Source organism: Tachypleus tridentatus, chromosome 2, assembly GCF_004210375.1.
Source record: "Tachypleus tridentatus isolate NWPU-2018 chromosome 2, ASM421037v1, whole genome shotgun sequence".
Classification (NCBI taxonomy): Eukaryota; Metazoa; Arthropoda; class Merostomata; order Xiphosura; family Limulidae; genus Tachypleus; species Tachypleus tridentatus.
The window spans coordinates 149,053,953-149,198,131 of record NC_134826.1 but is presented as its reverse complement, the minus strand read 5'-3'; the positions used below and the strand labels follow the sequence as shown (position 1 = coordinate 149,198,131).

At 33.7% G+C, this 144,179-nt stretch overlaps 1 long non-coding RNA gene across 1 annotated transcript; it reads right to left on the bottom strand.

Annotated features, from left to right (window-relative positions):
* Positions 1–52,136: 52,136 nt before the first annotated feature.
* Positions 52,137–124,511, bottom strand: LOC143245339 (uncharacterized). The gene is made up of 3 exons (XR_013025578.1): positions 123,728–124,511; positions 120,798–121,187; positions 52,137–56,634 (listed from the first exon to the last, which is right to left on the bottom strand). It is a non-coding gene; the product is annotated as an uncharacterized LOC143245339 (long non-coding RNA).
* Positions 124,512–144,179: the final 19,668 nt, after the last annotated feature.

Genomic DNA, 144,179 nt, shown 5'->3' with positions numbered 1-144,179 from the left:
AATAAGTAGTAACTAATATATGATCTACAGGTAATATGTAGTAACTAATGTGAGATCTACAGGTAATATGTAGTAACTAATGTGAGATCTACAGGTAATAAGTAGTAACTAATGTATGATCTACAGGTAGTATGTAGTAACTAATGTGAGATCTACAGGTAATATGTAGTAACTAATGTATGATCTACAGGTAGTATGTAGTAACTAATGTATGTTCTACAAGTAATAGGTAGTAACTAATGTATGATCTACAGGTAATATGTTGTAACTAATGTATAATCTACAGGTAATATGTAGTAACTAATGTATGATCTACAGGTAATATGTAGTAACTAATGTGAGATCTACGGGTAATATGTAGTAACTAATGTGAGATCTACGGGTAATATGTAGTAACTAATGTATGTTCTACAAGTAATAGGTAGTAACTAATGTATGATCTACAGGTAATATGTAGTAACTAATGTATGATCTACAGGTAGTATGTAGTAACTAATGTGAGATCTACAGGCAATATGTAGTAACTAATGTATGATCTACAGGTAATAAGTAGTAACTAATGTATGATCTACAGGTACTAAGTAGTAACTAATGTTTGATCTACAGGTAATAAGTAGTAACTAATGTATGATCTACAGGTAATAAGTAGTCCCACAATCAGCATTAACGATTTTTGTCTGTAGCTGAATTAAAGTAACAGGTTTCTCGTGTGCTGGAATTTTCAGAGAGAAAATAAAAGTCATTTTTCAAATTACTTTAAACAATATTTCATTTAAATTTGTTGTAAGGCTGTTAATATTGAGCTGCTGACCAGAGGGAAGGTAGCCAGCTATGCGAAACAAATCAATCGTATTTAGTTATATTGTAATTATATCTATCAAATATACATTTATTCTAATAATTTTTTGAAAGTTCCAGATTAGTGGCCATTATCTAACACATGTCTGCATTTAGAATAATAAAAATAGTTTAATTCGGTTTATTTTCCACGTTCAGTTTTCACTTTCGAGAAAGTAGTTCATGTAAACCTGTTTTGTTTTGTGCTACTATTCGTGGGAATCGTTTAGGCTTTTCAGGAGTCTTAGCTAAATTAGGGGCAGCTCCAGGCCCTCGTGTAGCTTTGCTCGAAATTCAAATCAAAACAATTGAAGTAAATACTTCTAAATATTTTGTTGTGATTATTATACCCGACCTGGAGTGTTAGAAGACTCTAACGAGATAACTCCTAATTTACCGAGGTAAACGGTTTTTTTAGTAAAAAAAAAAGTAAAATTTCATTGAATAGCAGGCGATCTCAACTAGTTCTCTGACAGTTGATTGGTGGAAGACCAGAAGACCTCTGTTGAAGCTTTTGTTTGTAGTTGTGTTATAAAAGTTTTCATAAATACGTGGACAGAATTTATGCATTTAGAACGTGAGTTATATCGTCTCCAAAGATGAGAGAGAGTCACACCGAAGACAAAGATGACAAGATAACTGGCTATAGATTTCAACTCCGACGCAAACACAATGATCAAACCTGTTCCATTGGAACAATTCCAACAGTAGAACAAGGCCATTTCTGATCATTTCAATCCAAACGGGAAGCCCGTTTGAGCCGGCAGCTATAAATGAATAAGAAAAAAAATGTTGTAATTATTTATTTCACGTAAATATGGCCATGCTACCGTCAGAGACTTTCTACTATTCTGTGGATCGTCAGAGACTTTCTTCTATTCTATGAACCGTCTGAGACTTTCTACTATTCTGTGGACCGTCAGAGACTTTCTACTATTCTGTGGACCGTCAGAGACTTTCTTCTATTCTGTGGATCGTCAGAGACTTTCTACTGTTCTGTGGACCGTCAGAGACTTTCTTCTATTCTGTGGACCGTCAGAGACTTTCTACTATTCTGTAGTCAGTCAATGTTGAATAGGTTACTTGCAATAACCGTTCATTATAACTGGGCTATTTGTGAAACGCGCAATAAAAACAGAAAATTGGATGTGCCACAGTAATTTGTAACATTAAATTAAGAATTTATTTATGAAAATATAGTTTAAAACTACAATGCAAAACTTAACTTTTATTTATAATTAATAAACTATAATTATGTCCAATTATAAATGAATTGTTTCTCACTTAAATAATTTTATCGAAAGACTTGTATATCTACTTATTGTTTGTACTCTACCGTCACGTAGTGTGACCAAATACAGGAGTGTGATAGCGTTTTAAACATTCGATGCGAACACTTAACTGAGTTACTTAAAACAATCTCAATGTATTATTTCTGTATGATAAGATAAATAGTATGTTATGTTTCGCACTGTGCGCTAATTATATGAAGTCAAAATATAATTCATTCGCCCCACAGGCAGGAAAAGAAATTGTAATAAGACATTTGTTCTAAATGCGCTCTAAATGAGAAACAAAACATAAACGTAAAGATATTCCAATTTCTTCATTAAGGGCACAAGCACGTAGTAACCCAGCATGACAAGATGGTTAAGACGTTCGACTCGTAATCTCAGGGTCGAAGGTCAATCGGTCATACCAAACATGCTCGCCCTTTCAGCCGTGGGAGTGTTATAATGTTACTAACAATCCCACTATTCGTTGGTAAAAGAGTAGCCCAGGAGTTGGCGGTGGGTGGGGATGACTAGCTGTCCTCACTATAGTCTTACACTGCTAAATTAGGGACGACCAACGCAGACAGCCCTTGTGTAGCTATGCGTAATAATTCAAAACAAACAAACAAACTGAGTATTTGTCATTGGTTAACGTTTCGGAATACATATGGATATGTGGGTCTTGTCTTCGCATCTCGTTACCACACATACAAAACCGAACTTTGGTGCTTTGGAAGTTTATTATAAGAACGAAAGCCAAATACCACTGTACGGTCAGACAAGAGCAGCCAGAAATGTTATTGAAGGACGCAAATCCTCTAAAGTACCAGTTCCAAGTTCGGGAAGGTTAGCCCAAATAGTCCTTGAATATTTGAAAATAATCAAATAAACTTTGTATTTTATGTAGTCTGGATAACCCTGAATGACATGATTCAACTGAATCCTGAAGAGAATAAACACGTTGTTATGTGTATGTGATAGGCTGTTTCTGTTCGATATTCAATTTAGAGCACATCATATCTAATAGGATAATTTGTACGAACCCAGACGTAACCCATGACTTTTAGTGCGACTGAAGAAAAACTCCCTTCGCACTAAAAAGTTCTGTTTTATATTTCAAGAAAAGCTATCAATCACGAGAAAAAATAGATCCTTGTGGTATAATTCTATTATGTGTTATGATCTTTGCATCACAAGACGTTCAAGTAAGATCCGTTTATCCATGTTTATCCAGGTTTCAGTGTCGTATTTCCTTTAATTATTTGGAATTATTTATTTATTTGGAAAACCTATTTTGAACTTTTTAAAACCTAACTTTATGGAATCTCTTAACATTCGTTAGTTCGTTGGCGTTTCTTGTTTGTAAAATATGACGTCACTGGCTTTTTGCATTTCTTATTTATGGAATACGGTGAGAATGCCTTTTGGCTTTACTTATTTGTGGAACATGGTGACATTTGTTTATTGGCTTGCCTCCTTTATGGAGCATGTGAACATTGGCTTGTTGTCATTCTTTCTTTGTGGATCATGGTAATATTGTTTTTTTTGTTTTTTTCTTTAAATATATATGAAACATGGTAACATTAGCTTGTTGGTTTTCCTTCTTTATGGAATATCGTAATATTATCCTCTTTGCTTTCCTTCTTCATGAAAATGTTAATAGTGGGTTGTCGGTTTTCCTCTTTCATGGACTATGACATCATTGGCTTTTCGCTTTTTTATTTGTGGAACATGGTAGCATCGGCTTGTTGGCTTTCCTTCTTTATGGAACATGATGAGATTGGTTTTGCTTGTATTATTTATGGAACATAGTAGCATTAGTTTGTTGGTTTTCCTCCTTTATGGAACACGTAGGTAATGATTTGGTGGATTTCTTTCTTTAAGGAAAATGGTGGCATGGCTTTTTGCTTTTTTAATTTATAGAACATGGTAACATTGGCTGACCTACTTTATGGAACATGGTAACATTGGCTGACCTACTTTATCGAACATGGTAACATTGGCTGACCTACTTCATGGAACATGGTGACATTGGATTGTTGATTTTCCTTGTTTATGGAACATAGCAACGTTGTATTTCAAGAGTTTAGTATATAACCTAATTTTAGCGATAGCTAAAAACTGAGTTACTGGTTATTCATATAATCTCAGAGTTTATTTGTTTTCAATATCAATATTCTAAGCTTGTTCGTGGATAGCAGTGTACGTCCCGTATTGTTCGCCGTTTAACTGTACACACTTTACGTACGTTTTGAAAATTCAAATATTTTGGTATGTTTCTACTTTGAATACCATTTGCAAAAATAAAGTAAACAAATAAAATCTGTGCCCCCTTGACCCAGCGGTATGTTTGCAGGCTTAACAACGCTAGAAACTGGGTTTCGTTAACAGTGGTGGGCATAGCACAGATAGCCCTCGAGTAGCGTTGTACATAATATCAAATATAAGTAATCAAATTCATGCTCTCTGTCAACCAATAAAATGTGATTTAGCTATACGCGGATCGTCTTGGCGGTGTACTCGTAGAAATAAACACAATTAAAAATGTTAACCATCTTTTTGATTGCGAAGTAATTGTGTTCGTTTGTTTTTGAAACTCGGCATGGCCAGGTGGGTTAAGGCGTTCGACTCGTAATCTGAGGGTCGCGGGTAGAATTCCAGTCAAACCAAACATACTGGCCCTTTCAGCCGTGGGTGCGTTATAAGTGACGGTCAATCCCACTATTCGTTGGTAAAAGAGTAGCCCAAGAGTTGGCGATGGTTGAGGATGAATAGCTGCCTTACCTCTAGTCTTACACTGCTAAATTAGGAACAGCTAGCGCAGATGGCCCTCTAGTAGCTTTGCGCGAAACTCGAAACAAGCAAACAATTGTTTATTTTTGAATTTCGCGCAAAGCTACACGAGGGTTGCCTACGCTAGCTGTTCCTAATTTAGCAGTGTAACTAGAGGAAAGGCAGCTAGTCATCACTACCCACCGCCAACTCTTGGATTATTCTCTTACCAACTAATAGTGAGATTGATCACATCATTATAACGTCCCCAGGCCGAGCATATTTTTTTATGTTATGGGGATTCGAACTCGCAATTGTAAGATAATGAGTCGAGCGCCCTAACCACGTGGTCATGCCGGGGCCTGTGTAGCAGTTGTGAATATTATTGTTTGTGTGACAAAATAAAGAGTAAAGTTTTTGATAAACTAGTAGAAAGATACAATTATTGTTAAGCTAGTGACGCTGGTGACATGTTCTTTATTAGTTGTTAATGTGTTATATATAATATTATTATTATAATGAACCGGATACACTTTAAAACCAGTCCTTGATTAAGGACTGCTTTTAATTGTTTGTGACGTCCTACTTTTATTGCGTTATAAATAAATGAACAAACGTGCAAACGATGGATGAAAAAATAAATTTGATAAAATAAGAATTTTAATTATGAGTTTTTTATTTCTCTGACCCAAAGTGAGAAGTTACTAAATATTAATGACACATCCATGTAAATATTAATAGGAAATATTAATGTAAATAATAATAATAAAGTGTCAAAATAAACAAATTACTGAGAAATACCGTGGCTCGTTTGTTTATTTTTTCGGGCCTGACATGGCCAGGTGGTTAAGGAACTCGACTCGTAATCCGAGGGTCGTGGGTTCGAATCCCCATCGTACCAAACATGATCGTTCTTTCAGCCGTGGGGGCGTTGTAATGTGACGGTCAATCCCACTATTCGTTGGTAAAAAAAGTAGCCCAAGAGTTGGCGGTGGGTGGTGATGACTAGCTGCCTTCCCTCTAGTCTTACACTGCTAAATTAGGGACGGCTAGCACAGATAGCCCTCGTGTAGCTTTGCGCGAAACTTAAAAACAAAAGCATAGCTTTTTCTCCTGGTTAAGGGCTGCATGACAGAGTGTCATCTTATTATATTAATGTAACACTAACAATCACGTGAAATCAGTCAGACGTTACTGCATTGCTTATTTGCGTATGGGTTTCGTGTTCTATTTTCATCCTGGCGGAGAATTACTGAACTTTGATGCAAATAACTGTACGCGTACTTATGTTAAGCTGTTATAACGCACACTGAAATACATTTATGAAGCCCAAATTAGATGATTGGTGTTTCTTACATTCTTAAATTTCTAAGCGAAAAAGTCCATATGGCATATAGATTTTATAGCTGAAAAGACTTCGCCAGCGCTAATTCACTTTTCTGTAAGAGCACGTTTGCTCATTTTATGTAAAACTACGCAACAGACCACAAGTTCTCTGTTCATCAAGTAAAATCGAATCAAAGGTTTAGCATTGTAATTCCCTAAAATGCCGCTGACCCACTGGGGAGCATTTCTGTAAAACGTAACTTTATTTATCTCTGTTTGCTTGTTCTTCGAATTTAGCTCATAATTACACGAGAACTACATGTGCTATCCGTCCCTAATTTAGCAGTGAACCACTAGACGGAAAGTAGCTAGTGATCACCACCTATCGCCAACTTTTGGGCTACTCTTTTTACCAACGAATAGTTGGATTGACGGTAACATTATAACGCCCTCAGAGCGAGCATATTTTGTGATGGGGATTCGAAATCGCAACTCTCACATTAAGAGTCGAGCATCTTAATTATGTGGTCCAGTTTTAGTTGTGTATTTCATCACGACGTGAATTTCAGTGAAGAAAATACATTGTAGATTTTAATATATTACTTGACTTGCTATCCCCTCTGAAACAAATCAGTTTCGCCGAATTTATAGCCCGGTAATGTTGCTTTGAATTATGACAGTGCATCACACGTTATTGGAAACAAATACTTTATATTAGTAATTGTAAGAAACAGACAATACATCTGATACTAAATAAAGTATGATACTTCTTATAATGTTACAAACTTATATATATATGTTTGTTTGTTTACACGAAAAAGCTGGAGTTTCGCAAAACTCCTCAAAATACATGAAAAAAGCTGTGTGTTTTTTATGTGTGTTGAAAAATACTAAGTTTGCCTGGATCTCAACAAAGAAAGAGGTAACTGACCGGAAGCTGACCACATGTTTGAAAGGGGTTGTGTAACTAGTTGGTAACTTAAATGTGAGACGTTTGGTTTGTTTCTTTATTTAGTATTTGTTACCTTTTTATGTTCTTTGAATCTGGTTTCCATTTTCTACTTATTTCTCCAATATAGACAGTTACCTTCGACAGAGTGAAAGTGTGTAATTTTAGTTTTTGATCTTCAAATGACACTAAACAAAAGAAGGTATTATAAATATCTTAATCGGACTTGAATTGACTTTTGAATTGTATAATAACAACGTTAAGAAGGATTTTAAGGTTTCTTAATAATTTAGCTGTAATAGAAATAGTAATGACATTGTAGTGTCCAAATTTAGCCCTTTGTAGTTCTATGCCCGATATCACAGTGCTCTCCTTGGAACTTTATGGCGCGTTTACTTATGAAATATTTATCTACTCCAAATCATTCCCTTCCTAGTGACTTAGCGGTAGATCTGATAACGTCGCGAGAAATTGGGTTTTGATGCCGTGGTGAAAAGAACAGGCTGCCCCGTGTGTAGCTTTGTGGTTAACAACAAACAAACTAAACCATAATCCTGCAACATAATATTATATTGTGTATAATTTATAAACTGTAATCAATAGCGTAAAGTCTATTGAACTGTCGTCAAGTATATACATCAGTTGTAAAGCGAATTATGCAAGAATCGTAGGTTTTCGTTAACAACGCGTTTTGTCCTGTCAAAGTTCCTCGAAGCTACAGAAGGTATAAATAGGTTAATATTAGACATAAGAAATCATTATTGGATTATTGCGAATTCACAACCTACGTGAATAGTTAACAAGAAGGACTGGGTGTGGCCAATGGTTAGCTGAGGATCGTGAGGTCAACTAACCGTGGATGTACTATAAAAGTAACAGTCAATCGAATTATCCGGCTCAAATTCAGAGAAGGTAAACTCCTTGTAGGAATAGGACCTAGAGATTCACCGCCTTTCTTTTAATCAGTAGTGTAAAATTAGATACAAATATATATATACCTAAGCCCAAACGCCTTAAATTTAACCTGACCGTTTAGCTGATATGTACACAGCGTGTCGTTCATGTTGAAAAGAGACAACGAATTAATCACATGGTCTAAAATTTAGATCTAGTAACTCGTGTGTAGGAGATTAGGCTTCATATAAAGTTCTCGGCTGTGGTACATAAGTACGTAAGTCCCTACCCATCCATACGTTATTATAAACAACGTTATAATACTAATGATGAGTTGAAGGCAGCTGTTACTGCGGCATTTGGAACAATAACCCCTGTTATGTTGAGGAAGATGTCTCACAGAACATGGCGTCGCATAATAGTATGCAGCGTGAATGAGGGACAGTACACAGATACATAAGATATATGGATGGGTAGGGACTTACGGGCCACCCTGTATATTAAAATAGTTTGACCATCTGATTGGATGATGCTTATTAGTACGATGAAGTAACGCAATTTTGCGCAACTTCCACCATTTATACGTTCTCGCCCTGAACGAGTTTGAAGTTAAAAAACAAAATAGAACATGAAACTTTTATTTGACGTAATTTATTTCTCGGTTTATTATTATTCTTGGGAAATAAAAGTTGTTATAAACAGGTCCCTCTATCTTCTGAGACGTAGGATAGTTTTGTGAAATAAGACGTGAAGACAAGGAACATAATATAATGTGAGAAATTGCAGGCATCGTGTGATTTATTCCAAATTACGTAACATGAAACAGAAAGTGAAACATGTAAACGTGCTCTGTATCGAACTGTTTTTTTTTCTCTCTCTCTCCAGTTTTTCAAAAGAGGAACAAATCGTAAACTTAGATAATTTGCTAGTTTAGAATTTGTTTCTTTATTTATTGGTATAACTGATGGGCGCTTCTACGGCGTTTTTGTTCGTGACACAAGCAACATATGGACCCCGGTTTGTATTAATGACATAAGAGATAACTAGCTAAGAAGAAAGACTTTGGTCGAAATAGAGTTATCAAAATATTTCCTTCACACAGTTGACATGACGAATGGCCTCTAGAAATGCTATTGTAGGTGAGCGCAGCTTGAGTACTGGTGCTAGTAATTGGGCGGTGGTGGGTGGGAAAGGGTATGCCCCACCTTTTGTTCGTGTATACCACTAATGGACTTATCCAGGTACCATTCTCTCCAAGACATCTTTTCTGGTGTGAAAACTAGGCCGATGCACATTTATCAAAGTTTAGATATTGGCATGGTCGTTCGACGCATTGCTCGCAGGCGGCAAGAGCTTTCATTGCTTTCCTGCAAAGTTTATTATGTACACAAAACCCCGGCGTGTATGTCTGTCTGCCCGCGTGTACGAGCAACGCACATAAGTTTACACAAGTAGCCTCACGCACTGAGCTACAGACTTTCTCTTCGTGCCCGTCACGTGGAGAAGGAAACAGACATGATGAATGAGCTTTAAATGAAAATAACAACCACAGGTTACCATAGAAGCTGATTCATGCAGGGCGGGGTAATTAGTCTTTATCGCCAAGTAATTTAGTTGTTGAGATACCATTAAAATAATCGAACACCGGCCGCAGTTTTTACAGCAGTGAAAAACATTCAAGCACTATGTTACTGGTAATGGGACAGATATCTGACAATCCTATTTCACCGTATCAAGCGTCTAATGTTCTCACGACGTCTGTTCAATATGACTGAGATGACGATTCTGTGACAGTCCAAGTTATCTTTGGTTGGTGATAGACAGAAAAATAAAGGAGTCAGTCGTGTCATCTCACTTCAAAGACCAAAACCACACCTTTACTTCAAAGACCAAAACTACACTTTTACTTTAAAACCAAAACTACACCTTTACTTCAAAAACCAAAACCACACCTTTACTTCAAAAACCAAAACCTTATGTTACCTAATCCTAGATAATCCTATGTTAATTCTAGTGAACACTGTAGCACTTATCTCTAAAGATTTCTGTATCACTTGTCTCTAGAATCCCTAGGTTACCTAATCCTAGAGAATTCTATGTTAATTTTAGTTAACACTGTAACACTTATCTGTAAAGATTTCTGTATCACTTGTCTCTAGAATCCCTATGTTACCTAATCCTAGAGAATTCTATGTTAATTTTAGTTAACACTGTAATACTTATCTGTAAAGATTTCTGTATCACTTGTCTCTAGAATCCCTATGTTACCAAATCCTAGAGAATTCTATGTTAATTCTAGTGAACACTGTAGCACTTATCTCTAAAGATTTCTGTATCACTTGTCTCTAGAATCCCTATGTTACCTAATCCTAGAGAATTCTATGTTAATTTTAGTTAACACTGTAACACTTATCTGTAAAGATTTCTGTATCACTTGTCTCTAGAATCCCTATATTACCTAATCCTAGAGAATTCTATGTTAATTTTAGTTAACACTGTAACACTTATCTGTAAAGATTTCTGTATCACTTGTCTCTAGAATCCCTATGTTACCAAATCCTAGAAAATTCTATGTTAATTTTAGTTAACACTGTAACACTTATCTGTAAAGATTTCTGTATCACTTGTCTCTAGAATCCCTATGTTACCTAATCCTAGAGAATCCTATGTTAATTCTAGTGAACACTGTAACACTTATCTATACAAATTTCTGTATCACGGTCGATTCATCTCACTTGATTAACAGTTGTATCAACATACGACAGATATCAAACAGATGGCTTACATGCAAGAAGGTAAGAGTGACCAAAGCTCAATACTGGATTAAGTTTGACCATCTAACGAAACGTGATCCGCCCGTGTCAAAGTTCAAATATTTCAACACTGGATTAAGTTTGACCATCTAACGAAACGTGATCTGGCCAGTATTAAAACTCAAATATTTCAACACTGAATCAAAGTGGACCATCTAACGAAACGTGATCTGTCCCGTGTCAAAGCTCAAATATTTAAACACTGGATTAAGTTTGACCATCTAACGAAACGTGATCTGGCCTGTATTAAAACTCAAATATTTCAACACTGGTTTAAAATGGACTATCAAACGAAACGTGATCTGGTCTGTATTAAATTTCAAATGCAGTAAGAAACTTTAGTCGTGAATAATTTAAATAGGAGAGACTCATTCCATCACTTCTCTTTGAGCTACGAAGGTTGAAAAAGACCTAAGACGTACATGCGTGTTCCTACTTTTTACCACTACAAAAGCACACATAATATATCGTCTTTTCTGCAATAATAACACAAAATCTATACCATACTTTTGTATCATTTCCAACAGGCTGATTATATGTTACCTTCAACACAAAATCTATAATAATAGGTCGACCAGACAAAAATACGTTAAAAACGGATTAACATAATAAAACAGAACGATTCTATCAAACATACGTTTACTTCAAACAATGTTGATAGAACAGTAGTGTTACAATCTATAGTGAGTGTTATTAATATTAATATATATACACAACATACGCGGAGTTACGGGAGGAGGCAAGAGACATCATTGGTTCCCTCTTTGTTATTCCTGTGGGATATAAAATTCATATGATATTTACAATAAGTAAGTGAGACTCCTCCGTCCGACACACACATTAACTTACAAAACCCGTCCATGGAAGAAAGCGATAAACATGGTCCTATTACAGACAGTGGACCAAACGGTGACTCTCACGTTGTATAGTCTGGAATGTTTTTATTTCTACCAGCTTACTCTGGAACAAATAATAATTCAGTTGGTTTCAACTGTCTTTATAATATTTTTACCCCACCCTGTACCGTTCTACCGACTAATCTGTTAATAACTGTTAAACTCAATTGATTAACCATATTGTAATGAAATAAGTTTGCACGGTATTGTAAAGGACAAAGCGAACATTTCTGGTCTCACTCGTTCGTATTGATATAGTAATAGTTGAACTATTTGATATTCTTCGAAATATTTTGTAGTTTGGTTTGTTTTGAATTTCGCGCAAAGCTACACGAAGGCTATCTGCGCTAGCCGTCCCTAATTTAGCAGTGTAAGACTAGAGGGAAGACAGCAGCTAGTCATCATCACCCACCACCAACTCTTGGGCTACTCTTTTACCAACGGACAGTGGGATTGAACGTCACATTATAATGCTCACACGGCTGAAAGGGCGAGCGTATTTGGTGTGACAGGGATTCACACCTGCAACCCTCAGATTACGAGTCGAACGCCTTAGCTACCTGTCCATGCCGGGCCGTATGTTTGTGTTGGTAAGAAACACGATATCTGTTAGTTTCTCTTTTACAAAGTAGTGGCACTTCTCTTATGTAAATTTGTAGGGTAGATATACAGATTGTTATATATCTGTTTTATAACCAGCTCTCTACACATAACGGGGCGTGGCTTAGTAGTTACCATGTCGGTCTGTGAGATTCAAAGGTTCGTAGTTCTCGTTCCATTAGCGTAAAATCGTACTCTAAACTTCGGGGACAATAGAGTAAGTACGGTGCTTGCCATTCCTCTACTGTGTCAGTTCTACATAAGAGAGGGGTTACTCAGGGGGCTCTTTTGTAATGTTGCACAGACATCTGAAGCAAGCTGAAAGCTCTTCATAATTTGTTCTGGATCGCGTAATGTTTCAAGCTTCTACTTTTATGAAATAAAAAAATATAGAAAAAAGCCAAAACCCACCCCTGAATATGGTTATTCACCCCTTTCAGCCGTGGGAGAGTTATGACGTTACGGTCAATCCCACTATTCGTTGGTAAAAGAGCAGCCCAAGCGTTGGCGGTGGGTAGTGATGACTAGCTGCCTTTCCTCTAGTCTTACACTGCTAAATTAGGGACGGCTAGCGCAGATAGCCCTTTAGTAGTTTTGTGCGAAATTCGAAACAAACAAACAACGACAAAAAATTTATTTGTTTGTGATTTTGATTATTTGGCTTAGGACGATATCCTAATAACACAGCTGACATTTATTAGGTGTTACATGCCGTACGGGTAATAAGGTAAGCCCTAGAGACAGTACCACAGATGTTAAAGTCCCGATAATTAACGGTACCTTTCAATATAAAATATAAAAATATTATTAGAGATGTAATTTAGTCTCAAAGTTCATGGTATATTTCAAGAAAGATGGTAGATATCAGTAACATAACATACCGTGTTAACAATTCATGATATATCTAAATAGTTTATGTATAATACGACAGATAATACGTAGGGTGTATGATTTCGTGAATATGTCAGTAATACGAGCATTTCGTCTACTTTATTCAGTTATATTCTATTTAGGTATTCAGACATGTTACTGTTCTACAGACTCGTTATGTGAGATTTATTGTTGTAGACTTTTATTTATAATTTTGTGTATAGTAGATCGTACAATTTGGATATTGGATGACATATCACGTGTAACATAATTGTTCAACGTATTTAAATACAGTATATCTTTCCATCTGTATTACAACATTTCTCACTGGCTGTAAATGTTCATGTGATTGAAGCAGTTTGATTTCTTGAAAAAACGAATGTTTCTGGGCTTAAAGTTTCAGAGCTAATTCCCTATTTTAAAGTTGTTATACAATAGCCTAGTTGTTCTAACAATTAGTTATGGTACTATAAAGATTTATAATTGATCTAACTGTTAGTTATGGTACTATAAAGATTCATAATTGATCTAACTGTCAGTTATGATACTATAAAGATTTATAATTGATCTAACTGTTAGTTATGGTACTATAAAGATTTATAATTGATCTAAGTGTTATTTATGGTACTATAAAGAATTATAATTGATCTAACTGTTAGTTATGGTACTATAAAGATTTATAATTGATCTAACTGTTAGTTATGGTACTATAAAGATTTATAATTGATCTAACTGTTAGTTATGATACTATAAAGATTTATAATTGATCTAACTGTTAGTTATGGTACTATAAAGATTTATAATTGATCTAACTGTTAGTTATGATACTATAAAGATTCATAATTGATCTAACTGTCAGTTATGATACTATAAAGATTTATAATTGATCTAATTGTTAGTTATGGTACTATAAAGATTTATCATTGATCTAAGTGTTATTTATGGTACTATAAAGAATTATAATTGATCTAAGTGTTATTTATGGTACTATAAATAATTATTTATCCGGTACTTATATTACTATCGATATTTATTAGATTTTTTAAGTTTTTTTAGATTGCACATTCTGAGTGAAAACGTGTTAATACTATCTTTAAACTTTCCACAAGACCTTTCAGTTTTATTCGTCTATTTCTATGGAAGCTTCCATCTATTTCAGCTGCTCTGTGAGCATGTTACTTCTTCAACTAACGCGAAGCTCTCTCAACTCAATTGGCACTAAAATCTTTAGTTATACGTTTGTAATAGTTCTTGAAAGCCCAGTTCGCCTCAGATTTTTTATCAATATTTTAGTGTATAAAACACGGTAATCCGATATGTGAAGAACTTGGCAGGTGGAGTTCCCCATGAAACATAAAGATAATGGGGCAAAAAAGGACTGAGAGGGGGAAAAACTGAGTTGTAAACACGTTCTACCATATTAAAAAAGTTCTTCTAGCGGTCATGCTAAATCCGTTTGCTTAACTTATTTGGATGCTTGCGGGACAGTTTAGTGATTATACCTTGTATCAGAACACAGATAATGAGATATATAATTTAGATCTGACAGACAACCAGATAGGAAGAGAGCTTTTGACGACTGTGGAACTTCTTATTAGGGATCACGAGCCCAGCGGGAACAGCCGACAGCTGTCAGTTACCTTGCTTTCGGAGTAGTTTGGGTCATGTGAAAATGTTCAAAATAAAAGGCATCCATGTGAACACCTTGGAAACTGATTGCAGGGCGAATCGTGGTATCTATAGCTCATCTGTTACGTTTCTGTACGCTACGCACCCTGGGATACAGACTCCATTTGCAGATCGGTCATAAAAAATAAACAAATCTTGCTTGTAGCGCATTGCTTTTGGGCAGGAGTTGCTTATTTCATTCCTAAGTATACTTGGTTTGGTGGTTTAGCAGTTCTGCCCTTTACCTTGTTTCAGGCTGTATTGAGTCCCGTCCGAGTCTAATAGGTCTTTTAACACGAGCATAAGAGAAGGTTGCAAGGTTGGTTCTGAAACCATAATATTTCTAGGAAACAAAAATATATCAAGAGAACAAAACTGTGAAAGACCACAGTAATGAAATGAAGGACAGTAGTAACTTAATTGCACTTCAGGCTTGAAAGGGTGACGCGAGTTATCACAAAAGAATTTGGATGAGTTGCGCTTTTATACAATAACTGTACGCGTTATCTTTTCTAGTGTGACTACATTTAGTTCGTTCCGACAACGCCTGGGTTGTCTCGTATTACATTTAGTTCGTTCCGACAACGCTTGGGTTGTCTCGTATCATTTTTTTAACAACATCTAAAGTATCTTTACTTCGTTATGCACCTGGACGGTCTATTTTATTCTTTCTCTTCACTTTCGTTCTTTTGTAACGCCCCCTTTTTTGTGAAAACTAATTTTAAATCATTACTGCAGATGGAGACGACTTTTCTTTTTAATTTACATAGTTGCTAGCCAACTCCGGGATCGTCTCAATAGTTCTTGTTTCAAATATTATGCGAAAAAGGACACGAGTTCAACATTACAAAACGTCGTATCTGTTTCTAAACTTTCCTGCTTGTTTTAAATTTTGCGCAATGCTACTCGAGGTCTATCTGCGCTAGCAGTTTCTAATTTAGCAGTTTAAGACTAGAGGGACGGCAACTAGTCACCACCACCCACCGCCAACTCTTAAACTACTCCTTTAATAACGAATAGCTTAATAGAACCTCACTTATGATGCCTTCATGGCTGAAAAGGTTTGTTTGTTTGTTTTTTTGTTTGTTTTAATTTTGCGCAATGCTACACAATGGCTATCTGCGCTAGCAGTTTCTAATTTAGCAGTTTAAGACTAGAGGGAAGGCAGCTAGTCATCACCACCCACCGCCAACTCTTGGGCTACTCTTTTACCAACGTATAGTGGGATTGACCGTCACATTATAACGCCCCCACGGCTGGGAGGGCGAGCATGTTTGGCGCAACGCGGGCGCGAACCCTCGACCCTCGGATTACGAGTCGCACGCCTTATGCGCTTGGCCATGCCAGGCCCTTGCTGTTAACGATATTTTCGTCCACAATTCCAATAATGTCACAAGGTTCGGTTATCATAGGGAATTTAGGTTTTTCCTAAATATGTATATTAAGATAATAATACAAGACAAACTCAATCAGGGCAAACAGTAATAAAACCAGATCAATTAAATTCTAACCAAATGCTATTAATAAAAGTAAGAACAAAAATATAATAGAGTATACGTTACATAAAACACAAACACCAGATGGCGTCGTAGACTTAATGTTTGTTGAACAATGTAGCCTCGGTATAACTGTCTAAGTAAAACTTTACACAATCGTCTTGTAATCTATAAACATCCATTAAGCAGAAACAGACAGTGTAACTTTAGAGAAACGTAAGGTCTGAAACAAGTTACTATCAAACATGTCAAGTAACAGGACGTAACAATAAGATATAGGAAACTACTGAAAGACAATAAGAAGCGAAATGAATAGACCGCATCGTACAGGAACTAGCTAGAGCATTGGTTCTGTAATAAAGATATAATACTGTTGAATGTAATACGAGAAAAATAATATGTTCGACAACTTGGAAGGTCTACCATGTCACAAAACACGAGCAGGAAGTAATAAAGTTAAAGATTTTATAATATAAACTTGTTAAATTATGTGAATGTTCAGTAGTAGTAATAACACCAGAAACTAAAGTTACAACACTTGTAAACATGGCAAAGAAAATAACAGTTTGAAACTAAGGTAAATTGACTAATAATACAGTGTTATACTATATGCATAACTGTTGTGTAGCTAGTATTAATGAAACGTAACAAAATTGACTAATGATACAGTGTTATGCATAACTGTTGTGTAGCTAGTATTAATGAAACGTAACAAAATTGACTAATGATACAGTGTTATGCATAACTTGTGTAGCTAGTATTAATGAAACGTAACAAAATTGACTAATGATACAGTGTTATGCATAACCTGTGTAGCTAGTATTAATGAAACGTAACAAAATTGACTAATGATACAGTGTTATGCATAACTTGTGTAGCTAGTATTAATGAAACGTAACAAAATTGACTAATTATACAGTGTTATGCATAACTGTTGTGTAGCTAGTATTAATGAAACGTAACAAAATTGACTAATGATACAGTGTTATGCATAACTGTTGTGTAAAATTAACTAATGATACAGTGTTATGCATAACTTGTGTAGCTAGTATTAATGAAACGTAACAAAATTGACTAATGATACAGTGTTATGCATAACTGTTGTGTAGCTAGTATTAATGAAACGTAACAAAATTGAATAATGATACAGTGTTATGCATAACTGTTGTGTTAATGAAACATTACAAGCGGTTAAAGTAACGGTAAGCGAAACTAAAAGTGGACAACACGGTAAAGCGATTCTTTAATATCCTCAAACTATCCAATTAAAATAAAGCTTAGACATCATGTTTTTAAGACTTCGTGACATTCTGTGTAACTTGTAAACCTGTTATCTACAGGAAACTGCGACCAAGAATTAATGTGTCATAACTTACTGGAAATATTCACTCTGTGAAGGTTAAGTTATGAGTTCAAAGCTGGTAGTGTCCGTTTTGTGGACAAATTTGAATTCGAAAGTCTGATTGATAACATTGATACTTATATCCATGTGAAAGGTGTTGTTGTTTTTTGTAGAGTGAGCTCTGGTGGATAAATTTATTCATTTATTCGAATATGTCAAGCAAACCTTGATAACGGAGTATATAGCTATATCAAAGTACCTACACGCGCCACTGATGTACAAGGTTTTACCGGTTTTTTTTTAAACTATTATTTATTATATATATATATATATGTGTGTGTGTGTGTATGAAAATTCCTGTCCGATAAATACAAATCAGTACCTCACATTGAATCTATTTATATTTTTGGAATACATGTTGGCCAAAGGTTTTGCCAATGAATTATGACTGTTAGAATATTGAAATAACGATTGGACGGCGTAATTGTAGCCAGTGTATTTTTGTAACTAATTTAACAACAGGTTCTTCATAAATAATACATTTAAGTAACGGCGCGCATCTTTTGGAAGTTTCCTGCTATTTTCAAACAAAGACTGATTGTAATTTGAGGTAATGAATAATTAAAACTAAACTTCTTCTGCAACATATTCGACAGTTCCATCGTGTGTTTTTTATCTTTTATATTCTGGAATCCTCATTAGAGAATAATCATACCTACATATGTAAATTGGCCGGAAATGAAGCCATGGGTTCCTACTTTACTTGTCAATGCTGAATTCAAAGAACCTATTACAGAAGTTATAATTGGGACCACATGCTGAGAAGGATACTGTAAGTCTTAGCATGAGGCCTTCCAAACAGCGGGAAGTTAGCGAGTGAAGAGAAATGGTTATATAGTTATAGTGGTTTTTGTCATTGAAATGGTAATGTTATCTTTACAACCCTCTCGAAGGAAGAAACAAGAGTAATTTCATTTCAAATACAACCTGACTATGCATCACCGGTCACGTGTACTTGTTCAAAAACCAGTTACAACAAGTACTGTTTAAAATGCAGATCTGTGAGCTAAATCTTTTAAAATAAATTTTAGTCTATATATTTCTTTTGTTTACTAAGCTTATGTGTCACGACATTATACGAATTTATGTATACTGCAGTGAAATGTAACCATCTCATACTTGTGTGATGTTCCAGAGAAAACGTATTACATCTTGAAACGGAAGAATGTTTATCAATATCGTGATGCTGTGTTACAGACTGTTAACAGACCACAATGACTGTCACAAATATCCCCCCCCCTACCATTAACCAACCGTACTATAAAGACTCTTTGAATCAGAACAGAAACTGTTGAATTGACGGAAGCTGTAAATCTGTTCACATCACTGAACAAGATACTATCGTAAAGCTATACGTTAATAAAATACCAAATGTTTTATTCGTTACTTCTGACTGATTTTGTAATTCATCAGCTCAGTTGGTTTTTTTACAATAGTTTACACAATTACCCGAGTAATATTTGTTGTTGTTAAAGCAGAGCTACTCAATGGGCTACTTTTGCCGTTCTCACATCAGGTATCTAAGCTCAATTTCTAGCATTACAAGCCTTCAGAATTATTGTTCAACTACCGGGTGAAGGAAAGTGTAATAGAAGAATATTTATCACGCGCCTTGACGACGTGATAGTATCATACATTCTCAATAGAAATCGAAATGTGATAAAGTGCTCTGAATTATTCTGTCATTTAGCCTTTTAAAATGTGCTCATCTTGTGACACTTACATGCATAATGTTATGTATTATAATTTTAATTAGTGTAGACTCAGTTAAATCTCAATTTATGTTTAGTACTTAATTAAACGTTGATATGTATTCAATTTTTGACAATTACCAATAAGATTGACACACGTAGCTACTTTTTAATACAAACAATAATACAATTTACAATAATGGTTAGTGCAAATAATTATCCATGTACAAAAGTTTTACAAACTTACAATCAATATTGAGTTTTATTTCTGGTCTGGGACTTCCTTGATGCTTTATCGATATTTCACGATAATCGAATTAATTTCGATTTGATGTAGGTACAATTCAATTAACCGGAAGATAATTAGTTCTATGTTGATCACACGCTGAGTTTTCTACCGCTAAAGTGATACAATGTTGTCGTAAAAATGATAATGTCCGATGTAAATCCGCTAAAGTTTAAAACTTTGTAATGCTCGAAATTTATAAACATTTCGATTAAAATATCCGAAGTTCTCGATTAAAAACGTTAATCACAGTTATAAGTTCAGAAGTTTATAGTATAACAATTGTAGCAAACCAACAGTATATACTGTCTCTTGGCACGTCGCATTGGTTACATTTATAGGCATGAGGAGAATTTCTTGAAATTTGAGCGTGCACAACAATACTGACGATACACAAGTGTTTATGTACAACACATATTTGTTGATGCTTACACTCGAGAATCTTCTACAACTTTAGTCAATAGGCGAGAATTTCGCAATACAGAAGTAACAGTATACGTTATGTACATTTCTAAATATCAGTTTTAACTTATACAGACATCGATATTAAACTAGATGTATAACAGTAAATCCCTCACAACAGATAGTCGCTACAAGAATTGTGACTTTTTTATTAAATTAATAATTACTGGATTAACGTGCTTTCTTCTTGAATAAGAACATTACAACAAGAATTACCATCCCATTTTTGTGTCATTTTTAAAAGAACAAAAATAACATATTGAGCAGACTTACATGAATAAATAACTGTCTTTACCGATTTCTAAATGGAACAACCTTCTATTTTAAAATTTTGTTTATTTTTTCAACCGCAAAAGTAATTTTAATAAGCTCACATACATGACGAAGAATAAAGTCCGCATTTTTATTGTACTTACTTTATTTAATACCTTACTAAATTCATCATAGAAATTTAAAAAACACGTCTAAATTCGTTTAACAATAGTGATTTTTTTTTGTTTTGAATTTCGCGCAAAGCTACTCGAGGGCTATCTGCGCTAGCCATCCCTAATTTAGCAGTGTAAGACTAGAGGGAAGGCAGCTAGTCATCATCACCACCCACCGCCAATTCTTGGGCTACTCTTCTACCAACGAATAGTGGGATTGACCGTCACATTATAACGTCCCTACGGCTGAAAGGGCGAGCATGTTTGGTGCGACCTGGATTCGAACCCGCGACCCTCGGATTACGAGTGGAACGCCTTAACACGCTTGGCAGTGAAAGTCTATAAAATAATGTTATTAAATGAAACTCCTTTCTCCAGTTAACTGATGAAAGTTGTATGTAAGTAACTTGTTGGAAATGATTTATTAAACGAGAAACAAATGGCGGAAATAACAATTTTCTTTTCGTTAGCCAAACAGTTTTATTAATGCATTTGTAACAAATTATTTAAAATGTAAATGAAACGTTCATTATTGAAACGCCCCCTTAATTTGCACATTGAGCGGTAGGCCGCATATCTTTCGTGTCATGTATTTAACAAGGAGATATGATAATTCTTACTTAATAGTAAAATGCCAGGTGCAGGAATCTCATCACCTAATGGCCAAGTGAACAGAAGAGGAAGCAGATGTAGTGTTTTTACTTTTATGAGCGTAAGAATTTGTATTCACTTCCAGTGAAAACACATCGTCTATTATTTATTGCATATAAGACAAATACTCTGGTAATGAGTTACTTGACCAAGTAATGTCAATGTCTCGTCGTTCTAGTTGTCTACCATAACTACGTTTATACCACAGAATGGTCAGATGCTTTCCACAGAAGAACCTTAATGTGTTTCCCTAAACTTATGGTTAACTACTTTTATACCACAGAATGGTCAGATGCTTTCCACAGAAGAACCTTAATGTGTTTCCCTAAACTTATGGTTAACTACTTTTATACCACAGAATGGTCAGATGCTTTCCACAGAAGAACCTTAATGTGTTTCCATAACATTCTGGCTAATTACGTTTATACCACAGAATGGTCAGATGCTTTCCACAGAAGAACCTTAATGTGTTTCCATAACATTCTGGCTAATTACGTTTATACCACAGAATGGTCAGATGCTTTCCACAGAAGAACCTTAATGTGTTTCCATAACATTCTGGCTAATTACATTCTGGTTAACCCTAACATTCTGGTTAACTACCTTTATACCACAGGTTGGACGTGTCAGAATGGTCAGATGCTTTCCACAGAAGAACCTTAATGTGTTTCCCTAACATTCTGGTTAACTACCTTTATACCACAGGTTGGATGTGTCAGAATGGTCAGATGCTTTCCACAGAAGAACCTGACTGTGTTTCCCTAAACTTTTCGCGATATCGTTCCAGACTACGGTAGCGCCACTAGACGGAAAATACCTGAAACTAAAGGATAAGTAAACTTAAAATATTCTTGCTTATACCTTCCCCCACTGTCACAGTGGTATGTGTGCGGACTTACAACGTTAGAAACTGGGTTTCGAAACCCGTGGTGGAAAAAGCACAGATAGCCCATTCGGTAGCTTTCTACTTAATTAGAAGCAAAATTTCACTATGACAGAAATTATAGTCTTTGATTTACTGAACTGGATGTTTTCTATTTATGTATTTTGAACGTTATTTTTAAGTGTACAAACACAAACATAATGTCAGATATTCTAATATTATTTAAAACGTACGCTTTTTATTATTTAAGTAAGTTATCATTCTTCGGTCACAATAGAAATTATTTTTATGACTATTTAGGCTTATCACTCACACGAAATGTTACATCTTCTAAGCAGTAGTTTTTTTATTGGTTAGTCACACGAAAAAGTTACATCTACTGAGTAATATTACTGTAAATGATTAATCGCATACAATAAATCTTTTATTAATTATTGGATTTTAACATATACTTCTTAAGACTAATTAAATTAGGTAATTTAATTAGATAACCCTAATTATTTGTACTTTGTTGTAAGTGCTTCCACTTGTCCCTACATCTCAAATCTTTAATATTTCTTGACATGACTCCTGTTGGAAAACTGGAGTTCCAATGCTAGTCATGAGTCACACATGTTTTTGATGTGACTCTGCATGTTCCACAGGTCATGTTAAGGATTAGCAGCTTCTACTGGTCAGTCACTCAGAATTGCATATTCCTTTTACAATTCAGGTTGAAAATGTAGTGTCTTTATTAGTCGCTCACTTTAAAAATCAATTTTACCATTGACCAATCACGTGCTTTGTCCACCACGAGTATCGAAACCCGATATTAGCGCTTATATAAGCCTAAAACTTGCTGCTGTGCCACTGTGGATGGGGCTACTATTTTGAATAGTTATTGACAGTAATGATCAATTATTCCACTGGTCAGTCACACGAATGTTCTAAAACATTTATCCATAAAAGAACCATACTCAATAAAGCTCCGCGTGACTGATGCAAAAATAGACTCAAGTAGCAACAATTAAATACTAAATATTCCCTTTATCCATGGTGATGGTCAGTTTTTTTTTAACAAACCCTAAATAACTTAAAATTTAATTTCAGTTCAACTGGGTTGTGTTAGTTAATTAGCAAGTAAGAACGTTCGCAAATTATTTCAAAAACAAAAATACGAGTTAACAGCACTCAAATTTGACATTTGAATCTGTAACAGAAAGATTTCTAAATTGGATGTAACGTGGTGTATTAATTTATATAGAGACTGTACAGAGTAACCCGTACTGAACTCCATCTTCAATGACTCAAGGAGCAACAAAAACCCTTGAAAAGGATGCCACTCCATCGAAGGTTAAACCTTAGCCACCAGCTAAATCAATTAGGGTAAAGTATCTTGCTCGAGAGCAGGCATCGAACTCTCAAACTGACCATACTAAACACTCCTTTGATATCAATGTCGATGCACTCGAAGTTAAAATGATACAGTTTCACTTCATATTGGTGAGTGATAACAAGTCTAGTACATGACTGCAATTTTATATTGCCTCCAAAAGACTGGAAATGATTGATGTATCTTATTTAAGAGTGTATGATTAATAATTATAGTTTAAACTAAACGGGATACAAGGTTATCTTTCCATCACAATATCCTCAAGATTTACACCTTTGTAAATACCATTGCTAACCCATATTAGAAAGGGTCGGGAACACCTCTCGAAATATCCCATTTCTATTGTGTGATACTAATAACAAACTACGAGCAATGCCAAAGCGAATACAACCATTAAGAAGGAAACTTTAGAACAAAGCAGTGAAGGTGCTTGCTTAAAGCTGGCCCGACATGACCAGGTAGTTAAGACACTCGACTCGTAATCCGAGAGTCACGGGTTCGAATCCCTGTCACATCAAACATGCTCTCCTTTTCAGCCGTAGGGGCGTTATAATGGTACGATAAATCCCACTATTCGTTGGTAAAAGAGTAGCCCAAGAGTTTACGGTGGGTGGTGATGACTAGTTGCCTTCCCTCCAGTCTTGCAGTGTTAAATTATGGACAGCTAGCACAGATGGCCCTCGTGTAGCTTCGAGTGAAATTCAAAACAAACCAAAACCACTTAAAGATAGTTGTGCCTTCATGAGAATTTCTGGTGAAAACGTTCTTAAAATGGAAAAAGTTGCAGTTATGTTGATTTAAGACCAGCTTAACCATAGCAATCACGTGACTTTCTTAGATTCTCAAGTTTCTTATTGTCAGCTCTTGTAACCATTACAACCATTGTAACCATTCCTAACTTATCTGTTACAAGATTTATACTACGTTTTATTTGAACTTTTTTTTTGGTAACTTTCGAGCTCTTAGTTCTGAAGTATGTTCTTTTAATGACCCACATTGCCTTATGTTGGAGCAAAGACATGTGAATTTAATTACGTCAAATGATCGCTTCTCTTAAGCCTTTATAAACAAGTTTGTAATTTTTAAACGTACATAAAATTTAAATACGTGGACACACTTTAATTAAGATTAAAATTAACTTTATTTGAGACATATCGACATTGTTGTTTTACAGAAGACAGTATTGTTACAACCGGTTCATTGTTGTCTTCTGTTACAACTGATTCATTGTTGTCGTGCACAAGACACTACTGTTATAACTGGTTCACTGCTGTCTTACACAAGACAGTACTGTTACAACTGGTTTACTTCTGTCTTGCACAAGGCAGTACTGTTACAACTAGTTTATTTCTGTCTTGCACAAGGCAGTACTGTTACAACTGGTTTATTTCTGTCTTACACAAGGCAGTACTGTTACAACTGGTTTACTTCTGTCTTGCACAAGGCAGTACTGTTACAACTGGTTTACTTCTGTCTTGCACAAGGCAGTACTGTTACAACTAGTTTATTTCTGTCTTACACAAGACAGTACTGTTACAACTGGTTTATTTCTGTCTTGCACAAGGCAGTACTGTTACAACTGGTTTACTTCTGTCTTACACAAGGCAGTACTGTTACAACTGGTTTACTTCTGTCTTGCACAAGGCACTACTGTTACAACTGGTTTACTTCTGTCTTACACAAGGCAGTACTGTTACAACTAGTTTATTTCTGTCTTACACAAGACACTACTGTTATAACTGGTTCACTGCTGTCTTACACAAGACAGTACTGTTACAACTGGTTTACTTCTGTCTTGCACAAGGCAGTACTGTTACAACTAGTTTATTTCTGTCTTGCACAAGGCAGTACTGTTACAACTGGTTTACTTCTGTCTTACACAAGGCAGTACTGTTACAACTGGTTTACTTCTGTCTTGCACAAGGCAGTACTGTTACAACTAGTTTATTTCTGTCTTACACAAGACAGTACTGTTACAACTGGTTTATTTCTGTCTTGCACAAGGCAGTACTGTTACAACTGGTTTACTTCTGTCTTACACAAGGCAGTACTGTTACAACTGGTTTACTTCTGTCTTGCACAAGGCAGTACTGTTACAACTGGTTTACTTCTGTCTTCCACAAGGCAGTACTGTTACAACTAGTTTATTTCTGTCTTACACAAGACAGTACTGTTACAACTGGTTTATTTCTGTCTTACACAAGGCAGTACTGTTACAACTGGTTTACTTCTGTCTTACACAAGGCAGTACTGTTACAACTGGTTTACTTCTGTCTTGCACAAGGCAGTACTGTTACAACTGGTTTACTTCTGTCTTACACAAGGCAGTACTGTTACAACTAGTTTACTTCTGTCTTGCACAAGGCAGTACTGTTACAACTGGTTTACTTCTGTCTTGCACAAGGCAGTACTGTTACAACTGGTTTACTTCTGTCTTGCACAAGGCAGTACTGTTACAACTGGTTTATTTCTGTCTTGCACAAGGCAGTAGTGTTACAACTAGTTTATTTCTGTCTTACACAAAGCAGTACTGTTACAACTAGTTTATTTCTGTCTTGCACAGGGCAGTACTGTTACAACTGGTTTACTTCTGTCTTGCACAAGGCAGTACTGTTACAACTAGTTTATTTCTGTCTTGCACAAGGCAGTACTGTTACAACTGGTTTATTTCTGTCTTACACAAGGCAGTACTGTTACAACTGGTTTATTTCTGTCTTACACAAGGCAATACTGTTACAACTAGTTTATTTCTGTCTTACACAAGGCAGTACTGTTACAACTGGTTTATTTCTGTCTTACACAAGGCAGTACTGTTACAACTGGTTTACTTCTGTCTTGCACAAGGCAGTACTGTTACAACTAGCTTATTTCTGTCTTTCACAAGGCAGTACTGTTACAACTGGTTTATTTCTGCCTTACACAAGGCAGTACTGTTACAACTGGTTTATTTCTCCCTTACACGAGACAGTACTGTTACAACTGGTTCACTGCTGTCTTACACAAGCCAGTACTGTTAGAACTTGTTTATTTCTGCCTTACAAAAGGCAGTACTGTTACATCTGGTTTATTCCAACAAAGTGGTCACGAGATTTGTATCTTGTACAAAATTCCGATATTAAGAGTTTACCGTTCTAAATTTTGCTGTAGTTTTCCCTTTAGAAACACACTCGGCTACTTTGATACTATGGTTGTATTTTAAACATAATCTAAAGTCGTTTCTTGTGTACGTTTCAGATAGATTCTCAAAGAAGTCCAAGGCTAAACAGTGAACATAAAATGTGTGTTTGTATTTGGAGGGAATATTGTTGTTGTTTTTTTTATATTCGCTGTGAAACTGTCTCAGTGAGGGAAAAATGTAATAAACTTCTTACACTCAACAAGTTAAAAAGTATTAATATTATAATATCTCTCTTATAAATCACGGAATAAAATCGTTTAGAATTTCGGTGATGACCCCTGTTGGTTATTTTAGCTCTCGATACAATATCTAGGTACACATTTGTGGACTCGGATTGTCGGATGTACAGAGACAATTTATTATTAATATTTCCATTTTGTCCAGTAGGAGAAGACAAGTTCTGCATATCCCTCTCTGCGTACATAGTTCAGGAATGCAGATCTGAGAAAATGAATTTGGGAATGACTGAGGTTCGCTTCTCAGCCTTTGGCCTATCTGAATAATTGACGACTTGTGGCAAACCCAGATGAAATGAATGTGGAGCTAGGAAAAGAGGCGTGGCTCTTGACGGATGGCTTCTATTTAGTTACCTAGAATGTTAGAATCTGAACATTTAATACCATGGTGGAATTAATCGATTATACCAGGCGTTTTCTTCAGAGAGCAGTGAAAGCTTACTAAACTTTTGGTAGAAGCTTTGGGTTTCTGTTCGTTTTTATTCTCTGAGTTGTTCTTTAAGTACCAAAAGATTGTCGTGATGTATTGAAAACGTTAGGTAATATAATTACTTTCCAGAAAATTGAACGTGTTCTGACTTTTTATTTTAAAGGTTTACCTTGATCAGGCAAGGTCCAACAATGACGACGCAAGTTTTCTTAAGCCTAATCATTATTGACATTGCAACAGAGACACAAAACACCCACAAATGTTTCTCCCGCCAGCCAGATTCAGATAACAATATCTGGCTGTTTATAATCCTTCGTATAATTTAGTTTTAAATCATTGTTACTTAATACAGAAATGGCAAAACACAATCCGCCTCAACTCGATGTAAGAATATGCCAAAACTAAATAAAGTAGGCTTCAAATGCTGGAATACCACTGTAGCTGTAGTCGACCTCTTTAGACGTTTATGTGATAAACAGTTTGTTTGTGGAATTTCGCGCAAAGGTACACAAGGACTATCTGCGTTTACTGTCTCTATTTTAGAAGTGACAGGTTAGAGAAGACTGGTAGTGAAAACTAACTACCGTCATCACTTGGGTTACTTTACCAACGAAAAATGGGCTTAACCATCACATTATAGCGTTCCCACTGCTGAAATGACGAGCGTATTTGTTGACGGGATTCGAACCCACGACCCACAGGTCGAGCGTTCTTAGTCATCAGACCATGCCAGGCCCAAATTAAACAGCATTATATAAAATTATACACAAATACACATATATATGTTATGTCATACGTGTATATATATATATATATACAACTTAAATGTAACACATTGTAAGATTTCGCTTCTACGCATCATTTGCTTCGAAGAAATAAAATTAGAGCAAGTAAAATACGTTGATCAAGTCTGAAAGAACATAGAGTACTATCAAGGCGTCATCTAGTTTAAGAACGTTTTCGTACGCAAGAAACATAAACAACCTATCGTAATCCGAGGGTCGCAGGTTCGAATCCCCTTCGCGCCAAACATGCTCGCCCTTTCAGCCGTGGGAGCATTATAATATGATGGTCAATCCCACTATTCGTTGTTAAAAGAGTAGCTCAAGAGTTGGCGGTGAGTGGTGATGACTATCTGCCTTCCCTCTAGTCTTACACTGCTAAATTAGGGAAGGCTAGCGCAGATAGCCCTCGAGTAGCTTTGTGCGAAATTCAAAAACAAACAAACAAGCTAAAAACGTCTAGCAGTGAAATGTTTTCCAGTCAAACAGTATCACTAAACGTTCACGATGTTGAAGGGCAAAACACGCCCTGAAACTTAAGGTTACGTGTCACAGTAGTGTCACATTCATTGTGACCCTCACAATAGCCTTCGCAGAACAACCTAACACAGTTATTGGTCTGTTTCAATTTATAATCGGTTTCTATGTTGAACAAACAAAGTAAAAAAACAAACTTATTTACTTGAAATAAACAAAGAAAAGTGCACGTGAATGTTTAGCCCTGTCTCCATTCACTTCGAAGTCTACACACACAACAAAAAAAATGGTACGTGTTTTACAGCTTGTAAATTAGCTTTCTGATTGTGACACGCTCGAATGAAAGGATGACATTTAAGTTGACAGAAAGTCTACAGTGGTTAATATACGATGCGACTTGTTTGTTATACACCCAAATCACTTGAGATCTCGTATCCTGGTGCCACAAGACGTTAACTAGATAATACGATTTATGATCCTGTTGTTACACAACATTCTCTATCTCTCTGTTGTTTTTTTTTTATCTTATTTTGACGTTTTTGTTAGCACTTTTGATTGGTTTTCAGCCTATGACGTCAGTTGCTATAAAAACTATATTGGGCTGGATGAATGTTTCACTTTCATACTGGCTGTTCTACCTCTAAGATACTGTTGTTTTATTATGAAAATGGTGTTATGTAATACATAACACATTCTTATACTGACTGTGCTACCTCTAAGATACTGTTTTATTATGAAAATGGTGTTATGTAATACATAACACATTCTTATACTGACTGTTCTACCTCTAACATACTGTTGTTTTATTATGAAAATGGTGTTATGTAATACATAACACATTCTTATACTGACTGTTCTACCTCTAACATACTGTTGTTTTATTATGAAAATGGTGTTATGTAATACATAACACCTTCTTATACTGACTGTTCTACCTCTAAGATACTGTTTTTTTATTATGAAAATGGTGTTATCTAATACATAACACCTTCTTTTCCTCCCCTGTTACGACCGTAATCCTAAGTAGTGTGGAGGGCAGCGGGTATTATTGTAAGTCAAGAATTTATATTCCCGTCTTGTTCTCGTCAGATTGCGAGTGGAGCGCCCTCAACAGGTCCATGATGTGGTTTGATATGATGGTAGATAAAGTTGGATCAAAGAGCTAATATTAAAACAAAACAAATAACATATACTGAAAATACATGTTTAACAGGGAGAAATTACGTTGTTAGTTCGATGTGTTGTGTTTTAATGGAAGAAGATATTAGTTAAATTATTAGTTCATGGGCAAAAGTATGTTAAATTGTGCTGGAATTTGTAGTTACAAAAACATTTTTAAAAATCAACAATCTATGCCAAATATTAGAAAACAACAATTTACTTTTAACGAAACTTTAATCGTTCTGGAACATATAAAACCAAACATTAACTCAACAAACAAATTTAACTACTTCGTGAGCTACCTTTCTACAAAAACAATTATATAACACATTATAAAAAATGTAACACAGCTTGAAGTTTTATCCTAACTATACCCTATAATGTCAGATTTACAGTGTAGAAGTTACTTGATGTTAAGTTGACAGTGTAGAAGTAACTTGGTGTTAAGTTGACAGTGTAGAAGTTACTTGATGTTAAGTTGACAGTGTAGAAGTTACTTGATGTTAAGTTGACAGTGTAGAAGTTACTTGATGTTAAATTGACAGTGTAGAAGTTACTTGATGTTAAGTTAACAGTGTAGAAGTTACTTGATGCTAAGTTGAGAGGGTAGAAGTTACTTGGTGTTAAGTTGACAGTGTAGAAGCTACTTGATGTTAAGTTGACAGTGTAGAAGTAACTTGGTGTTAAGTTGACAGTGTAGAAGTAACTTGATGTTAAGTTGACAGTGTAGAAATGACTTGATGTTAAGTTGACAGTGTAGAAGTGACTGATGTTGGGTTGATAGTGTAGAAGTGACTGATGTTGTGTTGACAGTGTAGAAGTGACTGATGTTGGGTTGACAGTGTAGAAGTGACTGATGTTGGGTTGATAGTGTAGAAGTGATTGATGTTGTGTTGATAATGTAGAAGTGACTGATGTTGTGTTGATAGTGTAGAAGTGACTGATGTGTGTTGACAGTGTAGAAGTGACTGATGTTGGCTTGATAGTGTAGAAGTGACTGATGTTGTGTTGATAGTGTAGAAGTGACTGATGTTGTGTTGACAGTGTAGAAGTGACTGATGTTGGGTTGATAGTGTAGAAGTGACTGATGTTGTGTTGATAGTGCAGAAGTGACTGATGCTGTGTTGACAGTGTAGCTGACCGATGTTGTGTTGATAGTGTAGAAGTGACTGATGTTGTGTTGATAGTGTAGAAGTGACTGATGTTGTGTTGACAGTGTAGAAGGGACTGATATTGTGTTGATAGTGTAGAAGTTACTTGATGTTAAGTTGACAGTGTAGAAGTTACTTGATGTTGTGTTGACTGTGTAGAAGTTACTTGATGTTAAGTTGACTGTGTAGAAGTTACTTGATGTTAAGTTGACTGTGTAGAAGTTACTTGATGTTGTGTTGATAGTGTAGAAGTGATTGATGTTGTGTTGACAGTGTAGAAGGGACTGATATTGTGTTGATAGTGTAGAAGTTACTTGATGTTGTGTTGACTGTGTAGAAGTTACTTGATGTTAAGTTGACTGTGTAGAAGTTACTTGATGTTGTGTTGACTGTGTAGAAGTTACTTGATGTTAAGTTGACTGTGTAGAAGTTACTTGATGTTGTGTTGATAGTGTAGAAGTGACTGATGTTGTGTTGATAGTGTAGAAGTTACTTGATGTTGTGTTGACAGTGTAGAAGGGACTGATGTTGTGTTGACTGTGTAGAAGGGACTGATGTTGTGTTGATAGTGTAGAAGTTACTTGATGTTAAGTTGACAGTGTAGAAGTGACTGATGTTGTGTTGACTGTGTAGAAGGGACTGATGTTGTGTTGATAGTGTAGAAGTTACTTGATGTTAAGTTGACAGTGTAGAAGTTACTTGATGTTGTGTTGACTGTGTAGAAGTTACTTGATGTTAAGTTGACAGTGTAGAAGTTACTTGATGTTGTGTTGACTGTGTAGAAGTTACTTGATGTTAAGTTGACAGTGTAGAAGTGACTGATGTTGTGTTGACAGTATAGAAGGGACTGATGTTGTGTTGATAGTGTAGAAGTTACTTGATGTTAAGTTGACAGTGTAGAAGTTACTTGATGTTGTGTTGACTGTGTAGAAGTTACTTGATGTTAAGTTGACTGTGTAGAAGTTACTTGATGTTGTGTTGACTGTGTAGAAGTGACTGATGTTGTGTTGACAGTGTAGAAGTGACTGATGTTGTGTTGACAGTGTAGAAGTGACTGATGTTGTGTTGACAGTGTAGAAGTGACTGATGTTGTGTTGACAGTGTAGAAGTGACTGATGTTGTGTTGATAGTGTAGAAGTGACTGATGTTGTGTTGATAGTGTAGAGGTTACTTGATGTTGTGTTGACTGTGTAGAAGTTACTTGATGTTAAGTTGACTGTGTAGAAGTTACTTGATGTTGTGTTGATAGTGTAGAAGTTACTTGATGTTGTGTTGACTGTGTAGAAGTTACTTGATGTTGTGTTGACAGTGTAGAAGTTACTTGATGTTGTGTTGACTGTGTAAAAGTTACTTGATGTTGTGTTGACTGTGTAGAAGTTACTTGATGTTGTGTTGATAGTGTAGAAGTTACTTGATGTTAAGTTGACAGTGCAGAAGTTACTTGATGTTGTGTTGACAGTGTAGAAGTTACTTGATGTTGTGTTGACTGTGTAGAAGTTACTTGATGTTAAGTTGACTGTGTAGAAGTTACTTGATGTTGTGTTGATAGTGTAGAAATGACTGATGTTGTGTTGATAGTGTAGAAACGACTGATGTTGTGTTGACAGTGTAGAAGTGACTGATGTTGTGTTGACAGTGTAGAAGTGACTGATGTTGTGTTGATGATGTTCACGTAGCATTTCTCGTTTCGACATCTTACACAAAACGAACTGTTACATGAACTGGAAGATTAGAAATGAATCGCTCCACGTTGTGAACTAAGTTTTATTTTTATTTTTCTAAATATGGGAGAAAAAATACGTGTTCATCTTCATTCATCACAGTTGCTGGTTTATTTATATCCATGGTGAGTAGTGAACTGATAGCATATTGCGTAGTTTCATGTTTTATAACAAACAGTTGTTAGAAATCTGATGGGCCTAGTATTGGTAAGTGGTTATGGGACGTTGAATATTATGGTTCACATCTTGGATCTTGTTTCCACTTTGCACTAAGGGTATACGGATGAGCTTTAATTAATAACGTCACTGAAATCCCACTGTTCCATTAAATTAGAGTAACCCACGAGTTTTAGGGAGTTCAACTGGCTATTTGCTTTTCTTATAATCTCTAACAACCTGATTAAAATTATGGATTGTTACGTGTAAATATACATTGTGTAGTTTTACATAAACGCTCTAAAGTATACAAACAAACAAACGTTCGTATATTTTACAGAGTGTAAACTACAAGGTATACAAACAGTTAACACAACAGTTTTTTTTTCACACATACCCCCCCATACTTGAGCTGACAGACTAGCCGAAAATATGTTCATTGTAATTAGTTTTTATTATTTTTAGAATTTCGCACAAAGCTATATGAGGGCTATCTGCGCTATTTGTAATTAAGCAATCGAAATACGAATTCTGGCAGAGGATCCACGATCCTAAAGCGTGGTAGTAACGGAACGTGAACAATGGACCGTTATGTTCACACTCCAATAACAAGACCAGTTGTAAGATGCAATGGTGACAAGTTCTTACTAAGTACTCAAAGTTATAATTAACAAGAGCTAAAAATCAAACCAACAAAAACTATTAATTAAAGAAACAACAAATTGACTAAACACTACAAATCAATACACAAGAAAACTAAAAATCATGACGATTGTAATTCAGTTGGGGACCTTCACTGCTAAAATACATCTTCCTGCATCAGTCTAGTATCAGTTGATCAAAGTTGATCTTTGTACGGATTTAGATGTAGAAAATATTGTAATGTAGGTTTTGGGTACATACGTTAACATTCGTTCATTTTAAAATACATACTGACACAGCTCAGCATTATGCCGCATATGTTCTAAAACGTGTAAGATTAACTTTATTACTAGCAGGCCCCGGCATGGCCAGGTGGTTAAGGCACTCGACTAGTAATCCGAGGGTCACGGGTTCGAATCCCCGTCGCGCCAAACATGTTCGCCCTTTCAGCCGTGGGGGCGTCATAATGTTACGGTCAATCCCACTATTCGTTGGTAAAAGAGCAGCCCAAGAGTTGGCGGTGGGTGATGATGACTAGCTGCCTTCCCTTTAGTCTTACACTGCTAAATTAGGGACGGCTAGCATAGATATCCCTCTAGTAGTTTTGTGCGAAATTAAAAAAAAACAAAAAAACAAACGTTTGTTTTCCCGCATTATTTTCATTATTAAAAGAAATGCTGTTTATGAAAGCTTATATCTCCAATAAATATCTGATCTCAAGTTCTCGTGAGTGAAAACTTGTTTTATGCAGAAATAAAAACGACACTAACAAAAAGTCTTCTATTCTGAACTTAGAACCCCCACGCGACAGTCAGAACTTCAAGGTTATGGGGTAGGGGAGCGTAACCCTACATATAACAGCGAACTGAGAACAAAAACTATTGTTACAAATAATTTTCTTTTTATTCATCTCATTCACGTGCCTTTCTGGCACTTCTACAATTATGATAAATGACTGTTTTTTTTATCTTCACCTCTAGTATATGAATATTAACAGACTGTATAGCTGCCAGTGCAGTGGAGGATCGACCAACTATTTCTCCACTGTTTTCTTGTCTTTTTGTCCGCCATGGTTTGGAAAAACTTCGGGTGAATCCATTTATGTATGAGATATCTGTTGTTAGCTATGGCTTTTGATATATAGGTATCATGCACAAGAGGTTCCTTTCCACCAGAGGGAGATAATCGATCAAATGTTAAATAGGCCTAGCGGCTGTGTGTGTGTCCTAGGTTAGGGATAACATAAATTATACCTACAACCTAGTTATTTTAATTGCATATGTATATTTAAATATATTGTTAAAATAGAATAAAAAATCTTAAAGCATTTTCTCAAAATAATCAAATTTAGTTTGAATAACTGAGGTTTCTCGAAGAACTAATAATGTTGTTGTTATAAGAGACTAAACTCATGAACCTCCTGTAATTATGACGCACTCCAATTTCGTTCGACAAGAAATCGTCGATATTGTCTAACACATAAATGATGGAAAATTTAAAACTGCGGTCTATAGTGTGAGAATTTCCTTTCTTAAATCTCGTTTAAAATATTTAATATTTTTCAGCTATTGGACTCACATGTTTTCACTTCACAATAAATATGCATGTATCGTCAGCCATTTTTGGGCCACATCACAGTTCTGATGTCAAGAGTATTGAATTCTAAATATTTTGAATATTTATTAACCTTCCCTCAGGCCGTCCGGAGATCTCCATCTTCCAATCCACTCGACAACCATTTCTTTGTTTTACTATATATAATGTGTCGTATATAAATTATCATTCACCCTATTGAGCACATTTCTACTTCAGTAAAACACTTGTATGTCACCTTCTTCCAAATCACCGTGTAACACATTTTCCTTCTTGTGTAAAAATCATAATTTATGGAACCACTGCAGACATTAATTGATTTCTATTCTGGGATAATGCACGAGTAATACGTTGTGTTTTTTTTATTTTCAGCCTACGTGATTTTTATCGAGTTTTTAATTTTTTCTTATCTTCATTAGATCGATTTGTCGTCTTCCTGTCGGTAAGTATATAAATTAAAAATTAATCTACGTAATTTTTTTACACTTTATATGGTGCGCAGCTTCTGTGTTATTGTGTAGACATATACTTTATTCGTTTTCCACGAATAAACTTTCTCTCCTGTATGTAAATTTATGTTCCTTGTCTCGAACAGTGCACAAATCATTATTTCGACATCACTTGTATTCAATTGTCGTTTTCTTCTGCGGCTCTACGTAAACCATTATATTATAATATTATAACATTATAATATACAAATATGTATGGATAACATTTTTGTATTAGTCTGTATACACGTGTAAAACATTATTTTCGTATTATTCTATACACGTCTAGTGTTTTCCGTTGGCCATTGGGCAGTGTATAAATCATTCTTTCCGTATCATTCCACACATTAATTACAAGAACTTACACAGTGTTCGATTTATAAGGGATACCGTAGTGATAACACCCACGTGACTTCAGTTGTTATGTCTCACATTGGACATGTACGTCCAGTTGTCCAGCATGTTTATTTGCCAGTCTAACAAACATATAATAACAATCTACAATTTGGTTCATAAATGATCAGTCCATTTTCTATTCATAACCAGTTAGTTTTCACACTGATATTTACTTGACGGGCCCGGCATGGCCAGGTGGTTAAGGCACTCAGCTTGTAATATGAGGTTGGCGGGTTCGAATCCCCGTCACACTAAACATGCTCGTACTTTCAGCCATCGGGGCATTAGGATATGATGATCAATCCCACTATTCGTTGGTAAAAAAGTAGTCCAAGAGTTGGCGTGATGATTAGCTCATTTCCCACTGCAAAATTAGGGACGGCTAACCCAGATAACCCTCGTGTAGCTTCGCGCAAAATTAAAAAAACAAACAAAAATATTTTGACCAAATAGATCTAGTAATGTTTAATAGTTATTTGTGGGCAGGGTAAAAAATAAAGTATACGTCATTAAGATTAACATGACCATTAATTTAGTCTTATCTAAGACCTCTGGCGGCTCAGTAATAAACTTGAGAATTATAACGCTAAAATTCTGTATTCGGTCTCTGCAATGGAGAGAGCATAGATAGCTCATTGTGCAGGTTTGTGCTTTGACAATAAACAGTAGTTTCTAAAGCCTTCTAATACGACAAGAACAAAACTGATGTTTCGTCTACACTTTGGCCACATAAACCTAAATTAGTATAAACATAAATTATCTCTATCAATAGTCTTACAACTTATGGATACTTTAAGTTTCTATAAAAATATATCTTGAATATTATATAATCCTTATATTCAAAAATGTTTGTGGAATGTCATTTTCAAACCTTAATTACGCATTACAGGAAATATTTTATTCGAAAACTATGGCGATTACGCGTTGTTTATACATTTACACGCATATATTCTAAACAGGCTTGTAGCTACCCAGTGACAAAGCGGTAAGTCTGAGAAGGAGGTGGGCAAAGCACTGATAGCCCATTATGTAGCCTTTATTTTGACAACAAAACAAACAAACAGGCCTTTAAAGGTTCCGAGGTCCTGCCTAACTGTTCCATTCAATGAACATTTAAAAGAGTAATGTTTTGAACATACGACAGGGAATAATGATGAGCCATGAGAGTTACTTGATAAATCAATTAAAGTTTCGTTTCTGTTTAATAGTTTAAACTATAAAGTGTTGTTACTACATAGGAAAAGGAAATTAAGTTTTGGATTTCAGTAAAAACTCTACAGTTTGTGTTGGAAATTGAAGATTTATTAAAATTGGAAAAAAATAAAACTTGGGGGTCATCTTTGATGTTTATGAAATTAATGCTGTTATTTTTAACAGAGAAAAAAAACACGTTAATTAGACCAATAACAAAATAAATAAATGTTCTCATTCTTCGAAAAGTAAAGCCACATTAGTCATACAAATGGTATATTTGTTTTAAATTTCGGGCAAAGTTACACGAGGGCTATCTGCGCTAGCCATCCCTAATTTAGCGATGTAAGACAAGAGTTATCACCACCCACCGACAACTTTTGGGCTGTTCTTTTAGCAACGAATAATGGGATTGACTAACAATTATAACACCCCCACGGTTTGGTATGACGGGGATTCGAACCTGCGACTCTCGGATTACGGGTCGAGTGCCTTAACCACCTGGCCATGCCAGGCCCGTACAAATGGAAAGAATGTTGTCATTATTTTAAGAGTGAACCACACTAGTCTCATCAGTAAATATAAGCTGTCGTTTTTCATGATACTTTTATTGGACAAATGCAAGTATTCTGACTCAATATTAAGCCTTTCTCATGAAATATTGTTTAAAATTTGAGTCGATTAAAGAAATGAACTGCTTTACAATTTACCGACAGCTCTAAACTCTACGGTTGGTGTACTCTATTGTAACCAGAACGTCCACAGTCATTCCAATTTGCAATTATGCGTAATCACTGTACTTACATGCTAATGTTTACATTGTAGCCTCCTGCTACGCAATAGCATGAGATTCTTTCTTTCTGAGTACACTAATTTAGCTGCCCCTAACTTACATAAATTACAATTTTAAAATCGTATACGTATAATGAGTCAAGGATCTTCTAGATGTAATTTTTATTATGACATCTGACATAAGTTCTCAGGTGTTATCATGTGATTTTATTTACCAGTTTTCGAACTAATTTAGTTCTTGAACGCTTGGAATTACCTTAGGTCATGAAAGATAGTTAATAACTGTAAAAAAAAACAACCAAGGTTATTTATGATCTTCCAAGAGGACTAAACTTTAAAAGTTTATTATCAATATCATGGTCATTGGTCCGAGGACTTGAGGCCAATTGAAGAACTGTTTAAAAAACAAAACATATGTACAAACAATGAAGTATTGTTCCAGAAACGTTACACTCACACGTTGTTCACTTCAATTTGCTGCCTTGCTTATTTTATCAAATTTCTTCTTTTACGAAACATAAATCCTTTTTTTCTTTTCACAACCGTTTATCCTCAGAGTCCACCTGAAACCTCATTCTATGTTTAAGTCACTGACAAACACGTAGTTCATTGCTGCATTATAGTCGTATTTTATTCACTGGTCTAAAATATAACTCTTGTGGCTTAGACTGGTCAATGTGTGTTTTCTTATAGCAAAGCTACATCGGGCTATCTGCTGAGCCCACCGAGGGAAACGAACCCCTGATTTTAGCATTGTAAATCCGTAGATATACCGCTATACTAGTCAATAAAGCACATACTATGACAAGTGTAAACAACATTTTGGAATTGTATCTATTCTATTCCAACAACTAAGTTGGCTAGAGCATCCTACTTCATTAAATGAGATACATTAAATTTCTTTACTATTGGTAGTAATATGAAGCCAATGTTATCTGATGTTACAACAAAGCTACTCTTAAGATCTACCTATGTGGTTCCTCATCAACCCGGCTGATACCAACCATAACTTTCGTCTGTACAGATGGTTCTACACTAGACTGTTACAAGCTGATCTCACGTACCAAACTGTCCATTTAAAGGTTCTACACTAGACTGTTACAAGCTGATCACACGTACCAAACTGTCCATTTAAAGGTTCTACACTAGACTGTTACAAGCTAATCACACGTACCAAACTGTCCATTTAAAGGTTCTACACTAGACTGTTACTAGCTGATCACACGTACCAAACTGTCCATTTAAAGGTTCTACACTAGACTGTTACAAGCTGATCACACGTACCAAACTGTCCATTTAAAGGTTCTACACTAGACTGTTACAAGCTGATCACACGTACCAAACTGTCCATTTAAAGGTTCTACACTAGACTGTTACAAGCTGATCACACGTACTAAACTGTCCATTTAAAGGTTCTACACTAGACTGTTACAAGCTGATCACACGTACCAAACTGTTCATTTAAAGGTTCTACACTAGACTGTTACAAGCTGATCACACGTACCAAACTGTCCAATTAAAGGTTCTACACTAGACTGTTACAAGCTGATCACACGTACCAAACTGTCCATTTAAAGGTTCTACACTAGACTGTTACAAGCTGATCACACGTACCAAACTGTCCAATTAAAGGTTCTACACTAGACTGTTACAAGCTGATCACACGTACCAAACTGTCCATTTAAAGGTTCACTGTACCCTTTCAGTCATCAGTAAGTTGGTGTGGTTTAGCTTCACATTCCAAGACCAACACCGAGTATTTTCCACAACTTCTACGGATTACTGCGTGACAGGTTGGTTTAAAGAGTGTTCCCTTTGAAAAAGAATGTGAAAAATTGGTTTAAGTGCTGCCTGTGAGTTAACCCGAGCCACGTTGTTTCTTATGTAGGTTAAAAGGTTTTACGGCCTCTTCGTTTGGATACCACACTGGACAATAGTTCTAATCACGCCGATCTTATCTGAACGACTTCCCTCGGGACGATGCAAGGAAAGACAGCCGCCACGAAGCACCGCGGGCTTCTGTTGCTCCGTGGGCTATAAATTTGCCATTTCATTACACGATTCATCATCAACACAAATTAATCTCGCGTATATATAGAAAAAGCTGGGAGATCCTGACAACGGAGTCGAAACTCGTCCTTAAGGTATTCAATAGTCACAACGATAACGTAACGTTAATTACGTTGATTTTAATCAGGCCCGTAATAAACAAAACAGACTCGTCTTTACGTGAAGATGTTTCACTGTTTACACTTTGAGCAAAACTGGCATCGCCATCTGTACAAACCGAAACGATATTAAAACCTCTGAAATTCGAATGAAGTTTAATTAGACACGCACAAGATAACTCTAAAAGACTTTCCATATACCAGTGATATTTACTCTTCAGAGATACGTCAGAAAATACGCTTATACAGACCATGGGCAATGATTTATCTACAGTATTTCATTCATCAAACTATGCTTGTATTTCTTTAAAATGAATATTTTGTTGTTTGTTTGCTGGTAAGCACAAAGTTACACAATGAACTGTGTCCACTGCAGAGAATCGAACCTCGGATTTTAGCGCTATAGCTTTGGAAATTTACTGCTTTTTCATTTGAGAATTAGTAGTAAACGTGAGGGCCCATAACACTACAAACTAGCATAGTAGATAGCCTAAACGGACTTTGCTTTGAAACCTTTGAACCACTGATGGGGGGGAGGAAGGATAAAAATAAGAGTTTGACAGTTGAAAATGGTTTTAAAGACAAATTATGTTCCTCACAAAGGATAATTATGCGAAGTAAAAGTCTCATGTAGTTAGTGAAGCAGTGGGTGATATTTATGTTTTCTTTATGTAACGATCCGGCATGGTCACGTGGTTAAGGCGCTCGACTCGTAACCTGACGATTAGAGGTTCGAATCCCTGTCACACCAAATATGATCGCCCTTTCTGGCATGCGGGCTTTATAATGTGACGGTCAATCCCACTATTCGTTGGTAAAAGAGTAGCTCAGGAGTTGGCGGTGGGTGGTGATGACTAGCTGCCTTCCCTTTTGTCTTGCACTGCTAAATTATGGATAGCTCGCGCAGATAGCCCTCGTGCAACTTAGCGCGAAATTTAAAAACCAAAAAACAAACATTATGTTCAAACAATCATTTCTGTAAGAGGAAATAAAAAAAATATTCTCTTACTGAGTGCATTATTGACACGGTAGGATTTGTCACCAAACTCATGCTGTCTCAATACACTGGCGGTCTCAGACATAGAAAAACATAGTTCCCATAAGTACAAATTATTTACAGTTTCCTCAACGGTAAATATAGAAATGAGTAAAGTTTTCTCCCTTCCTTATTCGCGGAAATTTCTAATTTTGCCAAGCCAGAGCACGTGAGGCTCAATCTATTTTTGGATTTGCCACGTGTCATCAAAAGTTAACCCTCATGGGTGACCCTGAACAACATTCTGTGGTACTGTGTTGTTTTTTCAATGAAAGATACAAAATAATCAGTGATATTTATGTTATGTAATATTCAAATAGTTGTAAAAATGTAGATTAATTGGGACAAGTGAATACTAGTGTAAAAATCTATTGTATTTCATTAAAAAATCTCAGAACGAGACCTACATTGCCCTGGTGGTTAGGGCACTTGGTTCGCATCGAGTGGAGAGAGGGTTCGAACCTCGTCCCTAAATACGCTTTCTTTCTTTTTTTCAGGAATGCAAGCTTCATAATGCAAGAGTGAATCGTTACATTCGTTAATATAAGAATATACGAAGGGTCAGCAGTCAGTAAAGCTGACTTTAAACTAGGGGAAAGGTAGCTCAGCTAGGCCTCAAGTAGTTTTGTGCGAAACACAACAAATAAACTAAAAAGATAAACTATCTTAAGTCAATTGCTTATTGGTTTCGTGATTACTTTTGAAAACTTACAGCTTACGACTGATTGTTTGCGAGAGTACACACAACTGATTATGTTGTGATATAAACTTGCTCACTTACGTTCGTGTTGTCAGTGTGAATAAACTCATCAGAGCAACAGTATTGTTGGTATTAATCACAAAACTAAACAATCGGCTGTCTGTGCTCTGCCCACCAAGAAACCAGGATTTTAGCGTTGTAAATCCGCAGACATACCGCTGTGCCACTAAGAGAACAAGCATTTCTTTTTTGAATTTCGCACAAAGCTACTCTAGGGCTATCTGTGCTAGCCGTCCCTAATTTAGCAGTGTAAGAAAGACTAGGGGGAAGGCAGCTAGTCATCACTACCCACCGCCAACTCTTGGGCTACTCTTTTACCAACGAATAGTGGGATTGACCGTCACATTATGACGCACCCATGGCTGAAAGGGCGAGCATGTTTGGCGCGACCGGGATGCGAACCAGCGACCCTCGGATTACGAGTCGCACGCATTAACACGCTTGGCCATGCCGGGCCAGGGGACAAGCAATAGTAAAATAATATAATTCTAGTTACGACGTAATAACCATCTTTATATTATAATTTCTGTTCGTAAAGTAAGACCTGATTCAGCACGACTGGATCATTTCTATCCTAAAACAAACGTTTAACTAAAGTTTACTTTAGAAGTTTTGCTTTTTTTTTTGCTTCACTAATTATACTTGTTTAAGATTTCTCATCTAACCTTTCACATATATTTCAATTAGACTTACGAATACACGTCACACAAATATATATATAAAGTTACGTAGTTATGCTTAAACGTATATTGTGTTCGACCTCTACGGGCCTGACACGACCAGGTGGTTAGGGCGCTCGACTCGTAATCTGAGAGTCGTGTGTTCGAATACCCGTCAACTAAACCTACTCGTCCTTTCAACCATGGAGGTGTTATAACGTGACAGTAAATCCCACTATTCGTTGGTAAAAAGTAGCCCAAGAGTTGGCGATGGGTGGTGATGACTAGCTTAGTCTTACGCTGCTAAATTAGGGACGGCTAGCGCAGATAGCCCTCGTGTAGCTTTGTGCAAAAATAAAACAAAAAACAACAACAAAGTCGACTTTTTATAGTATATCAACATATGATAGTTATTTTTAAGTTCTTAAAAGTTTATAAATTAATCTCTAAAACGCCAGCCAAATATTTTAGGTTCAGCTCCTTTGTTTCCTAAACTTTAAAAACTTCAAGACTCAAGTTAGTTCTTTTTCAATATTTTTTTATTTACGTGTGTTTCAAGACCAGTCTTGAAGACCCTTACAGAAGTCCCCTAATGTAGTTTCTTTGTACAACATTTTGTTTCTTTGTGTCTCAGAACTAGTTGAGTTGTTGCTATATTTCTATATATGTCCGGTATATGTAGGTTCTTTTTATAATATTGATTGGTTTCTATGTGTCTCACAACTGGTCAAGTCCTGTGTTTTCATGACGAATGCATGTACACAGAAAACTACTAGTACTATAAGCTATTAAGGGAATGTAAGATATGTTTATTATATAAATAACACGTTTAATAATTTAAAACCGGTCTGGCGTAGCCAGGTGGGTTAAGGCGTTCGATTCGTATTTTGAGAGTCGCATGTTCGAATCCCCGTCGCACCAAACATGTTCGCTCTTTCAGCCTGGGAGCGTTATAATGTTACGGGCAATCCCATTATTCGTTGGTAAAAGAGTAGCCCTTCCCTCTAGTCTTACACTGCTAAACTAGGGAGGGCTAGCGCAGATAGCTCTCACGTAGCTTTCCGCGAAGTTCCAAAACAAACAAAGAATTTAAAACTATACTTTATCATCTCGAGGCAGGCTATACTGGGACTATAGAGATTTGGTAATATCTATTGCGTTAAATTGCATTCAAATTTCTGGCCTTGTGATAAGTATGAAAGGCCTGACGGCAACACATTTTAAAAATATGAAACTATATATTTCAAAAGTAAAGTAAACATGTTCGTTTCAGTTCTACCTTCGCCCCTCGCCAGAACAGCGGTAAGTCGGTGAGCTCAGCAGATAGCAGTTCTACCTTAAAATCCTCTTGTATATGATTAATAAAATAGAGTTTTCAGCTTTTAACAGAGAAAATCCTTAATCTGATAGAAAATTCTTTGTCCTTTTGCAAAATTTAAACAACCAGTGTTTAGTTGGTCTTTTCAGTATTCTGAATTAATCGTCACTAGAAGGTTATATACACGAGTCGTCGCCGATTTAGAAATAATAGGTTAAAGGACACGCACCCACTGCCCATTCTTACGAAAAGTTGTATTGACGGATACATTATATAACGCCTCCACGCCCAGAATTCGACCTCACATTTCGCATGTTGTGAGTCCAGTTCGATAACTACAAGACCACCCACACTACAGCACCTTCCCCTTATAACTGTTATATCTACAATAGTTAGACAAAAGTGCAAACAACTGTTACAATTAAAGCAAATTAAGGTGTCAGATATACAACATTTAATCAAGCCGTATCTGTAGAAAGCGTTCCCCACAACGTTTGTGTGTTTGTTTGTAGTTAAGTACAAAGCCACTCAATGGGCTATCAACTAAAGCGAAATGTTTACTCTAATTGATTAACTTGCTTAAAAATTCTAGTAATATTTTCAGAGAACAACAGTTCCCGTCTCTTAGAGCGAATCCGTATTCAATTTAATAGATTATTGGCAACGGACAGGTTTCATTATTTCGGAAACTTGGACGGTCTCCGAATAACCTGGGCTCACGTGCTACATTGAAAATGCATAAATGAAAAATAGAATAAAACATAAACCTTTTAAATAAGGAAAACACCTTATATTCGTCGTCTCCTTTCATATGATTGTTCTTTGATACTTACGTTATCACCACATAATCGTATGATTTGTGTTAGAAGAGACCTATAATTTATAGATAAGTTTATCGACCTTTATTGTCTAGCGCAAAGCTACACGATGGATAGTCTGTGATTTGCCCATCTCAACTATCAAACTTTGTTTTTAGTGTTCTAATCTTTCAGAGCTACTGAGAGAATCAGGACGAAAGAAATGTTTAAAGATTAGCGAAATATAAGATTACAGCGATTCGACCGTTTATCATATCAAAATCTGTTTAACTGTTTATCGGCTGTTGATTAACAGATGTTATAGAATAATGACGAGTACTCTTTTATTAATATTAGTTATGGTATATATACTTTTTATTTTAAATGAGTTTAATCACGAAGTCTTAGGGTTTTACTTAATACAATTTCATGTTGTACTGTGGGTTTATCTTCGCGTCCGGTCCGTAGCAACTGTTCGTCCGCACCCGTTTTCCCTGTAAAAGAACAGTTTGGCTAAAGACAGACTTTGAATGCTGTGAAATGTTTAGTGGCCCTCTACCCCACAGTAGAGAGACTTTAAACGTTATGCAACACGTGATGGACAAAATATATAAAATACGTGTTATAGATATTTATAATTTGTTATATTTATAAGTCCACCAACCTTACATAGGTTGTACCTATTACTCTCAGGAATTGTCTCGTACTTGAATAAACATAACAAATTATTGCTTGTTACTGACAATCAATGAAACAGAGTCGTATATAACTTATGTTTCTTACTGATTATTTGGCCCGGCATGGCCAAGCGTGTTAAGGCGTGCGATTCGTCGTAATCTGAGGGTCGCGGGTTCGCATCCCCATCGCACCACACATACTCGCCCTTTCAGCAGTGAGGGCGTTATAATGTAACGGTCAATCCCGCTATTCGTTGGTAAAAGAGTAGTCCAAGAGTTAACGGTGAGTTAGCTGCCTTCCCTCTAGTCTTACACTGCTAAATTAGGGACGGCTAGTGCAGATAGCCCTCGAGTAGCTTTGCGCGAAATTCCAAACAAACAAACTTACTGACAATACATTAGTTTCGTTCTTCGCCTCTTTCGGTTTATTCGTTCTCCTTCACATTTTTTCTTTTATTTTTGTTGAACTTCTGTCTTTCACATTCCTTTCCCAAACCAGTCTCTAGCGTTAGAAGTCCGCAAACGTACCTTTGTGTTAATGTGCGGTGGAGGTATGAGGCAGACCACTGGAGAGCAGGTGTCATAAGCGACTGCTTGTGACACGATTTTTTCGGTCGCACCCAATCCTTTGTGAGGGAATCGCCTCAAGAAATATCAGAAATGTTTCAACTCTCGTGGTGACGAGAAACCCACTTGAAGTAAAATGTATCTCAGGACGACTTGTATGGGTGTTAACAATTTTATTAAATTAAAGCACAGAACAACGTTTCGAACTTCTTAGGTCATCTTGAAGTTAACAAAAAGATGTGCATGTTTCAACTTTGCAATTTGGATCCCCTGGTGGTTCAGCGACAAATTTAAGGGGTTACAATGGAAAAATCCTGTGTTCGATTTCGCGTCGTAAATAAAACACATATAGATTGTTGTGTAGCTAGCCTTGCGCTTAAAACGGCAACAAAAACTTGTGAGCTGACAGGAATCTATCGACTGATTCTGTTGAGTCGTATCTCAGAATATGAAACAATGCAAGAGATGACTGACAAATAGCGTCGCACGTGATCACATCAGGTAGCGTATAATGAGTTTTACAAATAATATTTGAAACTCATAAATACTACATGTATTACGCGCATGAAATAACCATGTGAAACTACTCTCCAACCCAGCGAAATAATCATTTAAAACTACAACCCGTATGTTCTTAAACCTATTTTTTTAAATAATATCTTTCCTGATTATGTACTTTTTTTTATCTTCTGGCTGTCGTTTGTGTGGACTTGTGATTGTAAGCTTAAATTGTGAATTTTATTATAATATTACTATACAGATACTGTTGTAATAACAATCGCTATAACGCAAATCATATAATTTGGTTTTGGTTTTCTTAACACAATACATAGAGAAAAATCAATATTCTGTATAGAAAGGCAGCAGATAATACTGATAAATCCACCCTTTTCTTGTTAGTCAGTGTTCAGTCAGGTGCTCCACCTACCAGGTGGTTTTCTCACTGTGAAGATGTAAGACAGTAAACGGTAGCATTGGACAGTCTTACAGACAACGTTCCACGTTTGCAAAGTCACACTTTGATAGAAGCAAACTCAGTCAGCTCTCACGCAATATTCTAATTTCATTTAGCTGAAGTAACTCGGGCCTCGTCGTCACGAAAGACAGTTTTAAATACAGCATAACCGTGGCTTAATGTAAACACCATGAAAGGTTTTGAAGGTAAGAGGAAGTAAGGATATCGGGAAGGTTGTAAAACAGTTTGGTTCTGTTTTAAACCACTAAAGAGACAGTGTATGGCCTGTTAACGGCCCGGCATGGCCAGGTCGGTAAGGTACACGACTCGTAATCCGAGGGTCGCGGGTTCGAATCCCCGTCACACCAAACATGCACGCCTTTTCAGCCGTGGGCGGTGTATACTGTAACGGTCAGTCCCACGATTTGTTGGTAAAAGAGTAGTCCAAGAGTTTGCGGTGGGTGGTGATGACCAGCTGCCTTCCCTTTAGTCTCAAACTACTAAATAAGGGACGGCTAGCACAGATAGCCCTCGAGTAGCTTTGCCCGAAATTTAAATCAAACCAAATTTCCAGTTAAAGGTGTGTAACTAGGTGTATGCCGTTAAAAACAAAATATCACATTATAACAACTAAAGATATTATATTGACGTTCTTATTACTTATTATATTATGTTGAAACTTCTTGGTTGTTGATAAAACAAGACAACTTTACACTGTAGAGAAGAGATTAAATATATGACACCCCCTGCCCAGACACAAATACATATAAAAGTTACCTTGGTTTTTATTTTATAGCTATGTTTTTAAAAGGTTGTGATTATAAAGAACATTTATATCAGTTTTAACTTCCTCCATGAATAAACATGTAGAGTTATCTATGAATAATTAATTAAAAGTTACAATAAGAGCAGTTTTAACAGCATGCAAGTCACCATCGATACCGTGGGTTGAAACGTTGTAATCATTAGAATCACAACTGACCTACTGTAAGAGTTGCTATAACTCAAGTAAAAGGTCTACGTTGTGTTTTATCAAATGGTGCACATTTTTGTTGGTCCTATATAACTTCTGCTATAAATACTACAAAGATAAGATGAGAAAACGGCTCACAAAACACGATGTATTTTTATTTGTAAGGTTCGAACGTTTCGGGATCCAGGTGTTTCATTTTCAGCGAAATCTCAAAATAGTTTCACAGAGATATTTATTAACTAATGCTATACTACCATTAATCGTAACACTGTTGCGTTTGTTGATACCTGTCTTTCTGACTCGATTTTCAGATTTCGAAACGTTCGAGCTTTGTAAATAAACATGTTTCTTGTTTCGTCATTCATCTTAATTATCAGACTTCGTTTTTCATGAATCCATTACTTCTAACACAAAGGAAATCTTCAGTGGGGTTTTTCATAAGGTTCAGAAGACTACATGGTTGTTCTAACACGTGGTTTGGTTTGTTTTGAATTTCGCGCAAAGCTACACGAGAGCTATTTGCACCAGCCGTCCCTAATTTAGGGATGTGAGACTACAGGGAAGAAATCTAGTCATCACCACCCACCGCAAACTCTTCGGTTACTCTTTCACCAACGAATTGTGAGCTTGATCGTAACTTTATAACGCCCCCACGGTTGAAAGGGCGAGCATGTTTGATGTGACGGAAATTCGAACCTGCGACTCTCAGATTACCAGACGAGTGCTGTAACACGTGGTTCTTATAGTGCCTCCCCAATAACGACGCAGTATGTTTGCTTCTATTTCATATATCAAAAGTGTATTTGACGTATTTCATATGGGCGATAGACACAATTTGGTAAACAGTTCAAACAACACTCGTATCATATTCGATGATGCTATATTTTTCACTCTAAGCGTACAAAATACTTGTTACTATATCTGTGATCACGTAAAAATGTAAGAGTTGACTTAGAAAGTTAAGAATGAAACTTAAAGGTAAGTCATCTTTAAAACAATTCTAATGAAGGTCATATTTAAAACACTTCAAATTAAAGTCATCTTTAAAACACTTCAAATTAAAGTCATCTTTAAAACAATTCTAATGAAGGTCATATTTAAAACACTTCTAAAGTAAGTCATCTTTAAAACACTTCAAATTAAAGTCATCTTTAAAACAATTCTAATGAAGGTCATATTTAAAACACTTCTAAAGTAAGTCATCTTTAAAACACTTCTAAAGTAAGTCATCTTTAAAACACTTCAAATTAAAGTCATCTTTAAAACAATTCTAATGAAGGTCATATTTAAAACACTTCTAATGAAAGTCATCTTTAAAACAATTCTAATGAAGGTCATATTTAAAACACTTCTAATGAAAGTCATATTTAAAACACTTCTAAAGTAAGTCATATTTAAAACACTTCTAATGAAAGTCATCTTTAAAACACTTCTAAAGTAAGTCATCTTTAAAACACTTCTAATTAAACAATCTTTACGTATTGTGTTTTGTTCTGGTCAACAATGTTGAAATCACTTGATTAAACAACAAACGTGCGTCTTCAGTGAATGTCATATCAGAAATGAAAGGATTTGTTCAACAAATCATCACTCGTCAAAATCAATATTAAACATACCGCATTTATACACAATACACAATAAAGTACCATCTAAAAGAATTATTTGTATTTTCTAATTATTTGGAACTTTAACACAAAAGTCTCCCAGTAATTTGTGCTTCAGGTCTTTCGTAAAGACTGTCTATCGACGTTATAAAGATTAGTCCAGTACGGATGTTTTAACGAAAGAGGGCAGCACCTTCCAGATGAGGCATGAATTAATTTCGAGTTGCTAAGCAGACAAGTTATAAACAAATGTTTAAAGTAATATTTTTTTACCACTAAAATGTTTGAATTAGCCATTTAAACCACACATGAGGTTTTAAGGTTTCATATTTACTGTGATGTAGAATAAATATTTTCATACTTTATATAAAAAGTTAATTTATGGTTATCGTTGAGTTTTATTAAATATATTGTTTTTTTTATTTTCCTATTTCAATACTCTTTAAATACTAGGGACTAAGAAATCTATTTCAATTAACTGTTGCTATATTTTTATTTTTGTAACCTGGGAAATTATTCTTTATAACGAACTCCATTAAATATAAAACATTTTACGTCATGTGAAAACTTGCAGTTTATAATTGGTTCAGATGCATTGAATGCAATGTATATTTATTATTCAAAGTATAGCTCAAGGAGCGTTCATTTGTAGAACTGTTGACAAAAGAATATATCGAAACTTGGAAGTTCAATAAACAGCATTAAAAAGTGGCGTTCGTTACCGACTGGTAGAACTTTTCACAGCGTATTCTTCATGTCTCTCATTTAGCTGGCTTAGCTTCAGTCAGCAACATTCTAGCTGCGAAAATAAACAGTTTTTACATCTGTCACAGCTAGAAAACGTAAATCGTCCCACGCTGAGGCTTCTACACTGATGCTTCAAGGCCCATAGCAACCATTCAAGGTCTCTTTACTGTACTTCACTATGAAGATCACGCCTTAGTACCGCCTATTTTGTCTAGCCCGGCCCACTGACCTGTCAAATTATAAAGGAGACGCCCAGTCTCTCCGGCTAAGGACGCCATTAAGGTTTGTACTTAGTGGGGGGGAGGGGGGAGTAAAGAGAGGAGAGAAATAGTAGAATCCAATGGCTCATAACGACTAGTTAGTTACCTCACCCTAAACAGTAAACTGAGGGCGCTTCAGATAAGCGATACTTTATATTTAAATAAAATATTATTTATTTGTAAGCTGAAAGCAACAGCGAATCGGAAAACATAAGACCTGTTAACGTAGGAAGAATCGTTAAAGGTTTGAGTGTTAACATTACACTTGTAACAAGAATAATTCTTATAGAGTTGTACATTACACTTGAAACAATAGCAACTTTTACATAGTTTGTATGTTTACAATGAATTCTGTAAAAAGAAATTGGGGAGTAGAGTTATGCTCATCTACCGAAGGCCTAGAATAATTCCGTACTTGCCTTAAAATTCTCTTTTCCTCTAATAATTATTTTTTGAAATAAAACAACCTAAGACTACGTGAGATTCGAACCCATGCCAGTTGGCCTCTAGAAATTAAAATCAACTTTTGATAAGAGATATAGAAATTAACTCTAAACATGTTTCACAAATGTCAGTAACTAAAGACACGTCGTTCTATGTCGTTTCTCGAAGGTTTGGAAAAATTCAAAACTGAGACCGAACAGGACTATACCCAGCGTTTCTGTCTGGTCACCAAGTATTCCAACCAGCTCAGGTACAGACTCGAGTATTGGTCTCTAGTTTTCACTCCACTGCTCTGTAACAGTGGATATTAAATACACTACAAATTGATATAACATTACGTTCACTTTTAAAGCTTAGAATTCGCGACCTGCCATTTCTGCTAGGATGTCATGAGATTAGGTCTTCCAACTTCAGTAACTTTTGCCTGTTTGTCATTAACGCCGAATAAACAAGTAACTCCTATTCGCCAGAGCATTTGTCCACCGTTAGGAGGCGCTAGTTACAATCATGACTGGTTTTATTTTTAATACAATCCTAAGATGCACAACATTACAGAACGATGGTTTGTTACAACTTATCCATTTCTGTACAAACACTGGTATTCAAATTTCGGGAAAAATAGAATAGAAAACGGTATCATTGAAGATTTAGTTAGTATTTCTGGCTATTGCTTGTAAGGAACATCTTAAATAATTAAAATATGCCTGCAACTGGACTTATCTCCGACAAAAGTGTATACGAATCAAAATGAACAATTCTCGTTCGAGCACAAGGTATCGAAATTATTTTATTAACACTATAACATAAATCTTTCATAGCTGCACTCTATCTGTATTAACTTGATTTTCAAGAATTACATGAATATTCCGATATAATCTGTTCAAGAAATCCACTTATACGAGTACAAAACAAAACTACAATATTAACATTCCAGGTATTTTATCAGGTAACGTTTATTGTTCTACAATCAATCTTTCTCATTAGTTCCTTTATATTCTATTGTATTCTTTCCACTCATATATTACGTTCGTCTCTGTTATGTTTCACTTTCGTTTGTTTCACTTCACACAAAACTTGACTTACATCAAACATTTTTCTTACTCCTTACCTGAATATATTTAACAGTTTCCCATCGTAATTTCTAGTTAAATCTTTTTAGATCTCGCAGATCTTCTTCCTACTCCACTCTGACCTTATACTGCTTTATTTGTTCTTCTTCCTACCTTACTCGTACCTCACACTGTTTTATTTGTTCTTCTTCCTACCCCATTCGTACCTCACACTGTTTTATTTGTTCTTCTTCCTACCCCACTCTGACCTTATACAGTTTTATTTGTTCTTCTTCCTACCCCACTCTGACCTTATACAGTTTTAATTATTCTTCCTACCCCACTCTGACCTTATACAGTTTTAATTATTCTTCCTACCCCACTCTGACCTTATACAGTTTTAATTATTCTTCCTACCCCACTCTGACCTTATAGTGTTTTATTTATTATTCTTCCTATCCCACTCTGAACTTATACTGTTTCATTTGATCTTCTTCCTACCCCACTCTGACCTTATACAGTTTTAATTATTCTTCCTACCCCACTCTGACCTTATACAGTTTTAATTATTCTTCCTACCCCACTCTGACCTTATAGTGTTTTATTTATTATTCTTCCTATCCCACTCTGACCTTATGCTGTTTTATTTGTTCTTCTTCCTATCCCACTCTGACTTTATACAGTTTTAATTATTCTTCCTATCCCACTCTGAACTTATACAGTTTTATTTGTTCTTCTTCCTACCTCGCTCTCACCTTATACTGTTTTATTTGTTCTTCTTCCTACCCCACTCTGACCTTATAGTGTTTTATTTATTATTATTCCTACCTCACTCTGACCTTATACAGTTTTATTTGTTCTTCTTCCTACCCCACTCTGACTTTATGCAGTTTAATTTATTATTATTCCTACCTCACTCTGACCTTATACAGTTTTATTTGTTCTTCTTCCTACCCCACTTTGACCTTATACAGTTTTATTTGTTCTTCTTCCTACCTCGCTCTCACCTTATACTGTTTTATTTATTATTATTCCTGCCTCACTCTGACCTTATACAGTTTTATTTGTTCTTTTTCCTACCCCACTCTGACCTTATAATTTTATTTATTATTATTTCTACCTCACTCTGACCTTATACTGTTTTATTTGTTCTTCTTCCTATCCCACTCTTACCTTATATTGTTTTATTTGTTCTACTTTATTCCTACCCCACTCTCACCTGATACTGTTTTATTTGTTTTTCTTCCTACCCCAATCTTACCTTATACAGTTTTATTTATTCTTCTTCCTATCTCACTCTGTCCTTATGCTGTTTTATTTGTTCTTCTTCCTATCTCACTCTGTCCTTATGCTGTTGTATTTGTTCTTCTTCCTACCCCACTCTGACTTTTATGGTTTTATTTATTATCATTCCTACCTCACTCTGACCTTATACAGTTTTATTTGTTCTTCTTCCTACCCCACTCTGACCTTATACAGTTTTATTTATTATTATTCCTGCCTCACTCCGACCTTATACTGTTTTATTTGTTCTTCTTCCTACCCCACTCCGACCTTATACTGTTTTATTTGTTCTTCTTCCTACCTCACTCTGTCCTTATGCTGTTTTATTTGATCTTCTTCCTACCTCACTCTGACCTCATACAGTTTTATTTGTTCTTCTTCCTACCCCACTCTGACCTTATATTGTTTTATTTGTTCTACTTTATTCCTACCCCACTCTCACCTGATACTGTTTTATTTGTTTTTCTTCCTACCCCAATCTTACCTTATACAGTTTTATTTATTCTTCTTCCTATCTCACTCTGTCCTTATACTGTTTTATTTGTTCTTCTTCCTATCTCACTCTGTCCTTATGCTGTTTTATTTGTTCTTCTTCCTACCCCACTCTGACTTTTATGGTTTTATTTATTATTATTCCTACCTCACTCTGACCTTATACAGTTTTATTTGTTCTTCTTCCTACCCCACTCTGACCTTATACAGTTTTATTTATTATTATTCCTGCCTCACTCCGACCTTATACTGTTTTATTTGTTCTTCTTCCTACCCCACTCTGACTGTTATGGTTTTATTTATTATTATTCCTACCTCACTCTGACCTTATACAGTTTTATTTGTTCTTCTTCCTACCCCACTCTGACCTTATACAGTTTTATTTGTTCTTTTTCCTACCCCACTCTGCCTTATAGTGTTTTATTTATTATTATTCCTGCCTCACTCCGACCTTATACTGCTTTATTTGTTCTTCTTCCTACCCCACTCTGACTTTTATGGTTTTATTTATTATTATTCCTACCCCACTCTGACCTTATACAGTTTTATTTGTTCTTCTTTTTACCCCACTCTGACTTTATACAGTTTAATTTATTATTATTCCTACCCCACTCTGACCTTATTCAGTTTCATTTATTATTATTCCTGCCTCACTCCGACCTTATACTGTTTTATTTGTTCTTCCTACCCCACCCTGACTTTATATTGTTTTATTTATTATTATTTCTAGATCACTTTGACCTTATACAGTTTTATTTGTTCTTCTTCCTACCCCACTCTGACCTTATACAGTTTTATTTGTTCTTCTTCCTACCCCACTCTAACCTTATACAGTTTTATTTGTTCTTTTTCCTACCCCACTCTGACCTCATAGTGTTTTATTTATTATTATTCCTACCTCACTCTGACCTTATACAGTTTTATTTGTTCTTCTTTTTACCCCACTCTGACTTTATACAGTTTAATTTATTATTATTCCTACCCCACTCTGACCTTATTCAGTTTTATTTATTATTATTCCTGCCTCACTCCGACGTTATACTGTTTTATTTGTTCTTCCTACCCCACTCTGACTTTATATTGTTTTATTTATTATTATTTCTAGCTCACTTTGACCTTATACAGTTTTATTTGTTCTTCTTCCTACCCCACTCTGACCTTATACAGTTTTATTTGTTCTTCTTCCTACCCCACTCTAACCTTATACAGTTTTATTTGTTCTTTTTCCTACCCCACTCTGACCTTATAGTGTTTTATTTATTATTATTCTACCTCATTCTGACCTTATACAGTTTTATTTGTTCTTCTTCCTACCCCACTCTGACCTTATACAGTTTTATTTGTTCTTCTTCCTACCCCACTCTAACCTTATACAGTTTTATTTGTTCTTTTTCCTACCCCACTCTGACCTTATAGTGTTTTATTTATTATTATTCCTACCTCACTCTGACCTTATACAGTTTTATTTGTTCTTCTTCCTACCCCACTCTGACCTTATACTGTTTTATTTATTCTTTTTCCTACCCCACCCTGACCTTATAGTGTTTTATTTATTATTATTCCTACCTCACTCTGACCTTATACAGTTTTATTTGTTCTTTTTCCTACCCCACTCTGACCTTATAGTGTTTTATTTTTTATTATTCCTACCTCACTCTGACCTTATACAGTTTTATTTGTTCTTCTTCCTACCCCACTCTGACCTTATAGTGTTTTATTTATTATTATTCCTACCTCACTCTGACCTTATACAGTTTTATTTGTTCTTCTTCCTACCCCACTCTGACTTTATGCAGTTTAATTTATTATTATTCCTACCTCACTCTGACCTTATACAGTTTTATTTGTTCTTCTTCCTACCCCACTTTGACCTTATACAGTTTTATTTGTTCTTCTTCCTACATCACTCTAACCTTATACAGTTTTATTTGTTCTTTTTCCTACCCCACTCTGACCTTATAGTGTTTTATTTATTCTTTTTCCTACCCCACCCTGACCTTATAGTGTTTTATTTATTATTATTCCTACCTCACTCTGACCTTATACAGTTTTATTTGTTCTTTTTCCTACCCCACTCTGACCTTATAGTGTTTTATTTTTTATTATTCCTACCTCACTCTGACCTTATACAGTTTTATTTGTTCTTCTTCCTACCCCACTCTGACCTTATAGTGTTTTATTTATTATTATTCCTACCTCACTCTGACCTTATACAGTTTTATTTGTTCTTCTTCCTACCCCACTCTGACTTTATGCAGTTTAATTTATTATTATTCCTACCTCACTCTGACCTTATACAGTTTTATTTGTTCTTCTTCCTACCCCACTTTGACCTTATACAGTTTTATTTGTTCTTCTTCCTACATCACTCTAACCTTATACAGTTTTATTTGTTCTTTTTCCTACCCCACTCTGACCTTATAGTGTTTTATTTATTATTATTCCTACCTCACTCTGACCTTATACAGTTTTATTTGTTCTTCTTCCTACCCCACTCTGACTTTATGCAGTTTAATTTATTATTATTCCTACCTCACTCTGACCTTATACAGTTTTATTTGTTCTTCGTCCTACCCCACTCTGACCTTATACTGTTTTATTTGTTCTTCTTACCTTTCATTCATATTTTTAGATATGTAAAACATTTAGTCTCACCCATCACTTGTGCGTTCCTTTACGTCCTGCCCGTGCACTGTTCTAGTCGTCTTTATTGTTTTCTATCTGAACTTTGTAAAATTTGAGGCTGGTCTCAGATGACGTCTTTTTTTCACCATCCTAGAAACGCTTTGTTTTGGTGTCTTTACTATCATACTTACTGTGACGAAGGAAGTGTAGACGCGTTTTTTCTCCCGGCGATTGCCATCAGTTCGAAGAAACGTAGACCTAAGGTAGAAATGTATGCACTTCTTTCAGTTATTTTACTATTTTATTTTATTGTAAGAAATCGTTATTTATATGTTTTATAAATCACATATCCAGTTAGGCTAAGTACAACGTTGAAAATTGCACAGTGTTCAAACCCATAAGCATAACGTGTAACATAACATATACCGTAGGCCTAAAGCTAGCTATAATCACCCAGGTTACTGATGTTATTATTCCTAACTTGTTTAACGCAAAATTAAGTTTATAACTAAATATATATATTAAGCCAAGTAAAATAACGAAATATAACTCCAAAATGGATCATTATTTGCTTAATATTTTGCTATTTCTGTTTCGTAAAAAGCTGTCGATAACGTACACGTTTACTAATCCAGTTGTTTTTGTTGGAACACAGTCGTCCGGCATTAATACCTGTGTCCAAAAGGTTAGCAACACATTACAAATGTTATTAAACGTTACTCACTTGATGTTGAACTCACTTTCTTATTATAAGTATAATTTTACTTCACGTTACGACTTTTACAGCAGGGAAGAATATTTTTTACAACTGGTAGGAATTTTTGGCGTCTGTTGCTATCACTCAGGTGTACTCGAAAATGATAGAAACGCCCTCCCTGTTTTTCAATATATTATTCCTGGTTGTGAAAGCTATAACTCGTAAAAAATAATATTAAACATTATTGAAGTTAAACTGTTCAAACAATATTTGTAAAGCAACAGGTTAACTGTTAAAACTGCAGGATTAAGAAAAGAACACGTTAACTATATATAATATAAAAACTTCAACCTTTTTTCTAAAGCATATCTACAGATCTATCCTATTATATAAATACAAACACACTGCAGTGTTAATGTGTGTGTGTGTATATATATATACATATTAATTATTCAAACTGTCACAGTTAAAACAGATTCAATCTACAGAATACACCTAACATCTGTATACTGGAGGCCAGTCTTTATACTTGTTTATTTCAAATTTATTTTTATATTTATTAAAATGGATTATTTTAATTTTTCGGTCAAATAACCGTTATTTAGATAAGATCCTTATATCCGATAAAACGTTATTTGCTTGTTCTATTCCATGTCCGTTTCTATAATGTTCAGAAATAGCACTGTTTCTACAGACTTGTTAGTTGTCATGTACATCTTCAATACTCTACCATGTACGGGTCGTTAGGTTTCTACCGTACGTCTCGCTCAAGTTACTTATTAAAACCGTTCGTCCAGTGTCCCTGATCATGTTGTCCATATTAAGCGGCCGTGCCGTTACCTTTGTGTTTCTTTTTTATATGCTGAATTTCTTATTAATAATGTCTGGTTTGGGTACTACAGTACTATTTAATACTGATGTTGTAATTACTGTCGTCAGTTCGTCAGTAATATTATTACTTATTTATTGTATCACCCAAGTGACATGAGCTTTATTTATTTCCATGGTTTCAGGGAAAATGTATGTTTCGTTTTCGTCCAGCAAAATCGCTTATGTTTTGTACAGTCTCGTAGATAAATTCTCCCAAGCCTCCTTCTGTACTTTCTTGTTACAAATGAAGGTAACCAATAATTACGCTTGCAGGTGGATGCTATGAGTGGATATATCTCTAGTAGCTAACTTCTTAATAATACCACTAATGAGCGATATCTAATTAAAAATGTTAAATTTATATCTGGCGTGGCATACACTAGTGTGAGTTTTATGGATGGATAGACGTGCGTTTCAGCCACTCATTGTTTGGAATTAAGCGCAAAGCTACACAATTGGCTATTTGTGTTATGCTCACAACGGGTATCGAAACCAGATTTCTAGCAGTGTAAGTCTGCCGACATACCGCTGTACCACTAGAGGGGCCACTCGTAGAAATTAATAAGTGACTCTGAATTAGTGGGCCACTCTCCAAATACGTCATCTATAAATCTGTACCAGATTGATGGTCCCATATTTACTCCTGTTTTCAAATAATTAAGTATATTCATAGCTATTACAGCTAAGACTACCGCTAATTTATTATCCGTTGACATACCTTTAATTTCATTGTAAGACACCTATTTAAATAATTAAGTATATTCATAGCTATTATAGCTAAGACTACCACTAATTTATTCTCCGTTGACATACCTTTAATTTCATTGTAAGACACCTATTTAAATAATTAAGTATATTCATAGCTATTACAGCTAAGACTATCGCTAATTTATTCTCCCTTGATATTTCTTTAATTTCATTGTAAGACACCTATTTAAATCTTACGTACCTATTACTTAATAAAAATCTCAGAACTTATTGAACCAACCAACTGAGTTACTTAAAGGTTCTAAGTCACCTCTGTTTTCTCTTATCGTGGTTATAACCCAATCTGCACTTTCTTCAATCCGGGTATTTAACTAACCAACATCCATTGCAACAGAACAGGATTATGGTTAAGCAGATTCGAGACATTATTTGTCCTGTTTAAACAAACATGGTCTAAGTTAAGACAATATATCCTAACCTTATGATATACCTTCTGTTGGAGGTCCACAAGCAGATGCTATGTGTCTAAGGGGTGAATGAAAAATATCGTCTTTAGAACACCTGGTGGAATTCGAGGACTCGACTATTATTTGGTTTTAAATTATTCACTAGTTGTGGAAGTATCTAAGTATCTTCCTTTGAGTCATTTAAAGTAATTGTACTTTTGCTTGCGAGTAGTTTAGAAAAAATGGTTATTTTTCTATATAGATGTCCTAATTTAATAAACGAATATATATATATATATTGCCCATAACTAATACTTCCCGAAAACTATGAATCCCAAGCTTTATTCGAGTTAATTAACTATAATGTAACTGTTAATTTTAACTTATACAAAGCTTTCTTCTCCTAAGAACATAAATTAGGTGCAAACGTTTTAATTATGAACGTTTCCAGAAATGATTGGCATTTTTAAAGAAAGTTCTGTTATAGCGTCTTTTGATACGTTCTGTGCTTCCACTGCTGCGTGATGTTTTAGAACAATCAAATAAAAGATGAAGATATAGGTTGTTGGTTTACTTACATAAAGATAAATACCTACTGATACTGACGTAAACTGACTCAGCTGTCGAAGATGCTACAAAAAGACAGAATAACACGGTTTACAATACGGTTAGACAAAGTAGTCTTCGAAGTAATTATTTTGTTTACTTGGTTGTGTGACATCATGCCTACGTTTTACTTTAGGTTGGACCTGGAAGCCCACATTTTGCCACAAAAGTTACGCCTAGTTAGATCTGGGCTCCCACATTTTGTAAAAAAAGTTAAGCCCAGTCAGACACGGGTTCCCACATTTTGTAACAAAAGGTAAGCCTAGGAATAGAATGACAGCACTCTGCAGATATACGAAGCCATGTTAAAAAGCTAAATGTAGCAAAATATTATTGTAGTAGCGTTTGAGGAATGATGAAAAGTTCCTTCTCTGAGTGAAGTTTCACAAGCGAGATCAGCGTGAAGTTACTCAACTAACGTATCACTAATATGACTAGGCTGAGTAATTTGCATAACAGTATCCTGTAACACACAGACTTAATCATTTTTGTTTGAAATTTTAATATCTTATTATTTAACTTTTTTACCTTTTGAGAGTTCAGTATCATCCTTGTAAACTTCGTCAGTTCTTGTTAACATTGTTTCTACACTTCAGCCAACATTTTCATCTTTTTCGTAACATTTTTACTCTCCAACCAGCTATTGTCTGCTCCTTATGGGGTTTTTAACTCTCCAATCAGCTCTTATTCTGCTCCATATATTATCCTCTTCTCATCACTTACCAAGTTTCTTTATGGTTTTCTCACAGCCCATGAAACATTGATCTTATCTTTCTTACTCTCCGGTTCTGACATGACCTGTTAGTTATCATCGCGAGATCAAAACCCATTGGCGAACATGCGCATCATGGGCGCTATAATGCTACGATCAGTCCCACTATTCGTTGTTAAAGATTAGTCTAAGGTTGGACGATGTTTTAACTAGGTGCTTTCCCTTTAGTTCATCACTTCAAGATAGTTAGGCCCGACACGGCCAAGCGTGTTAAGGCGTGCGACTCGTAATCTAAGGGTCGCATCCCCGTCGCGCCAAACATGCTCGCCTTTTCAGCCGTGGGGGCGTTATAATGTGACGGTCAATCCCACTATTCGTTGGTAAAAGATTAGCCCAAGAGTTGGCTGTGGGTGGTGATGACTAGCTCCCTTCCCTCTAGTCTTACACTGCTAAATTAGGAACGGCTAGCACAGACAGCCCAAGAGTTGGCTGTGGGTAGTGATGACTAGCTGCCTTCCCTCTAGTCTTACACTGCTAAATTAGGGACGGCTAGCACAGATAGCCCAAGAGTTGGCTGTGGGTAGTGATGACTAGCTGCCTTCCCTCTAGTCTTACACTGCTAAATTAGGGACGGCTAGCACAGATAGCCCTCGAGTAGCTTTGTGCGAAATTAAAAAAAAACAACAAAAACATCAAGATAGTCTTTGAGTAGCTTTGCCTCAAAATTAAACAAATAATACCTAAGTTAATCTGCACTCAGATCTTATCGAGTACTTCTATAGTTAGCTATTGTTAAATCCCACGTGTCGTTCTATTGTTAACCCTATTCTTGTATCTGACCAGTTGACAGACTTCTGCCTCTTTTCTTCTCCCTCTCTTCTTCTTCCTCTCAAATCAAACTATTTTCCATGAGATAATATTTAATGGTGAATCAATTTTTATATTTTATTTTACCATGGATTCGATTCTTTTTATATGATGTACGGAAATAATCTCATAAAAAAGGAAATTGTGTGTGCGTGTTTTTCTTATAGCAAAGCCACATTGATATATCTGCTGAGCTCACCGAGGGGAATCGAACCCCTGATTTTAGCGTTGTAAATCTGTATATTTGCCGCTGTACTAGCGGAAGGCGAAAGGGAATTGAATTGAAGGCATATTAAGAGTAAAAGATTCCTAAATATGTTTTTCAACGATACAAGGTTTGGTTAAATTTCGCGCAAAGCTGCACGCGGGCTATTGTAACCGATATGTTAGGAATGGTTACAAGTCCTGACGATAAGAAACCGCTGAGAATCCAAGAAAGTCACGTGACTGCTACGGTTAAGCTGGTCTTAAATCAACATAACTGCGACTTTTTCCATTTTAAGAACGTTTTCACCAGAAATTCTCATGAAGGCACAACTATCTTTAAGTGGTTTTGGTTTGTTTTGAATTTCACTCGAAGCTACACGAGGGCCATCTGTGCTAGTCGTCCATAATTTAACAGTGCAAGACTGGAGGGAAGGCAACTAGTCATCACCACCGACCGCCAACTCTTGAGCTACTCTCCTACCAACGAATAGTGAGATTGACCGTTACGTTATAACGCTCCCACGGCTGAAAGGACGAGCATGTTTGGTGTGACGATACAAGGTTTTCACACCGAAAGCAAGTAAACACGATACGAAGAATTGAACTGCTAACTGATCTCTATACAGGGCAATGCAGAGAGCAAAGTAACGTACATTCTAATCTTTCGTATGGTGATTCAGTTTAAGTTTTATGTTGAAGTTGAAGGCAAAACAAGGTTACAAAGAATATACACTTTTCAGCAAATTTTTTTTCAACACTAAAACACTGTATATTTTTACGTAGTGGAAATATACTTATATTTTGTTTGTTTCTTACTGAAATTCGTGTGTATAATAGACGAGAAATGTATCAGAAGTTGTTTGCGTGTTTGAAGACGGCACAACAGAAATAAACCATCACGTTCTTTCTTTGAAAGCTGCCTCAAACTGACTGTTGTATAATTTCTGTAAAGTCTACGTACATCGTTTGGCGTAAACTTAATCTAAATAACTATGTAAATACGTGTGGATGCTACAAAGAAGTTACTCATGAGACTTTAAAAGACAAACAGATAGAATGAGCCCAACCTGGCTTCTGTCCATCAAACGTTAGACAGGCAATAGGAAAACAGCTTATCACAGTAGGATATCTCTTGTCACCTCGAGTAGGGAGATAACAGATGTGACAAATAATACCTCGGGTTCACTGGTGATTCTAGAGACACAACAACCTATTTTTACCGAAATATCTACTAAGAACTTAACACACGTTTCGCGAGTCTTACAGCTTCCAAGAAATAATGGAAATCACCACGACCGCCACTCGAGGGCGACCCTAACTCAGTTAGAAACAGCACTGTGCCCTCACAGATGATAGTAATTGTTGGTTTCACAGCAGTTGATTGTCAACTTTGCCCACAATTACAAAAGAAGGACATAAGTTATTGTCAGACATTACAGGTTATAGTGATACGACAAAAGTATTCATTTTCTGTAGGATGTGCCCAGATAATTTGTAGTCTTAACGCTATCTTAAACTACATAACGGTTTATTTTACTTCTAATAATGAAGGAATGTGTGAAGCGTTGGGTAAAATTAAATTTGTTGGAAGTGTTGTAGCGAACCATAGACAGACTCTTCAAATTATAAAGTAATAAATTTTAAATTATAAATTCAATCAGGTTAATAACAATCACGTCAGTGATAGTGACTTTAAAAAAACAACTAAGTATGTTACAAAGGAACTCTGAGGGCGTTAAACATCGAAATGTAACTCCTTCAAGAATTCTTGTTGTCGTTGTATGATTATTTACTTTTATTTATTTAAGTTTCTAAGATAAATGATACAGGAGCAACTTAAGGGATGAATTTTATGAAAACCTGAAACTTTTCAGGTTAGTATAAGAACCTAAAATTTGTTTGTTTGTGAATTTCGCGCAAAGCTACACGAGGGCTATCTGCGCTAGCAGTCCCTAATTTAGGAGTGTAAGACTAGAGGAAAGACAGTCATTACCGCTTACCGCCAACTCTTGGGCTACTCTTTAACCAACGAATAGTGGGATTGACCGTCACATTATAACGCCCCCACGGCTGAAAGGAGAGAGCATGTTTGGTGTCAAGGGGATTCGAACTCACGACCCTCAGATTATGAGTCGAGTGCCCTTACCATCTAGCCATGCCAGGCCATACCTAAAAATTCTTATAAAATTAAATACTGATAATCGTATGAAAGACAAGAACAAGCACTTCATTAAATGAAGCTTAGGATGAAGATAATTGTTTGTTTATTTATTAGTACCCTCAAAAGTATACATTGAACTATGTTTATTTAGCGAGTTATCAGCCCTCAGACTTTATGCTGAGCCACCGGAGAGGTGGGGCATCACAAAGATGAATTTTAATAAAGTACAAGAAAACAAGAAACTGACATATTTATAGAGAATCAACCCCCCCACCCCCCGAGTTCCTTGCTCAGTATGTGAGAAAAACTAAAAGACACATTTGGAAAGTTGAAATGAAAATGCTCTTTCATCGTAGTAGTAAATAGTTTTAACATAGATCGTAGTAGTAAATAGTTTTAATATAGATCGTAGTAGTAAATAGTTTTAATATGGATCGTAGTAGTAAATAGTTTTAATATGGATCGTAGTAGTAAATAGTTTAAATATAGATCATAGTAGTAAATAGTTTTAATATAGATCGTAGTAGTAACTAGTTTTAATATGCATCGTAGTAGTAAATAGTTTTAATATGGATCGTAGTAGTAAATAGTTTTAATATGGATCGTAATAGTAAATAATTTTAATATAGATCGTAGTGGTAAATAGTTTTAATATAGATCGTAGTAGTAAATAGTTTTAATATAGATCGTAGTAGTAAATAGTTTTAATATGGATCGTAGTAGTAAATAGTTTTAATATGGATCGTAGTAGTAAATAATTTTAATATAGATCGTAGTGGTAAATAGTTTTAATATAGATCGTAGTAGTAAATAGTTTTAAGATAGATCGTAGTAGTAAATAGTTTTAACATAGATCGTAGTAGTAAATAGTTTTAATATGGATCATAGTAGTAAATAGTTTTAATATGGATCGTAGTAGTAAATAGTTTTAATATGGATCGTAGTAGTAAATAATTTTAATATAGATCGTAGTGGTAAATAGTTTTAATATAGATCGTAGTAGTAAATAGTTTTAATATAGATCGTAGTAGTAAATAGTTTTAATATGGATCGTAGTAGTAAATAGTTTTAATATGGATCGTAGTAGTAAATAATTTTAATATAGATCGTAGTGGTAAATAGTTTTAATATAGATCGTAGTAGTAAATAGTTTTAATATAGATCGTAGTGGTAAATAGTTTTAATATAGATCGTAGTAGTAAATAGTTTTAATATAGATCGTAGTAGTAAATAGTTTTAATATGGATCGTAGTAGTAAATAGTTTTAATATAGATCGTAGTAGTAAATAGTTTTAATATGGATCGTAGTAGTAAATAGTTTTAATATAGATCGTAGTAGTAAATAGTTTTAATATGGATCGTAGTAGTAAATAGTTTTAATATAGATCGTAGTAGTAAATAGTTTTAATATGGATCGTAGTAGTAAATAGTTTTAATATGGATCGTAGTAGTAAATAGTTTTATTAAGGATCGTAGTAGTAAATAGTTTTAATATGGATCGTAGTAGTAAATAGTTTTAATATAGATCGTAGTAGTAAATAGTTTTAATATGGATCGTAGTAGTAAATAGTTTTAATATGGATCGTAGTAGTAAATAGTTTTATTATGGATCGTAGTAGTAAATAGTTTTAATATAGATCGTAGTAGTAAATAGTTTTAATATGGATCGTAGTAGTAAATAGTTTTAATATAGATCGTAGTAGTAAATAGTTTTAATATAGATTGTAGTAGTAAATAGTTTTAATCTCGTATATGGTTAATATTGCTTCTCTTGAGACTAAGACTAAGTCTCAGTGAGTGGGAGATACGTTCACCCAGCAGCGTTACAGATACGTTCACCCAGCAGCGTTACAGATACGTTATCCCAGCAGCGTTACAGATAGGTTCACCCAGCAGCGTTACAGATACGTTCACCCAGCAGTGTTACAGAGGGGAGTACGCTCCCTTCCAGTGACTCAACAGTAAGTCTGATAGTGCACAACACAACTCATTGTGCAGTTTTGTGCTGAACAACAAATACACAAACAAAAAGGAGGTATGGGACATGTACATGGGGGTGAAAGTGATAACAACAAATCTTATGGAAAAAAAAAAAGTGCTTACATTAAAAATGAGCAAAAATTAAGAAAACGTGAGACAGGATTCTTCACAGACAATGTGAAGAAATGAGTTATAGACCAGAAACTCTGATAAAAAAAGGAAGAAAACTGTGATAACTTAATAAGAATATAAAACAATAGAGAAAATATCCTAAGAAAAAAACACTGTATGTGAAAACAACCAGATGTGACTAGAAACTGAATAGCATATGAAAGGTTTTAGTTGTAGTACATCTGTGTCACTTCAGTCGTACTTTTAAAAGCCGTTTAAATCTTCAAAACACGTGATTTATTTGTACATTTTTCACTGTTTAAATTACAATCATCGCCGGAATATTTCTCAAACTCAGACAATCTCATTGTACGTAATTACGAATTTATTCTAAAGTTTAACAGACATCTGGTATAATATCTCTGTTCCGTTAATGTACATAGTCATATTATGAACTTATTATAAAGGCTAACAAACATCTGGTACATCTGTGGTCCTTTATTGACATATAGTACATAATCTAATTGTAAACGTATTCTGAAAGTTAACAAACATCTGGTACATTTGTGGTCCTTTATTGACATATAGTACATAATCTAATCGTAAACGTATTCTGAAAGTTAACAAACATCTGGTACATCTGTGGTCCTTTATTGACATATAGTACATAATCTAATCGTAAACGTATTCTGAAAGTTAACAAACATCTGGTATATAACATATGTAAACGAACCTCACTGGACAGTCCAAGCTTTAAGAAATTGCATGCAGATATAAATGGTTTTCAGCTCTTCAGCTAACGCGAGTTTCTGTTTAATTATTGTTGGACTCGTTTCTCAGAGTTTTAGAAAGTAGACTCACACAGGGCAATATTATTTTTAGTAGTTGACACAAATATGTGATTGCATAGCTAGATTTGGGCGTTAATATGTATGTTATAATAAAAACCTTAATTTAGACTGAACAGGTGTTAAGACGTATACTTTAATAAAAATCCTTATTTACATTGAACAGGTGTTAATATTTATGATCTAATAATAATGTTCTTTCCGTGATCTAGGTTTGAAATATTTATCGTTTATTTGTCTTTCAACCAAATTACAAAATATTTATTGCTGAAAATAACTTATTGGGTAAAATGGACACGCGATCTCGTGAAATTCCTCGTGTTTTTTGGTTGTTTTTGCTGAAAAAAAAACACTTTTTCATTGTAGTTTTTTCTATATAAAAATAAGCTATTACTGTCATCGAAAAGATAAGAGCTTCTGGAATAAGTGATGTATCTCTGTGTTATTAGTTCTTTGCATGTTTCCCAAGATTGTTTTAATATAATATCAGGTGAGGAGATTTTCCTGTGGAAAGGCTCCCCCAATTTTGTCCTCATGTGTGTTTGCTTTTCATTATATTCTGTCAATATATTCCGTATTCTGAAGTATTATACGTAAAATAAACCATCAACATAAATTAGCGTGCCTATAATAAACGTACGTACTTACAACACACTAGAATTCGCATATACGTGATCATGCCAACAAGTGACTTGTGTGGTACAAAATGGTTAATGTATGAATAGTTTTGTTTACAAAGACACTGCCCGGTCCGGCATGGTCAAGCGTGCGACTCGTAATCTGAGGGTTCGCATCCCCGTCGCGCCAAACATGCTCGCCCTTTCAGCCGTGGGGGCGTTATAATGTTACGGTCAATCCCACTATTCGTTGGTAAAAGAGTAGCCCAAGAATTGGCGGTGGGTGTGATGACTAGCAGCCTTCCCTCTAAGTCTTACACTACTAAATTAGGGACGGCTAGCGCAGATAGCCCTCGAGTAGTTTTGTGCGAGATTCAAATAACAAACAAACAACAAGCCACAGAAAAGACCGAACAAGCAACGTCTGCAGGTACAGAAAATTGTCCGTTTTTTGTTTCTTTCTTTTTCTCTTTTTGTTTATTGAATGTTTATTGTTATGGTCAGCAATTCATTCATCTGTGTACAAACTCAACTTAACGTTAACTGAACCAGTTCGCCTGATCGCACCAGTAGTGAGACGTTTTGTAAGCCTAAATTTATAGATACCAAGTACTAATTAGCCACATGTGAATGAAAATAAGTCTTTTATAAGTTTACTACGAGTATGTGATGCCGTGAAATCGAGAACCTTTGATAATAATACAGCGAATCATTGTAATTAGCAATACATTTCAAATACGAATATATGCTATTAAGAATGTGTTCGACATATATACATGAGCTAAAACATTGTGTTCCACATATAAACGTAAGCTATTAACATTATGCTCCACATATAAACGTAAGCTATTAACATTATGTTCCACATATAAACGTAAGCTATTAGCATTGTGTTCCACATATAAACGTAAGCTATTAGCATTGTGTTCCACATATAAACGTAAGCTATTAGCATTGTGTTCCACATATAAATGTAAGCTATTAACATTATGTTCCACATATAAACGTAAGCTATTAACATTGTGTTCCACATATAAACGTAAGCTATTAACATTATGTTCCACATATAAACGTAAGCTATTAACATTATGTTCCACATATAAACGTAAGCTATTAACATTGTGTTCCACATATAAACGTAAGCTATTAACATTATGTTCCACATATAAACGTAAGCTATTAACATTGTGTTCCACATATAAACGTAAGCTATTAACATTATGTTCCACATATAAACGTAAGCCAGATTTTTTAACTGTTTTGTTTATCTATTTTAATTATTTGTTTGAAGAAACTTTCCTTGTTAATTTATTGGAAGTTGAGTAGTTAGTACCTGTCTGGTTTCATATTACAGTAGTTAGTACCTGTCTGGTTTCATATTACAGTAGTTAGTACCTGTCTGATTTCATATTACAACAGTTAGTACCTGTCTGGTTTCATATTACGATAGTTAGCACCTGTCTGGTTTCATATTACAGTAGTTAGTACCTGTCTGGTTTCATATTACAGTAGTTAGTACCTGTCTGGTTTCATATTACAATAGTTAGTACCTGTCTGGTTTCATATTACAGTAGTTAGTACCTGTCTGGTTTCATATTACAGTAGTTAGTACCTGTCTGGTTTCATATTACAGTAGTTAGTACCTGTCTGGTTTCATATTACAATAGTTAGTACCTGTCTGGTTTCATATTACAAGCTGATAAAAACTTAAAGTATGGGGGAAGGGAGTGGGTCTCAGGTCCTCCATCCCACTATGGCACCTACTAATAGATATTATATTTTTGTACAGTGGTTCATGTAACAGCCGTACAGTGGTTCGTGTAACAGCCGTTTGGGTGTACCTTTACAATCTGACATGTGTATCACAAATTAAACCATTGTCGCTGTTAAGTAGCATACGAAAATCCGTAATCAGACAGAGCAGTTTAGTTTTTAAAATCTAACTTTGTAGTTATTTAAACTGGCAAAAGAATGATTTATTAGAATTCTATATATCTCACGTCTGTTCGTTTTAAAAAATCCGAAACAAGTAGCCTTCTCGAAATTGTAAAAATGTACATAATGGGTTAGTGCAGCGTCATCTAATAGCTATCCCGCAAACAGTGTGCTCTCTTTCTGCTTGGTAATGGCAGAGTGGAGTTTCAATATGACTATACTTATCCTATCCTTTGGCCTCGCTCGCGCGTTACAATTATAGCCTTCCGTTAACAACTGCTTACCAAAGGCTGGAACCCTCTTTAAGAGCCCTGTTATTTTTCAAGTTCAGCATATTAGCAGAATGAGAGGTTTTTCTACCAAAATGGCTACTCTCTAAAGCTGCATCCACACGAAGACATGAAATAATCTCTATGACTGATTGCCAGCACTATCGACCCTCCCCTTTAGAAAAAATAAACCAGCAAAAGTTCCTGTCGACTGCAAACGGCTGAAACTTCTCAATGTTGAACAGAACTTGAAAATAACAAAAGAACTTCTGTATTTGTCTTCATTAATTGATAAAACGAACAACTAGTGTATTACAGACACTCACTTTTTGGCAGGAGATATACCACCTTCTTGACCATCTTTCCAATTGATTAAGATGTTCAAATGTAATGTACATGATTTACAAGTTTTCTTAGTTTAGTAGTTTTAACTGCTGATATAAATAACTTTTACACATAGAGCGAAACTAATAGTCAGCCTGACCATCACTGAAGATAATTAAATGTTCTTTTATTTCCGTTTCCGCTTATGAAGATCATGATGTATTATTTAATAAGTTGGCTGTTATTTTATGCTATCAACGATGAGTTAATAAATGCAATAATACAGACAATAATAACCGGGTGTCTTTTACCTTTCATATTATTACGTTATTACACTTATTTTGATTGAACTATTGTTTTTAGATATATATAAGTATTTTGAACATAGTTAATCATATATTCATGCACGTGTGTAAAACATTCAGTAAGGGAGAAGAGAGTGCCCACCCATGGCCTATATCGTTATGACATCTCTGCTCTGACACAGTCCTTAAAATTTGGTGTCAACTATTACATCTTTAAATCACGATCCGACTACTAAAATTGGGACTCAAAACTAACTCTGAAAATCCTCGAAATAAATACTAAAATTTGTAATTGCAGTTCTGTTTTCTCAGCTTGATAAATTTTAATACTAAACATCTGGGGTTCGATTTCTGCGTTCAGCATGGCACTGATAGTCCATTGCGCAATTGCTATTGAACAACAAACTAAGTTCTCAGCTCTAATATACTGTTAGCTCACCTTATATTATCCACAGACAGTGTACACATCCTGATTTAGTCATCGTTAGCTCACCTTATATTATCTATAGACAGTGTACACATCCTGATTTAGTCATCGTTAGCTCACCTTATATTATCCACAGACAGTGTACACAACCTGATTTAGTCATTTTAGTCTGCGATCGGAGGTCGTGGGTACACTATTAAAGTAACAGTCAAACTTCATTATTCGATTAGACAAGGGTAGATAGCCCAAGAGTTAACAGTGAGAGTGACTAGAAGTCTTCCCTCTTGCCTTCCCACTTCAAATTTATTGTGGAATTGCGAAATTATAGAACAAAAAACAAACTTACCGTCTTTTAAAACTTTATGAGAATATGAATGGCACAGACCATTAATCCATCAACAACCTGGACAGTTAGGAAGAACTGTGTTTTCTGGTGTTAACTTATTAAAGTCACTTAAAAACTTGCAGAAGTAAACAGATTTCTGGTGCTTTAAGATGCACCAGGAATTTTCAAAATACATTTACACAATGCGTGTTGACGTATTAAAAGGTTTCTTTTACGATTTTTACCACTTATACATCCGCGATGGATGGATGGAAAGATTTCCTGGAACATTACCTTAAAAATATAATGTTCCGTTTAATTTAAATTTTCATATGGATTTATATCTATATTTATATATATAAATAGTGAAGAAACCGTGTTGTCCCCCATCTCAGTGGCATTTTCTACAGACTTACAACGCTAGAAACCGGAATTAGATACCTGTTGTGGACAGAGCACAGATGGCTCATTGTGTAACTACGGACATTAATATAACTAGACAGAAATCACTTGAAAGTAAAATTAAACTAACTATTGATGTTTATAGTATGAAATACATCTAAATATTGATGTTTATAGTATGAAATACATCTGAATATTGATGTTTATAGTATGAAATACATTTAAATATTCATGTTTATAGTATGAAATACGTCTAAATATTGATGTTCATAGTATGAAACAATCTAAATATTGATGTTTATAGTATGAAATACATCTGAATATTGATGTTTATAGTATGAAATACATCTAAATATTGATGTTCATAGTATGAAATACATCTGAATATTGATGTTTATAGTATGAAATACATCTAACTATTGATGTTTATAGTATGAAATACATCTGAATATTGATGTTCATAGTATGAAATACATCTGAATATTGATGTTTATAGTATGAAATACATCTAAATATTGATGTTTATAGTATGAAATACATCTGAATATTGATGTTTATAGTATGAAATACATCTAACTATTGATGTTTATAGTATGAAATACATCTGAATATTGATGTTCATAGTATGAAATACATCTGAATATTGATGTTTATAGTATGAAATACATCTAACTATTGATGTTTATAGTATGAAATACATCTAACTATTGATGTTCATAGTATGAAATACATCTGAATATTGATGTTTATAGCATGAAATACATCTAAATATTGATGTTCATAGTATGAAATACATCTGAATATTGATGTTTATACTATGAAATACATCTGAATATTGATGTTTATGAAATACATCTAAATTTCACCTATTTCCTTTCTTGGAGCCCCCTAGTGGCTCAGCGGTATGTTTGGGGACTTTCAACGCTAGAAACCGAGTTTCAATACTCGTGGTGGGCAGAGCACAGATAGCCCATTATGTAGCTTTGTGCTTAATTCAAAAACAACAACAACAACAACCTCTCTTAACGAAATGTATGCTTATTGTTATAAGGCTTCAAAACTAACAATATTCTATAAAAGTTAATTTCTCTATGGGAAACCAAAGTAATAAGTGATTTTAATAGTAATTAATAATTTAAGTAATAATTGATTCGTTTCAATATTGACAGCTGATAAATATATATTAGGATTAAGATATATTTAACTCAAATGATCGACTTGTTTCCATTCTGTCTGGAAATGGCGCTCACACTTGTGATAATGGTTGTATTTTCGTTTCTTTAGTTGTTTACGTTAGATCCGGCATGGCCAGGTGGGTTAAAGCGTTCGACTCGTACTCTAAAGGTTGCGGGTTCGAATGCCCTTCGCACCAAACATGCTCGGCCTTTCAGTTGTGGGTGCGTTATAATGTGATGGTAATCCCACTATTCGTTGGTAAAAGAGTAGCTCAATAGGTGGCGGTGGGTGGTGATAAGTAGCTGCCTTCCCTCTAGTCTTGCACTACTAAATTACAGACGGCTAGGGCAGGTAGCTCTCGTGTAGCTTTGCGAGAAATTCAATGAAACAAACAAAAAATTGTTTGCGTTTCATATGTTGTTGCAGATATTGTAATAAACAAAGCCGTGGACTCACAAGTAACATGTTACATTAATAGTTTATAGAAATAAGAAACCCGATTAGTTCTATATATGTCTTTCTTTTTGTAAATCTAGGGCTGACACTTTATGTAAAATTTACATATATTGTAAATGAAATGTACAAGAAACCACGTAATAAATGTGTCATGAATTATTTACATATGTCTAAAACAATGTATTCTTGGAACCTGTTCATATATATGTATGTGTTGCAAGCCCTAACTAAGTATTCAAACTATCATTATTAAATATGATTTAGTGTAATTTGTTTTGATATTTTACCGGAAGGTAGGTAATAAAACTGTCACGTGGTAATAGACAACCGCATTGAATTACGGAAATGTTCTGGCTTTTGAAGAAATTCGCAAACAATTTCTGTAATTTACTTTGTTTCCATATTTTATAGGCCGTGCATGGCGAGGTAGTTGAGGCACTCGACTCGTAATCCGTCACACCAAACATGTTCGGCTTTTAGCCGTGGTGGGCGTTATAATGATACGGTCAATCCCACTATTTGTTGATAAAAGAGTGGCCCAAGAGTTGGCAGTAACTAGTTGTGATTAGTTGCCTTCCCTCTAGACTTACACTGCTAAATTAGGGACGGCTAATGCAGATAGCTCTCGTGTAGCTTTGCGCCAAATTCAAACCAAATCAAATGAATATTTATACAAAATCTCCGCCAGGGCGCACATACGTTGTTGAATGTCATTAACCTTAACTTATGTGTGCACTAAAATATTTAGAACCGTCTTTACGTGTAACATAAAATCCATAAAACCTGTTAGAATGGAGCTGAGTAATAGAGAAGGCTACGTTTTGTTTTTCCAAACGGATAAGGTTTGTTTGTTTGTAGTTAAGCGCAAAGCTGCACAATGGACTATCTGTGTTCTGCCTAACACAGGTATCGAAACTCGATTTCCGGTGTTGTAAATCTGCAGACATATTGCTGTGCCACTGAGGGTGGGGGCCACGGGTAAGAAGTGTCGTATTCTCATTTACTGCATATTTCTTTAATACGCCGTATTTCAGTTGTGTAAAGAAGTTCTGAGGTAAATAGAAACTTTTCAAAATATTTTTGAAAACAACTACTGAAATCTTATAGTTTTGATAGCCACAAAGAGGCTGACATTTAAATATACGACCTGTATAACCTTAAACCTCCCTATGGTGTATGTCACGTCACGCTTTATTTCTCGTAATAAGAGGTGTTACAAAAGCTAGAATGCATTCTTCGAGATAAAATAGTTTGATTACTGTGTGACCATTGCGATTTTAGTGACGGGAGTGAAAGTGAGTCGTGAAACCTTACAAGTGTTGTGAGTGTTGGTATAATAACCTTAAAGTGAAGACGTAGTGTGGGATCATCTAGCCTAGAGTCAAGTGCATAAAATTTATCATGAAAGTAAATATATCGAATCAATTCTAAATTTAGATTTTTTTTCAAAATTAAGCTATAAATTAAGAAATCAACTGTTTTTCTTTTTCCAGTTTTGTTGTCAATAGATTTCATTTTACACTTTTCAATACACAAACAAACGACAGTATCAAATTGTAGTTCTATTGCTAAGCAACAAGACATAAAAGCCATTGTTGGAACGCAGTATTACCAAAACACACTGGCTTTTATACATGTATTAGAAGTTGTTCATTTAACTGATTTTAACCAATAACCAATCTACGAACAAGTCACGAATTCATTTCATGAATGATCTTAATTTTGATTGGCTCACGAAGTAATTTACCGACGTTTGATTGGTTCACGATGTAATTTACCAACGTTTGATTGGCTCGACTACACTTTTCTTCTTTTTTGTTAGTCAAACTTGATAACGTAAACTTTACTTCTTTCAGTTAGCTATGAAATGTGAGGTAACATGTATTTCATACTATAAACATCAATATTTAGATTATTTCATACTATAAACATCAATATTTAGATGTATTTCATACTATAAACATCAATATTTAGTTTAATTTTACTTTCAAGTGATTACTATCTAGTTATATATATATATATATATATATTTGTTCTCAAAATACTCTATAGATGGAGCTTATATGTTTAAGCTACGATGATTGTATTTCTATTAATTAATTTAATATTCAGATCCATTATCTTTGCAAGAAAGAAAAAATCGTTGATGTTATATTTTTCTTGGAGGGCGTGAAGGATGGGGGTTAGACAATGTAATGTCCCGATCATAGCTCCCCTGCAGTCAGGAGTTAAAAGTTTCTTACAGGGGATAGGTGACTTTAGGTGAATCTAGCTAATCCTCTGCACAATATCTGAACTTCTAACTGACGTTTGTTTACATTTTATTGTGTCTCTTTCTTACGACTTTAATCCAAACTAGTTTGGGGTCGGGCTGCTGGTTGGCCCACTCGACAACCATATACGACGAGCTTGTTCGGTGACAGATATTCGTACCTCGTCCCTCACATTGTGAGCCTAGAGTCCTAACCGTAAGGCCATGTCAGGCCGCTACAAACCCTATATTTAACTATACACTAAACAAAGCACTAGAAATGACTTTTAAAAATTTTCCCAAGAATGCTACGCGTGGTTTCATACAGACGTTATTGTATAAACTGCAAACCTTAGGCACGACTCAAAATAGACTTTATTGTACACACTAAAAAGCACTAGACATGGCTTAGCATAAAGTTTATTGTAAACATACAAACACTAGACATGGCTTTGCATAGACTTTATTGTACACACTAAAAAGCACATGGCTTAGCATAGAGTTTATTGTAAACATACAAACACTAGACGTGGCTTAGCATAGAGTTTATTGTACACACTAAAAAGCACTAGACGTGGCTTAGCATAGACTTTATTGTACGCACTAAAAAGCACTAGACATGGCTTAGCATAAAGTTTATTGTAAACATACAAACACTAGACATGGCTTAGCATAGACTTTATTGTACACACTAAAAAGCACTAGACGTGGCTTAGCATAGACTTTATTGTACGCACTAAAAAGCACTAGACATGGCTTAGCATAGACGTTATTGTAAACATGATTTAATAATGTCCGTAAGCCAAAACTGACAACTCATTTACTTTCACACGTAGTTTCTTACAGAATTTACTTTAACAATTATTTACTCTTTATTTTTCTATAACCTAAAGAGATAAATTTTATAGTAACAAACAAATTTAAATAAAACATTCAACAGGCTTGTTGCAAAATAGGCTTCAAAGACCTTTGTACTGTAGCAGTTTGAAGGCGTGTCTTTAACGCTAGGGCTCTCAAGTCCGTGAACTCAACTTGAATATCCTGAGCCAAAAGGCAGTAAAAATTCTATTTTTCCAGAACTCGGGAAAACTTCCATTTTCACTCCACTTGACGGTTCTCGCTTTCCAACCACAGTGTTTATAATTTCGTTACTATTGGATGCTGTCGTCCTTGTATTAATCGTATTTTCGCTCACCACACACACCCAAGTTAGACGTAACCTAATCAGTCATGGAATAAGTAAAACTACAAGTACCGTACAGTTCGATATTTTCCTTTATCCGTTAGAAATTACTCATCAGTACGTTACCAACTGTATCGCATACGTTAACTACTGTCACGTTTTGGTTATATTTATATTTTTACAGCTTACAATTTATGACTCTCGTATTTTTACGTACGTGCTCCGAGTACGTTTTATTGGTTACATCAAAATAACGTCAAAAATATAATTCATCATAGAAACAGAATTTATATACGAAATAACAAAAGCCACTAAAGTTCATTACTGACGAAATGTAAAATTCTTAAGCTGATAATAACAGTATGTAATAGGTATATTGGGATCACAGTTGTAATGGCTGACTTCGCTTTAAGACTCGTAACGTTGCATTCAATTGTGTTTATAACTTATCGAAATTTAAGCGCAAACGCGAAGCACATACTTATTTATAGAGTAGGATATATATATATTTCTGTGTACGAATGTGCACTGTTATATAGTCTTCACATATTCTAATGGAATTATATATATATATATATACTGTACACATTACGAGCGTACTTAACCTTGTTATTAAGATAATGAAAGGCTCAACAATGTGTTATTTCACGTGCAAATAATGCACGCGGTGCACGAACAATGTCTCACCCAAATATATCTTTTGTATGGTCTACCTTTTTATTTATTGTTTATTACACTTTGAAAGTTTGTTTGTTTCAAAATGAGAATATAATTACGTCATAAAAATTACTCGAAAAGAGTGTTTGTTTTAAAGTGAGAATCTAATTAGATAATTTGGTAACTATAGCTTTATGATTTTTCAAGATGAGAAATTACACATTGGTGCAAAAATTCGCTACTTTGTTGCATAAAACTGGCGTCTCCTTAGAAAGAAATGGTTCTATTTCAATAAAACATGGTCAAACACGTTTTTCACTCGAATGCACCAGACCAAACATTTTCTAACATTTTTCTAAAAACATAAAATACATACTTATAGTAAGAAAAACAATTTTGTCTGAACACAAAACATAAAAATAAGACGATTCAGTTCACGTAAAGAAAAACTAATAGCGATAGTGTTAAAAATCTCTTGAATATTTATAAAAATTAGAGAAATTGTGGTGGTCGACTTCGTTTGGTTACCATATTCAAGTCTTATTGTTATAAAGTTGTTCACAAAATATAACACCTTATGCTTCATTAAAGTAACGCCAATTGTTTGCAACAATGTACTAGGGTTTTCGCAAAAATCTGTGTTTATGAATTGGATTGCAATATCAAAATTTAGTTTGTTTTAAAGCGAGAGTCAGTCAGTGATCATGTAGGTGAGACATTGTTCTGGATCTAATGCATGCATTACTTAGGAACAAGGATCATTGTGTCTTCCCTGTTTAAAAGATGGATTTATTAGCTTTACTATCACACGTTTATTATTTATGTTTGTTTGCTTTTGAATTTCGCGCACGAGGGCTATTTGCGCTAGCCGACCCTAATTTAGCAGTGTAAAACTAGAGGAAAGGCAGCTAGTCATCACCACCCACCGCCAACTCGTGGGCTACTCTTTTAGCAACGAATAGTGGGATTGACAGTCACTTTATAACGCCCTCACGGCTGAAAGGGTGAATATGTTTGGTGTCACAAAATCCACGATCTGGAAACATACCAAACATGGAAATATTTGTAGAACGGAGAGCCCAATGATAGAGCTATATAGAAAGAAGTTATAATGCCCACTAAGGATGTTCTCAGCCTCTCTTTCAGGTAATTGTGTTGGTAAATACAAGGAAGATTAATGGCGTATTTCCTATGTCTCGCCACTGATACTTAAAATAGATAATTTTAACGTGCAACCCCTTAAAAAAATGAAAAATAAAATACAACAGAAAGTTGAAAGATTCTTATCAACAAGTGTCTTACGTAGGTTAAATAAACGCATTTATTGTATGCCTTCTGTTTTATTATGTAATGTACAGAGCTTTATATGTTGTGTTTTAAAATTCGATGTATGTTAAATTAAAACGACGTTTGAATTTTAATGAACTATTAGTGTATTTTATTAGTGCAACAAGCGTGTTAGTGTGACACGATTTCTAATCGCATGATGAGAGACAGACTGGTTATAAACCAATCAAACTGACTATTTGAAGAAAGCTTTGAGACAAAGGCCAGTAAAGTGACTAGAGAAATGTAACAACGGTTATATCAGTTTTATTTTTGCTACAGTTGTATTGACGGATTATTGGCGGTTATTAGATTATTCGATATACCAGAGTTGTTGAAACATATTATCGGTTCTTTATTTATTCTATATAATGCAAAAGTTAGAACAGTACATTGTAGGATGTTATGAACATACTCTAAACAATATAGAGCTGATACAGCAAGCTATAAGCTGCTGCGAAATTGTTCTATACAGTGGATTGGTGCACCAAATTACAGGCCATTACGAATTTATTCTACACACGTGTTGAAAGCGTACATTTTTAGTTGTTATAATTAGTATCTTTGACTACACATCTACCGTGATGCAGCTGACCAAAACACAAAGTATGTCTAGAATATAAATATATTTAGTATGCACGTGAATTTCATAGCATCTTTAACTACACACACTCACGCGCACAAAGAACGACAAAAAGGTGAATACCAGCAATAGAACATAAGATATAAGAACTACTTAGTACAACCTAATGAAAACATACATTATAAATGGGAGTTAGAACCAAACGGGCAGGTGGTTCTTTTATCTGTAAGCTGGATTATATTTCTCTATGGTGATATAAAACCCAAGACTCGTACAGTAAATAATTTTAGGACTGATGAAAAAAATATGGGTACTTTTTTATCACTAAGCATCGAATGTATACAATAACAAATATATCTTTTTAACTTTTGTACGCGGTAGGCTCGTCGTACAAAATACATTGTAAAACAATGATAAACAGTACAAACAATAACATGTAATTCATGTAAAGCTGGCAACGTGGTCCCAACATGGACGCTGCTCTTGTAAAGTTCATTTTTTAAAATTATTTTTCCTAGAGTTTGGTTTGGTTTAAATTTCACGCAAACCTGTACGTGGGCTATCTGCACTGGATCCACTCTCATACAATAAACGCATTAGTACTATAGTATAACTCTCATTTAATAAAAACAATAGTACTATAGTATCGCTCTCATTTAATAAACACATTAGTACTATAGTACCACTCTCATACAATAAACATTAGTATTATAGTATCACTCTCATACAATAAACACATTAGTACTATAGTATCACTTTCATACAATAAACGCATTAGTACTATAGTACCACTCTAATACAATAAACACATTATTACTATAGTATCACTCTCATACAATAAACGCATTAGTACTATAGTACCACTCTCATACAATAAACGCATTAGTACCATAGTACCACTCTCATACAATAAACACATTAGTACTATAGTACCACTCTCATACAATAAACACATTAGTACTATAGTACCACTCTCATACAATAAACACATTAGTACTATAGTACCACTCTCATACAATAAACACATTAGTACTATAGTATCACTCTCATACAATAAACGCATTAGTACTATAGTACCACTCTCATACAATAAACACATTAGTACTATAGTATCACTCTCATACAATAAAAACATTAGTACTATAGTACCACTCTCATACAATAAACACATAAGTACTATAGTATCACTCTCATACAATAAACACATTAGTACTATAGTATCACTCTCATACAATAAAAACATTAGTACTATAGTATCGCTCTCATCTAATAAACACATTAGTACTATAGTACCACTCTCATACAATAAACACATTAGTACTATAGTATCACTCTCATACAATAAACACATTAGTACTACAGTACCACTCTCATACAATAAACACATTAGTACTATAGTACCACTCTCATACAATAAACACATTAGTACCATAGTACCACTCTCATATAATAAACACATTAGTACTATAATACCACTCTCATACAATAAAAACATTAGTACTATAGTATCGCTCTCATCTAATAAAGACATTATTACTATAGTACCACTCTCATACAATAAACGCATTAGTACTATAGTATCACTCTCACACAATAAACGCATTAGTACTATAGTACCTCTCTCATACAATAAACACATTAGTACTATAGTATCACTTTCATACAATAAACGCATTAGTACTATAGTACTACTCTCATACAATAAACACCTTAGTGCTATAGTACCACTCTCATACAATAAACACATTAGTACTATAGTACCACTCTCATACAATAAACACATTAGTACTATAGTACCACTCTCATACAATAAACACATTAGTACTATAGTACCACTCTCATACAATAAACACATTAGTACTATAGTACCACTCTCATATAATAAACACATTAGTACTATAATACCACTCTCATACAATAAAAACATTAGTACTATAGTAACGCTCTCATCTACTAAAGACATTATTACTATAGTACCACTCTCATACAATAAAAGCATTAGTACTATAGTACCACTCTCACACAATAAACGCATTAGTACTATAGTACCTCTCTCATACAATAAACACATTAGTACTATAGTATCACTCTCATACAATAAAAACATTAGTACTATAGTATCGCTCTCATACAATAAACGCATTAGTACTATAGTATCACTCTCATACAATAAAAATATTAGTACTATAGTATCGCTCTCATTTAATAAACACATTATTACTGTAGTACTACTCTCATATAATAAACACATTAGTACTATAGTACCACTCTCATACAATAAACACATTAGTACTATAGTATCACTCTCATACAATAAACACATTAGTACTATAGTACCACTCTCATACAATAAACGCATTAGTACTATAGTACCACTCTCATACAATAAACGCATTAGTACTATAGTACCACTCTCATACAATAAACACCTTAGTGCTATAGTACCACGCTCATACAATAAACACATTAGTACTATAGTACCACTCTCATATAATAAACACATTAGTACTATAATACCACTCTCATACAATAAAAACATTAGTACTATAGTAACGCTCTCATCTAATAAAGACATTATTACTATAGTACCACTCTCATACAATAAACGCATTAGTACTATAGTACCACTCTCACACAATAAACGCATTAGTACTATAGTACCTCTCTCATACAATAAACACATTAGTACTATAGTATCACTCTCATACAATAAAAACATTAGTACTATAGTATCGCTCTCATACAATAAACGCATTAGTACTATAGTATCACTCTCATACAATAAAAATATTAGTACTATAGTATCGCTCTCATTCAATAAACACATTAGTACTATAGTACTACTCTCATATAATAAACACATTAGTACTATAGTACCACTCTCATACAATAAACACCTTAGTGCTATAGTACCACTCTCATACAATAAACACATTAGTACTATAGTACCACTCTCATACAATAAACACATTAGTACTATAGTATCACTCTCATACAATAAACGCATTAGTACTATAGTACCACTCTCATACAATAAACACCTTAGTGCTATAGTACCACGCTCATACAATAAACACCTTAGTGCTATAGTACCACTCTCATACAATAAACACATTAGTACTATAGTACCACTCTCATACAATAAACACATTAGTACTATAGTACCACTCTCTTACAATAAACACATTAGTACTATAGTACCACTCTCATACAATAAACACATTAGTACTATAGTATCACTCTCATACAATAAACACATTAGTACTATAGTACCACTCTCATACAATAAACACATTAGTACTATAGTACCACTCTCATACAATAAACACATTAGTACTATAGTATCACTCTCATACAAAAAACACATTAGTACTATAGTACCAGTCTCATACAATAAACACATTAATGCTATAGTACCAGTCTCATACAATAAACACCTTAGTGCTATAGTACCACTCTCATACAATAAACACATTAGTACTATAGTACCACTCTCATACAATAAACACATTAGTACTATATTACCACTCTCATACAATAAACACATTAGTGCTATAGTACCACTCTCATACAATAAACACCTTAGTGCTATAGTACCACTCTCATACAATAAACACATTAGTACTATAGTACCACTCTCATACAATAAACACATTAGTACTATAGTATCACTCTCATACAATAAACACATTAGTACTGTAGTATCACTCTCATACAATAAACACATTAGTACTATAGTACCACTCTCATACAATAAACACATTAGTACTATAGTACCACTCTCATACAATAAAAACATTAGTACTATAGTAACGCTCTCATCTAATAAAGACATTATTACTATAGTACCACTCTCATACAATAAACGCATTAGTACTATAGTATCGCTCTCATTTAATAAACACATTAGTACTATAGTACTACTCTCATATAATAAACACATTAGTACTATAGTACCACTCTCATACAATAAACACCTTAGTGCTATAGTACCACTCTCATACAATAAACACATTAGTACTATAGTACTACTCTCATACAATAAACACATTAGTACTATAGTATCACTCTCATACAATAAACACATTAGTACTATAGTACCACTCTCATACAATAAACACATTAGTACAATAGTACCACTCTCATACAATAAACACATTAGTACTATAGTACCACTCTCATACAATAAACACATTAGTACTATAGTACCACTCTCATACAATAAACACATTAGTACTATAGTATCACTCTCATACAATAAACACATTAGTACTATAGTACCACTCTCATACAATAAACACATTAGTACTATAGTACCACTCTCATACAATAAACACATTAGTACTATAGTATCACTCTCATACAATAAACACATTAGTACTATAGTACCAGTCTCATACAATAAACACATTAATGCTATAGTACCAGTCTCATACAATAAACACCTTAGTGCTATAGTACCACTCTCATACAATAAACACATTAGTACTATAGTACCACTCTCATACAATAAACACATTAGTACTATATTAACACTCTCATACAATAAACACATTAGTGCTATAGTACCACTCTCATACAATAAACACCTTAGTGCTATAGTACCACTCTCATACAATAAACACATTAGTACTATAGTACCACTCTCATACAATAAACACATTAGTACTATAGTATCACTCTCATACAATAAACACATTAGTACTGTAGTATCACTCTCATACAATAAACACAATAGTACTATAGTACCACTCTCATACAATAAACACATTAGTACTATAGTACCACTCTCATACAATAAACACCTTAGTACTATAGTAACACTCTCATACAATAAACACATTGGTACTATAGTACCACTCTCATACAATAAACATATTAGTACTATAGTACCACTCTCATACAATAAACACATTAGTACTATAGTACCACTCTCATACAATAAACACCTTAGTGCTATAGTACCACTCTCATACAATAAACACCTTAGTACTATAATACCACTCTCATACAATAAAAACATTAGTACTATAGTATCGCTCTCATCTAATAAAGACATTATTACTATAGTACCACTCTCATACAATAAACGCATTAGTACTATAGTACCACTCTCACACAATAAACGCATTAGTACTATTGTACCTCTCTCATACAATAAACACATTAGTACTATAGTATCACTTTCATACAATAAACGCATTAGTACTATAGTACCACTTTCATTTAATAAACACATTAGTACTATAGTACTACTCTCATATAATAAACACATTAGTACTATAGTATCGCTCTCATTTAATAAACACATTAGTACTATAGTACCACTCTCATACAATAAACACCTTAGTGCTATAGTACCACTCTCATACAATAAACACATTAGTACTATAGTACCACTCTCATACAATAAACACATTAGTACTATAGTACCACTCTCATACAATAAACACATTAGTACTATAGTACCACTCTCATACAATAAACGCATTAGTACTATAGTACCACTCTCATACAATAAACACCTTAGTGCTATAGTACCACTCTCATACAATAAACACCTTAGTGCTATAGTACCACTCTCATACAATAAACGCATTAGTACTATAATACCACTCTCATACAATAAACACATTAGTACTATAGTACCACTCTCATACAATAAACACAGCAGTACTATAGTACCACTCTCATACAATAAACACATTAGTACTATAGTATCACTCTCATCTAATAAAGACATTAGTACTATAGTACCACTCTCATACAATAAACACATTAGTACTATAGTACCACTCTCATACAATAAACACATTAGTACTATAGTACCACTCTCATACAATAAACACCTTAGTGCTATAGTACCACTCTCATACAATAAACACCTTAGTGCTATAGTACCACTCTCATACAATAAACACATTAGTACTATAGTACCACTCTCATACAATAAACACATTAGTACTATAGTACAACTCTCATACAATAAACACATTAGTACTATAGTACCACTCTCATACAATAAACACATTAGTACTATAGTACCACTCTCATACAATAAACACATTAGTACTATAGTACCACTCTCATACAATAAACACATTAGTACTATAGTACCACTCTCATACAATAAACACATTAGTACTATAGTACCACTCTCATACAATAAACACATTAGTACTATAGTACCACTGTCATATAATAAACACATTAGTACTATAATACCACTCTCATACAATAAAAACATTAGTACTATAGTAACGCTCTCATCTAATAAAGACATTATTACTATAGTACCACTCTCATACAATAAACGCATTAGTACTATAGTACCACTCTCACACAATAAACGCATTAGTACTATAGTACCTCTCTCATACAATAAACACATTAGTACTATAGTATCACTCTCATACAATAAAAACATTAGTACTATAGTATCGCTCTCATACAATAAACGCATTAGTACTATAGTATCACTCTCATACAATAAAATATTTAGTACTATAGTATCGCTCTCGTTTTAATAAACACATTAGTGCTATAGTACTACTCTCATATAATAAACACATTAGTACTATAGTACCACTCTCATACAATAAACACCTTAGTGCTATAGTACCACTCTCATACAATAAACACATTAGTACTATAGTACCACTCTCATACAATAAAAACACATTAGTACTATAGTATCACTCTCATACAATAAACACATTAGTACTATAGTACCACTCTCATACAATAAACGCATTATTACTATAGTGCCACTCTCATACAATAAACGCATTAGTGCTATAGTACCACTCTCATACAATAAACACCTTAGTGCTATAGTACCACGCTCATACAATAAACACCTTAGTGCTATAGTACCACTCTCATACAATAAACGCATTAGTACTATAGTACCACTCTCACACAATAAACGCATTAGTACTATAGTACCTCTCTCACACAATAAACACATTAGTACTATAGTATCACTCTCATACAATAAAAACATTAGTACTATAGTATCGCTCTCATACAATAAACGCATTAGTACTATAGTATCACTCTCATACAATAAAAATATTAGTACTATAGTATCGCTCTCATTTAATAAACACATTAGTACTATAGTACTACTCATATAATAAACACATTAGTACTATGGTACCACTCTCATACAATAAACACCTTAGTGCTATAGTACCACTCTCATACAATAAACACATTGGTGCTATAGTACCACTCTCATACAATAAAACACATTAGTACTATAGTATCACTCTCATGCAATAAACACATTAGTACTATGGTGCCACTCTCATACAATAAACGCATTAGTACTATAGTACCACTCTCATACAATAAACGCATTAGTACTATAGTACCACTCTCATACAATAAACACCTTAGTGCTATAGTACCACGCTCATACAATAAACACCTTAGTGCTATAGTACCACTCTCATACAATAAACACATTAGTACTATAGTACCACTCTCATACAATAAACACATTAGTACTATAGTACCATCTCATACAATAAACACATTGGTACTATGGTGCCACTCTCATACAATAAACACATTAGTACTATAGTACCACTGTCATATAATAAACACATTAGTACTATAATACCACTCTCATACAATAAAAACATTAGTACTATAGTAACGCTCTCATCTAATAAAGACATTATTACTATAGTACCACTCTCATACAATAAACGCATTAGTACTATAGTACCACTCTCACACAATAAACGCATTAGTACTATAGTACCTCTCTCATACAATAAACACATTAGTACTATAGTATCACTCTCATACAATAAAAACATTAGTACTATAGTATCGCTCTCATACAATAAACGCATTAGTACTATAGTATCACTCTCATACAATAAAAATATTAGTACTATAGTATCGCTCTCATTTAATAAACACATTAGTGCTATAGTACTACTCTCATATAATAAACACATTAGTACTATGGTGCCACTCTCATACAATAAACACCTTAGTGCTATAGTACCACTCTCATACAATAAACACATTAGTACTATAGTACCACTCTCATACAATAAACACATTAGTACTATAGTATCACTCTCATACAATAAACACATTAGTACTATAGTACCACTCTCATACAATAAACGCATTATTACTATAGTACCACTCTCATACAATAAACGCATTAGTACTATAGTACCACTCTCATACAATAAACACCTTAGTGCTATAGTACCACGCTCATACAATAAACACCTTAGTGCTATAGTACCACTCTCATACAATAAACACATTAGTCCTATAGTACCACTCTCATACAATAAACACATTAGTACTATAGTACCACTCTCATACAATAAACACATTAGTACTATAGTACCACTCTCATACAATAAACACATTAGTACTATAGTATCACTCTCATACAATAAACACATTAGTACTATAGTACCACTCTCATATAAGAAACACATTAGTACTATAATACCACTCTCATACAATAAAAACATTAGTACTATAGTATCGCTCTCATCTAATAAAGACATTATTACTATAGTACCACTCTCATACAATAAACGCATTAGTACTATAGTACCACTCTCACACAATAAACGCATTAGTACTATAGTACCTCTCTCACACAATAAACACATTAGTACTATAGTATCACTCTCATACAATAAAAACATTAGTACTATAGTATCGCTCTCATACAATAAACGCATTAGTACTATAGTATCACTCTCATACAATAAAAATATTAGTACTATAGTATCGCTCTCATTAAATAAACACATTAGTACTATAGTACTACTCTCATATAATAAACACATTAGTACTATAGTACCACTCTCATACAATAAACACCTTAGTGCTATAGTACCACTCTCATACAATAAACACATTAGTACTATAGTACCACTCTCATACAATAAAGACATTAGTACTATAGTATCACTCTCATACAATAAACACATTAGTACTATAGTACCACTCTCATACAATAAACGCATTAGTACTATAGTACCACTCTCATACAATAAACGCATTAGTACTATAGTACCACTCTCATACAATAAACACCTTAGTGCTATAGTACCACGCTCATACAATAAACACCTTAGTGCTATAGTACAACTCTCATACAATAAACACATTAGTGCTATAGTACCACTCTCATACAATAAACACATTAGTACTATAGTGCCATCTCATACAATAAACACATTAGTACTATAGTACCACTCTCATACAATAAACACATTAGTACTATAGTATCACTCTCATACAATAAACACATTAGTACTATAGTACCACTCTCATACAATAAACACATTAGTACTATAGTACCACTCTCATACAATAAACACCTTAGTGCTATAGTACCACTCTCATACAATAAACACATTAGTACTACAGTACAACTCTCATACAATAAACACATTAGTACTATAGTACCACTCTCATACAATAAACACATTAGTACTATAGTACCACTCTCATACAATAAACACATTAATACTATAGTATCACTCTCATACAATAAACACATTAGTACTATAGTACCAGTCTCATACAATAAACACATTAATGCTATAGTACCAGTCTCATACAATAAACACATTAATGCTATAGTACCACTCTCATACAATAAACACCTTAGTGCTATAGTACCACTCTCATACAATAAACACATTAGTACTATAGTACCACTCTCATACAATAAACACATTAGTACTATAGTACTACTCTCATATAATAAACACATTAGTACTATAGTACCACTCTCATACAATAAACACATTAGTGCTATAGTACCACTCTCATACAATAAACACATTAATACTATAGTACCACTCTCATACAATAAACACATTAGTACTATAGTATCACTCTCATACAATAAACACATTAGTACTATAGTACCACTCTCATACAATAAACGCATTATTACTATAGTACCACTCTCATACAATAAACGCATTAGTACTATAGTACCACTCTCATACAATAAACACCTTAGTGCTATAGTACCACGCTCATACAATAAACACATTAGTGCTATAGTACCACTCTCATACAATAAACACATTAGTACTATAGTACCACTCTCATACAATAAACACATTAGTACTATAGTACCACTCTCATACAATAAACACATTAGTACTATAGTACCACTCTCATACAATAAACACATTAGTACTATAGTATCACTCTTATACAATAAACGCATTAGTACTATAGTATCACTCTCATACAATAAAAATATTAGTACTATAGTATCGCTCTCATTTAATAAACACATTAGTGCTATAGTACTACTCTCATATAATAAACACATTAGTACTATAGTACCACTCTCATACAAAAAACACCTTAGTGCTATAGTACCACTCTCATACAATAAACACATTAGTACTATAGTACCACTCTCATACAATAAACACATTAGTACTATAGTATCACTCTCATACAATAAACACATTAGTACTATAGTACCACTCTCATACAATAAACGCATTATTACTATAGTACCACTCTCATACAATAAACGCATTAGTACTATAGTACCACTCTCATACAATAAACACCTTAGTGCTATAGTACCACGCTCATACAATAAACACCTTAGTGCTATAGTACCACTCTCATACAATAAACACATTAGTCCTATAGTACCACTCTCATACAATAAACACATTAGTACTATAGTACCACTCTCATACAATAAACACATTAGTACTATAGTACCACTCTCATACAATAAACACATTAGTACTATAGTATCACTCTCATACAATAAACACATTAGTACTATAGTACCACTCTCATATAAGAAACACATTAGTACTATAATACCACTCTCATACAATAAAAACATTAGTACTATAGTATCGCTCTCATCTAATAAAGACATTATTACTATAGTACCACTCTCATACAATAAACGCATTAGTACTATAGTACCACTCTCACACAATAAACGCATTAGTACTATAGTACCTCTCTCACACAATAAACACATTAGTACTATAGTATCACTCTCATACAATAAAAACATTAGTACTATAGTATCGCTCTCATACAATAAACGCATTAGTACTATAGTATCACTCTCATACAATAAAAATATTAGTACTATAGTATCGCTCTCATTTAATAAACACATTAGTACTATAGTACTACTCTCATATAATAAACACATTAGTACTATAGTACCACTCTCATACAATAAACACATTAGTACTATAGTATCACCTCTCATACAATAAACACATTAGTACTATAGTGCCACTCTCATACAATAAACGCATTGGTACTATAGTACCACTCTCATACAATAAACGCATTAGTGCTATGGTGCCACTCTCATACAATAAACACCTTAGTGCTATGGTGCCACGCTCATACAATAAACACCTTAGTGCTATAGTACAACTCTCATACAATAAACACATTAGTACTATAGTACCACTCTCATACAATAAACACATTAATACTATAGTACCACTCTCATACAATAAACACATTAGTGCTATAGTACCACTCTCATACAATAAACACATTAGTACTATGGTGCCACTCTCATACAATAAACACATTGGTGCTATAGTACCACTCTCATACAATAAACACATTGGTACTATAGTACCACTCTCATACAATAAACACATTAGTACTATAGTATCACTCTCATACAATAAACACATTGGTGCTATAGTGCCACTCTCATACAATAAACACATTGGTACTATGGTACCACTCTCATACAATAAACACCTTAGTGCTATAGTGCCACTCTCATACAATAAACACATTAGTGCTATGGTGCCACTCTCATACAATAAACACATTAGTGCTACAGTACAACTCTCATACAATAAACACATTGGTGCTATAGGTGCCACTCTCATACAATAAACACATTGGTACTATGGTGCCACTCTCATACAATAAACACATTAATACTATAGTATCACTCTCATACAATAAACACATTAGTGCTATGGTACCAGTCTCATACAATAAACACATTAATGCTATAGTACCAGTCTCATACAATAAACACATTAATGCTATAGTACCACTCTCATACAATAAACACCTTAGTGCTATAGGTGCCACTCTCATACAATAAAACACATTGGTGCTATGGTGCCACTCTCATACAATAAACACATTGGTACTATGGTACTACTCTCATATAATAAACGCATTAGTGCTATATAGTACCACTCTCATACAATAAACACATTAGTGCTATAGTACCACTCTCATACAATAAACACATTAATACTATAGTACCACTCTCATACAATAAACACATTAGTGCTATAGTATCACTCTCATACAATAAACACATTAGTACTATAGTACCACTCTCATACAATAAACGCATTATTACTATGGTGCCGCTCTCATACAATAAACGCATTAGTGCTATGGTACCACTCTCATACAATAAACACCTTAGTGCTATGGTGCCACTCTCATACAATAAACACATTGGTACTATAGTGCCACTCTCATACAATAAAACACATTAGTACTATAGTACTACTCTCATATAATAAACACATTGGTGCTATGGTGCCACTCTCATACAATAAACACATTAGTGCTATAGTACCACTCTCATACAATAAACACATTAATACTATAGTACCACTCTCATACAATAAACACATTAGTGCTATAGTATCACTCTCATACAATAAACACATTAGGTACTATGGTGCCACTCTCATACAATAAACGCATTATTACTATGGTGCCACTCTCATACAATAAACGCATTGGTGCTATAGTGCCACTCTCATACAATAAAACACCTTAGTGCTATAGTACCACGCTCATACAATAAACACATTAGTGCTATAGTACCACTCTCATACAATAAACACATTGGTACTATAGTGCCACTCTCATACAATAAACACATTAGTGCTATGGTGCCACTCTCATACAATAAACACATTAGTGCTATGGTGCCACTCTCATACAATAAACACATTGGTGCTATAGTATCACTCTCATACAGTAAACACATTGGTACTATAGTACCACTCTCATATAAGAAACACATTAGTACTATAATACCACTCTCATACAATAAAAACATTAGTACTATAGTGTCGCTCTCATCTAATAAAGACATTATTACTATGGTACCGTTCTCATACAATAAACGCATTAGTACTATGGTGCCACTCTCACAATAAACGTATTGGTGTACTATGGTACCTCTCTCATACAATAAACACATTAGTGCTATAGTATCACTCTCATACAATAAAGAAACATTAGTACTATAGTATCGCTCTCATACAATAAACGCATTGGTACTATGGTATCACTCTCATACAATAAAAATATTAGTACTATAGTATCGCTCTCATTTAATAAACACATTAGTACTATAGTACTACTCTCATATAATAAACACATTGGTGCTATGGTACCACTCTCATACAATAAACACCTTAGTGCTATAGTACCACTCTCATACAATAAACACATTGGTGCTATAGTGCCACTCTCATACAATAAACACATTGGTACTATAGTATCACTCTCATACAATAAACACATTGGTACTATAGTACCACTCTCATACAATAAACGCATTAGTACTATAGTACCACTCTCATACAATAAACGCATTAGTACTATGGTGCCACTCTCATACAATAAACACCTTAGTGCTATGGTACCACGCTCATACAATAAACACCTTAGTGCTATAGTACAACTCTCATACAATAAACACATTGGTGCTATGGTGCCACTCTCATAGAATAAACACATTGGTGCTATGGTGCCACTCTCATACAATAAACACATTAGTGCTATGGTGCCACTCTCATACAATAAACACATTGGTGCTATGGTATCACTCTCATACAATAAACGCATTGGTGCTATGGTGCCACTCTCATACAATAAACACATTGGTGCTATAGTACCACTCTTATACAATAAACACCTTAGTGCTATGGTGCCACTCTCATACAATAAACACATTAGTACTATGGTGCCACTCTCATACAATAAACACATTGGTGCTATGGTACAACTCTCATACAATAAACACATTAGTGCTATGGTACCACTCTCATACAATAAACACATTAGTACTATGGTACCACTCTCATACAATAAACGCATTAATGCTATGGTATCACTCTCATACAATAAACACATTAGTACTATGGTGCCAGTCTCATACAATAAACACATTAATGCTATAGGTACCAGTCTCATACAATAAACACATTAATGCTATAGTGCCACTCTCATACAATAAAACACCTTAGTGCTATAGTACCGCTCTCATACAATAAACACATTGGTACTATGGTGCCGCTTTCATACAATAAACACATTGGTACTATATTGCCACTCTCATGCAATAAACACATTAGTGCTATGGTGCCACTCTCATACAATAAACACCTTAGTGCTATGGTGCCACTCTCATACAATAAACACATTAGTACTATGGTGCCACTCTCATACAATAAACACATTGGTGCTATAGTATCACTCTCATACAATAAACACATTGGTGCTGTAGTATCACTCTCATACAATAAACACATTGGTGCTATGGTGCCACTTTCATACAATAAACACATTAGTGCTATAGTGCCACTCTCATACAATAAACACCTTAGTGCTATAGTACCACTCTCATACAATAAACACATTGGTGCTATGGTACCACTCTCATACAATAAACACATTAGTGCTATGGTACCACTCTCATACAATAAACACATTGGTGCTATGGTACCACTCTCATACAATAAACACCTTAGTGCTATAGTACCACTCTCATACAATAAACACCTTAGTGCTATAGTACCACTCTCATACAATAAAACATTAGTACTATAGTATCGCTCTCATCTAATAAAGACATTATTACTATGGTACCACTCTCATACAATAAACGCATTAGTACTATGGTACCACTCTCACACAATAAACGCATTAGTACTATAGTACCTCTCATACAATAAACACATTGGTACTATGGTATCACTCTCATACAATAAAAACATTAGTACTATAGTATCGCTCTCATACAATAAAAATATTAATACTATAGTATCGCTCTCATTTAATAAACACATTAGTACTATAGTACTACTCTCATATAATAAACACATTAGTACTATAGTACCACTCTCATACAATAAATGCATTAGTACTATAGTACCACTCTCATACAATAAACGCATTGGTACTATAATACCACTCTCATACAATAAACACCTTAGTGCTATAGTACCACGCTCATACAATAAACACCTTAGTGCTATAGTACCACTCTCATACAATAAACACATTAGTGCTATAGTGCCACTCTCATACAATAAACACATTGGTGCTATGGTACCACTCTCATACAATAAACACATTAGTGCTATGGTACCACTCTCATACAATAAACACATTGGTACTATAGTACCAGTCTCTCATAATAAAAACACATTAATGCTATAGGTACCAGTCTCATACAATAAACACATTAATGCTATAGTACCACTCTCATACAATAAACACCTTAGTGCTATAGTACCACTCTCATACAATAAATACATTAGTACTTTCGTACCACTCTCATACAATAAACACCTTAGTGCTATAGTACCACTCTCATACAATAAACACATTAGTACTATTGTACCACTCTCATACAATAAACACATTAGTACTATAGTATCACTCTCATACAATAAACACATTAGTACTATAGTATCACTCTCATACAATAAACACATTAGTACTCTTGTACCACTCTCATACAATAAACACATTAGTACTATAGTACCACTCTCATACAATAAACACCTTAGTACTATAGTACCACTCTCATACAATAAACACATTAGTACTATAGTACCACTCTCATACAATAAACACATTAGTACTATAGTACCACTCTCATACAATAAACACATTAGTACTATAGTACCACTCTCATACAATAAACACATTAGTACTATAGTACCACTCTCATACAATAAACACATTAGTACTATAGTACCACTCTCATACAATATTACCTTACAATTTATTTCTGTTACGGTAGAGACCAAAATATAATACACTTGAACATCAGCCAAGTTAACATAAAAGAATGACACGATAAACAATGTACAGTTATAAATAAACACGAATAAGACGAGCTGAGAATCCTATGTAAAGACAGATAAGTGTGGAGATTTTTGCCATTCTGAAACGAATCTTTCAAGAGTAGAGCGATATTTGTTTTAAAATCTGTTAACGTAACGATTTTCCAAGTTTCTAAGACTGTGTTACAATGACGTGTTTCTAAGACTGTGTTACAATGACGTGTGGTAAGGCAGATAACGTAAAAAAAAACACCTGGGATTCAACACAAGTCAGAAGAATAACATTAAATTATATCATTTTGTTCTATCGAAGTTACACAAACATATTATTACCGGATTCTTAGTATTTAATTTTCAAACGCTATATATATGCTTTTCATTTTTCGAGTTCGTTTATTCTCAAAATTCAAGAAAGCTCAAATTTAACCAAAGCTGTTCGACAGTGCCCACGTGCTGGCAGTCTATTTACACTAGACGATTATCGGGGTTTGTTTTTATGCGCTGTCAACAGGTTTCCATCAGATTCTAGTATTTCATAACTTCCAATGGTCAAATTGCCCTTTATGTACCGATGGGAAAGGCGTGGATCCACCATTTTTACCACGGCGCCGTTCCGTTTCCTGCTGGAGACTTACTGACATCAACATAAATAGACGGAGAAAGTTTGATGGTTATATAATCCGGCAAACTCCGTCCTGCGCCAACCGTGTCCCTCTGTTCCTGGGCGTTTCCACTTTAGTTTACAAGTACACAAACGTCGAGATAGCCGAACCTTAGAGAGGAAGGACAGGTTGCGTTACAAAATGAAAACCTCGGGGGTGATGTTCCCGATCTGAGGGGCTCCAGCTCATGCTCGTATATAGACTGCCCCAGTAGATTAGATGATAAGGTCGCCTCTCCTCTTAGCTTAATCTGACCATCTCGATGGCCAGTGGTGCTGTGTTTTTTATAGTCTCAAACATGGAGGCGGGTTTGGTCTGTCGTCCAAAGTAGGCACTATTTCATAAATGTTTGCACGTTTTGTTGCCAAGGTGATAGCGGATGCATAAAAACGTGATAGAATTTTTCGCCCTCGCAGATGTATGTAATTTTTTTTTACTTTTACCTCATAAAATGAACCAAATGCCAAACAGAAATAGAGACTTATATAAAAATACTTTTATCCATAGAGAAAGAGCAAATATATTGTGTCTTTAATTAAGCAGCCGAATTTAATGTGTTAGAACCCCAGATCATGAATTCTCAAGAACCAAGTCACCTGGTCATTTCACCGCTTAATATGCTTTAGAAAAAGCAGTAACTTTGTCACTCGCAGTGTATTCATCCGCGGCTTTTATCCAGAACAAACAACTCTTTAATTGAACTCTCTGGTAAAAGACACCATCTAACTTTTTAAACTTATATTTTAAAATAATAAAACAAGCTCCAAATGTTGATGGGCTAACTGAAAATTAAAAAAGGCTAAGTTCTAACCATGTTGTCAACCGGATGTACACCTCTAAATCATCGACTTAAATGTGTCTTTACTTTTATTATTGTCCTTCTACTAGTTAGTTTTGTGTGGGCTTGACCTTTAAAACTAAAATCACGTAAGCTACTAGTTTCTAGTATCAAACATATTCACTGTAAATGTGGTCTCACTCAGTAAGTAAGTCAATCAACACTAACCAAGCGGCCTCATAACAATACCTTCAATCAATATATAACAAACTTTTTTCTGAATAAATACCAGTTTTATATAAAACAAATTTATAATGGAAAACATTTTTAAAAATATATCACGATCTATAACCTACAACTGAAAAGTTAACGTTCCACGTCAACGTTTCTGAATATCTGTGACGTGAAACTTTGCTCCAATACTGTATTCTGTAAAATACGGATCAGCAAAACGCTGCAATACTTCTGATTACCAATGGGAAACTAACTTGTGTGTTCTTCTGTCGAATAAGATCGTAAAAAACAAGTTTCTTAATATCACAGTAACACTGATAAGAATATGCATATTACTTCTGATAATACACACGATAAGAATACACGACATTCAAAAGAATCACAGTAAAACTGTTATGAATGTATGACATACCCCAATCACAATGAAACTGTTATGAATGTATGGCATACCCCCATCACAATGAAACTATTATGAATGTATGGCATACCCCCATCACAATGAAACTATTATGAATGTATGGCATACCCCCATCACAGTAAAACTGTTTTGAATGTATGACATACCCCAATCACAATGAAACTGTTATGAATGTACGGCATACCCCCATCACAGTAAAACTGTTTTGAATGTATGACATACCCCCATCACAGTGAAACTGTTATGAATGTATGACATACCCCAATCACAATGAAACTGTTATGAATGTATGGCATACCCCCATCACAGTAAAACTGTTTTGAATGTATGACATACCCCCATCACAGTGAAACTGTTATGAATGTATGACATACCCCAATCACAATGAAACTGTTATGAATGTATGACATACCCCCATCACAGTAAAACTGTTTTGAATGTATGACATACCCCAATCACACTGAAACTGTTATGAATGTATGGCATACCCCAATCACAATGAAACTGTTATGAATGTATGGCATACCCCCATCACAGTAAAACTGTTATGAATGTATGACAACCCCAATCACAATGAAACTATTATGAATGTATGGCATACCCCCATCACAGTAAAACTGTTTTGAATGTATGACATACCCCAATCACAATGAAACTGTTATGAATGTATGACATACCCCAATCACAATAAAACTGTCATAAATGTATGGCATATCCCAATCACAGTAAAACTGTTATGAATGTATGGCATACCCCAATCACAATGAAACTGTTATGAATGTATGGCATACCCCCATCACAGTAAAACTGTTATGAATGTATGACAACCCCAATCACAATGAAACTATTATGAATGTATGGCATACCCCCATCACAGTAAAACTGTTTTGAATGTATGACATACCCCAATTACAATGAAACTGTTATGAATGTATGGCATACCCCAATCACAGTAAAACTGTTATGAATGTATGACATACCCCAATCACAATAAAACTGTTATGAATGCATGACATTCGACAATCACAATAAGACTATTATGAATATATGACATTCCACAATCACAATAAAACTCTTATGGGTATATGACATTTTACAATAACAATGAAATTGCTATCAATATATGACATTTTACAATAACAATGAAATTGCTATGAATATATGACATTTTACAATAACAGTAAAACTATTATTAATATATGACATTCTACAATCACAATAAAAACTATTATTAATATATGACATTTTACGATGGCAATAAAACTGTGACACAATTTTAATTGTTTTAATCTTTCTTCTACAAACTAAGCCTTAACATTTTTCGAAAACATTAAATGGGTCGTTGTTATCGAGTAGTCAGCCTACTCAGATGGTGAATCAAGGATTCTTGATTAGTGGCCCGTTCTCGAAAAACGCTCTCCGCGCACTGAGGCCATATGATCGCTACAGGATGTCAAACCCACTATTTAGTTAGACAACTGTTTGTTTGGAATTACGTACAGAGGTAGTATATGAGTTATCGGTGCCTTGCCAACAACGGGTATCAAAACCCGGTCTCTAGCTTTGTGTGTGGTATTTTCTTATAACAAAGCTACATACGACTATCTGCTGAGTCTACTGAGTGGAATCGAACCCCTGATTTTAGCGTTGTAAATCCATAGACTTACCGCTGAACCAGCGAGAGACCTAGCGATGGGAGTCCGCAGACACACCCCTGTTCCAGTGATAGGCAATTGTCACACAAGAATAGATTGATTTGTTTTGAATTTCACGCATAGCTACACAAGGGCTATCTGCGCTAGTCGTCCCTAATTTAGCAGTATAAGACTAGTGGGAAGACAATTAGTCATTACTACTCACCACCAACTCTTGGGCTACTCTTTTACCAATAAAGAGTGGGATTGCCCATCACATTATAACGCCCCCTTAGCTGAAATGGCGAGCATGTTTGATGTGACGGGGATTCGAACCCTTGACCCTAGGATTACAAGTCAAGTGCCTTAACCACCTGGCCACGCCGGGCGCACAAGAGTAGATCAAACAATTTTGTTTATGGTCCCAAGTACGTACTTTCATTTCACTCTAGTCTATAAGATCAAAATTAAGAACAATCATTCCGAATCATACTCTCCTAAATTTTTGAAACGAAGAAAACAAAACATCAACATTACTTGGCCGACTAAGTCCATACACAAAAACTTTGTACCAGTTACAAGCGAACAACCATCGCTGCAAATGTTCCGCGAAGTAACGGTTTCCACCTTCTGTTGTTGTTCTTTTCTATGTGCCTTCTGTCACACTAGTATCATAACACCAGCCAGCAATGAAAGAAGTTGTTACACGTGATCATTTTTAAATTTCACACTTTCTCTGAAAACTGGTCAGTTGGTGATTCAGTCATCATGTAACTTCTCAAAACCTTATTTATACTCCGAACCTATTTAATTATTTATCTTGCTTCTTACATATGAGATTATCCAAAAAATATGTATTTAATTTTAGAAGTTTAGTACATCCTAAACACATTACGTTGTCAGCACTAATTATTATAAAGCTTCCATGGTACTATTTTTATTAACAATACCTGACCAGCACCAGTTACTATAAAGTTTCCATAGTACCATGCTTATTGACAATAAGTGGTTACCACTGGTAACCATAACGTTTTTACAGTGCCATGTTTATTAACAATAAGTGGCCAGCACCAGTTCCTACAAAGCTTCCACAGTGCCATGTCTATTAACAATAAGTGGCCAGCACCAGTTCCTACAAAGCTTCCACAGTGCCATGTTTATTAACAATAAGTGGCCAGCACCAGTTCCTACAAAGCTTCCACAGTCCCATGTCTATTAACAATAAGTGGCCAGCACCAGATCCTACAAAGCTTCCACAGTGCCATGTTTATTAACAATAAGTGGCCAGCACCAGTTCCTACAAAGCTTCCCCAGTGCCATGTTTATTAACAATAAGTGGCCAGCACCAGTTCCTACAAAGCTTCCACAGTGCCATGTCTATTAACAATAAGTGGCCAGCACCAGTTCCTACAAAGCTTCCACAGTGCCATGTTTATTAACAATAAGTGGCCAGCACCAGTTCCTACAAAGCTTCCACAGTGCCATGTTTATTAACAATAAGTGGCCAGCACCAATTCCTACAAAGCTTCCACAGTGCCATGTTTATTAACAATAAGTGGCCAGCACCAGTTCCTACAAAGCTTCCCCAGTGCCATGTTTATTAACAATAAGTGGCCAGCACCAGTTCTACAAAGCTTCCCCAGTGCCATGTTTATTAACAATAAGTGGCCAGCACCAGTTCCTACAAAGCTTCCACAGTGCCATGTCTATTAACAATAAGTGGCCAGCACCAGTTCCTACAAAGCTTCCCCAGTGCCATGTTTATTAACAATAAGTGGCCAGCACCAGTTCCTACAAAGCTTCCACAGTGCCATGTCTATTAACAATAAGTGGCCAGCACCAGTTCCTACAAAGCTTCCACAGTGCCGTGTTTATTAACAATAAGTGGCCAGCACCAGTTCCTACAAAGCTTCCCCAGTGCCATGTTTATTAACAATAAGTGACCAGCACCAGTTCCTACAAAGCTTCCACAGTGCCATGTCTATTAACAATAAGTGGCCAGCACCAGTTCCTACAAAGCTTCCACAGTGCCATGTCTATTAACAATAAGTGGCCAGCACCAGTTCCTACAAAGCTTCCACAGTGCCATGTTTATTAACAATAAGTGGCCAGCACCAGTTCCTACAAAGCTTCCACAGTGCCATGTTTATTAACAATAAGTGGCCAGCACCAGTTCCTACAAAGCTTCCACAGTGCCATGTTTATTAACAATAAGTGGCCAGCACCAGATCCTACAAAGCTTCCACAGTGCCATGTTTATTAACAATAAGTGGCAAGCACCAGTTCCTACAAAGCTTCCACAGTGCCATGTTTATTAACAATAAGTGGCCAGCACCAGTTCCTACAAAGCTTCCACAGTGCCATGTTTATTAACAATAAGTGGCCAGCACCAGTTCCTACAAAGCTTCCCCAGTGCCATGTTTATTAACAATAAGTGGCCAGCACCAGTTCCTACAAAGCTTCCACAGTGCCATGTCTATTAACAATAAGTGGCCAGCACCAGTTCCTACAAAGCTTCCAATGTGCCATGTTTATTAACAATAAGTGGCCAGCACCAGTTCCTACAAAGCTTCCACAGTCCCATGTCTATTAACAATAAGTGGCCAGCACCAGTTCCTACAAAGCTTCCACAGTCCCATGTCTATTAACAATAAGTGGCCAGCACCAGATCCTACAAATCTTCCACAGTGCCATGTTTATTAACAATAAATGGCCAGCACAAATTCCTATAAAGCTTCCACAGTGCCATGTTTATTAACAATAAGTGGCCAGCACCAGTTCCTACAAAGCTTCCCCAGTGCTATGTTTATTAACAATAAGTGGCCAGTACCAGTTCCTACAAAGCTTCCACAGTGCCATGTTTATTAACAATAAGTGGCCAGCACCAGTTCCTACAAAGCTTCCACAGTCCCATGTCTATTAACAATAAGTGGCCAGCACCAGATCCTACAAAGCTTCCACAGTGCCATGTTTATTAACAATAAATGGCCAGCACAAATTCCTATAAAGCTTCCACAGTGCCATGTTTATTAACAATAAGTGGCCAGCACCAGTTCCTACAAAGCTTCCACAGTGCCATGTCTATTAACAATAAGTGGCCAGCACCAGTTCCTACAAAGCTTCCACAGTGCCATGTTTATTAACAATAAGTGGCCAGCACCAGATCCTACAAAGCTTCCACAGTGCCATGTTTATTAACAATAAATGGCCAGCACAAATTCCTATAAAGCTTCCACAGTGCCATGTTTATTAACAATAAGTGGCCAGCACCAGTTCCTACAAAGCTTCCACAGTGCCATGTCTATTAACAATAAGTGGCCAGCACCAGTTCCTACAAAGCTTCCACAGTGCCATGTCTATTAACAATAAGTGGCCAGCACCAGATCCTACAAAGCTTCCACAGTGCCATGTTTATTAACAATAAATGGCCAGCACAAATTCCTATAAAGCTTCCACAGTGCCATGTTTATTAACAATAAGTGGCCAGCACCAGTTCCTACAAAGCTTCCCCAGTGCCATGTTTATTAACAATAAGTGGCCAGCACCAGTTCCTACAAAGCTTCCACAGTGCCATGTCTATAAACAATAAGTGGCCAGCACCAGTTCCTACAAAGCTTCCACAGTGCCATGTTTATTAACAATAAGTGGCCAGCACCAGTTCCTACAAAGCTTCCACAGTGCCATGTTTATTAACAATAAGTGGCCAGCACCAGTTCCTACAAAGCTTCCACAGTGCCATGTTTATTAACAATAAGTGGCCAGCACTAATTCCTACAAAGCTTCCACAGTGCCATGTTTATTAACAATAAGTGGCCAGCACCAGTTCCTACAAAGCTTCCCCAGTGCCATGTTTATTAACAATAAGTGGCCAGCACCAGTTCCTACAAAGCTTCCACAGTGCCATGTCTATTAACAATAAGTGGCCAGCACCAGTTCCTACAAAGCTTCCCCAGTGCCATGTTTATTAACAATAAGTGGCCAGCACCAGTTCCTACAAAGCTTCCACAGTGCCATGTCTATTAACAATAAGTGGCCAGCACCAGTTCCTACAAAGCTTCCACAGTGCCATGTTTATTAACAATAAGTGGCCAGCACCAGTTCCTACAAAGCTTCCCCAGTGCCATGTTTATTAACAATAAGTGGCCAGCACCAGTTCCTACAAAGCTTCCACAGTGCCATGTCTATTAACAATAAGTGGCCAGCACCAGTTCCTACAAAGCTTCCACAGTGCCATGTTTATTAACAATAAGTGGCCAGCACCAGTTCTACAAAGCTTCCACAGTCCATGTCTATTAACAATAAGTGGCCAGCACCAGATCCTACAAAGCTTCCACAGTGCCATGTTTATTAACAATAAATGGCCAGCACAAATTCCTATAAAGCTTCCACAGTGCCATGTTTATTAACAATAAGTGGCCAGCACCAGTTCTACAAAGCTTCCCCAGTGCCATGTTTATTAACAATAAGTGGCCAGCACCAGTTCTACAAAGCTTCCACAGTGCCATGTCTATTAACAATAAATGGCCAGCACCAGTTCCTACAAAGCTTCCACAGTGCCATGTTTATTAACAATAAGTGGCCAGCACCAGTTCTACAAAGCTTCCACAGTGCCATGTTTATTAACAATAAATGGCCAGCACCAGTTCCTACAAAGCTTCCACAGTGCCATGTTTATTAACAATAAGTGGCCAGCACTAATTCCTACAAAGCTTCCACAGTGCCATGTTTATTAACAATAAGTGGCCAGCACCAGTTCCTACAAAGCTTCCCCAGTGCCATGTTTATTAACAATAAGTGGCCAGCACCAGTTCCTACAAAGCTTCCACAGTGCCATGTCTATTAACAATAAGTGGCCAGCACCAGTTCCTACAAAGCTTCCCCAGTGCCATGTTTATTAACAATAAGTGGCCAGCACCAGTTCCTACAAAGCTTCCACAGTGCCATGTCTATTAACAATAAGTGGCCAGCACCAGTTCCTACAAAGCTTCCACAGTGCCATGTTTATTAACAATAAGTGGCCAGCACCAGTTCCTACAAAGCTTCCCCAGTGCCATGTTTATTAACAATAAGTGGCCAGCACCAGTTCCTACAAAGCTTCCACAGTGCCATGTCTATTAACAATAAGTGGCCAGCACCAGTTCTACAAAGCTTCCACAGTGCCATGTCTATTAACAATAAGTGGCCAGCACCAGTTCTACAAAGCTTCCCCAGTGCCATGTTTATTAACAATAAGTGGCCAGCACCAGTTCCTACAAAGCTTCCACAGTGCCATGTTTATTAACAATAAGTGGCCAGCACCAGTTCCTACAAAGCTTCCCAGTGCCATGTTTATTAACAATAAGTGGCCAGCACCAGTTCCTACAAAGCTTCCACAGTGCCATGTCTATTAACAATAAGTGGCCAGCACCAGTTCCTACAAAGCTTCCACAGTGCCATGTTTATTAACAATAAGTGGCCAGCACCAGTTCCTACAAAGCTTCCACAGTCCCATGTCTATTAACAATAAGTGGCCAGCACCAGATCCTACAAAGCTTCCACAGTGCCATGTTTATTAACAATAAATGGCCAGCACTAATTATTGTAATTTTTTTAGTATCATGTTAATTAGCAGTGTTTAACTAGCTTGTTCCTAAGTGATGCGTAGTGTTATGCAATACTGCATAGTTATTCAATGAATGTTTCTGAAGTACGTGTTTTATATATAAAAAAAAAATGGTCACAGGTTAGTCATGAGGTAGTGAACTTTGTTTCCATGTTGGCGATTTGGAGTTAAATCCAAACAATATCATAAAATATCTTCGCGCACTTTCAGTTGCCCGCTAGGTATAAGAGAAGCACTCAATCATTTAAGATGTATGGTGTATTTTTTAAAATTAGGGGTCCCAGCAGACAGCTGTAGTAGCTTTGTCATAAATAAATGGAAACCCAAAGAAAATTAAACCTTTTTTACTTAAGGTGTTTAGAAAGAATCATTTGTTTTTATTTTATATTCTTTTCATTTCAATTCGTACTGGGAAGTGGCTCTTTCCCAAACACCCACATTTTGAAATGAGAAAAAACTGTTTTGAAAGCTCTTATTATATCGTGCAAGAAACATATTTTCCAAAATATCTCTTAAGTTTTAGTTTTTAAAAATGTTAAATATGCCAGAAATTTCTGTCCATCTTAAAGTTAATTAAAACCTAATCACGAGCCGACGAAGCTCGATGTAGTTTATAACTGGAAGGCTAAATATGAGCAAACGTTGTTTCAAATACTGCATAAAAACTGCAGATTTTTCTACGTATTTTTTAATCAGATGTTAACAGTTGGTCACCATCACCATGGTAAACTGAGGTTCCGTGGCTCTCGTCCCGTCACCATCAAAAATAAGTATTACAAACCTCACTTTCGGTGCGCCATGAGAGTGATTGTCAAATCCTAGTATTCAGTGTGAGAAAAGGTAGTCAAACGTTTGGCGGAAGGAGGTGATGATTACTTGCCTTCGTTCTTATTTACCACTTCAAAGTTAGGAGAGGTTAGTGTTTGTAACCTTCTTTAAACCTTTGCACGAAAATCGGTAAGAAAACAAACCTGCGTATCTTATTAAAATATTATATCGATATTACATTATATGTATTGTTCACATAATTGATGGTTTTTACGAATTAATATCATTAACTTAAAAATTACACATTCAAGCAAAAAAGAAAAAATTTTAAATACTTGATTACAATTAGAAATATATGTTAAAATTCTATCAGAAATAAAACCTACAACAACAGAGGTTTCAGAACGAAGTAGCTGAATTTCTTCTTAAGATTGACGGAAAGATATAGAATAAACAGACAAGTAAGTATAAGATAGCTAATTAATAATTAAGAACGTTTTATGTTGTTATTTAAACGTATTGTGCGGGTCTTCTCAAGTCTTGATTTATAGTAGACATATCTGTTACTCAAGACATCAAGAATATTAACTTTCATTCAACTAACTGTTACTAATCGGTTAAATTACAAGATGGTGGAAACTCGTGAAGTGATAAATCTTTATACTTACTCCTGTAACCAGTTGAATATATCACAGAACTATACATGTAAACTTACACCTGTAACCAGTTGAATATATCACAGAACCATACGTGTAAACTTACACCTGTAACCTGGTGAATATATCACAGAACTATACGTGTAAACTTACTTCTGCAATCAGTTGAATATATCACAGAACTATATATGTAGACTTACTTCTGTAACCAGTTGAATATATAACAGAACTATACATGTAAGCTTACTTCTGTAACCAGTTGAATATATCACAGAACTATACATGTAAGCTTACTTCTGTAACCAGTTGAATATATAACAGAACTATACATGTAAGCTTACTTCTGTAACCAGTTGAATATATAACAGAACTATATATGTAGACTTACTCTTGTAACCAGTCGAATATATTACAGAACTCTAATGTTTTTATACATTTTGAAATCATATTGTAAACTAAATCTATTAATGAAACCGTCTCTACAATTTCGGTTATTTTGTGAAAAAGTTTAAGAACATCACCTACGTTACAACAACAAACACTGTGGCATGTTGTTGGTATGGTTACTATTTCTGTTCGATGTTTGCATCCTTAACAGACACTCTAGTCTCTGCTAGTCCTCATATTGCTCAACCAGTGATCAATATACACTGTCTTTTTTAGTCTTCAAACATAGTAATCTTTAAAGGTTTCGGGAGAGGTTGAATTACGTTGGACACGTTGAATATCAATATGAAACATCTACAGGGAACACGAATATTTCCATAACGTTTATCGTGATTTTGTAATGTTGTTTATTTGTTTATTTTTATATAATTTTTAATTAATTTATTTTTTGTATTTTATTTTTATTTTATTTAAGCGTTATTTTCGGTCTGAGCGCCACCTTCAACGATGTATGGACTAAACAGTAATGCCAGTGACGTCAGAGTTCAGATGCAATCGTATTTTATTATGAATTCATAACTACAGAGTGAATCATCGCACAGTCAACAACGTTCCCTGCTGGGACAACTGTAAGTCTTCGGATTTTCAACGCTAAAATTAAGGGTTCGATTCCCCTCGGTGGACATAGCAGATAGCCCGATGTGGCTTTGTTATAAGAAAACACACAGTCAACAGCATCCTCTGATCCAAGGTTACTCTTTATCGTACAGCGAGACTGACTGTCGCTTTTATAACGCACCCATGACCAAGGTTGCAAAGCGTGTTAAGCGGCATACCGGAGACTCTAACTTTGGACTTTACGGCCCCATTTCTGAACGCTAGCACTACAGCACGCCTGACCAAAAGTTCAACACACTATTTAAACAAGTTCCCAGAGGCAATAGTGACATTTCAGAGAAACTAAAATAAGTAAATTACATACTGAATGAACGATAAGATACCGTTTAATTATAAGGGTTACGTTGCAAGTATATGTAACAGGCCAGACCTACATTTATGGGCCCAGCTTGGCCAGGTGGTTAAGGCACTTGATTCGTAATCCGATGGTCGCGGATTCAAATCCCCCGTCACACCAAACATGCTCGCCCTTTCAGCCGTGGGGGCGTTATAATGTGATGGTCAATTCCACTATTCGTTGGTAAAAGAGTAGCCCAAGAGTTGGCGGTGGGTGGTGATGACTAGCTGCCTTCCCTCTAGTCTTACACTGCTAAATTAGAGACGGCTAGCACAGATAGTCCTCGAGTGGCTTTGTGCGAAATTCAAAACAAACAAGCAAACAAATACGTGTGCTCTTACGACAGCCTTGTTAAATAAATGTCTAAAGACCGTAAATATGTCATATAATTTTTACTTAAGTGCGGTTTACACTGAGCAACTGTTAGAATCTTTTAACATTTTAACCCCATGTCTGTGCCAAATCCGTAGATATGCCGCCGTGGCAGTGGGGGTAGGGGGAAGGTAAGGGACGGAAGCCCGTCTCAAGAGGTGATATAAACACTTGTACTAATTGATATGAGTTGCGTTTTTTCCTTTCATATATCAGCCGATGGTGTATCCAGCTTATCAGCCAATGGTGTATCCAGCTTGAAATTATGGTTTATTCGATTTCTTAATTATTATTTGATTTTAAACCGAAGTATAACAGACATATTTCTGTATCTGTGCCATGAAAGATCTGGCTTGACTTGGTGGTTAGGGCGTTCGATTCAAAACCAGTGGTGAGTGCGGGTTCGAATCCCTGTCACCCAACGTGCTTGCATTTCGAGCCGCTAAAGTTCTGTAATGTGACCACCCCATCCCACTATTCGTTAATAAGAGAGTGGCTCAAGAGTTGGCGGTGGGTGGTGATGACTAGCCGCCTTTCCTTTAGTCTATCACTACCTATTTAGGGACGTCTTCCACAGACAGTTGGACCTTTTTACACCTTTGTGCAAAATTCGAAACAAACCAAATGTATGGTGAATTTCTCCAGTCATAGTGGCCGCTTTACACACAAACAATTAATAATTCATTCGCCATGGAAATATTCACATGTTAGCGTTCAGCTTATTCTATTCTTAACTATCACGAATCTCCGTTTCTGAATAATTTTAGGCATCCATTAAACTCTCAGAACTTGAATGTCACGTTGGATGAGGAAATAGTAAGCAGATGAAACCGATTGGTACGACTTATTGAGAAATTAAAATTCATATGCAGTATAGGCCAAACAACGTGTTTATTTTGATGCTATTTCAATATGAACTTATCACAATGTAATATTTTAAAATCATACGCGTATTTTTATACGTATTATACAACGGGTATCGTGCATAAATTTTCCGTGAATTTTATTAATTGTAAAGTTAACATTAACTTTATCTAGTGATGTTTATATTTATTTTTTGATTAACGAATCAAGGGTTAACTAAAATCATCAGATAAAGTTTGTGTAAGATTACCACCTTGGGATAATTAATTGGACATCTTTACCAAAACTTTTATTTCTCTAATCAGTGAAGAAAAAGATAATAAAACAACTAATAAAAGTTACTTATACTGACTAGTTTGTGTCACTGAGACTTAACTATGGTAAGTTTCTCTACATCAGATTATTTGGATTTGGAGATGATGAACAGTTTCGTGGGAAGGCGGGCGACGTGAAACGTAAAGATGGGTTTTCCTTGAATTATAACTGCCCCGAATAGTAAAAATTAACGAAAAAAAAGTCGTTATTTATGATATATGAAGCTGAATGTATCCTCGGGTAAAGAGAACTTTGATTGTATTGGTCCATTTTAACCCTCAAGTTTGGGAACAATCAAGTTACAGTGTATTTCCCTGGAGGAACAAGGCTTTCTCCTTTTACACCAATTCTGAAAATAGCATTCCTTCAGCAAGAAGTCCCGCTGAGAGAACCATTAAGTGGTTTCACCGCCAGGAGGCAGTATTTGAAGTTTGTTCGTGTTTTTTCCCTCCCTTCTATTTTAGAACCTGGTGAATCTAAGAAACAGCGTTAAACGGAACGTAGCCCAAAGCGCTTGGCCCCATTTTTAATAACCAAGTGCTGTCTGATCGCAACATTAACTGGCACTCTTTCATTTTACATTTAGAGCAGACTGGTGTTGTTTTAAAAATTCAAGTAGCGGCTTGTGTCGATTTCGTTAAAGATTTCAAATAAATTATCTTCCTAATAACATCTCTTTTGTCCTGTTTGTCAGTCTTCAATAAACCACAACAAATCGTGAGTTATGACATAATCTTGCTAGGTGTTAATTACCTATGAACATTAAAACAATCCATTCAGTATTAAACCTTCCACTTAACGATGTAGTTCATTAAATCCAGAAGGTAAAATAGTCATATTTCTTTCCTTCAGCGAGTTGAAATACTGCTATTTTTTAATGTCAATAGATCGCAATAGAACTACATTCTGACAATTTGAATATCTCAAATAAAGACTCAATCAGTCGAAAATTTGAAGTGTTATTAGAAGAAATTCTACTCACTTGAACATAACGTTTCTGTTATAAACCAGTGATTAATGTACGTGTTACTTTCTATATCGTTTAATGAGGGCGTTCCTATAATAAACCAAAGCGATCAATCTACACGTTATTTTTCTATACCACTTAAACGTAACGTTTCCACAATAAACCAGTGGGACCAATGTACAAGGTTGTTAAAAAAACAGAAAACTACTATCAATATAAGTATCAACAGAGTTTCGGTTAACTGGTGACGTAAAGCAAACGTCATCACAAAATCGAGGCTTGATTTAAAATCTACACCAACAAAAGACATTTCATCACGTCTCAGTTTTGTTTTTGTTATTAGTTCTTTTCTAGCAGACATCGAAGGTTTCGGGTGAGAACGTTTTGATCAACATTTGAAGACTCGTGTTTGTGAAAGATGATGTGTTGTTCTCCGATTGAAGGCATAACAACTTCTATATTCCAAATTACATCCAGGTGTTTAGTTGTAGCTGTCATGTTTACCTGACATTTTTGCACGTTCGACAGCTGTTCTCCCCTCTGTTAGGTAACGTGTGGCCTTCCATTTCTCTGTACAGCAAACGGTTTTTAAGTCAGAAAACGCAAGATTCTGTACATTAAAGTTCGAGGCTCGATGGAACTGGAGCTGTTGTCTCAAAAATTTAAAATTACTATTGTACGTATTTAAATATTGAAGAACGTTTTGGAACGCTGAAGCCTACATTATATGACACTAGAGGGAGTTCAGAAATTCGTAAACCAGAAGAGTTGAGGCATAAAGAGTATTCTGAGTAAATAACCAATGTTTGGCTACCAGTTATGTTTAGGGTTAGATAATCCAAACTTAATTACACCTGTACTCACTTATTGTGCAATACAAGTATATATAAAAGCATACTGCTTGTTTAGGTACAGTAGTTTGTAATAATTCAGAGGAAGAAATTTCACATTTTTAAATTTTTATTCTCTGCATTTGATAAACCTCACCCACCTCTTTCCCAGTAGTTACAACGGTGTGTCTGCGCAAAGTCGCAAACAAAAATACTTAGGTACGAGAATAAAAATACCCAGGTACGAGAGTATTTCTAAATTTCAAGTTACTGTTTGAAAATTAAACATCCAATGTCCATTAATATTGTGATTTTAAATCAAAATGTTCTTGACATTTCCTCAAAACAAGGGGCACTGATACTATATATTCTATTTTTATATTTCAGTGTATAAACACGAAAATAAAACCCTATAAGATAAACAAAGCTACGTTCGTTACGTTTGTAAAACCTTATAAAACAGATATTAAAGAACAAATGTGTTCGCAAAACTTAAAGAGTTTTGTGTCACGTGAAACCCATTGCAGATAGCTATATACTATCCATTTTTGTTGAAATCACATCCAGGGGGAGCTAGTGTTGTTCAACATTCCTTCCGTTAACTCAACAGTGGTGGCACAGCCTGGGGGTCTCTCTTGATCTTGAATGTATAATTAAAAAGGTTTGCAAACTTTTCTAAGAAGAACAAGATGAAAGAAACAAGACAGGTTGTTCATCACCCAGATTTCGAAAATGCACACTGATCCCACATGATTCATGTGAAAGTAAAATACGTCTGTGCCAAAAGACAATGTGAACAAGTTGAGTTTCTTATTTCAATGCACAGCTGAAACTAAAAAAAAAGAAGAAGAAAGGAATAGCTTTCGCATGTCTGTAAAATGTAAAAAGATGTAAAATACAGGTTTGAAGCCGTATCTGAGATACGTTATCTTTAAAATAATGTCATTACATCGTTTCAGACACATAAACCTTCCTGTCGTACACATATGATAAAGATGCAATACAGAAAGGAACGTGAAATGCTAATTTATCAAAGCATCAGTAAACACAACCAGGGGGAAAGGGAGGAACCAGTTGGCTTTCCAAACGTTCGTCTCGTGCTGCGAATTCACTGAAACAAAAATGAACTCTTTGTGCTAAACTTCGGAGATCCAAACATATAAATAATCTGTTTTCCATGTTCTAGCTAGTTCGGACACACAGTAGTGATAAGATCCTAATAGGAAGGCGTTATCTGTAGCAACTGTCACATCAGTTATTAAGATCGACTGAAATGAAAAACTTTGTAACCTTGCATTTTGACCAAAGATAAAAAAATTAAAAGATGTCATGCGTTTACATTTTATTAACCTTATATGCAATTACTTTTTAGTATTTTGTTCATTGCTGTTTACCACAGTTTTCCAAACCACGAGGCCCGGCATGACCGAGCGTGTTAAGGCGTGCGACTCGTAATCTGAGGGTCGTGGGTTCGCATCCCCATCGCGCCAAACATGCTCGCCCTTTCAGCCGTGGGGGCGTTACAATGTGACGGTCAATCCCACTATTCGTTGGTAAAAGAGTAGCCCAAGAGTTGGCGGTGGTTGAAGATGAATAGCTGCCTTACCTCTAGTCTTACACTGCTAAATTAGGGACGGCTAGCACAGAGAGCCCTCGAGTAGCTTTGTGCGAAATTAAAAACAAACAAACAAAATCCAAACCACGATACCTGCATGCGAGAAGAAACACTATATGTACACCAAATTTAAAGCTGTTGTAGATAGAAAGTGACTAAACGAAGATCAGATATTCACAGTGATTGTATCTTACAAACTACTAGTCCTAGAAAAACTAGATATCACCAGACACTCGTTGAGAAATATTCAGAAAAAATATTGATTTCAATCGCTTTTCTTGCAAACTAATATATTTTATTATTACGTATATATTTCGTTTTTCTTTGTACAGGATACAGACATACAGTGATACTTCAAGGATAAAAGAACACTATCTGGAACAGATGTAGTTGTTTTATTTAGGGACAACATTAATAATATATTTATTTTTATTTACTACTACATTATATAGCCTATATATTATTATTATTATCATTACTACTATGAGGATTATTTTGCATTATTATCTAAACCATATTAAGGCTTCTAAGCTAGTCGAACATAGTCAGGCATTATTAAGAATACGGCCAAAAATGTTGCTAACAGAGAATACCCAGTGGAAGTAATACTGCATCCTAATCACTATCAGTAAGAATGGGACGTTGAGGTAAATATGTTGCTAACAGAGAATACCCAGTGGAAGTAATACTGCATCCCAATCACTATCAGTAAGAATGGGACGTTAAGGTAAATATGTTGCTAACAGAGAATACCCAGTGGAAGTAATACTGCATCCTAATCACTATCAGTAAGAATGGGACGTTGAGGTAAATATGTTGCTAACAGAGAATACCCAGTGGAAGTAATACTGCATCCCAATCACTATCAGTAAGAATGGGACGTTAAGGTAAATATGTTGCTAACAGAGAATACCCAGTGGAAGTAATACTGCATCCCAATCACTATCAGTAAGAATGGGACGTTGAGGTAAATATGTTGCTAACAGAGAATACCCAGTGGAAGTAATACTGCATCCTAATCACTATCAGTAAGAATGGGACGTTGAGGTAAATATGTTGCTAACAGAGAATACCCAGTGGAAGTAATAATGCATCCTAATCACTATCAGTAAGAATGGGACGTTAAGGTAAATATCGTTACTACTGGGATAACTTTTGTATTTTCTTGTTTTGTTCAGTAGTTAACGACAAATACTGATTGACGAACACGGAAATGTTATTGTACACCTTTTACGACAGTTTCTGAGCTCTCAGATGGCTTGAGGAATCGTGTCATTGAAAACCGGGTTTTAACACTCGTGGTGGGCACAGCAGGAATTGCCCATTGTGTAGCTTTGTACTTAACAACAAACAAACATTTTTTTGAAATACCCTCTGCTATATTCTCAGTGAGCTTCGAATGAAATTTTGTTTTCGTGGGACTTATGAGTTTTAATCCATAATCATTTCAAGTATAGTTTTAAATAAAATCCCTGTGTAGGGTTTCACGATTTATGACAGAACATTTTTAGCGTGAAAACTGTCACGTGGTATATTAAACATGGCGAAGCACCTTCATTTCTTTGTAGTTATATGTTGTACCTTCCTTCAACTTTTTATATAAACTCTTCAACTCGCACGCATTTCCCTACAGGACAATGTTAAGTTTACGGAATTACATCAGTAGCATCCAAAGTTAGATTCCCGGTGATGAGCCTACAAGACTAACCGTCCCTAATTTTTAAGCGATAGGTAAGATAGAAAGTAGCTAATGGACACTACCAGCCCTCGACTTAAAGGTTACTCTTTACCTAGTTCCAGTGTATCGGTCCGGCATGGCCAGGTGGTTAAGGCGCTCGACTCGCTGTTAGGGCATTATAATGTGACCGTAAATCCCACTATTCGTAGGTAAAAGAGTAGCCCAAGAGGTAGCGATGGGTGGTGATGACTAACTGCCCTCCCTCTAGGCTTACACTGCTAAATTAGGGAAGGCTAGCGCAGATAGCCCTCGTGTAGCTTTGCGCGCAATTCAAAAACCAATAACTTTCAAAAAAGAAAAACAACAAAAAATAATTATTATTCTTCATAGGTGTCAGCACTGTGTTTGTCCTAAAGGAGGGCACAAACGGAATTAATTTTGTAGTACTCTGTTTAATCACACTGTGATTCGTAGCTTACAAACAAGACTAAGTTTCCATGGTAACAGTTAAACACAAAACGAAATTAAACCAAAATATGACAATGAGGTCCATGCTGTTGACGCCTTTCTAACTACGCTGCTCGTACGTCATTGTTATCGAGACAGCTGAAAAAAGTAGGGGGCGTGGACAGCCTAAGCAATGACAGTTACCTTCCCCATTGTAAATAGTTTAGTCCTTTATAAGCAATATTTCTAATGTTGCATTTACAATTAGTTCACCAGTTATATATAGATTAGTTATTAACACTTTACATTGTAGTACATCAGAGTAGTAGCACATCAGTTATTTAAACATTACTTATTGGTACATCAGTTATTTAAACATTAGTTATTGGTACATCAGTTATTTAAACATTAGTTATTGATACACCAATTATTTAAACATTAGTTATTGGTACACCAGTTATTTAAACATTAGTTATTGGTACACCAGTTATTTAAACATTAGTTATTGGTACATCAGTTATTTAAACATTAGTTATTGGTACACCAGTTATTTAAACATTAGTTATTGGTACACCAGTTATTTAAACATTACTTATCTGTACACCAATTATTTAAACATTATTTATTGGTACACCAGTTATTTAAACATTACTTACTGGTACACCAGTTATTTATTGTGTTTAGAAGAATAATAGAAGTGTAACAAGTGGAATAACTGTATAAAGTAATAATTTATTTGGAGACATTATGAAACATTTAATGTACTGAATAGGTGTATCTAAAAATGATTGATATAAAATAATTAAATAGTTATAGAAAGATACAAAAAGTTATTTTTACTATACTACTTAAATACATATCAAGTTATAATTATCAAACAAGGCACATTTAACAATTATATAGAATAATTTCTTCCTTTGGTAAAGAGGGATTATAATATATAACGATATAGGTCTTGTTCTGCAGTTAAAAATGAATTATAATGTATAACGATATAGGTCTTGTTCTGTACTTAAAAATGAATTATAATATATAACGATATAGGTCTTGTTCTGTAGTTTAAAATGAATTATAACATATAACGATATAGGTCTTGTTCTGTAGTTAAAAATGAATTATAACATATAACGATATAGGTCTTGTTCTGTAGTTAAAAATGAATTATAATATATAACGATATAGGTCTTGTTCTATAGTTAAAAATGAATTATAATATATAACGATATAGGTCTTGTTCAGTAGTTAAAAATGAGTTATAATATATAACGATATAGGTCTTGTTCTGTAGTTAAAATGAATTATAATATGTAAGGATATAGGTCTTGTTCTGTAGTTAAAAATGAGTTATAATATATAACGATATAGGTCTTGTTCTGTAGTTATAAATGAATTATAACATATAACGATATAGGTCTTGTTCTATAGTTTAAAATGAATTATAACATATAACGATATAAATCTTGTTCTGTAGTTAAAAATGAATTATAATATATAACGATATAGGTCTTGTTCTATAGTTAAAAATGAATTATAATATATAACGATATAGGTCTTGTTCTGTAGTTAAAAATGAGTTATAATATATAACGATATAGGTCTTGTTCTGTAGTTAAAATGAATTATAATATGTAAGGATATAGGTCTTGTTCTGTAGTTAAAAATGAATTATAATATATAACGATATAGGTCTTGTTCTGTAGTTATAAATGAATTATAACATATAACGATATAGGTCTTGTTCTATAGTTTAAAATGAATTATAACATATAACGATATAAATCTTGTTCTGTAGTTAAAAATGAATTATAACATATAACGATATAGGTCTTGTTCTGTAGTTAAAAATGAATTATAATATATAACGATATAGGTCTTGTTCTATAGTTAAAAATGAATTATAATATATAACGATATAGGTCTTGTTCTATAGTTAAAAATGAGTTATAATATATAACGATATAGGTCTTGTTCTGTAGTTAAAAATTAATTATAATATGTAAGGATATAGGTCTTGTTCTGTAGTTAAAAATGAGTTATAATATATAACGATATAGGTCTTGTTCTGTAGTTAAAATGAATTATAATATATAAGGATATAGATCTTGTTCTGTAGTTAAAAATGAATTATAACATATAACGATATAGGTCTTGTTCTATAGTTAAAAATGAATTATAACATATAACGATATAGGTCTTGTTCTGTAGTTAAAAATGAATAATAATATATAACGATATAGGTCTTGTTCTGTAGTTACAAATGAATTATAACATATAACGATATAGGTCTTGTTCTGTAGTTATAAATGAATCATAACATATAACGATATAGGTCTTGTTCTGTAGTTAAAAATGAATTATAATATATAACGATATAGGTCTTGTTCTGTAGTTAAAAATGAATTATAATATATAACGATATAGGTCTTGTTCTGTAGTTAAAATGAATTATAATATATAACGATATAGGTCTTGTTCTGTAGTTAAAAATGAATTATAATATATAACGATATAGGTCTTGTTCTGTAGTTAAAAATGAATTATAATATATAACGATATAGGTCTTGTTCTGTAGTTAAAAATGAATTATAATATGTAAGGATATAGGTCTTGTTCTGTAGTTAAAAATGAATTATAATATATAACGATATAAGTCTTGTTCTGTAGTTAAAAATGAATTATAATATATAACGATATAGTTCTTGTTCTGCAGTTAAAAATGAATTATAATATGTAAGGATATAGGTCTTGTTCTGTAGTTAAAAATGAATTATAATATGTAAGGATATAGGTCTTGTTCTGTAGTTAAAAATGAATTATAATATATAACGATATAGGTCTTGTTCTGTAGTTAAAAATGAATTATAATATATAACGATATAGGTCTTGTTCTGTAGTTAAAATTGAATTATAATATATAACGATATAGGTCTTGTTCTGTAGTTAAAATTAATTATAATATATAACGATATAGGTCTTGTTCTGTAGTTAAAAATGAATTATAATATATAACGATATAGGTCTTGTTCTGTAGTTAAAATGAATTATAATATATAACGATATAGGTCTTGTTCTGTACTTAAAAATGAAATATAATATATAACGATATAAGTCTTGTTCTGTAGTTAAAAATGAATTATAATATATAACGATATAGGTCTTGTTGTATAGTTAAAAATGAATTATAATATATAACGATATAGGTCTTGTTCTATAGTTAAAAATTAATTATAGTATATAACGATATAGGTCTTGTTCTGTAGTTAAAAATGAATTATAATATATAACGATATAGGTCTTGTTCTGTAGTTAAAAATGAATTATAACATATAACGATATAGGTCTTGTTCTGTAGTTAAAATGAATTATAGTATATAACGATATAGGTCTTGTTCTGTAGTTAAAAATGAATTATAACATATAACGATATAGGTCTTGTTCTGTAGTTAAAATGAGTTATAATATATAACGATATAGGTCTTGTTCTGTAGTTAAAATGAGTTATAATATATAACGATATAGGTCTTGTTCTGTAGTTAAAAATGAGTTATAATATATAACGATATAGGTCTTGTTCTGTAGTTATAAATGAATTATAATATATAACGATATAAGTCTTGTTCTGTAGTTAAAAATGAATTATAACATATAACGATATAGGTCTTGTTCTGTAGTTAAAAATGAATTATAGTATATAACGATATAGGTCTTGTTCTTTAGTTAAAAATGAATTATAATATATAACGATATAAGTCTTGTTCTGTAGTTAAAAATGAATTATAATATATAACGATATAGGTCTTGTTCTACAGTTAAAAATGAATTATAATATATAACGATATAGGTCTTGTTCTGTAGTTAAAAATGAATTATAATATATAACGATATAGGTCTTGTTCTGTAGTTAAAAATGAATTATAATATATAACGATATAAGTCTTGTTCTGTAGTTAAAAATGAATTATAATATATAACGATATAGGTCTTGTTCTATAGTTAAAAATGAATTATAATATATAACGATATAGGTCTTGTTCTGTAGTTAAAAATGAATTATAATATATAACGATATAGGTCTTGTTCTGTAGTTAAAAATGAATCATAGTATATAACGATATAGGTCTTGTTCTGTAGTTAAAAATGAATTATAACATATAACGATATAGGTCTTGTTCTGTAGTTAAAAATGAATTATAATATATAACGATATAGGTCTTGTTCTGTAGTTAAAAATGAATTATAATATATAACGATATAGGTCTTGTTCTGTAGTTAAAAATGAGTTATAATATATAACGATATAGGTCTTGTTCTGTAGTTAAAAATGAATTATAATATATAACGATATAGGTCTTGTTCTGTAGTTAAAAATGAATTATAATATATAACGATATAAGTCTTGTTCTGTAGTTAAAATGAATTATAACATATAACGATATAGGTCTTGTTCTGTAGTTAAAAATGAATTATAGTATATAACGATATAGGTCTTGTTCTTTAGTTAAAAATGAATTATAATATATAACGATATAAGTCTTGTTCTGTAGTTAAAAATGAATTATAATATATAACGATATAGGTCTTGTTCTATAGTTAAAAATGAATTATAATATATAACGATATAGGTCTTGTTCTGTAGTTAAAAATGAATTATAATATATAACGATATAGGTCTTGTTCTGTAGTTAAAAATGAATTATAATATATAACGATATAAGTCTTGTTCTGTAGTTAAAAATGAATTATAATATATAACGATATAGGTCTTGTTCTATAGTTAAAATGAATTATAATATATAACGATATAGGTCTTGTTCTGTAGTTAAAATGAATTATAATATATAACGATATAGGTCTTGTTCTATAGTTAAAATGAATTATAATATATAACGATATAAGTCTTGTTCTGTAGTTAAAATGAATTATAATATATAACGATATAAGTCTTGTTCTGTAGTTAAAATGAATTATAACATATATAACGATATAGGTCTTGTTCTATAGTTAAAAATGAATTATAATATATAACGATATAGGTCTTGTTCTGTAGTTAAAAATGAATTATAATATATAACGATATAGGTCTTGTTCTGTAGTTAAAAATGAATTATAACATATAACGATATAGGTCTTGTTCTGTAGTTAAAAATGAATTATAACATATAACGATATAGGTCTTGTTCTGTAGTTAAAAATGAATTATAACATATAACGATATAGGTCTTGTTCTGTAGTTAAAAATGAATTATAACATATAACGATATAGGTCTTGTTCTATAGTTAAAAATGAATTATAATATATAACGATATAAGTCTTGTTCTGTAGTTAAAATGAATTATAATATATAACGATATAGGTCTTGTTCTGTAGTTAAAAATGAATTATAATATATAACGATATAGGTCTTGTTCTGTAGTTAAAAATGAATTATAATATATAACGATATAGGTCTTGTTCTGTAGTTAAAAAATGAATTATAATATTTTACGATATAGGTCTTGTTCTATAGTTAAAAATGAATTATAATATATAACGATATAGGTCTTGTTCTGTAGTTAAAAATGAATTATAATATATAACGATATAGGTCTTGTTCTGTAGTTAAAAATGAATTATAATATATAACGATATAAGTCTTGTTCTGTAGTTAAAAATAAATTATAATATATAAGGATATAGGTCTTGTTCTGTAGTTAAAAATGAATTATAATATTTTACGATATAGGTCTTGTTCTATAGTTAAAAATGAATTATAATATATAACGATATAGGTCTTGTTCTGTAGTTAAAAATGAATTATAGTATATAACGATATAGGTCTTGTTCTTTACTTAAAAATGAATTATAATATATAACGATATAAGTCTTGTTCTGTAGTTAAAAATGAATTATAATATATAACGATATAGATCTTGTTCTACAGTTAAAAATGAATTATAATATATAACGATATAGGTCTTGTTCTGTAGTTAAAAATGAATTATAATATATAACGATATAGGTCTTGTTCTGTAGTTAAAAATGAATTATAATATATAACGATATAAGTCTTGTTCTGTAGTTAAAAAATGAATTATAATATTTTACGATATAGGTCTTGTTCTATAGTTAAAAATGAATTATAATATATAACGATATAGGTCTTGTTCTGTAGTTAAAAATGAATTATAACATATAACGATATAGGTCTTGTTCTGTAGTTAAAAATGAATTATAATATTTTACGATATAGGTCTTGTTCTATAGTTAAAAATGAATTATAATATATAACGATATAGGTCTTGTTCTGTAGTTAAAAATGAATTATAATATATAACGATATAGGTCTTGTTCTGTAGTTAAAAATGAATTATAACATATAAACGATATAGGTCTTGTTCTATGTTAAAAATGAATTATAATATATAACGATATAAGTCTTGTTCTGTAGTTAAAAATGAATTATAATATATAACGATATAGGTCTTGTTCTGTAGTTAAAAATGAATTATAATATATAACGATATAGGTCTTGTTCTGCAGTTAAAAATGAATTATAGTACGCACAGCAACTGAAGATAGATGTAGTGTTGACTCACCGTGAAAGAATCATGTAACGGATAAACGTTTTTTGCTGATAGAAGTTAGCAAAATGAAAAGAAGATCCACTGTTCATCATCTTTTGCAATCCGGACTTCAACAGCAGTAATACGTAGATCTACTGTTCATCATCTTTTGCAATCCGGACTTCAACAGCAGTAATACGTAGGTTCTGGTATAGACTCTGGAACTTCAACAGCAGTATTACGTAGGTTCTGGTATAGACTCTGGAACTTCTACAGCAGTAATACGTAGGTTCTGGTATAGACTCTGGAACTTCAACAGCAGTAATACGTAGGTTCTGGTATAGACTCTGGACTCGTTGTATAGGTTGTAAATATTGTGTTTGTTGCAAGAGGCACGTAAGAACGAGCAGATTGACGTATCTTCTGTTCAGAGAAAGTGCTCAACTACAGATCATTTTCTTGGGTTCCAGTGGATAATTTTATGTGATACACAAAGAAAATAGATGTTGCGATGAAGCTAACCATCTTGTTTTTAGAAGTTTAATGATAAAAGTGGCTTCAATATAACAGTTCTGTTTAAGAAATAATATATTCTCTGTTTAATTTATTACGAAGTCTCGGTAACTACACAGATTTACAAGTGCCAAAGGTCAATCAGTTAAACCAATGTGTTGCAAACAAGAGTCAAGGAAGAAAAACTTCTTTCTGTAGAGAAAACGATCCTAGAATGATGTAACTAAAATGTATCAGCCCATTCAATGTGATTTCTTGTATTATTAAAACAGAAACGTTTGTTGGTTTGTAACTGAGCACAAGGCATCACAGTTGGCAATCTGTGCTCTAACCACCAGGGATATTATAACCCGATAAGTTCGTGCTGTGTCCCTAGAAGAGTGGTATAAGAATATATAAATGGTCTAAGAGATCTAAGATCTTCTGTATTTTGATTTTTTTTTTACCACGAACGGTTTCTAAGATTTGAATCACGTGTGTTGTAACAATTGTTACCCAGTGACTCAACGACAAAGCTGAAACCTTATAACGCAAAATTTCGGGTTTCGATACTCGTGGTGAACACAATACCGATAGTCTTAAGGTATATTAGAAATGTCTTCTATATTTTGAAATTTTTTCCACAGACGATTTCTGAAATTTGGAACACACGTGCTCCAACAAAATGTTTCCAATAGCTGAACGTCAAGGCTAAAAGCTTTTATTTCTAAAATTTGGGTTTCGATACCCATGGTGAAAGCAGCACAGATAGCTCATTGTGTAGTTTCCTCATAATTTTATGGTTATAAAGATAAATTAGACAGAATGTTCTAGAACAAATTACGAACATGTCCTACATGTGTTGATGAACTCCAAATTTCTTGAATACGAAGGTAAGTAACATAGAATGTTATTGATAACAATGAGAGTGTACGAAGTATTCTATATTTATAAGAATTAGTGAAATAAATATTTGTCACTTATCGGAAGCAAACATAGATTGTGTGGATTGCTGTCATAGTATATAACTTTTTAACATAAATATCTTACACAAACAAAGTATTATAGGCAAATGAAAGTGTGTACAGCTCTAAGTACATAAAGTGTCGACAAGACCTGATACACTAAACGACAAAGGAAAGTTTTGCCTTAGATAAACAGATTAAAAGTTAAAAACTGTCCAAATGAGTAATCACATTACGTGATACAGTGGCCAAGAAATTGGGAAGTGTTAGAAGGTGGTGTCCAAAAAAACATATTACTGGATAAAGTATCCGAAATAAACCATTAAGGTATAAAGTATCCGAAATAAACCATTAAGGTATAAAGTATCCGAAATAAACCATTAAGGTATAAAGTATCCGAAATAAACCATTAAGGTCTAAAGTATCCGAAATAAACCATTAAGGTATAAAGTAAAAATAATAGAAATAAACAGAAAGTTTGCAAGATAAACCCATTAAATCATAGTGTAAAATAATCAAATTAAACAATAAAGTGTCCGAGATAAACCCATTAAAATAAGAAAATCACAACAAAGTGTCCGAGATAAACCCATTAAAATAAGAAATTTAAACAACAAAGTATCCAAAATGAATCTATTACGATTTAAATGTAAAATAATAAAGTTTTGTTTGTTTTTGAATTTCGCGCAAAGCTACACGAGGGCTATCTGCCTTAGCCGTCCTTAGTTTAATTATGCAGCGTGAGACTAGAGGGAGGGCAGCTAGTCATTACCACCCACCACCAACTACCAACTCTTTTACCAACGAATAGTGGGATTGACACCAACATTATAACGGATCCACGGTTAAAGGGCGATCACGCTTGGTGTGACGGGGATTCGAACCCACAAATCACGAGTCGAGTGCCTTAACCACCTGGCCATGCCGGGTCATAATAAAGTGTCCGAGATAAACCAATAGTGTCCTAGATACACGAGTTAAATTGATAAAATGCTCAAGTGAAACACTTTATAACATACTGTTCATGATGAACATTTTAAACAGACCCACACTTTTAGTTTTCAAGATAACCACATTAAAACAGTTTCTTATTTACATAAAAAATAGTAAAACTTTCAGTTAAAAATGAATACAGGAAACAATAAGTAAAAACAGAGAAAGAATGATTTACAGACCAGAAAAGCTTTACATTGTAAACTGATTTAGTCTGAAGACGAGAAATAACCTAGTTTCCCTTGTGTATGTTATATATTGTTTACCTTATATATAATTGTAAGGTTTTCGATATATATTTGAAAGCTTTTTAGCTCGCCCAGTGGCACAGCGGTATATCTGCGGACGTAAACGCCAGAAACCAGGTTTTAATACCCGTGGTGGGCAGAGCACATATAGCCCATTGCGTAGCTTTGTGCTTAACCACAAACAAACAAACAAACACTTGAAGGCGCTTTAAGATAGAATATTAACTCATCACTATAGTGACGTTACACCTAACTAAATACCTACCTTGTTTCTGGCGCGCTGTTAAGCCTTATACTAGAAGATTGCTGATTCTGACGAAAACCGTTAAAGACGGTAGAAAAGCCATTGTCGTCGACATAAATGAACGACACAGATGACCAAATTACAGATATGTTTCGTGACTGTAGAAATAACCGTTTTTCCGGAGGTTGTGTCAGAACGAATAAGTATTTCTTGACGGCTATCTATCGCTATGGGATAGATATAAACATAAGGTTTAAACATATACACAAACGACAGCAACAGCTTCTTTGAAGTGTTCTAAATACTCTTGAATTTTGGACTTGATTTCCAAGAACGAAACTTTGTTTGTTGCGCTAAATTTTAACGCTCGAGATTCGGGTGGAAGAGAAGGTACAAGTAATTTCAGGTTGGAGACAATGCGCGCGAAGAGAAACTTTCTCTCTCGGACGAACAGACGCGGGAGTTGGAACTTACGTGTGCAGGAAGCAACCTCAAGGGATTTATTGCCGGTTGACGGGTGCCTGATGTATGGGCTTACCGCACGCTGCAAAGCCGGGACCTCTTTAACTAATTCTCGCTTTGAACCAAATCATTCCGAAGAAACGACTCTGTCAAATGATTCGATTTATTTTGAGTTTATCAAGCAAGTCCATCGCTTACGTTCGCTATGAATTACTAATTATTGCGAACCCTAATTTAATGTTTTGTCAGTGCAAGATCTGCAGGCCATATCTGAAGAAAGTTTGGTAAATGATGAACAATCAACTTGATATTACAGAACAGGAAGTCTATGTCAGTAATGATGAATACGAGACTGGCAAACTGTCAGATTGCAAATTTCGTTCTGGAAGAACAACGACAAACAGTAGCCTATTTTCGTAATAACTTACAGGCCTAACAAACGTGAGCTTATTGTCATTGAAAGAATGACTGTCTGTGACGTATTATCAGACACATTTTTTTTAATAAAGAGAAGTTTATAAAACATGCTATAAAAGATATTTACTTGTCTCTAAAGGTAGTTCAACAACGAATAATTCATTTGCTGCTTTTCTGTGGACGGAGAGCCAACAAAGTCCAGAAAATTATTTGAATATGGGCGTTTCTCATAGCAAAGTCACGTCGAGCTATCTGCTATGTTTGAATATGACAGTATAACTGAGAAAAGAAGACGTGGAAGTGATTGATTATATGAAGAAAATTTACGTTGTTAGATGAGAACAGAATGTAAGACCGACTGCCTCAAAGTAACAGCAGGTAGTGAGAAGAAACAACATTAAACTAGTTTATCTAACATGGAAGTGGACAATGAAATGAGGTTAGACCGACTGATAAACATAACAGTAGGTAGTGAGGAGAAACAACATTAAACTGGTTTATCTAACATGGAAGTGGACAATGAAGAGAGGTTAGACCGACTGATAAACATAACAGTAGGTAGTGAGGAGAAACAACATTAAACTAGTTTATCTAACATGGAAGTGGACAATTAAAAGAGGTTAGACCGACTGATAAACATAACAGTAGGTAGTGAGGAGAAACAACATTAAACTGGTTTATCTAACATGGAAGTGGACAATTAAAAGAGGTTAGACCGACTGATAAACATAACAGTAGCTAGTGAGGAGAAACAACATTAAACTAGTTTATCCAACATGTAAGTGGACAATGAAAAGAGGTTAGACCGACTGCTAAACATAACAGTAGCTAGTGAGGAGAAACAACATTAAACTGGTTTATCTAACATGAAAGTGGACAATTAAAAGAGGTTAGACCGACTGATAAACATAACAGTAGCTAGTGAGGAGAAACAACATTAACTAGTTTATCCAACATGGAAGTGGACAATGAAAAGAGGTTAGACCGACTGCTAAACATAACAGAAAGTAGTGATGAGAAACAACATTAAACTAGTTTATCCAACATGGAAGTGGACAATTAAAAGAGGTTAGACCGACTGCTAAACATAACAGTAGGTACTGAGGAGAAACAACATTAAACTAGTTTATCCAACATGGAAGTGGACAATGAAAAGAGGTTAGACCGACTGCTAAACATAACAGTAGGTAGTGAGGAGAAACAACATTAAACTAGTTTATCCAACATGTAAGTGGACAATGAAAAAAGGTTAGACCGAATGCTAAACATAACAGTAGGTAGTGAGGAGAAACAACATTAAACTAGTTTATCCAACATGTAAGTGGACAATGAAAAAAGGTTAGACCGAATGCTAAACATAACAGTAGGTAGTGAGGAGAAACAACATTAAACTGGTTTATCCAACATGGAAGTGAACAATGAAATGAGGTTAGACCGACTGCTAAACATAACAGTAGGTAGTGAGGAGAAACAACATTAAACTGGTTTATCCAACATGGAAGTGGACAATTAAAAGAGGTTAGACCGACTGCTAAACATAACAGTAGGTAGTGAGGAGAAACAACATTAAACTAGTTTATCCAACATGGAAGTGGACAATTAAAAGAGGTTAGACCGACTGATAAACATAACAGTAGGTAGTGAGGAGAAACAACATTAAACTAGTTTATCCAACATGTAAGTGGACAATGAAAAAAGGTTAGACCGAATGCTAAACATAACAGTAGGTAGTGAGGAGAAACAACATTAAACTAGTTTATCCAACATGGAAGTGGACAATGAAATGAGGTTAGACCGACTGCTAAACATAACAGTAGGTACTGAGGAGAAACAACATTAAACTAGTTTATCCAATATGTAAGTGGACAATGAAAAAAGGTTAGACCGAATGCTAAACATAACAGTAGGTAGTGAGGAGAAACAACATTAAACTGGTTTATCCAACATGGAAGTGGACAATGAAAAGAGGTTAGACCGACTGCTAAACATAACAGTAGGTACTGAGGAGAAACAACATTAAACTGGTTTATCCAACATGTAAGTGGACAATGGAAAAAGGTTAGACCGAATGCTAAACATAACAGTAGGTAGTGAGGAGAAACAACATTAAACTGGTTTATCCAACATGGAAGTGGACAATGAAAAGAGGTTAGACCGACTGCTAAACATAACAGTAGGTACTGAGGAGAAACAACATTAAACTGGTTTATCCAACATGGAAGAGGACAATGAAAAGAGGTTAGACCGACCGCTAAACATAACAGTAGGTACTGAGGAGAAACAACATTAAACTGGTTTATCCAACATGGAAGTGGACAATAAAAAGAGGTTAGACCGACTGCTAAACATAACAGTAGGTAGTGAGGAGAAACAACATTAAACTGGTTTATCTAACATGGAAGTGAACAATGAAAAAAGGTTAGACCGACTGCTAAACATAACAGCAGGTACTGAGGAGAAACAACATTAAACTGGTTTCCTCCTCGTGACCCTAGTGGAGGCAACACAAGTAGCTTAAACATATCAATGTGGTGATGATAACTGTATCTACCAGATTCAACAGAAAAGTAAACAGTAAAGATACACTGGTAAGTAAATAATAAAACAATGTTTTGTTTGGGAATAATAAGACAGTATGAATAACCCAACAGCACATCGACTGATATCAGACCTTGGAAAGTGATAGATAAGGTTATGCAGGTTTAGTTGTCCAGTGGACGATAACGTTATACAGGTTTAGTTGTCCAGTGGACGATAACGTTATACAAGGTTAGTTGTCCAGTGGACGATAACGTTATACAGGTTTAGTTGTTCAATGGACGATAACGTTATACAGGTTTAGTTGTCCAGTGGACGATAACGTTATACAGGTTCAGTTGTCCAGTGGACGATAACGTTATACAGATTTAATTGTCCAGTGGACGAAGAAGTTATAACGTCGAGTAAGAAAGTAAATGATAAACTGTTCAAAAGCTGACTAAAGTAAATCATAAACTGTTCCAAAGCTGATTAAAGTACATCTAAACTGTTCCAAAGCTGACTAAAATAAATGATAAACTGTTCCAAAGCTAACTAAAGTACATCACAAACTGTTGCATAGCTAACTAAAGTAAATCATAAACTGTTCCAAAGCTGACTAAAGTAAATGATAAACTGTTCCAGAACTGACTAAAGTACATCATAAACTGTTCCATAGCTAACTAAAGTAAATCATAAACTGTTCCATAGCTAACTAAAGTAAATCATAAACTGTTCCAAAGCTGACTAAAGTAAATGATAAACTGTTCCACAGCTGACTAAAGTAAATCATAAACTGTTCCATAGCTAACTAAAGTAAATCATAAACTGTTCCATAGCTAACTAAAGTAAATCATAAACTGTTCCAAAGCTGACTAAAGTAAATGATAAATTGTTCCAGAGCTGACTAAAGTAAATCATAAACTGTTCCAAAGCTGACTAAAGTAAATAATAAACTGTTCCAAAGCTAACTAAAGTAAATGATAAACTGTTCCAAAGCTGACTAAAGTAAATGATAAACTGTTCCAAAGCTGACTAAAGTAAATAATAAACTGTTCCAGAGATGACTAAAGTAAATCATAAACTGTTCCAAAGCTGACTAAAGTAAATGATAAACTGTTCCAAAGCTAACTAAAGTAAATCATAAACTGTTCCAAAGCTGACTAAAGTAAATGATAAACTGTTCCACAGCTGACTAAAGTAAATCATAAACTGTTCCAAAGCTGACTAAAGTAAATGATAAACTGTTCCAAAGCTAACTAAAGTACATCATAAACTGTTCCATAGCTAACTAAAGTAAATCATAAACTGTTCCAGAACTGACTAAAGTAAATCATAAACTGTTCCAAAGCTGACTAAAGTAAATGATAAACTGTTCCAAAGCTAACTAAAGTACATCATAAACTGTTCCATAGCTAACTAAAGTAAATCATAAACTGTTCCAAAGCTGACTAAAGTAAATCATAAACTGTTCCAAAGCTGACTAAAGTAAATGATAAACTGTTCCAAAGCTGACTAAAGTAAATTATAAACTGTTCCAAAGCTGACTAAAGTAAATGATAAACTGTTCCAAAGCTGACTAAAGTAAATGATAAACTGTTCCAGAGCTGACTAAAGTAAATCATAAACTGTTCCAAAGCTGACTAACGTAAATGATAAACTGTTCCAGAGCTGACTAAAGTAAATCATAAACTGTTCCAAAGCTGACTAAAGTAAATCATAAATTGTTCCAGAGCTGACTAAAGTAAATCATAAACTGTTCCTAAGCTGACTAAAGTAAATCATAAACTGTTCCAAAGCTGACTAAAGCAAATGATAAACTGTTCCAAAGCTGACTAAAGTAAATCATAAACTGTTCCAAAGCTGACTAAAGTAAATGATAAACTGTTCCAAAGCTGACTAAAGTAAATCATAAACTGTTCCAAAGCTGACTAAAGTAAGTCATAAACTGTTCCAAAGCTGACTAAAGTAAATCATAAACTGTTCCAAAGCTGACTAAAGTAAATCATAAACTGTTCCAAAGCTGACTAAAGTAAATGATAAACTGTTCCAAAGCTAACTAAAGTAAATCATAAACTGTTCCAAAGCTGACTAAAGTTACATAAACTGTTCCAAAGCTGACTAAAGTAAATCATAAACTGTTCCAGAACTGACTAAAGTAAATCATAAACTGTTCCACAGCTGACTAAAGTAAATCATAAACTGTTCCAAAGCTGACTAAAGTAAATGATAAACTGTTCCAAAGCTAACTAAAGTACATCATAAACTGTTCCATAGCTAACTAAAGTAAATCATAAACTGTTCCAGAACTGACTAAAGTAAATCATAAACTGTTCCAAAGCTAACTAAAGTAAATCATAAACTGTTCCAGAACTGACTAAAGTACATCATAAACTGTTCCAAAGCTGACTAAAGTAAATGATAAACTGTTCCACAGCTGACTAAAGTACATCATAAACTGTTCCATAGCTAACTAAAGTAAATGATAAACTGTTCCAAAGCTGACTAAAGTAAATCATAAACTGTTCCAAAGCTGACTAAAGTAAATGATAAACTGTTCCAAAGCTGACTAAAGTAAATCATAAACTGTTCCAAAGCTGACTAAAGTAAATGATAAACTGTTCCAAAGCTAACTAAAGTAAATCATAAACTGTTCCAAAGCTGACTAAAGTAAATGATAAACTGTTCCAAAGCTGACTAAAGCAAATGATAAACTATTCCAAAGCTGACTAAAGTAAATCATAAACTGTTCCAAAGCTGACTAAAGTAAGTCATAAACTGTTCCAAAGCTGACTAAAGTAAATCATAAACTGTTCCAAAGCTGACTAAAGTAACTCATAAACTGTTCCAAAGCTGACTAAAGTAAATCATAAACTGTTCCAAAGCTGACTAAAGTAAATGATAAACTGTTCCAAAGCTAACTAAAGTAAATCATAAACTGTTCCAAAGCTGACTAAAGTTACATAAACTGTTCCAAAGCTGACTAAAGTAAATCATAAACTGTTCCAGAACTGACTAAAGTAAATCATAAACTGTTCCACAGCTGACTAAAGTAAATCATAAACTGTTCCAAAGCTGACTAAAGTAAATGATAAACTGTTCCAAAGCTAACTAAAGTACATCATAAACTGTTCCATAGCTAACTAAAGTAAATCATAAACTGTTCCAGAACTGACTAAAGTAAATCATAAACTGTTCCAAAGCTGACTAAAGTAAATGATAAACTGTTCCAAAGCTAACTAAAGTACATCATAAACTACTCCATAGCTAACTAAAGTAAATCATAAACTGTTCCAAAGCTGACTAAAGTAAATCATAAACTGTTCCAAAGCTGACTAAAGTAAATCATAAACTGATCCAAAGCTGACTAAAGCAAATGATAAACTGTTCCAAAGCTGACTAAAGTAAATCATAAACTGTTCCAAAGCTGACTAAAGTAAATCATAAACTGTTCCAAAGCTGACTAAAGTAAATCATAATCTGTCCCAAAGCTGACTAAAGTAAATCATAAACTGTTCCAGAACTGACTAAAGTAAATCATAAACTGTTCCAGAACTGACTAAAGTAAATCATAAACTGTTCCATAACTGACTAAAGTAAATCATAAACTGTTCCACAGCTGACAATGTGTTAAACTACTTTAGTCAATCTGTTCCGTTCAGCTTATCAAACAAACTTTTTAACAGACATTCAGTTTTGTGGTTATAACGACTGGTCATCGTTCATTAAGTGCCTCCTGTCTGATCTTTGTGGATTTCCTATTCCATAGAAACTCATTTAGTGAAACAAAAATTAGTTCTTACTAAAATGTATCCAAACCTAACATAACCTTACCTCACCTTACCTAACCTGAGTTAACCTTACCTAACCTTACCTTACCTTACCTAACCTGACTTAACCTTACCCAACCTAACCTTTCCTACCCTTTTTCTTTCCGCTGTCAATAAAGCTTTACTGTTGTTTGTCCCCACATTACGCAGAAATAGCTTGTGTTATAGCATCTTGTTGTCATCCAGACAAGAAACTAATGAAAAATAACATTCTTTTATTTCGACATTATCTGCATCACTCTACAAAATGCATACAAAAAAATACAATATACATACTATCCAATACACATACAATATATACAATATACATACAATACACACAATATAGATAAAATATATACAATATATATATTCTGTGCAAAATTTCAATATTTTTTCTAACGTGAAAAGATTGAGCAAACAGGTTATTCTTTATATGTTCCTAGTTATGTAAACAGCTTATTCTTTATATGTTCCTAGTTATATAAACAGCTTATTCTTTATATGTTCCTAGTTATATAAACAGGTTATTCTTTATATGTTCCTAGTTATATAAACAGCTTATTCTTTATATGTTCCTAGTTATATAAACAGCTTATTCTTTATATGTTCCTAGTTATATAAACAGCTTATTCTTTATATGTTCCTAGTTATATAAACAGGTTATTCTTTATATGTTCCTAGTTATGTAAACAGCTTATTCTTTATATGTTCCTAGTTATATAAACAGGTTATTCTTTATATGTTCCTAGTTATGTAAACAGCTTATTCTTTATATGTTCCTAGTTATATAAACAGGTTATTCTTTATATGTTCCTAGTTATATAAACATGTTATTCTTTATATGTTCCTAGTTATATCAACAGGTTATTCTTCGTATGTTCATATGTTCTTTATATGTTCCTAGTTATGTAAACAGGTTATTCTTTATATGTTCCTAGTTATATAAACAGGTTATTCTTTATATGTTCCTAGTTATATAAACAGGTTATTCTTTATATGTTCCTAGTTATGTAAACAGCTTATTCTTTATATGTTCCTAGTTATATCAACAGGTTATTCTTCGTATGTTCATATGTTCTTTATATGTTCCTAGTTATGTAAATAGGTTATTCTTCATATGTTCCTAGTTATATAAACATGTTATTCTTTATATGTTCCTAGTTATGTAAACAGCTCATTCTTTATATGTTCCTAGTTATGTATTCTTTATATGTTCCTAGTTATGTAAACAGCTTATTCTTTATATGTTCCTAGTTATGTAAACAGCTCATTCTTTATATGTTCCTAGTTATGTAAACAGCTTATTCTTTATATGTTCCTAGTTATGTAAACAGCTTATTCTTTATATGTTCCTAGTTATGTAAACAGCTTATTCTTTATATGTTCCTAGTTATGTAAACAGCTTATTCTTTATATGTTCCTAGTTATGTAAACAGCTTATTCTTTATATGTTCCTAGTTATGTAAACAGCTTATTCTTTATATGTTCCTAGTTATGTAAACAGCTCATTCTTTATATGTTCCTAGTTATATAAACAGCTTATTCTTTATATGTTCCTAGTTATGTAAACAGCTTATTCTTTATATGTTCCTAGTTATGTAAACAGCTTATTCTTTATATGTTCCTAGTTATGTAAACAGCTTATTCTTTATATGTTCCTAGTTATGTAAACAGCTTATTCTTTATATGTTCCTAGTTATGTAAACAGCTTATTCTTTATATGTTCCTAGTTATGTAAACAGCTTATTCTTTATATGTTCCTAGTTATGTAAACAGCTTATTCTTTATATGTTCCTAGTTATGTAAACAGCTTATTCTTTATATGTTCCTAGTTATGTAAACAGCTTATTCTTTATATGTTCCTAGTTATGTAAACAGCTTATTCTTTATATGTTCCTAGTTATGTAAACAGCTTATTCTTTATATGTTCCTAGTTATATAAACAGCTCATTCTTTATATGTTCCTAGTTATGTAAACAGCTTATTCTTTATATGTTCCTAGTTATGTAAACAGCTTATTCTTTATATGTTCCTAGTTATGTAAACAGCTTATTCTTTATATGTTCCTAGTTATGTAAACAGCTTATTCTTTATATGTTCCTAGTTATATAAACAGCTTATTCTTTATATGTTCCGAGTTATGTAAACAGCTTATTCTTTATATGTTCCTAGTTATGTAAACAGCTTATTCTTTATATGTTCCTAGTTATGTAAACAGCTTATTCTTTATATGTTCCTAGTTATGTAAACAGCTTATTCTTTATATGTTCCTAGTTATGTAAACAGCTTATTCTTTATATGTTCCTAGTTATATAAACAGCTCATTCTTTATATGTTCCTAGTTATATAAACAGCTTATTCTTTATATGTTCCTAGTTATGTAAACAGCTTATTCTTTATATGTTCCTAGTTATGTAAACAGCTTATTCTTTATATGTTCCTAGTTATGTAAACAGCTTATTCTTTATATGTTCCTAGTTATGTAAACAGCTTATTCTTTATATGTTCCTAGTTATGTAAACAGCTCATTCTTTATATGTTCCTAGTTATGTAAACAGCTTATTCTTTATATGTTCCTAGTTATGTAAACAGCTTATTCTTTATATGTTCCTAGTTATGTAAACAGGTTATTCTTTATATGTTCCTAGTTATGTAAACAGCTTATTCTTTATATGTTCCTAGTTATATAAACAGCTTATTCTTTATATGTTCCTAGTTATGTAAACAGGTTATTCTTTATATGTTCCTAGTTATATAAACAGCTTATTCTTTATATGTTCCTAGTTATGTAAACAGCTTATTCTTTATATGTTCCTAGTTATGTAAACAGATTATTATTTATATGTTCCTAGTTATGTAAACAGGTTATTCTTTATATGTTCCTAGTTATGTAAACAGCTTATTCTTTATATGTTCCTAGTTATGTAAACAGCTTATTCTTTATATGTTCCTAGTTATGTAAACAGCTTATTCTTTATATGTTCCTAGTTATGTAAACAGGTTATTCTTTATATGTTCCTAGTTATGTAAACAGTTATTCTTTATATGTTCCTAGTTATGTAAACAGCTTATTCTTTATATGTTCCTAGTTATATAAACAGGTTATTCTTTATATGTTCCTAGTTATATAAACAGGTTCTTTATTTCCTAGTTATATAAACAGTTATTCTTTATATGTTCCTAGTTATATAAACAGGTTATTCTTTATATGTTCCTAGTTATGTAAACAGCTTATTCTTTATATGTTCCTAGTTATGTAAACAGCTTATTCTTTATATGTTCCTAGTTATATAAACAGGTTATTCTTTATATGTTCCTAGTTATATAAACAGCTTATTCTTTATATGTTCCTAGTTATGTAAACAGGTTATTCTTTATATGTTCCTAGTTATGTAAACAGCTTATTCTTTATATGTTCCTAGTTATGTAAACAGGTTATTCTTTATATGTTCCTAGTTATGTAAACAGCTTATTCTTTATATGTTCCTAGTTATGTAAACAGGTTATTCTTTATATGTTCCTAGTTATGTAAACAGCTTATTCTTTATATGTTCCTAGTTATGTAAACAGCTTATTCTTTATATGTTCCTAGTTATGTAAACAGCTTATTCTTTATATGTTCCTAGTTATGTAAACAGCTTATTCTTTATATGTTCCTAGTTATGTAAACAGCTTATTCTTTATATGTTCCTAGTTATGTAAACAGGTTATTCTTTATATGTTCCTAGTTATGTAAACAGCTTATTCTTTATATGTTCCTAGTTATGTAAACAGCTTATTCTTTATATGTTCCTAGTTATGTAAACAGCTTATTCTTTATATGTTCCTAGTTATGTAAACAGCTTATTCTTTATATGTTCCTAGTTATGTAAACAGCTTATTCTTTATATGTTCCTAGTTATGTAAACAGCTTATTCTTTATATGTTCCTAGTTATGTAAACAGCTTATTCTTTATATGTTCCTAGTTATGTAAACAGCTTATTCTTTATATGTTCCTAGTTATGTAAACAGCTTATTCTTTATATGTTCCTAGTTATGTAAACAGCTTATTCTTTATATGTTCCTAGTTATGTAAACAGCTTATTCTTTATATGTTCCTAGTTATGTAAACAGTTTATTCTTTATATGTTCCTAGTTATGTAAACAGCTTATTCTTTATATGTTCCTAGTTATGTAAACAGCTTATTCTTTATATGTTCCTAGTTATGTAAACAGCTTATTCTTTATATGTTCCTAGTTATGTAAACAGCTTATTCTTTATATGTTCCTAGTTATGTAAACAGCTTATTCTTTATATGTTCCTAGTTATGTAAACAGCTTATTCTTTATATGTTCCTAGTTATGTAAACAGCTTATTCTTTATATGTTCCTAGTTATGTAAACAGCTTATTCTTTATATGTTCCTAGTTATGTAAACAGCTTATTCTTTATATGTTCCTAGTTATGTAAACAGCTTATTCTTTATATGTTCCTAGTTATATAAACAGCTCATTCTTTATATGTTCCTAGTTATATAAACAGCTTATTCTTTATATGTTCCTAGTTATGTAAACAGCTTATTCTTTATATGTTCCTAGTTATATAAACAGCTTATTCTTTATATGTTCCTAGTTATGTAAACAGCTTATTCTTTATATGTTCCTAGTTATGTAAACAGCTTATTCTTTATATGTTCCTAGTTATGTAAACAGCTTATTCTTTATATGTTCCTAGTTATGTAAACAGCTTATTCTTTATATGTTCCTAGTTATGTAAACAGCTTATTCTTTATATGTTCCTAGTTATGTAAACAGCTTATTCTTTATATGTTCCTAGTTATGTAAACAGCTTATTCTTTATATGTTCCTAGTTATGTAAACAGCTTATTCTTTATATGTTCCTAGTTATGTAAACAGCTTATTCTTTATATGTTCCTAGTTATGTAAACAGCTTATTCTTTATATGTTCCTAGTTATGTAAACAGCTTATTCTTTATATGTTCCTAGTTATATAAACAGCTTATTCTTTATATGTTCCGAGTTATGTAAACAGCTTATTCTTTATATGTTCCTAGTTATGTAAACAGCTTATTCTTTATATGTTCCTAGTTATGTAAACAGCTTATTCTTTATATGTTCCTAGTTATGTAAACAGCTTATTCTTTATATGTTCCTAGTTATGTAAACAGCTTATTCTTTATATGTTCCTAGTTATATAAACAGCTTATTCTTTATATGTTCCGAGTTATGTAAACAGCTTATTCTTTATATGTTCCTAGTTATGTAAACAGCTTATTCTTTATATGTTCCTAGTTATGTAAACAGCTTATTCTTTATATGTTCCTAGTTATGTAAACAGCTTATTCTTTATATGTTCCTAGTTATGTAAACAGCTTATTCTTTATATGTTCCTAGTTATGTAAACAGCTTATTCTTTATATGTTCCTAGTTATGTAAACAGCTTATTCTTTATATGTTCCTAGTTATGTAAACAGCTTATTCTTTATATGTTCCTAGTTATGTAAACAGCTTATTCTTTATATGTTCCTAGTTATGTAAACAGCTTATTCTTTATATGTTCCTAGTTATGTAAACAGCTTATTCTTTATATGTTCCTAGTTATGTAAACAGCTTATTCTTTATATGTTCCTAGTTATGTAAACAGCTTATTCTTTATATGTTCCTAGTTATGTAAACAGCTTATTCTTTATATGTTCCTAGTTATGTAAACAGCTTATTCTTTATATGTTCCTAGTTATGTAAACAGGTTATTCTTTATATGTTCCTAGTTATGTAAACAGCTTATTCTTTATATGTTCCTAGTTATGTAAACAGCTTATTCTTTATATGTTCCTAGTTATGTAAACAGCTTATTCTTTATATGTTCCTAGTTATATAAACAGCTTATTCTTTATATGTTCCGAGTTATGTAAACAGCTTATTCTTTATATGTTCCTAGTTATGTAAACAGCTTATTCTTTATATGTTCCTAGTTATGTAAACAGCTTATTCTTTATATGTTCCTAGTTATGTAAACAGCTTATTCTTTATATGTTCCTAGTTATGTAAACAGCTTATTCTTTATATGTTCCTAGTTATGTAAACAGCTTATTCTTTATATGTTCCTAGTTATGTAAACAGCTTATTCTTTATATGTTCCTAGTTATGTAAACAGCTTATTCTTTATATGTTCCTAGTTATGTAAACAGCTTATTCTTTATATGTTCCTAGTTATGTAAACAGCTTATTCTTTATATGTTCCTAGTTATATAAACAGCTTATTCTTTATATGTTCCTAGTTATATAAACAGCTTATTCTTTATATGTTCCTAGTTATGTAAACAGCTTATTCTTTATATGTTCCTAGTTATGTAAACAGCTTATTCTTTATATGTTCCTAGTTATGTAAACAGCTTATTCTTTATATGTTCCTAGTTATGTAAACAGCTTATTCTTTATATGTTCCTAGTTATGTAAACAGCTTATTCTTTATATGTTCCTAGTTATATAAACAGCTTATTCTTTATATGTTCCTAGTTATGTAAACAGCTTATTCTTTATATGTTCCTAGTTATGTAAACAGCTTATTCTTTATATGTTCCTAGTTATGTAAACAGCTTATTCTTTATATGTTCCTAGTTATGTAAACAGCTTATTCTTTATATGTTCCTAGTTATGTAAACAGCTTATTCTTTATATGTTCCTAGTTATGTAAACAGCTTATTCTTTATATGTTCCTAGTTATGTAAACAGCTTATTCTTTATATGTTCCTAGTTATGTAAACAGCTTATTCTTTATATGTTCCTAGTTATGTAAACAGCTTATTCTTTATATGTTCCTAGTTATGTAAACAGCTTATTCTTTATATGTTCCTAGTTATGTAAACAGCTTATTCTTTATATGTTCCTAGTTATGTAAACAGCTTATTCTTTATATGTTCCTAGTTATGTAAACAGCTTATTCTTTATATGTTCCTAGTTATGTAAACAGCTTATTCTTTATATGTTCCTAGTTATGTAAACAGCTTATTCTTTATATGTTCCTAGTTATGTAAACAGCTTATTCTTTATATGTTCCTAGTTATATAAACAGCTTATTCTTTATATGTTCCTAGTTATGTAAACAGCTTATTCTTTATATGTTCCTAGTTATGTAAACAGCTTATTCTTTATATGTTCCTAGTTATGTAAACAGCTTATTCTTTATATGTTCCTAGTTATGTAAACAGCTTATTCTTTATATGTTCCTAGTTATGTAAACAGCTTATTCTTTATATGTTCCTAGTTATGTAAACAGCTTATTCTTTATATGTTCCTAGTTATGTAAACAGCTTATTCTTTATATGTTCCTAGTTATGTAAACAGCTTATTCTTTATATGTTCCTAGTTATGTAAACAGCTTATTCTTTATATGTTCCTAGTTATGTAAACAGCTTATTCTTTATATGTTCCTAGTTATGTAAACAGCTTATTCTTTATATGTTCCTAGTTATGTAAACAGCTTATTCTTTATATGTTCCTAGTTATATAAACAGCTTATTCTTTATATGTTCCTAGTTATGTAAACAGCTTATTCTTTATATGTTCCTAGTTATGTAAACAGCTTATTCTTTATATGTTCCTAGTTATGTAAACAGCTTATTCTTTATATGTTCCTAGTTATGTAAACAGCTTATTCTTTATATGTTCCTAGTTATGTAAACAGCTTATTCTTTATATGTTCCTAGTTATGTAAACAGCTTATTCTTTATATGTTCCTAGTTATGTAAACAGCTTATTCTTTATATGTTCCTAGTTATGTAAACAGCTTATTCTTTATATGTTCCTAGTTATGTAAACAGCTTATTCTTTATATGTTCCTAGTTATGTAAACAGCTTATTCTTTATATGTTCCTAGTTATGTAAACAGCTTATTCTTTATATGTTCCTAGTTATGTAAACAGCTTATTCTTTATATGTTCCTAGTTATGTAAACAGCTTATTCTTTATATGTTCCTAGTTATGTAAACAGCTTATTCTTTATATGTTCCTAGTTATGTAAACAGCTTATTCTTTATATGTTCCTAGTTATATAAACAGCTTATTCTTTATATGTTCCTAGTTATGTAAACAGCTTATTCTTTATATGTTCCTAGTTATGTAAACAGCTTATTCTTTATATGTTCCTAGTTATGTAAACAGCTTATTCTTTATATGTTCCTAGTTATGTAAACAGCTTATTCTTTATATGTTCCTAGTTATGTAAACAGCTTATTCTTTATATGTTCCTAGTTATGTAAACAGCTTATTCTTTATATGTTCCTAGTTATGTAAACAGCTTATTCTTTATATGTTCCTAGTTATGTAAACAGCTTATTCTTTATATGTTCCTAGTTATGTAAACAGCTTATTCTTTATATGTTCCTAGTTATGTAAACAGCTTATTCTTTATATGTTCCTAGTTATGTAAACAGCTTATTCTTTATATGTTCCTATTCTTTATATGTTCCTAGTTATGTAAACAGCTTATTCTTTATATGTTCCTAGTTATGTAAACAGCTTATTCTTTATATGTTCCTAGTTATGTAAACAGCTTATTCTTTATATGTTCCTAGTTATGTAAACAGCTTATTCTTTATATGTTCCTAGTTATGTAAACAGCTTATTCTTTATATGTTCCTAGTTATGTAAACAGCTTATTCTTTATATGTTCCTAGTTATGTAAACAGCTTATTCTTTATATGTTCCTAGTTATGTAAACAGCTTATTCTTTATATGTTCCTAGTTATGTAAACAGCTTATTCTTTATATGTTCCTAGTTATGTAAACAGCTTATTCTTTATATGTTCCTAGTTATGTAAACAGCTTATTCTTTATATGTTCCTAGTTATGTAAACAGCTTATTCTTTATATGTTCCTAGTTATGTAAACAGCTTATTCTTTATATGTTCCTAGTTATGTAAACAGCTTATTCTTTATATGTTCCTAGTTATGTAAACAGCTTATTCTTTATATGTTCCTAGTTATGTAAACAGCTTATTCTTTATATGTTCCTAGTTATGTAAACAGCTTATTCTTTATATGTTCCTAGTTATGTAAACAGCTTATTCTTTATATGTTCCTAGTTATGTAAACAGCTTATTCTTTATATGTTCCTAGTTATGTAAACAGCTTATTCTTTATATGTTCCTAGTTATGTAAACAGCTTATTCTTTATATGTTCCTAGTTATGTAAACAGCTTATTCTTTATATGTTCCTAGTTATATAAACAGCTTATTCTTTATATGTTCCTAGTTATGTAAACAGCTTATTCTTTATATGTTCCTAGTTATGTAAACAGCTTATTCTTTATATGTTCCTAGTTATGTAAACAGCTTATTCTTTATATGTTCCTAGTTATGTAAACAGCTTATTCTTTATATGTTCCTAGTTATGTAAACAGCTTATTCTTTATATGTTCCTAGTTATGTAAACAGCTTATTCTTTATATGTTCCTAGTTATGTAAACAGCTTATTCTTTATATGTTCCTAGTTATGTAAACAGCTTATTCTTTATATGTTCCTAGTTATGTAAACAGCTTATTCTTTATATGTTCCGAGTTATGTAAACAGCTTATTCTTTATATGTTCCTAGTTATGTAAACAGCTTATTCTTTATATGTTCCTAGTTATGTAAACAGCTTATTCTTTATATGTTCCTAGTTATGTAAACAGCTTATTCTTTATATGTTCCTAGTTATGTAAACAGCTTATTCTTTATATGTTCCTAGTTATGTAAACAGCTTATTCTTTATATGTTCCTAGTTATGTAAACAGCTTATTCTTTATATGTTCCTAGTTATGTAAACAGCTTATTCTTTATATGTTCCTAGTTATGTAAACAGCTTATTCTTTATATGTTCCTAGTTATGTAAACAGCTTATTCTTTATATGTTCCTAGTTATGTAAACAGGTTATTCTTTATATGTTCCTAGTTATATAAACAGGTTATTCTTTATATGTTCCTAGTTATGTAAACAGCTTATTCTTTATATGTTCCTAGTTATGTAAACAGCTTATTCTTTATATGTTCCTAGTTATGTAAACAGCTTATTCTTTATATGTTCCTAGTTATGTAAACAGCTTATTCTTTATATGTTCCTAGTTATGTAAACAGCTTATTCTTTATATGTTCCTAGTTATGTAAACAGCTTATTCTTTATATGTTCCTAGTTATATAAACAGGTTATTCTTTATATGTTCCTAGTTATGTAAACAGCTTATTCTTTATATGTTCCTAGTTATATAAACAGGTTATTCTTTATATGTTCCTAGTTATATAAACATGTTATTCTTTATATGTTCCTAGTTATGTAAACAGCTTATTCTTTATATGTTCCTAGTTATATAAACAGGTTATTCTTTATATGTTCCTAGTTATGTAAACAGCTTATTCTTTATATGTTCCTAGTTATGTAAACAGCTTATTCTTTATATGTTCCTAGTTATGTAAACAGCTTATTCTTTATATGTTCCTAGTTATGTAAACAGGTTATTCTTTATATGTTCCTAGTTATGTAAACAGCTTATTCTTTATATGTTCCTAGTTATATAAACAGGTTATTCTTTATATGTTCCTAGTTATGTAAACAGCTTATTCTTTATATGTTCCTAGTTATGTAAACAGCTTATTCTTTATATGTTCCTAGTTATGTAAACAGCTTATTCTTTATATGTTCCTAGTTATGTAAACAGGTTATTCTTTATATGTTCCTAGTTATGTAAACAGCTTATTCTTTATATGTTCCTAGTTATGTAAACAGCTTATTCTTTATATGTTCCTAGTTATGTAAACAGCTTATTCTTTATATGTTCCTAGTTATGTAAACAGCTTATTCTTTATATGTTCCTAGTTATGTAAACAGCTTATTCTTTATATGTTCCTAGTTATGTAAACAGCTTATTCTTTATATGTTCCTAGTTATGTAAACAGCTTATTCTTTATATGTTCCTAGTTATGTAAACAGCTTATTCTTTATATGTTCCTAGTTATGTAAACAGCTTATTCTTTATATGTTCCTAGTTATGTAAACAGCTTATTCTTTATATGTTCCTAGTTATGTAAACAGCTTATTCTTTATATGTTCCTAGTTATGTAAACAGCTTATTCTTTATATGTTCCTAGTTATGTAAACAGCTTATTCTTTATATGTTCCTAGTTATGTAAACAGCTTATTCTTTATATGTTCCTAGTTATGTAAACAGCTTATTCTTTATATGTTCCTAGTTATGTAAACAGCTTATTCTTTATATGTTCCTAGTTATGTAAACAGGTTATTCTTTATATGTTCCTAGTTATGTAAACAGCTTATTCTTTATATGTTCCTAGTTATGTAAACAGCTTATTCTTTATATGTTCCTAGTTATGTAAACAGCTTATTCTTTATATGTTCCTAGTTATGTAAACAGCTTATTCTTTATATGTTCCTAGTTATGTAAACAGCTTATTCTTTATATGTTCCTAGTTATGTAAACAGCTTATTCTTTATATGTTCCTAGTTATGTAAACAGCTTATTCTTTATATGTTCCTAGTTATGTAAACAGCTTATTCTTTATATGTTCCTAGTTATGTAAACAGCTTATTCTTTATATGTTCCTAGTTATGTAAACAGCTTATTCTTTATATGTTCCTAGTTATGTAAACAGCTTATTCTTTATATGTTCCTAGTTATGTAAACAGCTTATTCTTTATATGTTCCTAGTTATGTAAACAGCTTATTCTTTATATGTTCCTAGTTATGTAAACAGCTTATTCTTTATATGTTCCTAGTTATGTAAACAGCTTATTCTTTATATGTTCCTAGTTATGTAAACAGCTTATTCTTTATATGTTCCTAGTTATGTAAACAGCTTATTCTTTATATGTTCCTAGTTATGTAAACAGCTTATTCTTTATATGTTCCTAGTTATGTAAACAGCTTATTCTTTATATGTTCCTAGTTATGTAAACAGCTTATTCTTTATATGTTCCTAGTTATGTAAACAGCTTATTCTTTATATGTTCCTAGTTATGTAAACAGCTTATTCTTTATATGTTCCTAGTTATGTAAACAGCTTATTCTTTATATGTTCCTAGTTATGTAAACAGCTTATTCTTTATATGTTCCTAGTTATGTAAACAGCTTATTCTTTATATGTTCCTAGTTATGTAAACAGCTTATTCTTTATATGTTCCTAGTTATGTAAACAGCTTATTCTTTATATGTTCCTAGTTATGTAAACAGCTTATTCTTTATATGTTCCTAGTTATGTAAACAGCTTATTCTTTATATGTTCCTAGTTATGTAAACAGCTTATTCTTTATATGTTCCTAGTTATGTAAACAGCTTATTCTTTATATGTTCCTAGTTATGTAAACAGCTTATTCTTTATATGTTCCTAGTTATGTAAACAGCTTATTCTTTATATGTTCCTAGTTATGTAAACAGCTTATTCTTTATATGTTCCTAGTTATGTAAACAGCTTATTCTTTATATGTTCCTAGTTATGTAAACAGCTTATTCTTTATATGTTCCTAGTTATGTAAACAGGTTATTCTTTATATGTTCCTAGTTATGTAAACAGCTTATTCTTTATATGTTCCTAGTTATGTAAACAGCTTATTCTTTATATGTTCCTAGTTATGTAAACAGCTTATTCTTTATATGTTCCTAGTTATGTAAACAGCTTATTCTTTATATGTTCCTAGTTATGTAAACAGCTTATTCTTTATATGTTCCTAGTTATGTAAACAGCTTATTCTTTATATGTTCCTAGTTATGTAAACAGCTTATTCTTTATATGTTCCTAGTTATGTAAACAGCTTATTCTTTATATGTTCCTAGTTATGTAAACAGCTTATTCTTTATATGTTCCTAGTTATGTAAACAGCTTATTCTTTATATGTTCCTAGTTATGTAAACAGCTTATTCTTTATATGTTCCTAGTTATGTAAACAGCTTATTCTTTATATGTTCCTAGTTATGTAAACAGCTTATTCTTTATATGTTCCTAGTTATGTAAACAGCTTATTCTTTATATGTTCCTAGTTATGTAAACAGCTTATTCTTTATATGTTCCTAGTTATGTAAACAGCTTATTCTTTATATGTTCCTAGTTATGTAAACAGCTTATTCTTTATATGTTCCTAGTTATGTAAACAGCTTATTCTTTATATGTTCCTAGTTATGTAAACAGCTTATTCTTTATATGTTCCTAGTTATGTAAACAGCTTATTCTTTATATGTTCCTAGTTATGTAAACAGCTTATTCTTTATATGTTCCTAG